Source organism: Ochlerotatus camptorhynchus, unplaced genomic scaffold, assembly GCF_037179485.1.
Source record: "Ochlerotatus camptorhynchus isolate MF236.1 unplaced genomic scaffold, CSIRO-AGI_Acam_v1.1 ptg000738l, whole genome shotgun sequence".
In the NCBI taxonomy this organism is placed as follows: domain Eukaryota; kingdom Metazoa; phylum Arthropoda; class Insecta; order Diptera; family Culicidae; genus Ochlerotatus; species Ochlerotatus camptorhynchus.
The window spans coordinates 12,743-154,963 of NW_027041209.1; the positions used below are offsets into that span (position 1 = coordinate 12,743).

At 39.8% G+C, this 142,221-nt stretch overlaps 15 protein-coding genes and 1 long non-coding RNA gene across 16 annotated transcripts; 7 read left to right on the forward strand and 9 right to left on the reverse strand.

Annotated features, from left to right (window-relative positions):
* Positions 1–785: 785 nt before the first annotated feature.
* On the reverse strand, positions 786–2,208 carry LOC135714836 (nucleoporin Nup35-like). The gene is made up of 3 exons (XM_065238208.1): positions 2,067–2,208; positions 1,179–2,005; positions 786–1,112 (listed from the first exon to the last, which is right to left on the reverse strand). The coding sequence occupies exons 2-3, from the start codon at positions 1,994–1,996 to the stop codon at positions 968–970; spliced, it is 963 nt and encodes a 320-aa protein (XP_065094280.1). The 5' UTR covers positions 1,997–2,005; positions 2,067–2,208; the 3' UTR covers positions 786–967.
* A 272-nt stretch (positions 2,209–2,480) lies between these two features.
* Positions 2,481–3,357, forward strand: LOC135714828 (ragulator complex protein LAMTOR3 homolog). Its single transcript, XM_065238199.1, has 2 exons — positions 2,481–2,630; positions 2,963–3,357. The coding sequence occupies exons 1-2, from the start codon at positions 2,587–2,589 to the stop codon at positions 3,291–3,293; spliced, it is 375 nt and encodes a 124-aa protein (XP_065094271.1). The 5' UTR covers positions 2,481–2,586; the 3' UTR covers positions 3,294–3,357.
* A 5-nt stretch (positions 3,358–3,362) lies between these two features.
* Positions 3,363–19,650, reverse strand: LOC135714827 (dystrobrevin alpha-like). Its single transcript, XM_065238198.1, has 4 exons — positions 19,464–19,650; positions 4,690–5,444; positions 4,027–4,624; positions 3,363–3,834 (listed from the first exon to the last, which is right to left on the reverse strand). Exons 1-4 carry the CDS (start codon positions 19,648–19,650, stop codon positions 3,458–3,460), a joined length of 1,917 nt encoding a protein of 638 aa, XP_065094270.1. The 3' UTR covers positions 3,363–3,457.
* Positions 19,651–19,989: 339 nt separating this feature from the next.
* Positions 19,990–21,647, forward strand: LOC135714822 (aladin-like). Its single transcript, XM_065238194.1, has 3 exons — positions 19,990–20,176; positions 20,265–20,984; positions 21,048–21,647. Exons 1-3 carry the CDS (start codon positions 20,057–20,059, stop codon positions 21,645–21,647), a joined length of 1,440 nt encoding a protein of 479 aa, XP_065094266.1. The 5' UTR covers positions 19,990–20,056.
* Positions 21,648–21,881: 234 nt separating this feature from the next.
* On the reverse strand, positions 21,882–30,931 carry LOC135714820 (maestro heat-like repeat-containing protein family member 1). Its single transcript, XM_065238193.1, has 9 exons — positions 30,856–30,931; positions 30,315–30,492; positions 28,969–30,246; positions 26,959–28,897; positions 26,776–26,900; positions 25,505–26,717; positions 25,306–25,440; positions 25,138–25,240; positions 21,882–22,034 (listed from the first exon to the last, which is right to left on the reverse strand). Exons 1-9 carry the CDS (start codon positions 30,917–30,919, stop codon positions 21,895–21,897), a joined length of 5,175 nt encoding a protein of 1,724 aa, XP_065094265.1. The 5' UTR covers positions 30,920–30,931; the 3' UTR covers positions 21,882–21,894.
* A 6,868-nt stretch (positions 30,932–37,799) lies between these two features.
* Positions 37,800–47,630, forward strand: LOC135714823 (uncharacterized). The gene is made up of 3 exons (XM_065238195.1): positions 37,800–38,422; positions 38,480–38,677; positions 47,408–47,630. Exons 1-3 carry the CDS (start codon positions 37,926–37,928, stop codon positions 47,613–47,615), a joined length of 903 nt encoding a protein of 300 aa, XP_065094267.1. The 5' UTR covers positions 37,800–37,925; the 3' UTR covers positions 47,616–47,630.
* Positions 47,631–47,727: 97 nt separating this feature from the next.
* Positions 47,728–63,547, reverse strand: LOC135714824 (anaphase-promoting complex subunit 1-like). Its single transcript, XM_065238196.1, has 7 exons — positions 63,304–63,547; positions 62,843–63,249; positions 62,239–62,768; positions 61,857–62,175; positions 49,316–53,062; positions 48,298–48,646; positions 47,728–48,233 (listed from the first exon to the last, which is right to left on the reverse strand). The coding sequence occupies exons 1-7, from the start codon at positions 63,325–63,327 to the stop codon at positions 47,769–47,771; spliced, it is 5,841 nt and encodes a 1,946-aa protein (XP_065094268.1). The 5' UTR covers positions 63,328–63,547; the 3' UTR covers positions 47,728–47,768.
* A 2,206-nt stretch (positions 63,548–65,753) lies between these two features.
* Positions 65,754–71,204, forward strand: LOC135714833 (MICOS complex subunit mic25-a-like). The gene is made up of 3 exons (XM_065238205.1): positions 65,754–65,937; positions 66,086–66,336; positions 70,882–71,204. The coding sequence occupies exons 1-3, from the start codon at positions 65,817–65,819 to the stop codon at positions 71,101–71,103; spliced, it is 594 nt and encodes a 197-aa protein (XP_065094277.1). The 5' UTR covers positions 65,754–65,816; the 3' UTR covers positions 71,104–71,204.
* On the reverse strand, positions 71,187–71,996 carry LOC135714832 (uncharacterized). The gene has a single exon (XM_065238204.1). It carries the CDS (start codon positions 71,841–71,843, stop codon positions 71,223–71,225), a length of 621 nt encoding a protein of 206 aa, XP_065094276.1. The 5' UTR covers positions 71,844–71,996; the 3' UTR covers positions 71,187–71,222.
* Positions 71,997–79,587: 7,591 nt separating this feature from the next.
* Positions 79,588–81,540, reverse strand: LOC135714834 (protein Notchless-like). The gene is made up of 4 exons (XM_065238206.1): positions 81,316–81,540; positions 80,462–81,260; positions 79,909–80,386; positions 79,588–79,689 (listed from the first exon to the last, which is right to left on the reverse strand). Exons 1-4 carry the CDS (start codon positions 81,469–81,471, stop codon positions 79,677–79,679), a joined length of 1,446 nt encoding a protein of 481 aa, XP_065094278.1. The 5' UTR covers positions 81,472–81,540; the 3' UTR covers positions 79,588–79,676.
* Positions 81,541–81,774: 234 nt separating this feature from the next.
* LOC135714835 (zinc finger protein pita-like) lies at positions 81,775–83,869 on the forward strand. Its single transcript, XM_065238207.1, has 4 exons — positions 81,775–81,911; positions 81,995–82,573; positions 82,631–83,254; positions 83,322–83,869. Exons 1-4 carry the CDS (start codon positions 81,795–81,797, stop codon positions 83,520–83,522), a joined length of 1,521 nt encoding a protein of 506 aa, XP_065094279.1. The 5' UTR covers positions 81,775–81,794; the 3' UTR covers positions 83,523–83,869.
* A 2,886-nt stretch (positions 83,870–86,755) lies between these two features.
* LOC135714839 (translocator protein-like) lies at positions 86,756–87,406 on the reverse strand. The gene is made up of 2 exons (XM_065238210.1): positions 87,048–87,406; positions 86,756–86,983 (listed from the first exon to the last, which is right to left on the reverse strand). The coding sequence occupies exons 1-2, from the start codon at positions 87,366–87,368 to the stop codon at positions 86,777–86,779; spliced, it is 528 nt and encodes a 175-aa protein (XP_065094282.1). The 5' UTR covers positions 87,369–87,406; the 3' UTR covers positions 86,756–86,776.
* A 3,109-nt stretch (positions 87,407–90,515) lies between these two features.
* mRpS14 (mitochondrial ribosomal protein S14) lies at positions 90,516–91,063 on the forward strand. The gene is made up of 2 exons (XM_065238203.1): positions 90,516–90,650; positions 90,713–91,063. Exons 1-2 carry the CDS (start codon positions 90,588–90,590, stop codon positions 91,034–91,036), a joined length of 387 nt encoding a protein of 128 aa, XP_065094275.1. The 5' UTR covers positions 90,516–90,587; the 3' UTR covers positions 91,037–91,063.
* Positions 91,064–91,308: 245 nt separating this feature from the next.
* Positions 91,309–91,984, reverse strand: LOC135714830 (iron-sulfur cluster assembly scaffold protein IscU-like). The gene has a single exon (XM_065238202.1). The coding sequence runs from the start codon at positions 91,866–91,868 to the stop codon at positions 91,416–91,418; it is 453 nt and encodes a 150-aa protein (XP_065094274.1). The 5' UTR covers positions 91,869–91,984; the 3' UTR covers positions 91,309–91,415.
* A 131-nt stretch (positions 91,985–92,115) lies between these two features.
* Positions 92,116–95,269, forward strand: LOC135714829 (probable RNA-binding protein 19). Its single transcript, XM_065238200.1, has 5 exons — positions 92,116–92,304; positions 92,368–93,351; positions 93,416–93,962; positions 94,036–94,702; positions 94,770–95,269. Exons 1-5 carry the CDS (start codon positions 92,269–92,271, stop codon positions 95,128–95,130), a joined length of 2,595 nt encoding a protein of 864 aa, XP_065094272.1. The 5' UTR covers positions 92,116–92,268; the 3' UTR covers positions 95,131–95,269.
* Positions 95,270–100,301: 5,032 nt separating this feature from the next.
* On the reverse strand, positions 100,302–100,889 carry LOC135714846 (uncharacterized). The gene is made up of 2 exons (XR_010518896.1): positions 100,547–100,889; positions 100,302–100,471 (listed from the first exon to the last, which is right to left on the reverse strand). It is a non-coding gene; the product is annotated as an uncharacterized LOC135714846 (long non-coding RNA).
* Between the last annotated feature and the right edge of the window lie 41,332 nt (positions 100,890–142,221).

Below are 142,221 nucleotides of genomic sequence, written 5' to 3' on the forward strand. Positions count from 1 at the left end.
TTGTTCCGTACTGTTTTGGCCGGATTTGGCATCTTGCCATTACGGTAAAAAGGCCATGGAGTGGTACGCCGCCAACAACGTGCAGGTGGTTCCCAAGGACAAGAACCCTTGCAACACGCCAGAGCTCCGCCCAATTGAGAAATACTGGGCTATTGTCAAGCGGAACCTAAAGAAGACCAAAAAAACTGCTAAGGGCGAGCAGCAGTTCAAGGCAAACTGGCTTTCTGCGACGAAGAAGGTGGACAAGGTGGCTGTACAAAATCTGAGGGCAGGGGTCAAGCGTAAGGCCCGGCAATTCGGATTTGGAAAAGCGGAAGCCTAACTGAATATTTTTCCTGAATTTTATACTAATTGAACTTGAAAAAGAAATTTAATTTGATTTTTTAAATAAACGATTTCACCGATTTACACGCGTTTTCCCTTGACCAAATTTTGACCGTATCACCCTTTATATGACCCCGTAGGATTGAATCGGTTAAATGACAGATGTATCAATCCACTGAATTTGGATTGTTTTTCATAACCGGGAATTAAAAAATTGCATTTGATGGACACCTTGGATACGCCACATGACGGAATTTGGTTCAAGCTAGATACCCTCTCTAGTTCAAGCCAGGTCCAGGAGAAAACAACCCACCAATTTTGCCCGGATTGTTTGTTTCCAACTGTCACGCCTTTTTTCTGTTATGTTATTGAAATGATGTGTAGCCGCAAAATCCGCCGCACGCAGAAAACTAAATGCTTTCAGTAAAAGGAATTTCTCAACTTTGTCTGCGAAGGCACGGTGAGATTACTATTGTGTAACCTTTATCAACATTATCCATAGAAGTGCGTACAAAACAATTGCCTTACATCGTTATCATCTAACTACAAACACACATACAACCAACCAATTATTGTTACCATGAGTTGTCAGTGATTTGTCCATAGTGATATCGTACAGATGTTGTTTATCCTTTTGCATCTGTTACCAACCAAAAAAGAGATCCATGGCTTTATTCACAAGCCCAGAACTTCGTTTCGGTGCCGTTGGACTCGGTACCACATCAGTCGGGTGCTGGGCATTTTTGTATGCTATGTGAGTCAACGACCTCACGCGACTCAAGGAATACCTAAAGAAGTAGAGCAATGGAAATCCATCATTGAAGACAAATGAACAATAAATTTTTGAAACTTACTCTTTTCGTTCATCGCAGTTTTCCTTCCCCACAATCGACGGGTCATTGCAATACTGTACTCCAATCATCAGGTTATGCCCGAGTACCTTACCATTGTAGTTTAGAGCTTTATCGCATTCGAGTCGAGAGGTGAATCTGAGATGTACCCAGTTCCCGTTCTGTGTGGCAAATACCTTCTCGATTATCGCCCCACACTGAGAAAAGTGTGACAAAATCATGGACGACGCGGATTGTGGAAAACCGAACACGGTAATCCAGCGATCATTCCCCTGTGGAACGGAATGCGATAGGTTCATGTACGATTGTGACATTAAGGATGCATTGCGAGTAAAATCCTGTTCCCGTGCCATCGGAATCGGGGACATCACCCTCGACACGTTGAAACCGCTTTGGTTCAGGTAGGAATCATTTCCCGACTGCTGGAATCCCGGAGCCGGTGGGGCACCTTGTCCTGTGGTTGTGTTTTTGCTTGGTGTCTGGAAGATCTGCTGGTCATTTCTGAGTGAATCGAATAATCCCACTGTCGGTGGCCCTGTGACACTTGAATTGTGATTAGCACTAGACTGGTTAAGACTGGTTCCGCCTAGAGAGAATTTTTGTGGCAATCCGGTGGGTCTTCCGCCGTAGTCAAAAGTCTGTCCGACTAGCGGTCCTCCTACGGGAGATTGGGTGAAGGCCAATGATGTTCTGCCTTTGGTTGGCGACAGGGTATTGGTTCGAGGAGTTGTCGGTGCGTCACCCATAAGGAACGACGGTAAATAATTGCTCGATGAAGGCAGTGGACTTCCGCTCGGACTGCCTAAAGCCATTGGTTCCATTGTTGTTTGCTGAAACGACCGTGTAGGTTATCTTCAGAGAAGCCATTGAGTTTTGCATTAACCTTCTTACCTGTGTTTTTGGAATCCTTCGCTTGGTTTAATGCAGGATAAAGTTCCTATGTCATTAGCCGGTGAAATTTCTAAAAACCTTATTTTTGCCGCCAGATATATCTAAATGGAAATTCAATCTTTCCGAACGGATGAGCTGCTAAAACAACCGCACACAAAAATCTGTTTGACAGTTTAAAAAAAACTTGCGCGATTTTCGCTGAGTTTTCTTTTCTCAATGAGCAAGGTTCCATTGAACTAGAAGGTGTACGTACTATTTCAAAATCAATTATAGTAGCGTACCCTATCTCTCGTTTCCGGCGATCAGGTGCAGAAACTTCTGTTTATAAGAATGCTGACTGGCAACACTGATGTTCAGCTGATCATTCTGTTCTGTCAAAAAGTATTATTTTTGTTTCCTTCTCTTGTGTTTGGTTGGCTCAGTGCTGTTATCATTAAATTCTTGTACTTGTTATCAGTTGAAGTAGCTAGCCGTTGAAAAACATAATTTTTAGTTTGTTCAACATTCTGTGTCGAAAAAAATGACGGATGATGTGAAAAGGTTTTTTCACAATATGCTGCAACGGTGAGTTTTCCACATAGCCTCTTGTGATTCTTGTCCGGGAGATGGTTTTTTGTCTGCCGTATGAGGCTTCGAAAAACAATGACCTCTAATATCCCAAATGATAATCGCTCATAAGCTAGAGTGCCTGAAGCCTAGATAGTCTGGGGTAACTGAATATTCCAGTGCAATATAGAATATGGTTTGTAGGCTGAACCATTATTTCTTCTTGACTTCGACATGACACTCTTATAGTGTATTCACTCTTTATTTATCAAACAATTAAAACCAAAATAGTCGTTCCATATCCAGACATACGTATTAAAATGCTCTTACAACTCGTCGACGGTTTTCAGGGTCAACGGCTTACACTGCGTCATGGTGACCGATCGGGATGGGGTGCCTCTTATCAAGCTGGAAAAGGAAAAATCCACGGAAATTGTGATGAAACCGCCATTTTTGTCTACATTTACCCTCGCGGCCGAACAGTCTAACAAACTTGGGCTCGGGAGGAACCGTAACATCATCTCCGTGTACGCCGACTATCAAGTGGTGCAGATGAATAAACTTCCCCTCGTGGTGACATTCATCGGAGCACAAAACTGCAACATTGGTCACATATTAGCAATGGACCAACAAATCGACACGATGCTGGAGGAACTCAAAACGGCCGTCACCGATTCGTGAATGAAGGAATTTTCTCTCAATGAATCACTCTATGTAAGTAAAAAATTATAAGCTCTTCATTAAACCCTACTTTCTTAAGTGTAGATCTTAAAATTGATATAAAAATCGTCACCTTAATCATAAAAAAAAGAATTGGAAGAAATCCTTTGACGTGAAATTTCTACTTAAATGCTCTGCAGTCGCTTGCGTTCCTCTTCGGCAATAATTTTATCCAGCGCCTTTTCCAATTGCTGCGTTGTTCGGGCCAGTTCCGTATTATCGCTGTAGGAGTCGTCCACTATTTCACGAACTTTCAGCAAAAGATCCTTAAAGTTGCCCATCTGAGTGTCGATTTTGAGATTATCTATGCAGCGGGTTAGCTCATCAACAGTAGCAGCAGTGTCTGTGTTAAGATGCACTTTCAAAGCCACGTCAGCTTCCATCTGCTCTAGTATGGTTTCGGACGGTTTATTCAGATGGAACCACGAACTGATGTCACGAACGGAGAGTTCCGGTTGGAGTTGGTCGTTCACATAGGATTTGTTCAATTCTGCTCCATGAACTGAAAATGTAAAACAAAAATAATACACCGTGTCAGGTTCCTTCCAAATTGGGACTGCGCTACGTTACCCCGAACGCCATCACCCGAATGTTTGAAGCAATCAGCAGCAATCAGAGAAGGCAGAATATTATTCGGAGTAGTGGCGTTATGGGGGAAGTGACAAATTGAACATTTCATGGGACGGGTACTCACTAGTTTTATCCAACGCACTGGCCATGGCCAGCGAAACACGTTTGGCGCTTCCACTGTTGGTCGAACGGTACGGAGTGCTGGAACTTTGAGGAAAACCACGGCTAACCTTAGAGCACACTTCCTTCAATGCTTTCAATTGCTCGGTTACCAATTTACCATGAGCTTCGAAATACTCGATTTGCCCTTTGTCAACGGTGCCATTGGTTTTCAAATTTGCCAACTTTAGACGATACTTTTCGAAATCATCTTCGAAAATATCCATTATCGAAGTTAGTTTATCAACTAACGCTTGACTGTGCGTGCTCGTAAACAGTTGGCAATCAATGTTGCTAAAAATACTGATGTTTTTGCTGGAAGATTTCCTGAGCGAAGCACAACTGGAAGAGTTCAGTGAACGTGAAAGCGTTCCACGGAGAGTGCTACTAGCAGCTGGTGGTTGTTCGACTTCTTGCAGTTCGACAGCATTGGTATCAATCAACTTCGCCTCCATATTGTCAAACGTGGATGGTTGCTGCCGATGAGACTGAGTACTTGGCGAACGACTAAACATATTGCAAAGCTTGAGCATTAAAGTTGATATTTTGTTGGTAGACATTTCCTGTAACAATAGAATTATACAATACATACTTCTGAACTATCTGTTCAACTATAGTTGATACTTACATTTGCACTGATCTCGTACATTTTATGACCAACATTGTGGCTTTTACTGGAGTATGCTTGGCTGAAGCAATCGATGCATAAAGACAGGTTACGACATTTCTGGCACTTAAAGCGAAGTCCTTGGATTGCTTCCCGACAAGCACCACATTGTACGTTGTGTACTATAAATTCCGAATCCTTCAGTCGCTTTGCAAGGGCTAATACGTTTGAATAATAGGAAAACTTCGATGACAACTTCCACAGGCAGGTAAACTGGTACTCCGTTAGACCTACCAAGCCAGGATAGTTCACGAAACATTCATTCACGATCTCCTGCACCAGCTTCGATTTCAAATGATCCGGTTCTCCCAGAAACGATAACAATTTAGCCAGATTCATCAACATCGCTTCGAAACGATGTCTTGATACACAGAGATTGTGATCACTCGTCAGTTGAAAGTGTTCCCATACGACCTGTTCAAAATTTTGCGTCTCACACAGCAACAGGAATGTCTGTTTCAACTCGAGAATGGATAATGGATTACACCTTTTTGGATCGTAAACTGCCCAGAATAATCCTGCCAGTGTAGCGATCAACGTTTCGCGATCAGGTTGTTGTAGGAGATCAGCGAAACATCCCAGTTGTTCCGCAGCAAAGTATACATCATGTAGCACCGCAGTTAGTTGGATCGGCTTGATAGAGGGAGCGCTATCAATCTGGCTGAGGCGATGACGCTCAAGTATAGTGCACACCGATTGGAATGGAATGTAACACGCTGTAATGACAATAAAATGTAAGAGTTCACGAATGCTTAAGCTTAATTTTCAATGGAATTTGCTGAACAAAATTAAAGAATTTCTAAATAGTTTTGAAACACCCGTTATTAATCCCATTATTCATTTTGCCTTGAGTACATTTTGAGACCCAGCTCTACAAGGAAATTATTCCGGATAATACACTTAACCAAAAGCTAATTCGCGGGCGGATTCCTCCAGTGGGAAATCGGAAAAGCAGCGCTTTCACCTCCAAAATTATGTACGTTAATTCCATCTAAATTGCAATAGCAGCAACATTACAATACTAAAACATCACTGAGAAGCTAATTTTTTCGAGCTAACCAGGTTTCCTATGAAGACCTAGAATACTCAATAAAGCCACTGTATACTGTCAAGGCAATGCTTGTCTACGTATATTTGAATCATTATTCACTTTACTACAAGCAATAAAAAAACAATCCTCCCAAGCAATACCATCAACAATCAATACGAAACTAAAGATTTTAAATTGGCTCACTACTTGACTAGCCTATTAATTGGTCCCAAGCAAACGATTAATGTACCCCATTCTAGTCAAAATTCTAGTACTACACAATGTTTGTTTTGATTCGCTATGAAAGTTTGACAGATAAAATGAGGGGTTAGTGGATTGTCCTATGTTTCGAGGGGTGAATCGATTAGCTTGGGACCGAAGATAGTACCAGAGCTGAGCCAAAAAGTTGAGCACGTTTCTTCGGGACCTACTAGTCTTAGAGTTACCTCTATGATACCATTGTCCTAGTTTCAGTCATTTAGTTAGTTCTCTGAGCTGATCAAGCTGTTAAGAGCACAATAAGGAACAATAACTATAAGTATTCAGAAAAAAATCATCATCTTCTCTTTAAGCTGGGTTTAGACAAGGCAAGTAAATTGATCAACTCAGTTGAAACCATGCCATTCAACTGACTTGATCAACTCACTCGAATTGAAGAAAATTGAACCACCAACTCTTCAAGCCAATTGTATTCAACTGAGTTGATTAATTACTTGCCTTGTCTAAACCCAGCTTAACGTTTTACCATTCTTGCATTTACTCAAAGGCAAGGGATTGATTTTTGTAGGACACAACTGGATCGAGCAGACGCACCGCATCACTCGAAGGTTAAAGTTTGTCAGACGCAATTAGATGTAACATCTATTAAGAGATGCACATTAGGGTGTTTCATTTTGAAAAAAGTGATGAATTTTTGATAGGCCACCCTCCAGTTCGATTCATAGCCCCAAAATATGAACCTGTGCAAAAAATGGTAAAGATTGATGAAGGTTTAGAGGTCGCGCCAATGATTTGGATTTTGTATGGAGATTTTGGTGAATTAGTATGGGAAATTATTGATTTTCGTTTACATTGCTCTAACTTTGGTTGTAGTTGTCCAAACGTTGAAAAAAAAAAAATATGTGGTTGTCATGACAATGATCAACAAGCCTGTTGTTGTTGCGATGAAATTGGCGTTGTTGCCTTGTACATATTCATCTGTCAATTTACCCTATTTTGCCATTTTTTCACATTTTTATAATTCTTGATACGCTGCAAAACTGAGCGTAGCAACTGTAGGCTTTTTGTTTATTGCCATAGCAATAACATACTAAATTTTTTCGACATTTGGACAAGTAGAAGCAAAGTTATAGCGATATAAGCGATTTTTTAAATTCTTCCATAGTAATTCCCATACAAATTTCAAATCATTGGCGCGACCTCTAAACCTTCATCAATCTTTACCAATTTTTGCACAGGTTCATATTTTGGGGCTATGAATCGAACTGGAGGGTGGCCCATCAGAAATTCATCACTTTTTTCAGAATGAAGCACCCTAATGCACATACCTCATACCCATTAGCAACTTAAATTTTGCAACAACTAACAGCGTCTAGCGTCTACGCAAATGGATTTTTATTTCAGTTCAACTCAGGAATGTGACAACACCCAGTGGGAGCTAAATTTATAATAGGCTCAAAATCATCGAAAAACTCTTTTATTTGACTAACCTCTCCTCAACTTGCAACAATGCAACATCAAGCATTGAACAACCACAAGTTCACAGCTATATTTAAAATTTGAAATGAAAAACTATCTTCAAACGACACCGAGTAATTTAATTGTTTTAAACTAGCGAAGACATTCATACTTATTAATAAGTTTCTGTTATAGAGAAATATTTCCCTGATATTCCCATGTAAACTTCAAATGGTTTGTGCCAACCCTAATAAAAAAACATACTTGAACGATAACCGGAATGGTAGAACTATTCCACAAATGGTTTGGACGATACCCTGAACACGTCATTAAGCAAAATAACCATACAAATTCTATTGGGTCATTTTCCTGATAGGTGGAAGATACAGAAGCTAGTGTTCAAGAAGCTCTTGAAACCAGAAAAAACACCGGGGGATCCAGCATCGTATGTGCCTGCTGGATACACTCGAAAAACTCTTGGAGAGGATCATTCTAAACAGGCTGACGAAATACACGGAGAGTGAGCACGGATTGTCGGAGAGGCAGTTCGGAATCCGGAAAGGGAGATAAACGGTGGATGCAATTCGGACAGTGGTCGAGAGAGCTGAGAAGGCGTCCAAACAGAAGCGGAGAGGAGATCGATATTGCGCCGCGATAAGGATCGACGTCAAGAAAGCGTTCAACAGCGCCAGCTGGGAGGCCATCGCCAAAGCGCTGCATAGAATGAGAGTCCCTGACTACCTGTGCAGGATCCTGAGGAGTTATTTCCACAACCGGATTCTGGTCTACGAGACAGACATGGGACAGAGATCGATTAGGATCACAGCGGGAGTTCCACAAGGCTCCATCCTTGGTCCATCGCTCTGGAACAGGATGTACAACGGTGTGCTAACGCTGAAGCTGGCCAAAGGTGTGGAGATCGTTGGCTTTGCGGACGACGTCGTCTTGACGGTAACAGACGAGACGCTGGAAGAGGTGGAAGTGTTGTCAACCGAGGCGATCGACATGATTGGTAACTGGATGCAAGGAGCGAAGCTGCAGATAGCCCACCACAAAACGGAAGTGTTATTGGTCAGTCGGAGAGCACGCCATAGCCTCGAAGCGTATGTTGAAATACCTGGGAGTGATGATCGATGACCGGCTAAACTTCAACAGCCACGTCGAATATGCCTGTGAGAAGGCTTCAAAGGCCATCAACGCGATAGCTAGAATCATGCCGAACAACGCTGGTCCCAGCAGTAGCAAGAGGCGTCTTCTGGCCAGTGTGTCGTCATCAATATGGATATGGAGGTCCAGCCTGGGTTTCAGCGCTGGAAACGAAGCAGAACCAAATAAAATTGAGCAGCACGTTCCGGCTCATGACCATGCGAGTCGTGAGTGCGTACAGAACCATCTCGTCGAAAGCAGTATGCGTTATCGCCGGTATGATCCCTATCGGCATAACATTGGTGGACGACAGCGAGTGCTACAGGCGGAGAGAAGCCGGAAGAGTACGGAAAGTTGTGAGAGTGGAGTCATTGGCTAAGTGGCAACAGAAGTGGAACACGACGGAGCGTCACCCTTCTGTCCGGAGTGTGGCAACGTCGATGAAACGCCGGAGCATGTAGTCTTCGACTGTTCAATTTTCGAGGCAATGTGAAGGGAGATGCCCGTCCTTAACGTGGAGAATGTCGTTGAAATGTGTTGAGAGGAGGGCAGTCACGCAGATTATATCGGAGCTGCAGCGTAAATGGAGAGAAGAGCAGCGATCTAGCAACGCCAGCTAGCGCTGAGAGTACGACAAGTGCATGAGCACAGCCACCCCCCGAAGTAGTCACTTCACAGTGGACCCGGGGGGGATCCAGGCAGAGGAGAGAGTAGGCACATGAGACGCCGAAGGAACCCACGAGTCCACGTAAAGTCGAGAACCAGAAGGAGAGGAAGTAAAAACAGATGGAAGAGGAAGCTAGGAAGAAGGACGAGAAAAAGAAGAAGAAGAAGGAAGACAGGAAGAACAAGCAGAAGCCTAGGCCTCGTAGGGAGAGAAGCAAGGGTGACGCTCTGCTTGTTGAGGCGACGGACAATACGTCCTACGCAGCACTCCTCCGGAAAGTGAGAGAGGATTCGAAGTTGAAACAACTAGAGAACGTGGTGAAAACCAGGCGAACCCAAAAAGGCGAGATGCTATTTGAGCTGAGAAGGGATCCTACGGTTAAGAGCGTAGCTTTTAAGGAGCTCGTCGAAAAATCTCTTGGCGGAACGGCGAACGTAAGAGCCTTATCCCAGGAGTCAGTGGCCGAGTGCAGAGATCATGACGAGATCATTTATTTATTTATTTATTCGTCAATCAATCAAATCGTAGACTACATATGTATTAACATTAGGACTTATGTTCTATGACTTCGCAGAGTTCTGCAATATACTTTTAATTTTGTTGAGGGCATTGTTGACACCGCCAGCAGATCGGCAACCCTGATCTGACGGGCGAAACGAGTTCAGTGGAGAGATAACGTAAGATAGCTTTGTATTGTCATAGAATCAATAGCATTCAGAGAAGAATACAAGTATACAAGAATACAAGTGCGTTCCGAATAATTTATATTCACGTTGATTGGCTAGAGTTAACTAATTAAATTAATTTAAACGGAGATTTGCAATCCACCTACTGATCAACAATTTATACAAATAAGTTGAGGTAATTATACGCTACACTATAGTAATTGTAAAAATATGTACCTAAACAAATTGCTTACCTATAGGTAAGCCTCATTCTACTCTAGGGTTGTTAACCTAAAATTGTCTGGCAGAGAATACCTTCCATGAGGTAATTGTATTAATTTATTAGTTTGCTAAGTTTATTAATATAACTTCCTAATTAGTGGCGCACAGGCTGAACATTGAGGGAAAATTCTAATCGAAATTGAATTGTTGTTCATAGTATTAGCGCACTGAATTTGTAAGTACTGCTCATAACCCCGCTTTAAGATAATCAATTTATGATTAATAAATTTGCAGCTTGAAGCTGTTTTATACCGCTATCAGGAATCAGAGTGTCTTCAATACCATTCGAGAGAACATTTCTTCAAGAAATTCATTATGACCAATTCCGATGGAACGCCGGATCTGGATGAAACCACCGGCTGTGTAGCCTGCGACAAACTCAACACCGCTGACGACTGTGTGCAGTGCGATAATTGCGATAGTTGGTGGCACTACTCTTGTGCTGGAGTCTCTGGATCAGTAGCACACCGTGACTGGGTATGTTCAAAGTGTTTGCCCGTACCTGCCAAATCGGAGGTGGCACAGTCGACAACATCCAGTTGCAAGGCTCGTTTGCAGCTAGCGTTACAACGGTTGGCTGAAGAACACGAACTTGAAAAGAAGCAGATCGCTTTGAGAGCGGAGCAGAAGTACCTGCGAAGGAAATATAAGCTTCTGGAGAGCACCATCGGGGAAGACGACGACGATCGCAGTTTGGTTAGTAGGAAAACTGGCGTATCGACCCGGGACCGAGTGAAACAAACCAATGATTGGGTGGTTAAACATTCGGATGTGAAGGATCCAGTGAACGATGACATCGAAGAGGAAGGCGCAGTGGGAGGAACGGGAAACGATAAGCCCGAGTCCCAGCAAGACGCTCCAACGAAGCATCAATGTGAAAAGGACCATCCATCAAACCCGAAACCTGTCAATTCCCTACTTAAGGATAAACGGTTATCAGATCGGGACCAAACGCAACCGACGATGCAACACATACAAGATCTGCAGGAGAAGTTGAGATTATGTATAGAGCAGTTAAATCGTCAATCAAAGGGTTCCCCAGCGACTCGACCGACGGGAACAAAACCGAAAGTTCCTGCAAAGAATCATAAAGACGATACACCAGTGGAAACGTTGCCGGCTGATAACCAACAGAACCAGAAACAGCCTGATCCAACAACAAAACAGGTACCGTTACCAAATACACAACCCCCTGAGCCACGGAAAAAAAGAGAGGATCCACCCGGGTTGAACTCACGACGTCGTACTGTACCAGTGCCTGAACAGCCACGACGGAATCCATCGTCAACGCCCAATCAAAGACCTAGTGAACCAGATCCTGCAGGTGAAGATCTTCTAGACCCACCACGCCCGATACGAGAATCATCATATCCGGTACCACCACGTCCGGTACGAGACCCACCGAGTTCATACCTACCGAATCTGGGTGATGCAGGACCAACACCCCAGCAATTAGCAGCCCGTCAGATACTTCCACGAGATTTGCCTATCTTTGCAGGCAATCCAGCCGATTGGCCTGTCTTCATAAGTAATTATAATTACACCACGGAGGCATGCGGTTACAGCGTAGGAGAAAATATGATCCGTCTTCAACGCTGTCTAAAAGGTGCAGCATGGGAATCCGTGAGGAGTCGGTTGATTCTTCCTGCATCTGTGCCTAACGTGATTGAAACACTTCGATTGCGGTATGGGCGATCCGATTTGTTGATAGAATCGCTTGTCGAAAAAGTTAAAGCTACTCCCAGCCCAAGGGTTGACAAGCTCGACTCAATCATCGAATATGGAATGGTTGTCCAGGCCCTATGTGACCATATTGTGGCGGCAGAACTGTTGGACCATCTCTCCAACCCAACGTTGTTAAAGGATCTCGTCTACAAATTACCAGCAGAGTACAGAATGAAGTGGGCAGGCTTCAGGAAACAGCATGGTGTGGACAACTTGCAAACCTTCGGAATATTTATGGAGGACATTGTTGCGGATGCGTGTAGCGTATCATCGTACAGTGGTGGCAATGACAAAACACAACGGCGCGAGAAACCAAAACAATCAGATCGTAGCTTCGTTCATGCTGATACGGAATCAAGAGCTTCGAATACCAGGCGAAAGGGTACGCGCATCGTGCTTCAGGTGAAGAATTGGCCAACTTTGATCCCCGTCGCACCTGGTTCTTGCCGCTTGGGGCAGTGGTGAACCCTAAGAAACCAGGAAAAGTTCGCTTGATATGGGACGCTTCAGCTAAAGTTGATGGCATCTCATTGAACACACTTCTCCTTAAGGGCCCCGACGAACTCGCCTCGCTGCTGAATGTTTTGTTCCGTTTCCGGCAATTTCCAGTGGCGGTAACAGCAGACATCAAGGAAATGTTTCACCAATTGGGGATTAGAGAACTGGATAAGTGCGCCCAACTTTTTCTATGGCGCGATGATCCCAGCAAACAACCGGAGGTCTACGTTATGGACGTCGCAATATTTGGTGCGACATGCTCACCGGCAATGGCTCAGTACGTTAAAAACGTGAATGCGAGGAGGTTTATCCAGGACTTCCCGAGGGCCGTAGAAGGAATCATCCAGTGCCATTATGTGGACGACTATCTGGACAGCTTCCTGACTGTCGAAGAAGCAAAAAAGGTGGCGTCACAGGTGAAAGCCATCCACAAAAGTGGCGGATTCGAAATTCGAGGATGGGGATCGAACGTTCCAGATATTCCACTGCATCTTGGAGAACCCAAGGAGAAAGTGGTGAAGAATCTTGTGTTGAAGGGCGAAGAAACAGAGCGAGTTCTTGGCATGCGGTGGCTTACGGAGAAAGACGAGCTTAAATACTCTACCGAGATGAGAGCGGATATCACTGGACTGATTGCAAGCGGCGCGGTACCAACCAAACGACAGGTGCTCAGATGCTTGATGACACTGTTTGATCCGCTTGGTTTGGCAGCACCGTATGTAGTACACGGTAAAATTCTCCTTCAAGACATATGGCGTTCAGGATCAGGTTGGGACGAGCAAATCATTGAATCGTCATTCGAGCGTTGGCAAGAATGGACCGCAATGCTCAAGAGTATTGATGAGGTACGCATCCCACGCAGCTACTTCCGGAATATCTCTGGAGAATGCCTGCATGACATTCAGATCCACACTTTCGTCGATGCAAGTCCTGCTGCTTACGCATGCGTTTCATATTTGCGCATCGTCAATTCCTATGGGGAAGCAGAAGTTGCTTTGGTTGCAGCAAAAACGAAGGTTGCACCCTTAAAGCCAATGTCCATCCCTAGACTCGAGCTACAAGCCTGCGTGCAAGGCGCCCGCCTTATGAAATTCGTCGTAGAAGGTCATACAGTCAAGGTTTCCAAGCGGTTCCTGTGGACTGATTCGACAGTGGCGTTAAGTTGGATCAAAGCGGATGCCTGGAAATTTCGCCCGTTCGTGGCACATCGTGTGAGTGAAATCCAGGAATGCACACAACAAATGGAATGGCAATGGGTGCCATCAGAGAAGAATCCCGCTGACGAAGCATCGAAATGGGGAGTTGGTCCTTTCTTCAACTCCGGTAGTATCTGGTTTAGTGGACCAGCATTCCTTCGTAAACCCGAGGATGAATGGATCGACTGGGAGATACCGCATCATCTGGTGCAACCTGACAAAGAGGAGCTTCGATCGTGCTGCTTGCATCATGAGGTGTTCATCCCAGAACTGATCATCGATGTCAGTCGGTTTTCATGCTGGAATCGCTTGCATCGCTCCATGGCGTACGTTCATCGATTCATCAGCAATTCAAAACGGAACGCCAATCGCCAAACTGGTGATATTACACAGAGCGAGCTTAAAAAGGCTGAAGGAACATTGATGCGTTTGGTACAGTGGGAGTGTTTCCCGGAAGAGATGGCAACGTTAGCGAGGAATCAACATGTAGCTGATACCAAACGGCATGCGCTGGACAAGACCAGCAAAATCTACCAACTGACACCAGCCTTGGACGAGGTCGGCGTTCTACGAATGGATGGTAGAATCGGGGCAGCTACGTGCGTTTCAAGGGACCTTAAGTTCCCCATAATATTGCCAAAATCGCATCGCCTAACCCATCTGATCATCGATCAACAGCACCGCAATCTGTTGCATGCGAATAACGAGACAGTAGTTAATGAAGTTCGCCAACGCTTCCATGTTCCGAACCTACGAGCACAGGTGAGAAAGGTAGCCAGAGAGTGTCAATATTGCAGGATGAAGAAAGCAACCCCTCAAATTCCGCAAATGGCAGCCTTGCCATCAGCCAGATTATCTCCGTACATACGCCCTTTCAGTTATGTAGGGCTGGACTATTTTGGACCTCTCCTCGTCAAGATCGGTAGGAGCAATGCCAAACGTTGGGTAGCACTATTCACGTGCTTGACGATTCGTGCTGTCCACGTGGAGGTGGTCTACAGCTTGACCACTGAGGCATGTATCAGAAGTGTTCGCCGTTTTGTTTGCCGACGTGGTGCACCTTTAGAAATTCATAGCGATAATGCCACAAATTTTCAGGGTGCTGAAAGAGTTTTGCGGGAACAAATCAACGCTGGACTGACCAGAACCTTCACGAGTACCACAACTACGTGGCGTTTCATCCCTCCTGGTGCTCCACACATGGGAGGAGCATGGGAGCGGATGGTACGGTCGATCAAAACTGCCATCACCTCAGCGTATAATGATGAACGGGTGGATGACGAATCTCTGCATACGTTGCTGGTAGAAGCGGAAGCTTTAGTGAACAGCAGACCCTTAACATATCTACCATTGGACTCCGAGGAACAAGAAGCCCTTACTCCTAACCACTTCCTGCTCGGGAGTTCATCTGGATCGAAGCAGGAATCCAGTGTAACTACAAGCGATAGTGTGATGCTGAAGCAGTCATGGAACATGATTCAAGCGCAGTTGGATCGATTTTGGTCACGATGGATTAAAGAGTACTTGCCAGTACTCACGAAGCGGACGAAATGGTTTGGTGAGACGAAGAATATCCAAGTAGGTGACCTGGTACTGGTGTTGGATGACACCAGAAAAAACAAGTGGATACGAGGTCGGATACTGGAGGTCATAACTGGCAAAGATGGGAATGTTAGACAAGCAGTTGTTCAAACATCGAGTGGCATATTTAGGCGACCAGTGTCTAAACTGGCTGTGCTGGATGTAACCGGCGTTGATGGAACCAGAACCAACACAGGTTCCATCGGGGGGAGGATGTTGACACCGCCAGCAGATCGGCAACCCTGATCTGACGGGCGAAACGAGTTCAGTGGAGAGATAACGTAAGATAGCTTTGTATTGTCATAGAATCAATAGCATTCAGAGAAGAATACAAGTATACAAGAATACAAGTGCGTTCCGAATAATTTATATTCACGTTGATTGGCTAGAGTTAACTAATTAAATTAATTTAAACGGAGATTTGCAATCCACCTACTGATCAACAATTTATACAAATAAGTTGAGGTAATTATACGCTACACTATAGTAATTGTAAAAATATGTACCTAAACAAATTGCTTACCTATAGGTAAGCCTCATTCTACTCTAGGGTTGTTAACCTAAAATTGTCTGGCAGAGAATACCTTCCATGAGGTAATTGTATTAATTTATTAGTTTGCTAAGTTTATTAATATAACTTCCTAATTAGTGGCGCACAGGCTGAACATTGAGGGAAAATTCTAATCGAAATTGAATTGTTGTTCATAGTATTAGCGCACTGAATTTGTAAGTACTGCTCATAACCCCGCTTTAAGATAATCAATTTATGATTAATAAATTTGCAGCTTGAAGCTGTTTTATACCGCTATCAGGAATCAGAGTGTCTTCAATACCATTCGAGAGAACAGGCATATTTAGGTCAATCATTTCACAATGATGATTATAAACAGTCATTATCTGGTTTACCGGTCCAAATTGAGCGTAATTGGCCCGATGGCGATCTACTGCGAACAAGTGTCAATTGCGTAATTTTCGGGAAGGTGCATACAAATTTAATCTTGACAATAGATCAGCTGAGTTGCGTTGCGAAATGATATTGTTTAATAAAGAAATCTTTCCGTAATCCCGACGTTCTTTCAATGTTTGAATGCTGATCAACAAGCAACGTGCTTCATATGACGGGAGAGGAAAAGCCGTCCAAGCTAACTTACGTAGTGCATATAATAAAAATTGCTTTTGGATTGACTCTATTCGTTCTTCATGCTTGTTCATATAAGGTGACCAAACAACGCTACAATATTCTAATATTGACCTCGAGGGGGACGACTCTATCTACGATGCAGAAAAGGTTGTGTTTTGCTGTGGCTAGCTGCACGCACGCTGAGTAGATAAAAGGAAGATTTATGTCGATTTTGAAGATTTCCTGCAAAAAGATGAAGCACGATGCAACTAGATGCGAAAAATGAAAGATGATTGATTCGCTAGTGTGAGATTTTTCGAGCATCTAGAATTGAGATTTAGATGTGTCGCCCCCCTTGGGAGCATCCCCCTTACGTTTTGCAAAGTAAAATTTTTGGACCGGGATTTGTCCAAAGTCCATTTTTACGTAAGTTTCATCATCCATCAAAATGTGAGTGAGCAGAATTTTTTCACGTCTGTCACGTTCCATCTTCGATAACTTTTAAACAAGTATATGATGAAATTGAAATTTTCACTACTGAATAAACAATCCTTCCAAATCGAAACGCTGTCAATAGTTTCTTGCTACGACAACTAGAGGCGCTACAGTAATTATAAAGAAGCGGCCAAATACTAACTGGAACAGACTTTAAAATGGTCCACAAATGTCAATTTAGAATCTAGAATAACACCAACAATCAATACGAAACTATCGATTTGAAATTGGCTCACTAGTTGACTAGCCTATTGGTCCCGAGATTGGTCCCAAGCAAATCGATTAACGTACTCCATTCTAGTCAACATTCTAGTACTGCACGATGTTTGTTTTGATTCGCTATGAAAGTTTGACAGATAAAATGTATAGTCGCTATATTCATAGTCTGGCGCATAGAATCTCGGGAACCAATTGAGCTGTGAAATAGCGGAACCAAGCGAGCAAATCACGACCAACAACAGAAAAGAGCACATCAGCTATTGCGAACAAAACTTCGGAAACCGTTTTCTCGGGATTCAAGGCTCGCCTACGCAAACTAACACTATCTTTGGGTTGGGGAAAGATTCCCCTATCCGATGATGCCGGTAATTTGCGTTCGATTGTCGAGGAAAGAATAATCAACTTTTGGTTTACAAAAGTTGATAGGACCTTTTCAGTTGTTGGTCTACAATATATTGAATCGGTTCCGCTTTTTGATGGATCGATATTCTATCCGCCAGACTATGAATATAGCGACCATAATAAAATGAGGGGTTAGTGGAATTTCCTATGTTTCTAGGGGTGAATCGATTAGCTTGGGACCGAAGATAGTACCAGAGCTGAGCCAAAAAGTAGAGCTCGTTTCTTCGGGACCTACTAGTCTTATACCCCGTTCACATTACAACCAATATCACGTAATATAGGCTGTCTTGCAATGAGCACTCATACATAGGATTTCCAGTGAAAACTAGATGTATGAGTGCTCACGTGATATACGCTGTAATGTGGACGGGGTATTCGAGTTACCTCTATAATAACACCTAAATCTCTTAAATTTTCACAATTTTGAACATTTTCATTACCTAATGTAATACGAAGATTTTGTTTGTTTAGTTTTCTACTGTACGTTAAAAGATTACATTTTTTAATATTTAGTTTCAATAAACTTTTACTACACCATCTGTAAAAAAAAACATGTATTTCATTCTGAAACATATTCATATCACAGATAAACAGACATAACACATTGAATATGTCTCACTGTAAAACATCGTCGCTAATACCACAGGTGGCGGTACTAGCAACTACGATACTTTTAAATTGACCGTTAAATGCTTGTTCGATGAACAACTTACGAGTGTTATACCACGTTCACATTACAGCGTATATCACGTGATATACACTGTCTTACAATGAGCACTCATACATCTAGTTTTCACTGGAAATCCTATATATGAGTGCTCATTGCAAGATAGCCTATATTACGTGATATAGGCTGTAATGTGAACGGGGTATAATGTCTGTGTTCATATCGTTATTGCTTCCTATTTTTAAAAATAGCTTCATGTCATCAGCGTATATAAGTACTCTGATATTTTTTTTAAATAAGAGAGACGTCATTAATGTACAAAATAAAATAAAATAATCACAACGGAAGACGAGTTGAAAAGTGCGCTGAAGGTGCAATGCAATTCGGTTGAGGAAAGCATATGGCGGCACGCAGAGGCCGTCGATACGACTTTCTTCGGACGCAGCTAACGAGCTGCTAAAGACAGGCCGAATCACATATTTCTAGTCTGTTGATGCAAACATAACAAATAAACAAATCAAGGTTGGGTGGTCAGTGTGCCCATTGAAAGCTATTCCTCGGGTGTCTAAGAAAATGGAGAGATGCTACAAATGCATGGGTTTCGGTCACCAGGCGAGAAACTGCAAAGGCCCTGACAGATCTGATCTGTGCAGGAAATGCGGAGAGAAGGGGCACGTTGCAAAAGACTGAAAAACGCAACCGTTGAAAAAGAATTAAAATACTATTGATGTTAGGCAAACACTTTTTAACGGATTCGACCATTTTAGACTGTATGGAACATCTTTTGTTCAAGCACCGTATCTCAAAACAACTAAAACCCTTTTTGGAAGGAAAGGGTCAACTACTAACTTTGATAATTCGCTAAGAACTTCTAATATGAATTCTATTGAATGCTCTGAAAAATTTGCATTGAACTAAAATAATTCCCCTTCTGAAAAACTTGATATTCTCTCATAAATTCCCTTGAAATTTAATATGTTAAGGTCCAGAAGTTCTCTATAGAATATTCCACTAAGTTTTAAAGTTAAGTAAGTGACGTTCAAAAATTACGTCCACATATTTTTTTTTAATTTTTATTAACATACCCCCCGTAGCGTCAGACATGTTCAGAATGTTTAAATATTTTAAGTAACCAAGTACATACTGTCACAATTTGTAGGACGCCATCCTTCTTCCATCTTTTCAAGAATGGATGTCGCTATTGAATGACCACTAAACTGTTAAATATAAATATTGACCTTGAACGAACATTCCTACGTGACTTTAAAAAAATATTGTAAACTAAACAACGAATAGTCAAATGGACATTCATTACATACAGTTCTAGATGATAGGATGTGTTATTGAAGAATGGAAAGTACTTACTGTAAAGAGCCCGTTGAAGTGCGAACAATTTGCAAGCACATCTGTAGGTACTGTACTTGGATGCCGAGAACTTTTCATTGATCTTATTCACTACGTAAGTCAGGTTTGGATTATCCGGTTGAATTTGGCCATTGTAACGGTTAGCATACACCAAATATCCACGGTCGTCTTCTTGTTGGTCGTACATTTTCATTAACAATTTTCACCAGTAGAACTACAGTTGATGTTACCACTCCTACATCCGCACTTGATTGCCTCGTTTGCTGGCGTCTATTCGCAGCAGCAACAAAAATAATAATTAGTAACTACCGATCGCGCATCTCTCTGGAGAACAAGATTGGACAACAAGTGTCAGTTAAGATTTTTGTTTTCAAAACCGGTTTCTAGTGCAAGGCCTATCAAATGCGACAAGGTTAGCAGGAAAATGTTCGTTTGAAAAAAGAGAACATCCCCTGGATGTGAACCAGCAAACTAATGTTGACATTCTAGACAAAACAATTCGAAACGGTCAGAGTTGCCGGCGTGTAGATGCACATTGTTCGACATTATTTTCGGGTCTAAATTGGTATTTAATTAGTGATTCGATTTCCGTAATGGCTGCTTTGGACACATTCCCGAATCTCCCCCAGCCCGGAGAGATATCAATCTGCGAACGCAATGGTCGGATATGCACACTACCGATCAACGAAGTGGATGCATCCAGCTCTTGCAACGTAAGTACTATGTGTGACGTTACACAGCTTTGCCAGCTTCCTCCTTTATCTTGAGTGAATTAAATATTTATGTTTTTCTCCGTCCCAGCAACTGGCAGGATATCCCGAAATCAACATTGGACGTGAATTATTCCACCATGCTGCTGTCCACCTGCGCGAAAATCACCGCACTCTGATGGTACCGGTCAACGAAACCCTGATCAAACGTATTACTCGCACATTTTTCGAGGAAGGAGCCGTCGAAGCCCTTAACGAAGCAGCAAATATCGATAGCCATCAGTACAATCCGATAGTCGGTTCTCTGTCTCGTTACCTTTTGACGCTAATCGGGGTTGGAAACCGAGTGAAGTTCTTTTTCAAACCCCATCTGAAGGAGCAAGGCGTTCATTGCGTTGGAAAGTATACGCAAACCAAGGATTGGTCAAAAAGTGCGATCCGTTGCATTCGGTGGCATTCGAATTGTTTTAAAGTCGCCATCGCCGCATCGGACGACAGCATTCGGGTGTACAGCGATGAACCAACCATTGTTCCTGTTTTGAAAAGTGGTCTGCAGAAGTCGGTTACCTCATTGGCGTGGCGTCCTTTAACGGCAGGGGAACTAGCTGTGGGTTGCCAAAATGGCACTCTAGTGTGGAATGTTGATCCTAACAGTCTGATTACGAGACCGCTTTCGCAGGCTATACAGTTAAGATATGGAAACCATTTTCCTGTCACTTCGGTGGAGTGGAGCCCCAATGGATGCCTGTTGGCAACGGCCAGCATTAATGATTCCGATGTACTCATTTGGGACGTCGATCAAAATAGACAAGTAAGTTATACATCTGTTATCCAATAACATACACGAGATACATTGGATTTACGTGTTTCACAGGTTCCGCTGCGTCGAGTGGGCCCACCGTGTGCCTTGCTGAAGTGGTGTCCAACGGGATCTCGATTGTGTTCCACTACAGTGTCAAACGTATTCCGAGTTTGGCAAACCGACAAATGGACACCCGATCGTTGGACGGTCAATCATGGAACTATTCAGTCAGTGGTGTGGTCTCGAACTGGATCTCATCTATTGTTTGTTACGACCGATGATTGCTTTCTGTATAGTTTGGGATTTGTTGAAGATGAAGTGTTCACGTCTACCATGATGCCTAAATCGGCACTGCCTATTGCAGATCTATCGAAAATATCCATCGGTGAAGCGGAGGTTGGAGGTCACCCCCAAGCGCTTGCATGGTGTCCGCAAAACCAATATCTGGCCGTAACTTTCAAAGAAACACCGGCAATTGCCATATTTAACACTGTACTCCATCGCTGTCAGCTGAACATTACACCATTGTGCTTCATCACCGGCATCGGAATCGAGAGCGCATCCTGCATAAGCTTCCAGGAAAATCCAGGACGTCGATCTAGCGATAAAATGAAAACTGTTCTAACCATTGGGTGGTCCAGTGGAAGAATACAATATTTCCCGTTTGTTTAATGACTTTCTTTCCAAGTGATTTCACTGTATTGCATTTTGTTCAATAAATGGATTCTTTTTTAAAATATTGACCAGTATATGTCGAACATTATCACGGATTATCAAATAAAGCTGACTGCATTTTCTAAGCATGGATGTAAGATTCGGTTAAGCACGTTTTCACCGTATGGTATTTGAATAAATACAACAACTAAAGTACAAAGCTGGTCCAAACAGCAATCCGACGACGCTCAAAAAGGTCCATCGTTTAACATTCACCATATATGTAACCCAATCCTTCTGAAGCTTTTATCTTCACTCCTGCATCTTCGTCCTTTAGCAAGAGAGAGATTTTATGCCCCACAGAGTCCATCTGGTGTATCGATTTATGCTGCGTGTGTAGCAATCCTGAAAAAGACATTGCCGTTAAAATCGTTTCAGAAAGAAAATTTCTATGTGTAATTTGACCATAGGGCAATCGATAAAATGTGTCTATTTAATGTTGACAAACTTATGACATTGAAATCGACTCTACCCCGTTTGGCAGAATGGCCATTTTACGAAGGGACGTATCAGCTTTTGTAAACAATGCATTTGATCGTCGATTTGGCGCAATGCTAACACTACCATCATATAGGGGAACATTTCCCCTAACTGATAGTGGTATTAGTATGCGTGTGTGAGCTACCAGTTACGCCAAACCGACGATCAAATGCATTGTTTACAAAAGCTGATACGTCCCTTGGAAAAGGTAATCGAGATTGGACATAAAAGTATAAAAGTATCATGTTCAAAAGAAGGGAAAATACCTATAGTTGGGGATGCTGAATGTAAATATGAGACCTTAAAGTGAACATTTTATACGATAGATGAGGAGATGAACGTATAGAGTTGATAGTTCCGTTATAGTACGGCAGTGTGAAAATTGTATATAGAAAGTAGAAAGCGATCAAAGGATAATATTGAGGAAGGTACGAATCGGGTCGTACATCCTCTTTACCAAACTCATCCGTTGATGAGGAGTGGTGTTACCGCGAGGCAATTAATTTAGGATCAAATCTATAAGCCAACCCGCATAGTTGCATAAGTCTTAGCTGATGTCGATACCAAGGCCAAGGAAGAGAAATGAAAAGTAGGGCAAAACAACGACAGCCTGATTACATAATCTGACTGCACTATTTACTTAGGATGCATATGCGCTCGAGTAGGATAAACACGCCCACATGCGACATATTTGCGTATGTAGATTAAGATTAGTTTTCCCTCTTTGTTCATCCTTTACGAACGATAATAATCTAATGTTTAAACGTTACAAATGTTCGAATTCTTATTTGTAGAACCATATTGGATCTGAGTTACAAAAAGTAATAAATTCATGATCATATTGAGAAATCCCGGCTCCGAAAAGGACATAGTATATAAGGACTCGAAAACATAGATTAGCCCTTTTTAGCCCTCGTAGAAATTCGATTATAACTAGCAGGAAATAGCTTAGAGTTCGATATTGATAGGGAAATTTTTACATTTTTTGAATTATTTTACATAATTATAGATCGCTAATGTAACACATTGATTTAAGATCACTTTGTACAGAATGGAAAATAAAAACTAAGTTCGTAGGTTACTCCAGATTCTTCATTTTTTGAATCCGAAAGAACTTCGGCCTAGAAGTGAAAACTTCTCTCCTTAACCGGAGAAAAAAGTAGCTCCTAGAATCAAAAAACAGTGTCTGACCTAGTAAGCGAAAGACTCTCTCTAACCGGAAAAGAAAGTAGCTTTTGGCCGCGACAAGGGATGATCGTCGATTCACTCATGTACCGCCTGATATGCGGAAACAGTTCGGTTGTTTCACACTCAATTCGCCATATGAGGTAAGCATCTAGTCGATAGGTTTTGAAATTGCAGTTATTTATGCTTCTAACACTGTCTGTGCTCGATCTGTCAACTTAACGATCTCAAGGAGACACGGACTATTAGATGCTATTAGTATAGGTACCTACACTGAGGAAATATAACATAAAGATATAAAGAAATATGAAGATATGCTTATAAAATTTCGACAAAAGATAAAAAAAATGAAGAAGTTCTTATGAAATGACATCATTGGCGTTGATGATCTTTTTCATAATATGGTCTTGAATTTTTCACAAGATAATCTTACCTCTATTCTATTTTATGTATTTCATAAAGACTAATGAATTTAACCATCATAATATCGAACCTACAAAATGCGTGTCGATGTTGTGACACATGCACGACTGTCCCGTTGTCGAGAAGCGAGCATGTTCACAGCATCGACAAACATTTCGTTTGCTCGGTGTAATAAAAATGTTAATGTTATTTATTATTAAATTTCATATAAAAGACCTTTGGTTTGTTTTTTCCGTCGATCTTGTTTTCCGTGCTGAGCACCAATGCTACCGACGTGCCAAGGAAGGCAGCTCCCACACCTGGACCCTACCTATCGACCCATCAATTCATGAACCGGGGACCAACGGCTTTACTTCCCATCCGAAGGAAGGCGTGATCAGAGATGTTATGCCTCAGAACATCCCGGCGGCGCCGACTGGGATTGAACCCAGGCCTGCTGGGGTGAGAGGTAATCACGCTTACCACTACACCACCGGCGCCCATATAAAAGACAACATAATATTATATTTATCATTTCATTGCTAGATACAAACTTATTACTTATTTCGTGTACTCTGCATAACACTCAATTAATTTAATCTTTCTACAACATCTGTGGCAAGATAATGCTCATCGAATGAACCTACTAGGGGAAACGCTCCTATAGTTGCAGTACGTTAGAAGCGTTAGGTTCCTATAGTTGTGCATGGAGACTCAATACACAACTATAGGAACCTAACGCTTCTAACGTACCGCAACTATAGGAGCGTTTACCCTACAGTCGATACAATGACTCTTCTGTAGTATCGAGTCGATACATCGATTTCTAGAAAAGACTGCTCTTTACACTGTCAGCTGAATCCAACTCGGGGTCTGCAGCAGGGAATTCCTGTTTTATTTTAACGTTAAGATACGGAGTAAATTGCGGGGCGTATCGTCAATGAAAACCATTTATACGTTTTCCAGACCTAGCAGTGACGAAACTTCATTAATGTTGAAAAATATGCATTATTTATTCTAATACTTACTTACACGCCAATCTTTGACTAGCTTCCAAATATGATCGAAATTCGAATCCAACGACTGACAACAAATCACTTTTTGTTGCATTTTTTCTTTTTTTTTCACGAAGCACTTATGATTTTTTCACACTGATGTAACATACGGTATGAAGAGCTTATGAAATGGAATTGTCGAACATATGGAAAAGAATATTGTGTCGTATACATTTCGCTAAGATCGTGTGAAATTCATAGGAATCGTATGAAAACATAAAAAAATAAAAGCTGCTGTTTTTGCCTGAATGTATAATACTAGACTATGAGCAATAAATTTTAAAATTTACTAATAACCCGATTTCAGAAAATCTAACAAATATTACCTATCAAAATTGCTGCATTGCCTCGTATTTCAGGCCACTGACTGCGCAGGAACGGGAGACAAGCATCGATGAAATCGTGGACCGAATCCGGCAGCTCTTCGCCCTGAAAACAAGAAGAACATGTCAGTACGATTTTTCCCATTGTGCCACCATAAAAGTGAACATTACAATGTGCTTAACAAAATCCTTTATGAAGTTCCCATACTGCAACTGACCGTGCTCTAGTAGGTGATTCTGTGCCAATTGATTCATTTTAGTTGTTCCCAACAGCGAACACACATTCTTGAGCGTTATTTTGCAAGCCTAGAAGAAATGCTGAAATTATTTCCGTCTCCTATGAGTAAACATTAAGAACGGATGATCTCACCCTGGCGATAAGATTATTCTCTTCGCTCAAATGCAATAGAAGCGAGCACAAATTTGCTTTCAATTGTTCCATCAAAGATTCTGAAACTAGATTCTCTTCCGAATCGATGGACCCATTGGCCTGTTGCGGCTGTTGGTCTTGTTGTTGTTGCTGTGCTATGACTGCTTTTTGATGGCAAAGATCACCAAACAATAGTATTGCCGTTTCCCGCAATTCCGTTGAAGTGTTCTCGAAGAACGGTTTTATTCGAATTGCCAACGATATTTGAAACATTTGAAACTTGTCTTGCGGGAGGGATTGTAGAATTTTCGAAAGACCTCTCATGCTCTCCAGTGGAATATTAATGAAACAATTTTTGTTATAATCATCGATTCCCTTGAGCATAGCAGTGAGACACATTTCGGCATATTTGTCGATATCGTGGTCGGTCAGGTTGCACAAGTATGCCATACCTCGAATGCTAAGGCCTCGTACCAGTGGATTCGGGTCATTCAGAGATGAATTCAGATGGAGCATGATGACGGATGATATTTCTCCGCACGGCTTCAGGGGAACAAGGTGTGAGTAGAATCCAGTAGAAGCGATCCTTTGAGTGTCGTACGGACTGCTAACGTATTTACTCAACGTGGTAACGATTTGCTTCATCGTGGTTGAATTTATGCCAACCTCACTTGCCGTTGCCACGCTCAGTGGTGTAAGAATTTCTATGAAGCTATTCAGATCGGTGCAAGATGCTAGGTCCGGACATATGCAAAGTACGTTCGAGATTTGCTGCATGTCCAGCGTGTCCAGAAATGTTTTAAACGTATCCAATGCAACCTGACATGGATTCAGTCTGGAGTCCTTAGTGGTGGATTTTCCACGTTTGACACTTTTGGGAATGGTTACGTTGGTACCCTCCTGGGGGATCACATGGTTACAAGGGGGAAGCAAATTTATGTAGGTAGCTAACGTTGAGAGAAGCATGCAGAATATTTCCGTGAATCTTGTTTTCAGCTCGGCTTTGATGTCCTGACTTTTGAAAACCTCATTAAAAACACAAATGATCGAAAATGGCATTAGGGTGACAGCTTTCTGAGCATCGTCACGAGGTTTTTCCTGATGCTGTTGTTCGTACAGGCATGATGTGGTTACCGCACCAATGAAATTGTCCAATATTATACCAGTCAATTCCGAATCCAACGTAACGGTACGCCAGTAGTCGATAACGTTTCTGTAATTTGAACATTTCAGTTCGGTTTTAGAATGCTACTATTAATCGATAAACTTACTCTTCAAGTGGTAAACTCTGACCAAGAATTTCATTGCACACCAGCTTCGGATGATGTTTCGTAAGAGCCAACATCGATTTTAGAACGCCTGAACGTGCTCTCGAAACTTCACAAATCTTAACCGCCTGAAACGAGATAGGTGTTAAATTGTGTGTCATTCTAACGCTTATTTCTACAACGTACATAGAGGCACTCCTTCACGAGCTCCGGGATTGCATGAAACATCTCAGATCCTTTTACTTGCATGAAAAATTTCAACACGACCGAAGCTCCAATGGCAGAGCTATGCTCGGGATCTTTCAAACTGTACAGCAAGCATTTACTGAATTGCACATACTGATAGCTCGACAGCCTCAATGCGATTATGTTCGCCAACTGTCCAGCAATACGGTAGATATCTTTCGCATCATCCGTCACGATTTCATCCCTAATAAGGTCCAACTCCTTTACCCAATCCACACGATTATCGGCAATCGTCAGGGTTTCATAGATGCACGCAATTTCCAATATTTTTTTCAGTACATCAATAGCTGTCTGGCGGACGGTAGCATTCGAATCGATACAACGTGGGATTATTTTACCCAGCAGACTTCCTGTTTGGTTAAACTTGGATGGTGCTTCATACCCAATCTTCATTGCACGCATGTAAATTTCGAGCGTGTTGTTATACACGTGGCCGGCGCAAATACGAACTTCGTTATTGCGATCTTTGAGCCAAATCTCCAAAATCGAGTTGATGTCATCCAAACAAGCCGGTGAGCCATTCTGTTGCTCAAGGATTGATTTTATAAACTGATTCAATTCCGGCAGCGATAGATTAAGATACTTTGCCAGATAGCTGTTTCTGTTGTCTTCCTCGATGGAATCAAACTTACTTTTCAGATTTTGAGCCGTGGTGAAAAAATAGAAACAAGCGGTATTTAGCAATTCATTGACATCGACATTTTCATCTTCGCCATTCAGTTTGATCAGAGCAGTCGACAATTTGAGAATAAGCGGAAAGAGAGGGAGATATTCATTTTGTGAGTCACACGTAATATTCATGCAAATTTTGAGAAGATCTTTTTTGTTTTTAAAATTGTTCATATGATCCTCGGGTAGGGCATTTGGATTCGATAGCAGTATGTCTGCAAGGCTCAGGAAGGTACTTAGGATTAGCTTTTTGATAAACAGTTCCTTGTTATCGAACTGAGCCGTCAGGTAATTGATAACAGTTTCGTCGAAAAGTCGAACCACTTTCTCTTGAGCAGCTTTCGTAACCACAAAGTTTAGTGCCTGCAGTACCAACACCTTTATTTTGAAGTTTTCCTGTTCTTTACTCGTATCTTTGATAAAGTTCAAATTTGAGAAAAAGCTTCCAGATTTCTTTACGGTTCCGTCATCGATTACCAACGCGAGAAGCTTCTTCATCAGTTTATCACTGTGCTCAACCGATACGAAACCTAAGGCTTGGGCATGATCTTGAACTAGTTTTTCATATTCTTCGTTGGGGGCGTTCTTCTCAAGTTTCTCCGCTTTAGCCAACCCTATGATCAAGTCGATTTTATTGGTTATCAGATGCTCATCTACCGAATGACAGAGGCACATTCCCAGAACTTTTACCAGCATTCGCTTCTCTTGGTCCAGGATGGGAATTTTGAACTCCAACTGTTGCTGACTTGAACCAGTGGAGATTGGTTGATACAAAGGCAGTTGATGAAATATTTCAGCAATTATGCCCTCGACAAACTTAAATTCGTCAACATCCTTAATAGTGGCTTGGAGAAAATCAAACAAAACCACATCGTATCTCTTCTGGTCTATACCATTCACGTTGCTCAACTCCTGAAGCATGCTTCCAATTCGTTCGTTCCATAGTGGTGACAAGTGTTTGTAGAGGTTCGTCGAGTAGCTTTTGAGGAAAGACAGAACATTCTGCACTCGAGCTGCTTCGGAGAAGTTACCCAGCAATGCTAGTGAACGCACAAATATTGATATGGGATTAGGTGGTCTAATGTCCTCGCTGGGTTCGCTTTCATCGAACGGATTACGCCGTTCCGGGACTCGACTTATTTCCGCATTTTTCGCCAGGAGATTTGCCAAGCATTTGGCAATCGTACTGCAAATGTCGGTAAATTCCAGTCTGAAATTGAGAGTAGCAATTAGCAGTAGATGTACCTTTTCAAAATTTATGTAGCGTTGTGTATGATTCACCTAAGATAACTTTGAAGGAGTTCCATTTTCAGCACATCGTCCATTGTGCCAATGGTGGAGGACAAAATGAACATTGTATCGTTACACGCTTTCACAAACTCCTGGTATTCATCGTTGCTACCATACTCGGTGTTGAACTTGTTCATTCGACAGCTGCCTCTTATCAAAAATGTCACAAACTCCTTTTCATGAACAAAACTACGTTGCATGAATGCAACAATCGTCTTCAAAAGTACCACCTTCAACTTAATCGATCGCTCGACCGTGAGCATTGTCTTCAGGATGGTGGTTATCTCATGCTGCTTTTCGTTGATGACACGCTCCGATGTATTGGTGAGATGGGTTAAAACGAGCAGAGACTTGATCCTCTCGCGTTCGTTGTTGCTGCGTAGATGTATAATCAGAATATCGATAATTTTATCGCCATAATCGTTAGCCATCAAATCAAAACATCGCAAAACCTCATAGTGTCCCTTCACCGTTTGTGGTTTCTCGTAGTCTGGATTAACACACACCAAGTCGAAGAGGCAAGCTATGATATTGTCGGATAATCCCGACAGCAGCGTCGAATTGAGTGAAAGAACCGTTTTAATTATCGACGCTAGATACTGCGTTAAGACACTTCGATCTAAGCTGCGTCGATAGAGTGCCAATGTGCTTGGAATCACTTTCATCAATCCATCGTTGATCTTCTCAACCGACAACAAAGGATACATGAAAGACAATGCATTCAGGACTTCATACGACAATTTCGGTTCACGTGATGAAAGCCATTGGCTCTGGAACAAATCGTATGCTATCCCCACTTCGTCTGAGACGTCGTATGTGATGCCAGTTTTCATCGGAGTTTCCTCGTTCGGATGCAGACGCTGATGTTCCTTATACTCACAAAACGCTTCGCAGAACCGTCCGACAGCGAAAGCGTACGACTGTCTAATATAATCTTGCTTAATCGACGAAAGGGTCGGTAGAACGAAGCCCAAAATTGGCTTAATCAAAGGAATAGATTCCATTACGTTGGCCGTGGCTAGTGATCCCATCGAATAAAGTATCATAAAGTGCGCTACTTGGTGTTGATCTACGTGTTTAGACAATGCATCCATCACTTCTTTACAGTAGCGTCTTCCGACTGAAACCAAAATCTCTCGACATGGGTTTTGAACGTCCGCTTGCTGGTCCGGTGAACGTGTTATCTCATTTACGCTGTACTCGACGCACTTCGATGCTGTGTCATGGGTGATTTGGTCCATCAAATTCATTACGACATGTTCAATCACTCTGTCAACGAGTATGACCAAGAATGTAATATGCAGTCACACACACAAATGGTTATTATTTATTCATACCTTAATATGATGGAAGCCTGTGCATCACCAAGTTTTGGGTGTTTCTTGCGGTACTCGCAGAACACTTCTACGATTTCGTCATGTCGGCGCTTTGCAATTCTTATCAGCGATGCTTCAGTAGTGCTGCGCAGCTGCTCATCTTTTTCTCCAAGGCTGTCCAGTAGACTATTAACGATGGCTGCGGAAATCAACATTTTTTATATGTACACCTGTACTCAAGCTCAAGTTCTAAGCAAATGCAATTCCCTGCATTTGCATCTATCAACGCCACACTTGTAATTTGATATCCTTTTTTTCTACTAAGGGGGACAACAAAATCAATACAATTGAAGCCTATACAGACCGCGATCAGTTTCAAAAACACTCCCTGTGCTACCAAGTCACAGAACGAACTGTGAAAAAGTGATTACTTACAGGCATGCACATAATCTCACAAAAAAAAATTAAAAATAAAAACACTTCGCTGATAAGAAATGGAAGACAATCTTTCGATTTTTCTACATAAGACAAACAAAAAAAAAATGTCACCATGATTACTCACAAGCAAAATGATGATCCTGTTTAATAAGCACAGTCGATTTCCTCTCGTCGCTGGACGTATCCATAATTCGATTATCTACAAATACTGTAGCCCCTTGATGAAAGTTTCCAATGAGCAGGCAGATTCGTAGAATTCCACTTTTCTATCTATTTAAATCGAAAAAATCGCGATCTGGCGCAACGAACCGTCACATAAACAGTTTAGCTTGGTTTAGTTTCTTCGAAATATTCAATCGAACTTGTATGCTTTAAAATTTCACCAAACAACTAAAAAATACTAACATGTCTGAGAAAAAACTAATTTCGAATGAGTACCAATAATATTTACGATCGTATTTGAACTGTCACTTTGCACTCTTTTGTTTTCTTCCTTTTTGATCGATGAAAGTGACAAATAATCAGCTGATAAACACAAAAAAAATGAAAAAATTTTTGTTCATTCATGCAAGTTCATTCTACCAAGCGACGTCCGCCGGATCAAAACAAAACAGACGTACATTAATAACGGTACCTCGCGTACACTGAGGCAAAAGAACTTGAGAATTCCATAACGCATAACAGTTACTTATGAACCCTGTTGATTTTGATTTCATCAACGTGACTTCTATAATAAAAAAAATACCATAAACGAACGATAACCCGAATAATAGAGCTATTTCACGAATGGTTTGGATGATACCCCGAACACTTCGTTAAGCAAAATAACCATAAAGTTTTTAATAGGGTATGATTTTCAGAAGTGTCAATGAAGTCATAATTTTGGATTTTGAAGTCAGTTTGTCAAAATGGCGAAACATGAAAACCTCGTGTTAAACAAACAGAGATTAGTCGCAGATTTAATTTCGAATGTGGGTGTGTGCATTGGACTGTTCATTTTTATTCGCTGTTTGCGAATTATCCACTGAAAGTTCTACAGAAAAGCTCAAGAAAGGAGGATTACTTCGAGGATTACTACCACACTGAAGCACTCTCAGAGAGCATCGTACCATCGTACATCGAATAAAAAGCCGGTGGTTTTAGAGCCAAAAGTAGCAAAACATTTTCCATATATTTGACCAGGTTCTAAAAATCTTTTTCTTTACCCCTCCTAGGAAAGAGAAGAGTATTCGACATCAGCGAACAGCGAATCACCTCCCCTTCTGTCACCAAACCACCTCCGAGCTCTTTTAGTAAAAATAGATTATGGAAAACATCGACAACGCACAAGCTCTCTAACGCGGGTCAAAAGCTAAGTAGTTGTCGACACGGTTGCCCGATTCCATTTATCTTTGGGAAGAAAAATCACTGCAGAGTCAATAAACGACCTCCGTAAAGTCATTATTCTCGTTTTTCCCAAAGAATTAAAGGTAAAACTTAGTGAGAATATGATACGATTAAATGATAATTTTTTTCAGTAAATAGTGATTTTATTTTTAGTTAATTCTTCCGTTTATTATTGACAGGGGTATAAAATAAGTCTTTTAGTACTTAATTTTTTTTTGTTTCAAGCTGGAGCTGCGTGACAGCTTAGTTTTCAAGACTTGACCCATTTGAATAAATTTTGCTTCTATCTTTGACAATACAGCAGAAGGACTAGCCTATGTTGGCAGCTTGAACACTGGATTCCGTGTGTATTGTTTCAAGATAATTATGGATAAAATGCTGTGACGTGTGCGCGTAGATACATCCGCGTAGTAAACCGATTGAATAAGTAAATCCGTTTCGAACGAAATATCAAAATTATGTAAGTTACGAAAACCGCACGAATTTCGAGAGCCGTGCGAGACAACCGAAGCGAGAAAAAAGGCTTATTATCTTTTAAAGAATGCCACTAAAATAAATGTTATAGCCTATGTTGGAAAGTTGATTAATTTTGGTTTCCTCCCTAGATATTCTACTTATTTACTACTGAGCTTTGTATCAAATAAGTTTATTTAAAGAACGTAACAATCATTTCAAGATTTCAATGGTGTTTAACATTGTTCCCTGAGTAATACCAACCGGTGGAAACTAACGATTTTAAATTGGCTCACTACTTGACTAGCCTATTGGTCCCAAGCAAATCGATTAACGTACCCCATTCTAGTCAAAATTCTAGTACTACACTATGTTTGTTTTGATTAGCTATGAAAGTTTGACAGATAAAGTTAGGGGTTCGTGGATTTTCCTATGTCTCGAGGGGTGCATCGATTAGCTTGGGACCGAAGATAGTACCAGAGCTGAGCCAAAAAGTTGAGCACGTTTCTTCGTCACCTACTAGTCTTAGAGTTACCTCTATGGTAATACCACAGACAAACAGACATAACACATTGAATATTTCTCACTGTAAAACCATAGAGGTAACTCTAAGACCACTGGGTCCCGAAGAAAATCATTATTATTTTTGGCTCACTCAGTACCAGAACAACGGTCCCAAGCAGACCCAAGTTATTTCACTCACCCCTGCATGTTCTGCATGAATCCACACACTCCTGATGTTATCTGTCAAACTTTCATAGCGAATCAAAACAAACATAGTGTAGTAATAGAATTTCAACTAGAATAGGGTACGTTAATCGTTTGCTTGGGACCAATAGGCTACTAAAGTGGTGAGCCAATTTAAAATCGTTAGTTTCGTATTGATTGTTGGTAAAACATCGTCGCTAAAACATTACCGCCATCTGTTGAATACACTGTGGTAGGTAGTACCAACAATCAATACGAAACTAACGATTTTAAATTGGCTCACCACTTTAGTAGCCTATTGGTCCCAAGCAAACGATTAACGTACCCTTCTAGTTGAAATTCTATTACTACACTATGTTTGTTTTGATTCGCTATGAAAGTTTGACAGATAACATCAGGGGTGTGTGGATTCATGCAGAACATGCAGGGGTGAGTGAAATAGCTTGGGACTGCTTGGGACCGTTGTTCTGGTACTGAGTGAGCCAAAAATAATAATGATTTTCTTCGGGACCCAGTGGTCTTAGAGTTACCTCTATGGTAGTACGCTGAACAGATGGCGGTAGTGTGTAAACGTCAAACGCAAGGGAATTGACTATGCGTGCCACAGGTGCCGGTGCTACCAACTACGATACTTTTAAATGGACCGTTAAATGCTTGTTCGATGAACAACTTGCTAGAGTTATGTCTGTTTGTCTGTGGTAATACCAACAATCAATACGAAACTAACGATTTTAAATTGCCTCACTACTTGACTAGCCTATTGGTCCCAAGCAAACGATTAACGTATCCCATTCTAGTCAAAATTCTAGTACTACACAATGTTTGTTTTGATTCGCTATGAAAGTTTGACAGATAAAATGAGGGGTTAGTGGATTTTCCTATGTTTCAAGGGGTGAATCGATTAGCTTGGGACCGAAGATAGTACCAGAGGTGAGCCAAAAAGTTGAGCACGTTTCTTCGGGACCTACTAGTCTTAGAGTTACCTCTATGCTATTATATAGTTGCTCTTTGTTCGTTGCTAGCAGTTCGTTGCCTTTTGTTGCTACGGTGCAAGATGTGTGAAGTAAAAAACACCATCAAGTTTAGCTTCAGCCACCATGATGCTAAACCAAACATCGGAGAGATTGTAAATTTCGCCAAAGCACTCGACGCGGATTCGGCTGAAATGGAAGCAGTTTATCGCATTGGTGAGGAAAGGGGAGTCTTCATGAAGTTCAAATCAGAGGAAGCGATGCTCCATGCTCTGACATTCAATTCGGAAGATTTAATCTTCCATTATGCGAATGGAACGACGGCAAAGGTACGCATGTCGCATGCTGGTGAATTCATTCAATATGTGCGTGTGTTTGATTTGCCACCAGAGGTACCCGACAACGAGCTGGATAAAGTGCTGGAGAAATATGAAAAAATTAAACGCATCATCCGGGAGAAATTTCCAACTGATCTGTGTTTTGAGGTATAAACAGGAATACGCGGTATATACATAGAGGTAACTCTAAGACCACTGGGTCCCGAAGAAAATCATTATTATTTTTGGCTCACTCAGTACCAGAACAACGGTCCCAAGCAGTCCCAAGCTATTTCACTCACCCCTGCATGTTCTGCATGAATCCACACACCCCTGATATTATCTGTCAAACTTTCATAGCGAATCAAATCAAACATAGTGTAGTAATAGAATTTCAACTAGAATAGGGTACGTTAATCGTTTGCTTGGGACCAATAGGCTACTAAAGTGGTGAGCCAATTTAAAATCGTTAGTTTCGTATTGATTGTTGGTATATATATGGATGTGAAGAAGGAAATCCCCACGTCATTACATTTCTTCAATCGGAAAGGAAATATATTTTATGATCGCAACAAAGATAAATGTTTTCTGTGCAAGGCGGACGGACACCGGAAGCTTTCCTGCCCCAAGCGGAAGGCTCGGATGGAACCGGAGAAGCAACTTAAGGAAAAAGGAAAGCAGCAAAGTGAAAGAAAACAAAACAGCAGCAGTATGTATGCTGGTGTAGTGGTGGAAGGTGCGTCACTAGTCATTAGCGACCAGGACACGGGGTTGGAGATGTTGATTGAAAATAACGAAATGGACGTGACGACCCCGACGACCGACGACAGTAGCGGCAACAATCAATACGAAACTAACGATTTTAAATTGGCTCACTACTTTGCTAGCCTATTAGTCCCAAGCAAACGATTAGCGTACCCCATTTTAGTCGAAATTCTAGTACTACGCAATGTTTGTTTTGATTCGCTATGAAAGTTTGACAGATAAAATGAGGGGTTAGTGGATTTTCCTATATTTCGAGGGGTGAATCGATTAGCTTGGGACGGAAGATAGTACCAGAGCTGAGCCAAAAAGTTGAGCACGTTTTTTCGGGACCTACTAGTCTTAGAGTTACCTCTATGGTAGCGGAGAGCATGCAACGGGAAACGACGTTCAGAAGCAGCAGCAGCGATCACGATTCGGGTTCAATGAAAATGAGGAACAAATTCGGGAAAGAAAGAAGTTGCGTGCACGGGAGAAGATCGCTTCGTCGCCGCTTCGATCGCCATCCAGAAAAATCCTATAATAAAATACATTTTTATTTCCTTTTTTTTGTACTTTGAGTCCCACAATTGGTATTCCATGTTACTCGGCTCCGCTAAGTTATTTTTATAATATTTGAGCCTGCCCAATAAACGAAATGAAAAATCACAGTGATTACTAGCTCATATTGCTATTAAAGTTACTTCTTCTTCTTCTTCTTATTCGCGTTTTCAAGCTTATTGCACTTCCACAGTTATTAATTGAGAGCTTTCGATGCCAATACCAATGCATGAATTTATATCATTGTGTGGCAAGCACAATGATATTCTATGCCCAGGGAAGTCGAGAAAATTTCCAACCCGAAAGATTCCCTCGACCGGTCCGGGAATCGAACCCGCTGCCTCCGGCTTGGTAATACCAACAATCAATACGAAACTAACGATTTTAAATTGGCTCACCACTTTAGTAGCCTATTGGTCCCAAGCAAACGATTAACGTACCCTTCTAGTTGAAATTCTATTACTACACTATGTTTGTTTTGATTCGCTATGAAAGTTTGACAGATGTGTGTGGTGGTGTGTGGATTCATGCAGAACATGCAGGGGTGAGTGAAATAGCTTGGGACTGCTTGGGACCGTTGTTCTGGTACTGAGTGAGCCAAAAATAATAATGATTTTCTTCGGGACCCAGTGGTCTTAGAGTTACCTCTATGGTAATACCGTGCCTTTACTGACTACGCTATGAGGCCCATTAAAGCTACTTGTACCAAGGAAATCCTAAAAATATATTCACTCTACCGATTAAATTCATCTAAATCAGTTAGAAATGTTGATGTCAAAACTGCATAAGAATTATTCTCATGAGTGTTTGATCATTGGAAAATGACAGAAAGCTAATGATCGGTCGTTTCGTCTCGTGATAGTGAGAGGACCTGCTTTCTCATTGTCACATGACGGCCGTGATATTTACCAGTTCTGGTCGTACCTATTTCCGGAACTTACCTGATGCTGGATATAGCTCGGGATCAGATCGAATCTGAAGGTTTCTGATTAGCGCGCACGACCGATATATTTGCCGGAACACGGACAATTTGATCGGAACGTCGGATACGAACGATGGGAACACGGATGCACAGATGAAAGCAGCAACACGGCCACTCAGTGAAAGCAAGCCTAGAGGGAAAACTAGGTCACTGGTTTATCATTCTAAGTTTCTAACTCCGGAACTTACCTGAAGCTGGATCAGATAGGAACAGAACATTCCTCAAGAGGACGGACACGGACAATTTCAAAGAAATTAATATCGTGTTGATTTTTTAAATCAACATTGAATTTGATATTTCCTTAAGTGCGTCAAATATGGTGCCTTACGGTAGTTCGTTTTATACGACATGTAATTCCTTCGTAGGAGGATGTACCTGAAATCAGGCACTGATGGCTACTTCTTACAGTAGCTTATCACTCTGATAAGGTAAACAGTAAAAAGAGGGTATTGCAGTATCGATCAATAAGTGGTCGGAGTAGTTACGAGCCCAACAAAAAATAAAATAAAAATAAACATCATCTCAACATGAGCATTTTATTCTGCCAGTACGGTACTTAGTAAAACATAAATGGGTGTGTTATTATTGCCGTGAATGAAAAGATTTACTATCACTGATTATATATCTATTTTTAATGTTGTGATAGTGGAAAAAGTAGCATTATCACTGCCTCCGTGAATCAATGATATTTATCAGCACTTATCAACAATAGTAATACGTAATGTTCCATAGTACACATGAAACCGCGTGATACTAATTGTCTCTTGCGAATACTACTTTATTACCTAGTTGTTGAGGCTTCTTTTCAATAGCTACGCTCGAACTAATATTTTACTTGTGTTTTTTGCGTTCAGCTATGTACATCCATACTGCCCTGCTATGTGGAAGCACCGGCTATCGGGATGCCCCCAGTTTCCATATAAGCTGTTGCTATAGCTACTTACTAATGCTTCATTCATAAAAGTGAAAGAGATAGAGAAAAATAACTGGTTTGATTGGCATCAAACAGCTGATAAATAAAAGCCTTGGCCGGGAGAATCGCAAATTCAGTCTTGATAAAGAGCAGTTTGCGAAAATGACCACGTCTGATTACACCAGCGACATATTGCGCCCATTATCTCGCCAGGAGTTAAGTGATTTGAAGGATCTGTATTATAAGCATTGCCCACTGGAAATACAGTTCTATTTTTTAATTAAAAACCAGCTCGAATGGGACGAAAAATTAGAAAAGTTAAACAGAAAGCAGTCAATATGTGCAAGGGCATATTTGAAATTTTATTCGCCACGGTTTGTAAACCCGAAAGAAACAGGAACATTCGTGGCGATAACATGTGAAGAATATCCGAGCGTGTATTTCCATTCGTTACGTGAAGGGCCTAGTCAACTATTAAAGTACTTAACCGATACCCAGCGAATCAATTGGTCCTGTCATCCTGTATTGTGTAGCATAAGTGATCAGCATATGGAAATTCTGGATACATTACTGAAGCAGGTCAATTGTGTAGGCGAACTGCTATCCGATTGCTCGTACTACATGATAACGAACAACCAAGCTGCGAGCTTTGAATATGAGTGAGTTTTCTGATAAAAATGTATTAGTGCTTGTCAATTAATGTTATTCTGTTCCAGGGTTCCATCAGATGTAGTTATTAAAGAACTTGATCCTGCTTACGGAAGTTTAATGAACGAACGGTGGCCGCATCGTTATCCTAACTCGGAAATGTACATCAAACTACTGATTGAACTGAATGGTGGTTTGGGACTATTCAACAAAGACAGCGACGATATTATAGGCTGGGCGTTGAAGAATGAGTTTGCTGGTGTTGGGTAATATTTTACTGGCAACATAGACCGTGGATAAGTGAGAACAACACTTGAAAATATTATCATAGTAGTAGCGATTGTCGGCAGACCCAATATAGGTACCCGATCCAGGTTGGATTGGATTATTATTATTATTATTTAACTTTATTAGAGAGGCTTTCAGCCTTGGGCTGGTTCGCCTCTAGGTTGGATTGTAACTGAATCAAAAATTAGTTCGCTATAAGTTTTACTACATGCAGAGCTGATAATAGCGTATACAATAGTGCTGTTTCCACTTACCCCACGTTTCCATTCCTTCTGTGTAATAATTACCACCATAAGGTATAGGTACAATAATCCACATTCTGTTTTAATAGGGGAAATGTCGGCTTCGGCAATACAGTCAGGCGAGTAAAGAACGAACTTGAGAGCTCAATTTTAGCATGTGGATACATTGTGTTTCAGAGCATCTATTGGTCAGGTTAAGGTATTGCCGAAGCCGACATTTCCCCTATTCAAATTATCCTAAAATCCAAAATTTTCAAAAACTCAGGTTTTGCCAAAAGATTTCTGTCTTGATTAAGAACCGCCCTACACTCTAAAAAATCTTCACGTCCGATTTACGTGAAATATCATATATTTAGAAAATCTCAAATGTTACGTGACGTAAGTAACTTTGGCCTGCATTACACGTCATTAAACGGGAAATGTCGAGCTGCACGGTGGTGCCCATCTCGGCAAAAAATCTAAGTGTGTGGATCAGATCAAAAATGAATTAACAAAGTAACTTGGAATTGACTTGAACGCCTTGAAAAAAAAAACTATGCCTTATGCTTCATGTGCGAGTGGAAACACTTCAGGAAGACTAGATTAACTTTCCAAAACTCCACCCAGTGCCGTAACTGCCAGGCGGCAAAGGCGCAGCTGTAAAGCAAGACCATGTTGGAGGCAGTTAGGTTAGATTGGGTTTTTCTTCTTTCAGACATTATTGACGGAATACATTTTCCATACTATTTGTTTTACCACTTCGCAATCTCACGGGCACACATCTGGCGATCTACTTAATGAACAAATTTCAAAATTAATCTATATGTCTGCTGCAGAGCAGCAAGCACCTCATTTAATTTTGAAAACGCGAAGTGGAGGAATTCCATGAACCTTCACCTTAACACATCATTTCAATAACACCTGTCTAGCCAACGCCAAACGAAAATGAAAATGAAGCACGTTAAGAATGAAAGGCTAGCTGTGGATTTTTTTTGTCTTGCTTTGCTCACTTCCTTTCAATGGAAGTCGATTTTCGAGTTGAAACGAAGCATCAATTGGCTTTCAATTCCTTTCACCGCCGCTCTGTCACCTACTCTTTCAATGTATTTAATATGTGTTATGCCTTGTTTTCATTAAATTTCAAATATGTGTCTGGAAGATAAATTAAACATATTACGTGTAATCTTCAAGCAGAGGCGCGAGGAATGGGTGGGACAGATGGTACATATCCTACACACAAAAATACCTGGGGAGGACAGCCAAGGCTTTGTCCCACACACGATTTTATAGGGAACATAATTTTAAAAAAAAACGGCGCCGGTGGTGTAGTGGTAAGCGTGATTACCTCTCACCCCAGCAGGCCTGGGTTCAATCCCAGTCGGCGCAGCCGGGATGTTCTGAGGCATAACATCTCTGATCACGCCTTCCTTCGGATGGGAAGTAAAGCTGTTGGTCCCCGGTTTATGAGTTGATGGGTCGATAGGTAGGGTCCAGGTGTGGGAGCTGCCTTCCTGGCACGTCGGTAGCATTGGTGCTCAGCACGGAAAACAAGATCGACGGAAAAAACAAACCAAAGGAAAAAAAAAATAATTAAAAACGTTAAATTATCCTACAATGTCAAAATCTGACCCTTCTTACTAATATAGAAATTCCGACTAAAGTGCTCATACGATGAGAAAAGATAGATAAATTCACATGTGACTTAAGGTAACACATGATGTATTTTAACCCTAATTAGCTAGAAACTGGGGCCGGGCATTCCCGGAACACGGCCGGATGTGCGAAATGTTTTAAATATATCAAGCTGAACAATGCATCAGGTCCTAAGTAACATTGACAGATTCTCTTCGTCGGTTTTCTTTTTGCATCTCCATGGCCAAGTTAAGACATTTCCAGCTATATCAAGTACACAGATCGATGAAAGAAGCTATTATCTAGCATCTAATATGTCAAAAACGACAAGAAACGGTTCTGTACTCAAGTTATTAACGAAAGAGAAAGTCGATGAAGTGAATCGATCAATGTTACTTAGAACCAATTGTTCAGCTTGATATATTTTCATTTTCCGTCACATACGTCATGAAAGGTCGGTTGATGTACCTCATGTAAGACGAACTGAACGCTCTTTCACTGCTACACCGAAGCTTGAAAGATATACGAATGAAACGATGGGAGAAAGAGAAACAAACTATAGAAAATAAATGGCAACCTTTTCTTGTAACTTACAAGTCATCAAATCCTCATCATAACATCAAATGAATTCATAATTCTGGAAAACAATTTTTTATAGCAAAAAAATAGCATGCTTGCTTAACTGATTCATTTCAACTTTGTAGTCAATTGGTTACCCATGATGACTTCTGTACGTTTATCATAGAGCTGATATTTATGCATTGGTTGGCATAGAAAGCTCCCAATTAATAACTGTGGATGTGTATATAGAAGACTAAGTTGAGAGCCAGCAAAACGCTCGTTACAGAAGCCTAGTAAGCCTTGAAGACGAAGAAGAAGGAATAAGGGTATCAACATATCTTGGATCTTGGGGAAGAGGATAAGGGCATAAGATTTAAAATTTAGAGTAAAATCCCCATAATCATACTCCCCCATACTTATTAAAAATACCCTCTTCAAGTGTCGACGCAATATATGGATAGACCCTTATGCTAATAATGTTTGTTTGCTCATAGTATTGGTAGATAAAAAATTTCATGTTTTTTTGTTTTGTCACTTGCACTACTTTCCTTACCTGCTCAATTGTAGGATATTTGAAATTTTTCTTACCATAATCATTGAATTTGGCGCTATTCGGCCGAATAACTTCGTTCTTTGCGGAAACATCTTACACAATTGCGGGTCACTTGCCGGATGGTTGAACGGGCGCTCAGCAACCAATACCTCTGGCGCATAGCAGCAATCAAGCCATTTTGCCCAAGGTGCAAATGCTCGATGTGCATTGTGCGGATTAGCTGCTTCGTCAGTGGATGTCTGTTCGGAAGGATAATCGGATTCTTCGTCTCGACTCGAAGCAATCCATCCACACGAACACTGGATTCAAGCCTCCTAGCTTGCGGCACGGTTTGTTGGTTTGGACACGACGTATTTCGTCAGCTAGCTCTGACTGTTGAACCATCCTCATAATGGTGAAATTCGATCGACGGAGTTCGGAAATAGTAACGTACCGGTTGAAGATACGTTGTGACCTGTTCTTGGTGCGGATGTTGGCGATGAATCGAAGTACCAATGCCATGATGCGTTCGATCTTCCTGAAGTCACTGAAGCGGGAAAACAGTGGAAACTGTTCCACCACAGCCGAAGTGACAATTTCGGTGCTTGTCATTTCGGGAAGCTGTTGGTCGGGGATATCGACTAACTCCTCTTCGTCGTACTCGAGTTTCGTGAGGAAACTTGGTCCGGTCCACCAAAGATTGTTTCTGCGCAAATCGTTTGGTAGCTGACCTCTGGACACGATGTCTGCTGGATTATCACCAGATCGGATGTAGCACCAGCGATATCCTGCAGTGGAGGTATTGATTTCGTGAATTCGGTTTCGGACAAAAATCTTGAGGCGATTGGCTGATCGTTTCATCCACGCCAGAACGATTTGACTGTCCGACCAGAGGACCACGTCACGGAATTCCATTTGCATGGCTGGGATAATCCTCTGAATGAGTCGAGTTAGTAGCAATGCGGCACACAATTCCTTTCGAGGCGTTGAAAGTTCATGTAGTGGAGCAACCTTGGACTTGCTACTCAGCAACTTCATCTTGGCGGAACCGTTGGAGAACAGGCTTCGAACATAAACACATGCACCATACGCCAATGATGATGCGTCGGCAAAACCGTGGATTTCGTAGGACACGGCGTCGTGGAATGTAACTCTTCTTGGTATGGCGATTTTGTCGAGTGCTGGCAAGGTATTTGCAAATTCAACCCATCGCTCCTGTATCGAGTCGTTGACGGGCTCATCCCAGCCAATCTTGTGCTTCCACAGCTGTTGCACTAGTAGCTTGGCGACGACAATCACTGGTGACACAAGTCCTAACGGGTCAAAGAGCTTGGCCACCTCGGAGTAGATGATACGCTTCGTTGATCGTTGATTCAAATCACATTGTGGCGGCCTTGCGATGAGGAAATGATCGGCTTTTGGATCCCAAAGCAAGCCTAGCACTTTGATGACTCCATTCGGTCCGTATTCTCCCAATGGAACGGGCTGTTCCAGTCGATCGTTTGGAATGTGGTCCAAAAACTCGTTTGAGTTGGAACACCACTTGTGCAGCGAAAACCCTCCTCTCTTCAGTAAGCCTTCCAGCTGCCTTGCTGCTTCTAGGGCCTCCGGAAGTGAATTTGCACCGAAAAGTGCATCGTCGACGTAAAAATCTTCCTTGGCGATTTGCGCACCGATCGGAAAATCGGTTGATTCATCATCGGCGAGCTGCTGCAAGCACCTGGTAGCTTGGAACGGAGCCGATGCTGTTCCATATGTAACCGTCGTGAGCTCCAAGACTCGGAGTGGCTCTGACGGCTGCTCACACCAAAAAACACGGAGATAGTGTGTGTCCCTTGGATGCATCTTGATTTGTCGATACATCTTCGGCACGTCGGCTGTGAATGCAACTGGGTACTTGCAGAACCTGAGTATGACGTCATAGAGTTCTTTCTGTACCACTGCGCCGACTTGTAGAACCTCATTGAGTGAACGGTTGTTCACTGTTGGTTTGGCGCTGGCATCAAATACCACCCTGCACTTGGTGGTCGAACTTGATGGGCGAAGTACCGCATGGTGCGGCAGGTAGTAGTTTTGCTGGTGCGGTGGATCGTCTTCTTCTCGTACTTCGTGGCAGTGTCCCAGCTCTTCATACTCACGCATGAACTGAACATACTCCTCTTTCAAATCGGGGTTCCGCTGCAGCCTCCTCTGCAGCATCTGGAATCGCTTCAAAGCAACCGCTCGGCAGTCACTAAGCTCGTGCACGTTATCCTTGAACGGTAGCCTCACTTGGTATCGTCCATTTTCATCACGCTGGTGGGTGGCGACGAAATGGGCTTCACACTCCTGTTCTTCCTGTCAGAGGACTCGAATCTGGCACCTCTTCGAGCCTCCAAAATCGTTGAATGGATTCCTCGATGTCATCCAACGATACGATGAGCGAATGTTGTGGTTGATTGGCGTGGATCGTGTTAGTGAATACACCGCCTAAAACCCATCCAAGGCAGGTTTTACGGAGATCGGGAAGGCTGTCGTCGAGTTTGATATGTCCTGGTCGCATCAACTTGAAGAATAACTCTGCACCAAGAAGCATATCGATCTTGTCCGGTTTGTAGAATTCCGGATCGGCTTTGGACGCCGAAGGGAATGTTCCAAGATGACACGTCGATTCTTGTTGGCGGGATGACACCTGTCACATTGGGCGTAACCAAACACTCCACGTGTGCTTGGAAGTCGGTGAGTCGAGATCGGATGTTGACCATCACCTTGTCGTGGGCTACAGTCCTGACGTCGTTGATGCCACAGATTGGAACGTTGACACGATGCTTCTGAATTCTTAAAAGATTTGCAAAATTGTTTGTTACGAAATTTACCTGAGAGCCGCTATCTAGCAGTACTCGGCATGAATGCAGTTGATTGTTTTCGTCCAGCACGTTGACAACCGCTGTCAGCAGGAACACAGTTTTCGTGGAATCGGCGTAGTTACACGAGCAGGATGTGCTCGGTATATCTCTTCCGGATAGCGGGTTTGCTACCGTGCTGTTCGGTTGAACTGTGCGGGACTCTTCTTTCGAAACGGACACGTTGGCTTTCGGTTCTCGGTTTACCTCGTCGTTGTGGAGTTGTGTATGATGCCGTTTCTGACACTTTTGGCAGCACCTCGGTGATTAACACTCCTTGGAGCTGTGCCCCTTGCGCAGACAGTTGAAACACACACCAGTTGTGCGTACCTTCTCCATACGTTTGTCAAAGGACATGTTACCAATCGCATTGCATTGGTAGTTGCGATGTGCACCTTGGCAGAAATCACAAACCTCCTTGCTGATTGGTGTGGTTGCGGCGGCATGGACCTTCGGGTTGCTTGCTTTCGGTTGGAATGCTTGTACCTTCGGGGTCGATTTGGAAGCGGGCTGCGCATTAACCTTCTGGAAAGCTGTTTCGCAGTTCTCCAACATTTCACATCTCGATTGCAGGAACGTAATGGTTTGCGCATACTTGGGTAGCACGCCCTTCTTCTGTGTGCCTTCCCATGCCATCCTGGTCGTGTTGTCCATGGCGGTCGTCAGCATATGAACCAGAAACAAATCGGAAATACCGAGGAATTCCTGTTCAAGATACTTCAGGCTCTCGACGTGGCGGGTGCACTCATCGAGCAGACGTCGCACCTCCTTGTGGGATCCGGATGACATTCCTTGCAAGTTGAACAGACCACGAACGTGCGTCTCGACTATGATCCTTTTGTTTTCATAGCGATCGGTGAGAATGGTCCACGCTTGCTGGTAATTACCTTCGCTGATATCTTTGGCATCCAGAGCACCTGCTGCTGCACCAACCAGAGCCTTGTCCAGATGATACAGCTTGATCGCGTTCGAGTCTCCTGAGTTGGCCATCAAGTCTTGGAATATGGCCTTGAACTTCGGCCAGTTGGCATAATCACCATCGAAGGTTGGAATTGGAGCCTTCAACGGTTGCTGTTGGACGATGATTTGTTGTTGCGGGGCTTGAGCACGAACACTGGCATTTTCGTGTGCCATGATTAGCTCATCGATGGTCGTGCGGACGAAGTTGTATCGGTCTTCAAATGCGACATAAACTTCCTCCTGCTGTTGAAAACTTTCTTGGGGAATGATAGCAACCAGTTTGCTATGCACTGCGCTGTATTCGTTGTAGGCCACATCGATATTCTTCATGTACGTCCTGAGTTGTGAGAGGCTCACCAAGTTTCGAGCGGCAACAAGCGCCCTTTGCACACGCACTACTTTCATGGTGACCTGGTCTCGCTGGCGGGAAAGCGACGTTATTTCCTTCACGGTTTCGGAATCAGCACTGATTTCCCATTCTGCAAATCCTTCGAATATTGCTGACTCGTCGTGCTGCTTCTCCTTGCCTGTGCCCTCAACTGCTTCCTTAGCAGCAGGCTTACCTTTCGGGGTTCGATCCACTGGCATAATGAACTCGTTGTCACGTCGTACGTTACACACAGCACGAGTACGTATGGTTTCGGAATAGCGGTTCTGTAGAAAAATCCTTCGGCGGGCGGGTTGAAACTTGCGAATCGGATTCGCAAGCGGCGGTGATCAATAATTGATTCCTCTCCTGGCGGTACACGTCGTGGTTGGCACACCACGGAAGCGTGTCGGAATACACTCGGTCGAGTGGCGATGGTGTCGAATCCTTTCCTACGGGCGGCGCTGGATCCGGCTCGAAGGACCACTATGTTGGCGCGTTTACCGTGGCCAACTCCGGTGGGTTGGAAGTGGACTGTATTTCGTTCGGATTGAAAGATTCAACACACTAATCAAATTATCACCTTAACACTACTTTTATTCTAACTAGTTCACTATTTCTCTACAGATTGCTTTCTTACTTCACTGGATGTAACTTGGATGGTGGTCGAAATAATACTCAAAAAAACGCTGGCTGGCTGTGTCGCTTTTATAGCAGTCGTCCTATCGTATTTTGCTACTTTTGGTCCTATATACTTGCCTGCCGTGCGCTACGGCGAGCAGCAGGCAGCAGCATGTTGAAGAGAAGTATATAGTGCTTCTCCCTTCTCGTTCGGTGTCCTTAAAATTCTACCTGGAGTGCGTTGTTGCCACGATGGGTGGTTTAAATGACGATCGTTTGCGTTGTGTTTTGGAAGCTACTATAGCTTGTTTCGCACGGAACAGATTTGATAATTCAGCCGATGAGGATTTGGCCGTTAAATGCATGCTCGATGAAAAACATGCTAGTGTTATGTTTGCTTGTCTCTGATTTTACCATGATGATTTAGAAAAAAAAAATCTTTTTACACATTTCCCTCATAATCTCAGGAATTATCTGAGCTGTTTAGATGTTTGATAAATTTTTTAAAATAAAATGTCGGTGTCGGTGGTGTGGTAAGTGTCTCGTTAAGATTTTGAAAGCAACTGGGTTTTTAAGGGTATTAAGGTTAATACATATTCGTAATATGCATTAAAATGGAACCGAAATCCAAAATTTCGTCAATTTTAGTGCACTGGAACTATTATAAATAAGTGCGATTGACTACATTAGAAAAAATCGCCATCTTAGCACACCTTGGTGGGGCTTTATATGGGAGCTAAAAAACCGACCACAAATTCGTCGGATGAGTCAGTTAGTACTTTTAATAATTTATTTGTTTGTCAATATCAACAGGTTCAGTGCAATCCCAATGATGGTTTGCCTTCTTTTGAAGCCAGCAGTGAACCTGTTGATACTTGCACTATGTTCACCTCCTACTTATATCGAATCTGTGTGTCGTTATATTTTTCCAGTCATTTACAGGTCATGCCAAAGCATCGTCAAAAGGGTTACGGAGAACTACTAGCCAAGGCAATTACCAAAAAAATTGCTCTCGAAGATGGTGGAACTGTAAACTTGTTCATAGTTGATAAAAATGTAAACTCTATACACTTGTTTACCAAACTGGGATACAAATTGATAGCTGGCTCCAATTGGATTCAAGCTAGGAATATTCAATAGAAAGAAGAATTAACATAAAACCCGCTTTAACTATAGATGTAATCAATTGGAAGGATTGTGATAAATCAACTACTGAAGGGTGCATTATTTTGTTGGATAATTCATTCTTTTCAAAAGTATGCTTACAAATAAACGTGTTACCTAACTTACTGTTTAGAATGTTCCTCGTACCGATTCTAGTCCAAGAGCCTCCGCCATGCAGCATATTGTTGCAGTAGTCAGTTCAGGGTATTGTTCTTTCATGCCACAGACAAACTGCAGGTAGTCTGTCTGACCGATTCTTTCCAGCACATCATTACTAAGGATTCTATTAGGTAAGTCATAGAATGTCATTAGCCTGACAATCCGCGACCGACCATCATCGCATAGTTCGGACAACAACTCGGCTAGAGGGCGTTCCGACGGGACGCCTACAACGTACGAACGAATCAGGTGGTTACTTTCCTTCAATATTTGCTCCATACGTAGGCGAATGCGATCGACCAACGATTGTAACATATCTTGCGATATAAGCATGTCGGATTCAGCTATTGCTCTTCGCCTGGCAATGATAGAAGCGATTATACGGAACTGCCATAGTTCGGAGGAATTGCAAGATGATTTAAAATTGATGATGAACTGGAATGGGACAAAAAGGAATATTTTTGCATCAACTCAATGGCATAAAACTATGATGTCTTACATTCATCAAATCCATGAAAATCGTCAATCCGTGCATTTTGTCATGCGTGATACAGTCGTACGTTTGTAGCATTAGCATTTGGATCACACTTCGTTCCGCCGCGGGTATCGATTCGATTTCGTCGATTTCACTGTGTTCCGCAGTGAGCAAGAATTTAGTTGCTATATTCGAAATTCTTTGATCCGTTGAGAATGCGAGCAAGCCGTTTGCGTCGATTTTCCATGAGTTGTATTTACTGGTCGTCAGCGTTTGTGTTAGCATTGATTTTAGACGGTTAGGATCTTCTAAGTAGGATAGGCAACCAGCGCGTTGCTTCAAATCAATGCATCCACTAGCTTTGAGGATATTCCTGTAAAAAAAAGAAATGTTTTTCGAAATTTTCGAAAGAGAAATAATATTTAAAAACCCTATCAATCGTAAGTTAAATACTGGAATGAAGCTTTACATTGGAGAACTGTCGGCTTCGGAAACCTGTACCTATTATCGTCAGTGGGTTACCCCTACAAACTACTTGAGCGCTCAATTTGACCAATCAATTCTCTGAAACATGATGTATGCTAATGCAATAAAAAAATGAGCGCCCAAGGGCTTAATTTACCCCCGTTGATAATTGATAAGGATGCAGCATGCTGAAACAAAAGATTGTAGGTACGACATTTCGCAGAAATACATTATTTTGCAGAAAACTATTTGACGGAATGCTCCATCTCGCAGAATGCCATATTTCCCGGAATTTTAATTGGCGGAATACCCCATTTCCCCGCATTCTGTTTTGATTTTTATTTTTATTTGTTGGTGTCAAAATAAAGATAAAGATAAATTCAAAAGAACTACTCAAGTTTGAAAGACGGAAAATTTTTCTAAAATTATTAAATGCAGATTTAAACATTCCGCCAATGGAAATTCCGCAAGACAGGCTATTACGCCAAATGAGATTTCGCGAAATGGTTCATTCTTACAAATGGAAGTCCACGAAATGTCGTACAACCAAAAAATGAGTATAAGATCAAATACTTACTCTAAATTGTGCCAATTCTCCTGATCGAAGTACACATGCCAATAGTTGTGATCTTGCACGTACACCTTGCTGAGTGTATGAAGCTCTGGTAGCATACATGGAGCCATCACTTTAACCGGTTCCGTCTTGCCTTTTTCCAAGTAGTAGATTTCACATAAACACAACTTCCCGGTGTCTATGTCTCGTGGAAGAAATAGTCTTGGCTCGATTGCTAGCACGTACAGGTGTCGGAATGCTTGCAGATGATACCTATTATCATTGCTGTGAATGGGAAACTTCGGAAAGATTGAACATATCAGCGCGGCAATTGCCTCAGGCGAACGCGATAGTGTATAACGTCCGGCACCGAGGAACAGAAATCCTAATGCCATGTGGACTGCCATATGAGATCCGTACGTGACGTGGCATTGTCCAAATCTGGATCGCAGCATTCTGATTGCCCGCAGTACCCTTACGTCCCCGGTACCGGCTTGTACCAGGGATACCGAGAGTAAAATCATCATTGTGCAATTTTCAAGTGTTTGTTTACCGGCAAAGTCTCCGAAAGGTCGACCATTGAGTCCAAGGATGTATTTAAGCAGGAAGTGCAATGTTGTGAACGCGCGCTCATCTGCCGTTCCGGCGTATTTTAGGCCAATACAGATAGCGGCCCCGCAGACGATATTGCAATAGGCCTGACATTGCGCTTCATGGTCCGTCGGTTGCGCTTGATGATCAGTGTAGAGCCGATTCCTAATCAATTCCGATAACGCTCGAGGAATTTGGCTGTAAACCCAGTCAGTAGAGGCATCGATTTCGTGCCACATGATAAGATTCTTGGCTACAATTCTCAAAAGCAACAGATCAGGACGAATAAAATCGAGCAGGTAGGTTGTATCGGGAGGTTTCATCCAGTTAGCGATTGCTTCATTTCCGGTGCGGAAATACATTAAACCTAGGGCAAGGGTAGCTCCAGGGGCTGTGACATCAATATTTACTGTATCACCTTCTTTGATTTGGAAGGAAGGCAGTTTGTATTTCTCCTTTTGGGCACCTACAAGGGGACGTCTGTTGCCTCCCACCATATAGTAGTGTAGAGTATCCGGGATATCTAAATCACGCAGGACAGTTGATTTCTCTCCTTGTTCTAGGGTTACCAATCCTAGCGCCAAGCCAGCCGTAAGGGCATACGATTCTCGTTCCACGTAGTTTTCCATTTCCGGGCCAGGGGGTCGTCCTATCTCCTGCAGTAGCACTTCCGCTATATGCCGTTTGGCTGTTCCTTGGTATACGAGCCCGATACCCATCAACGATGCTACTTGAATGTTTTGCGAAATATCCAACTCAACCGCAGTCGGAGGAAGTAACGCTTCTATGTGCACGCTTAGCAGCTTAGTTGTTTTTATGTCCATCGTACCCCGATGGGCAGCTGAAATGCCCAGTAGCAAACCCAAACTGATCATTTCGTCACATTTTACTAAATATTCATAGATGCTCATAAACGAAAGAGACTTTAGGTGACCGTTTAGCCCAAGTGCCATCAAGAAGCCGGCGTGTTCCGTTGGAATGTCGGAGACTCCTTTCGGTTTATTGTACGTAATCCAGGTGGAGTCAATCTCAGGCGTATCGGAACATATCCTCAGACCAGCTGCAACCCCGTTATGGAACGTTGGCCATAGATTCATGTTAGGAGGAACTTCCAGCTGCTGGATTTCAATTGTGGCACCTCGGTGTATCTCTTTGCCAGTTAAGCACAGTTTGGGAATGGGCAGCGTCTGCGTTGCGGTCGGGCGGCTGGCCCTCAAAGTGAACATACCACGGCCAATCGGGAGAGCCATTGTTCGAATACACAAAGCGTACAACTGCTTCTCTTGTTCCTCGATAAAATCATGATCCGAAACATTGGGAGCTTGCACGATATCGATTGTCACTGGTTGTGAACTGTTGAGGAACGATTTAACATCGTTGATCCTTAAATCATCTGGAAAACGCAATCTCAACAATTTTGTGTCGATATTTTCCATGCCGTTTTCCTCTTGTTTGGCTTCATTTTTCGGTATGACCTCTGGTTGAGTTTTTCGACGGAGCGAGAGGGAATTTTCCTTCAATCCACTGGTATGTTTTTTGCTTCGAACCGACTGATTTTGGGCATCGAATGTGGCATGAGCATACAGTTCCGGTCTGAGTAGGAGTTCGTAAACTTCCGCGTCATACATATTGATCGGTTTGTTGCGATTGGTTTCCAGAAACTGTGCTATCAGATAGTGTATACTTACGGGCAACTTTTCTAGGGTCAAACGATTGTATCTTCGCTTCATCAGCACTCGGATCACTACAGTAGCCATCGTTTTATCGACATCGTCCAGTGCAGTAACCTTCCAACTATCAAATAGATTCTCAAATTGTTTCGTTACCCATTTTGACAGACCTTTGGCCCGATAAAGATAAGCTACGATCAAAATTACATCTCGACTACGGCTGTTGATTCTTTCCATACAGGGATAGCTTTCCAGATCGGTTTTGTTGGGATTTGCAATCAACGCATGAACGTAGGGAAATATTCTGGGAATATTTTCAAAGTCAGCATCAAACAAGTTCACAAATTTGGTCTTAGCTTCTTCCTTTATAAAACAGCAGGACCGAAGATCAACCAAATGTTGGAAATCTAAAAAGTAATGCAGCTGAAACTTTTCCAGTTTTACATCCAACGACAGTTCGTACAGAAATTCGGCCAGCAATTTAAGTTCGATTCGCAGGAGGGGCTCTAGCTTTAAGTCCTCGTAGACCAAATGTAACGCATAAAGAATACTGGGGATGTGTTCAAACAGTGCTTTGTCTGATCCATAAGGAATCGGAGCGATTGCTTCTGTATCCTTGTCTGGTGTGTTGTTTTTTCCACTATGCCCAATCAAATACTCCCAATCGCTATCCGTTCCAAGGCAGTTTTCACTCTTACGCCGCTTCTTCGGTTCGTCGAATGACGATTTAGAATTGGATTTATTCAATCGGCTGTCAGGAGGCGGAAATGGCCTGCCCATTTGCTGGAACAGCATTCCACCAAAAGCATCCCATTCTCGATTCCCGTCGAAATCCCTCGAACCGGGTGCGTTCTTCGTGCCATACCATCGGATCATCAGGTCTAACGCTAGTTGTTTGGGAAGGGTCTCCCTCAGTGCCAACAAGCAGCGTGACACCAGCTGAGATTCGGTCATTATGGGTAATGAAATTCGGAACATTTTCTCACTGTTAAACACTAAAGTCAACCGATTTCCTGATCCATCTCTGATACTAGAACAATTGCTCAGTCGTGACGAGGTCGCTGTAGAGTGCAATGGTTGCACCGGAGATAGCATGTGCAACTCTTCATCGAATCGCGTATCCGTTTGAGGCGGCACCGTTGGCAGTAAACTACTGCGCCGTGGAAAGCCCTGGGATGCACCAAATGAGTTGCTCAGTGCACTAGATGTGACAAAGCTGGTCAGTATACCTGCGACGTGTACCTTGCCGACCTGAGTCGGTCCAGAATAGAGCATTAGAGTCCCACACGGTGCTAACACCGCAATCATATTCAAACGCTTCATACAGACAGCATCTTTAGCTGGAATTTGCATTGAAAGCGTGCCCGGTGATATTTTTATACGATCGGTGGAACAATAATCAATCCGTACCAAGTTCAGTTTCTCCGAGCGAGGCAGCAAATAGCATAGATAGCCATCACCAACCATATCGACGTGCAAAAAACCATTCGAAGCTTTTTCGGGGAATTCTCTGAAATTAAAACAACATTTTAATAGATATTAGAAGGATATTTACTTATAACATACAATGGGAGAAAAACTCGATCGCCGTGATTTATTGGAGTAATGTTCTGTCTAGCTACAACTGTTGTGTTAATTTATTATTGACGTGCTGTTGGCTTCTCTTACTGTTTGCGTGTGATGCGATATAAGCTATTAGGGGTATACACCCTCGTAAATGCGTAAACTTCCATTACACTCCAATGGACCCTGGTATTTTACGATGCGCATAGTTAATACCCCTATTGTTTCAGTGAAACATTTTCAACTTTGCACCCAACCGAGAAATGTAAGATTCTATTACAGATTTGCATAAGAAACATACAGAATTGCAATGTTTTACCGCATGAACAGATTCTGCAATGTGATCGGCGGAAACTGGAAAAACCCACTATGGAAAATCGATTTTACTCTTGTTCGATAGGTACGTATAACGTGCACATCAAGAGTAATATCGATTTTCGGTAGTGTAATTTTTCAGTTTTCGATTTTATAACATCGGTGGTTGAAATCGTCGTTTTTGCGCGCTTAATTAATAACATCTTTATTTTGATATTTAGGGCTATGGTGTCTTCTGAAAAGTTTATCAATAAATGTATGCGCTTCTTTTGGGCTTTTCAGCATAAGGATTAATCCCCCTTAAAGTGAGATAGAAAATTTATTTTTTCAATTTTACAATATACAGGGTTGGTGTCTTGACAAAAGTTTGAGGAATCATACTTTGGAATAACTTTGTCCAAGACACCTAAACCGTAACTTGCTCACTTTTGGAGATATGATACGTTTTTTGTCGACAACCTCTTAAAAGTGGTTTTTTAATCATAACTTTTTTATTATAACTTTTTCGACTTTGAGATGTTCTAAAAAGTTATAGACAACGCTAAAATACAAAACTTTGTCCAAGATAGCAACCCTGTAGTTTTTCAAATTAAAAAGTTATTAAGGTTTTTTTGTTTTTTTGGCCATTTTTTATGTACTTGTAACTCAATGTGGTGCAAAATGGTGCAAGTTATCAACCATGCATGTGAAACTACAAGTAATTTACTTTAAGATGATGGCAAAACTCTAAGACTGTAAGCGACTGTAAGATATGTTTAGTGTAAAAGCAATTAATCATATTATAGTCATTCTCAACCACGTACCCAGTGTTACTTCATTTTTTTTTAATATGTGTAAGTGAGATCATGCCTACATGTATAATATTGATATGGTTGTCGTGGTGACAGTGTTCGTTTGTTTATCTAGTGGTTCAGTTTTCAAGCTTGAGTATTTGACTACACACAAATGGCTTCCACAGGTACGTTTTTTTTAACTTTACTGCATTTTTTGTGAAAGTTATGTGTTGAAACATTTTTGAATAAATTTTTATTCCTTTAGTTGAAATAGAAAAACGACATCTGTTTTCAATATGGAAAGCAGCAGGAAGATATTTACCAACCAAAAATCACAGCGTGTTCAAAGAGGTGCTCAAATATTATTTGATTGATTCCGACATTATGCCGGAAGTTGCTGTGGAGGTTGCAAAGTACACAAAAGTTACTTGTGATGCTTTTCAAAAACTGTGGCTTAAATATAACCGTTCAGCATGCAAGGTGTTGCATAACCATGTTGAATTTTTCGATAAACCGTTTAAGCTTCCTGCAAGTATCCTGAACATGCTTCCTTCATCACCAACAAGTGCCCAAATCGGTCGTAAACCAATTCCTTTCGACAAATGCAGTGAATCAACAAAGAGAAGAAAAACAGCGGCCATTCGTGAAAATCATCCAGTGGAAGAACTTGTGTTTGCAACGCAAATAAAGCTTCGCGAATCAGGACAAAAACATGCTGCTGACATTCTTAAAGAGGCTACGCAGACAAGTCCATCGCGGGCAAGAAGGACTGCTAAAGCATGGGAAAAATCATCAATTCATCCATTGTATGAGTACAGTGATGCTAAAGCTTTGGCATTATTAATAGATGCAAAGTTATCTAAGGCACAGTACATAAAAATTCAATCGGGAGCGAAAGATCTAAACGCAAATATATATCCACCATATCATCGCATCCTAGAAGCCAAAAAAAGCTGCTATCCCGATGAGGACTATATAGCAGTCAGCGACACGTGTGTGGAAGTCAAATTGCAACAATTGTTGGACCATACTTCGGAACGAATCATTGATGCTAATGAGGAAAATTTGGACAACTATTCAGATGAGGAGCTTCTAGACATCAAATTGGCGGTTAAGTGGGGGATGGATGGCAGCTCTGGAAATCCGGAGTACAACCAAAGATTTGAAAATGACGATGGTTCAAAAAGTGAAGCGAACATATTCATCACCTCACTAGTTCCAATAGTTGCGGAAACAAACGGGAAGTATTTTTTTTGCAATCCTCGGCCAAGAATACAAATGATTTCTGAAACTACTGAACTTGCTGTTCTAGAGAAAAACTATATTGAACAACAAATTGAGAAGCTATTGCCAACTAAAATCACGAAATACGGACGTGACATGCGTATTCAGTATTGCATGCTACTAACTATGGTAGACGGGAAGATATGTTCTGCGCTAACAGGCACAAAATCGTCACAAAGGTGTTTTATTTGCTTAGCGAAACCGACCGATATGAACGACATTGATAGAGTTCGACAACTAAAAGAAGCTGAGTCAGCATTCCAGTACGGATTATCACCACTGCACGCGTGGATAAGATTTTTTGAATATTTTATCCATGTTGCATATAAACTTGAAACGAAGAAATGGCAGTCACGGGGCGAAGATAAGCAGAAAATGCTAGAACGTAAAAAGAAAATTCAGAAGCGATTGAAGGTGGAAATGGGGATGAATGTAGATCAACCACGACCTGGAGGATCCGGAACATCCAATAACGGAAACCTTGCTCGTAATTTTTTTGCAAATGCTGAAAAGGTAGCGGAGATCACTGGACTCGATCATATAGCCATCCAGCGCTGTGGTTCTATTCTTCAATCCATAGGATCAGGTTATGAAATCGATACAGTAACGTTTGACAAATATTGCATTGAGACAGCCTGCTTATTAGTCACCTTATACCCGTGGTATTATTTACCAGTAAGCGTTCATAAAGTCCTTGTTCATGGGTCTTCCATAATCAACCATTTTATGGTCCCGATTGGCCAACTTTCTGAGGAAGTGCAGGAAGCGAGAAATAAAGATTGGAAAAGGTAGGTAAATACAAACATTTTATGTATGTGCATTTTATTACCAATGTTTATCCGACAAACAGGTACCGTGAATTCAACACTCGAAAAGTTTCGAGACAAGCCACGAATCGAGATCTCATCAATATGCTTCTTGTGTCATCTGATCCTTTGATCACAAGCATTCGTGGATGGCCAAAAAAAAATTGGAAAAATCGTTTTCAGAGGACGCAAAAAGCCTTCTGAAGAATTTTCATCATGACAGCAAGAATGACAACGAGGATGATAACGAGAATGACAGCGAGAATGACAGCGAGAATGAATGAAATAGATAGATTGTGAAATATTTGAATCCAGGAGTTTTTGATTATCAACAGAATCCCTAATAAAGATAAATAATAATAATATCAACAGAATAGAAGAAAACGAAAAATTATGAAATGTGCGTACGTATTTTTTACTAAAAATGATTGAATGCACTTACTTTAAAAATACCTTACAGTCACTTATAGTCTTAGAGTTTTGCCATCATCTTAAAGTAAATTACTTGTAGTTTCACATGCATGGTTGATAACTTGCACCATTTTGCACCACATTGAGTTAAAAGTACATAAAAAATGGCCAAAAAAACAAAAAAAAAACCTTAATAACTTTTTAATTTGAAAAACTACAGGGTTGCTATCTTGGACAAAGTTTTGTATTTTAGCGTTGTCTATAACTTTTTAGAACATCTCAAAGTCGAAAAAGTTATAATAAAAAAGTTATGATTAAAAAACCACTTTTAAGAGGTTGTCGACAAATAACGTATCATATCTCCAAAAGTGAGCAAGTTACGGTTTAGGTGTCTTGGACAAAGTTATTCCAAAGTATGATTCCTCAAACTTTTGTCAAGACACCAACCCTGTATATTGTAAAATTGAAAAAATAAATTTTCTATCTCACTTTAAGGGGGATTAATCCTTGTGCTGAAAATCCCAAAAGAAGCGCATACATTTTTTGATAAACTTCTCAGAAGACACCATAAACCTAAATATCAGAATAAAGATGTTATTAATTAAGCGCGCAAAAACGACGATTTCAACCACTGTGCATCCCCCCGAATTGCATCCACCCGAAATATTATTGTTATGAGTAAAATACTCGCCAACCGATATTTTATAGACTAAACATTTTGCCAATAATTCATAATATGCACCCTTATTCTTGTTTTAGAACGAATTGGATACGACATACAAAATTGTATGGCGTATCCGATTCGTTCGGAAACAGAAATAAGGGTCAAGATAACTAAACTCATTCATAATAACGAAAATGGCATTATATATTTTAAATAAGGGGAAGTTTACCTCTAAAAAAACGTTTTGATTTTTCTAAAAATATTGGAAAAAGATCAAAAATTTAAATAAATATGTTTTGTTTTCTAATTTTCCAAAGTCATCATGGCATAAAGTTGGACTCAAAAAACCACAAAACATCGAATTTTCGGTTTTGATGAGAGTCCAATTTTTTTCATGATGAGATAAAAAAAAATATTTTTACATGTAAATTTTTCTGATTTTCTTGGATTTTTGATAATTTTTCCCAAAACTTTTAGAAAAATAAAAACGTGCCGGAAAAAAAATATATTCTTGGGCGGCAAACTTCCCCTTGAAGAAATCGATTATATGGGCAACTTTACAACAAAAGATACATGTATTTAGGCGAATTCTAGTGACTCCGTTTTTTTAGTGCATGCTATTCTTTTGCATTATAAATTATTTCACGCTCTGAACGAGAGGAGATTTAGAAATTTGTGCTACGAAGACCTTCTGGAGAAGAAAGTTTGATGGGAGTTCAATTCTAAAACTTTGGTGTTTTTTGTCAATAACAAAGGGCAAAGTTTCTTTAAAATTGTCCCTTTCAAGGGATGTTTCGTAGATACTGAGAAACTGCAATGAGTATTCACCATTCTTATTATCACATGCTGTTCTTTTGAGTTACAGGAATTTACCGAATAGCGCGGTGGATGGTGCTTTCAACCAGTTAAGCTTATTTCCTGCAGCTGTAAATTTCTATTGTTATACGGATATTCTGCCGCTATTCGCATAACAATCCCATGTCCTGTGGATTTCCATGGGACTGCTATGCGAATAGTGGCCGAATATCCGTCTAACACAAGCCAATTATTTCTATTTTTTTTCCTCCATCACTAATGAGAAATGATGAAGTATTCGATTTTTTTTTACAGTTGTCATTCTTGCATTTATCGCAAGGATCCGATTCTAATTAAAAGGTCCCGCTATTTATACCCTTCGGGGAGTGTTGAAACACCCTCCAAAGGTGCGACCCTTTGTCAGTTAAAATTGGATTCCTTAGCAACAAAATTAAATAATGACACCGATAATGACCATGCATCAGAATCTTAGTCTTAACCACTTCAAACTAGGGAACAACGAATAGAAGATTAGGAATCACATAGATGAAGACTAACTAACAAATGTTTCCCTTGTTTCAATATCATCATCGGTGGACAAAGCCGAGTCTTGTCACTATCAGCAAGGCATAAAAAGTAACAAGGACTAAGATGTGTTCCTTTGATTACTGATAAATCCTATTCCCCTAGTTTGAAGTAGGCAGGACTAGGATCACCACGAAACGGTGATCTCCCCACGTATTAATTATTGAAATGATCAATTGATCATTTTAAAATGTCAAGTTTTGAACCCACCACAGCATGCTTTTGGCGCTACTGTATATGGAAGATCAAATGTAAAATACTGTGGTAGCCACAGCATAGTTCTGTCAAAACCTCAGTATTTTCATTGATCCATTAGCTGAGGTACGACAAGCGTTTAAAATGAACAGCGATTTTGGGCTGCGTGATCTAAACGATTGGATAATGTTTGTAATTGGAGCAAAATGAAATTTTGTCACTGTTCCATATTTTGAAAAGGGTAGTATGCAACACCGCTATTATTCTTTCTGCACTCTACAAAAGGTACAAATTTTTGATGGAAGGGACCGTCCAGGATAGATGTAATCATTTTTAAAACCCTTATCAAGAACGGCTGAAAGTCTCTTAAATAAAGAAAAACAATCTTATCAAAGAATAAATAAACAAACACTTGGAATATGATAATAATTTGTATATTTTTTTTCGGGTTAATGGTCCATTCGGGCGAATGTTCCATTCCGGTAAATGATAAATTCGGGTGAATGGAATTCGGGCGAATGTCTTTCGGGAATGTTATAGAATCCCAGTTTTCAACTTTAATGACAATCATTGAGCAATGTTTATGTTAGCAAATTTGCGAAAATAGTTTGTTTTTTTTTTACAATCTACTGTGGCTTGACTATCATCGCGTGAATGTTTTATACGAATATTTTCATTCTGGAAAAACTTGCTAGTACGCTACAGAACTGACATTAAATTTATATAAAAAATTGACATTGACATTATGTAAGAAAATATGCAGATGATGTAAGAAATCCACCCTTGTATCCGATGTTCATGAATTTTATTTAGCGTGTGGGAACGCCAGTGTTCGGAAAAACCCAAACTCAAATCTCATGCATGAGTTTATGCGCCTAGCGTTGCAGACGTTATTCATTGTTATTACCATAAGATTTGCTATTTTCCCCCTCTATTTAACGTTGGTTTCTGTTCCGCAATCTAGTGCCAATCACCGACGGACATCGATTGCCATTGCCATCGAATGTGGAGAAAGGCAGCTTCCACACCTGCGTATGATATCGCACCCATTCATCAATACACATGGCCGGAACAAACGGTTTTACTTCCCTTCCGAAGGAAGACGTGAGCAGAGATTTTTATGCCTCAGAAAAATCCCACCGACCTCAGCTGGGATTGAACTCAGACCCATTGGGGGTGAGAAAACAGTCCTACTACCCCGAATGGCCATTACCCCGAAATGAACACAAATGGAAGAACAGCATGTGATCAAAAGAAGGGTAAATTTTTGAGAAGAAAATTTTCTTTTTAAGTTTTAAATTGAATACAAATGATAAAAATAACAATTTAAAATTGATTCATGTAAATCAGTGATGCAAAAGTTTAAAAAATAGTAGATTTTACCTTCTTTCAAACAAGAGCAGTTCTTTTGAGTTTTGTTGTTCTAGTTATTTTTTGCACATTAAAAGTAGCTTGTCATAAAATTAGGACAGATCAGAATTAAAAAAAATATACGAGATTTTACCTTCTTTCAAACATGAGCAGTTCTTTGGAGTTGTATAATTTGTTGGTCAAGTTTTGTGAAATAGCTGGTAAAAAATCACGACAAAACTTCACGACAAAGTCAAAGACGAGGGCTGTCCTTAAACTATCCCTTCTTTTACATTGACAATCGTTAAAAAAAATATTGTCCGAAGACACTGAGCTAATTCAGGACAGATTTTAAGCTCTATCCCGTTTGACATAATGGTCATTTGGCATAGCTACACTCCAAAAAATATGCACGTCCGATCTATGCGAAATCATAGGTAGCTTTCGTCCATACTACTTTTCACGTAACATTTACGTTCCCATTTAGTGGTCAACGTGAACAGTAAGGTAAATTTTACGTGATTTCCACTTAACTTGGAATAGATTTTCACGCAATGTTTACGTGGCTTTTAAATGATATTTACTGACATTTATTGTTTATATTACGTTTACGTTCCGTGATTTTTACTAATATTGAAATGGATTTTCACGGAATGTTTACGTGATCTTGAAGCAACGTTTACAGGATCTAAAAATACCAAGAAAATAATATTTAAACATTTTTAGATTTTTTTAATTAAACGTCAAGCATTTCTCTATTGCTATTAAAAAATTAACAATGAACATTTCGTTGCCTCAAATCTTTGATCAGGACCATTCTGATGCAATATCTGTTTGCGCTGTCTTATTCCGAGTTATGATATTGATTCCAGCCTCTGAAATCTAAATAAATACAATTATTTGCGCGGTCTTCGAATGATGTAAAATAGTATAAAAACACCTTCTAGTTTATGCAGTGTTAGTGTTAGGAAATCCAAAACTGAGAGCAACTCTTCCTCTAATGAAGTCGACGCCATATTGAATAACTTTTTCATACATGTAAATCACGTAAACCCATTTCACGTAAACACTTTCATCATCAGCTCCAGTGAACATTACATGGTATGTTTGTCAATTTCACTACCATCATGTAAAAATGGAAGTTGAAGTAATCGAAATGGCTACTTGATTTATCACGTAGGTTGAACGTGTATACTTTGTAGAGTGTACATGCTTATCACATTCTTTTTACGTGAAATTCCCGTAGTATCAACCGACATGAAAATCACGTAAATTTTATCAAAATTCCATTTGACATTGATCTGCGGCACGTGAAAATGATTGAAGTGGGGTGTTTAAGGGGTTACGTGATTTTTCACGTAGCATCAACGTGAAGATTTTTTGGAGTGTACCGTTTAGCAGCAAAACGGAAAAAAAGAACACCTCATGTTCAAATCTGAAATCTGAAGTACATAAGTAGCGGTTCTCCATATTTTTGCCAAATGGGGTATAGCCTCTCTTCCTCCTCTGTTTGGTGCTTTATTGAAATGTGCATGAAAAAATAAAAATTATGGCACTATTTACCTCCATTGACTGACATTATCAGTCCAAACATGCTCCAGGCAAAACTCTGGTACAATTGGCTTTGATGGTTCGGCTTGACCAATTTTCCTGACATCCATAAGTGATATGGAGGTCCCTAATGTTGATTGCAACCTTGATAGCGGCGTTGCACCGGTGGCGGCATGAGTTTGAACATGATTTCGGTTTGTTGCACCAACTCCTGTAGTGTTGAGATTGAATGAACCAGCGTGACCGAGTTGCAAATTACTAGCATAGGGACTGCTGTTGGCAGCTCCAAGACTGAAACGGCCCACCGTTGATGCGTTTTGACGTGCTAAAACTATTATAAAAGTTATTTAAAATCTATAAAGTCTAAGTACTTATTCTATAATCTATCACTTACGAGAGCTTTTGTAGAACGATTGTGGTGTAATGACTGTTGGCAGAGGTGTTGTTGCCTGATGAGAAATGTTTCCGGTAACATTGAAAACGCTATTGGAAAAGGAACCACTATCATTACCCCAACCCATGTCGCTCTTCTCCTCTTCGGTAGCCTTTCGTAGGAAACAAACAAAATGCTTTGCTAATTTCTCATCGAACATCAGTACTAAGTTGTTTTCCTCGCAGGAAAACACGACTCGATACTCAGCTTCAGTCAAATAGGCCGTTGAGTTGTTAATTTTTATGAGAACAGGGCACATTTCATCAAGAGGATGTGTTAGAGAGAACAGTCTAGGCATAGGAATCGAATGCGTTTCCAGCACGGCACTTGATGGTTCCTTTTCCAGCAGAATACCATGGGTCGAGAGCCAAACGTTCGAGATTGGACATTCTATGCTTGTACCAAAGTTTTCACCACTGCTACAGTAAACCTTCAGAGATGTACCGCCCAATAGGCAAACTGCTGATTTGCTATGATGCACTGGTTTTGCTCTAAAATTGTTGTTATTTTCAATTAAACATCAAATTCCAAGTAATCTCTAGAATTAATTACTAGATGAACATACCGTTTTTCATGCGCATGTGATTCTTTCCTTTCCGATTCCGACGAAATGAAATTCCGTGGACTGAAGAAAGCGTATTTGATAGGGTTTTCACAAGTCAGGCAAACATGTGGTGCAGCTTCGTCACTGCTCAAACCCGTTGTCCAGACAGCAGTGTTACCCTTAACGTAGATTTCCTCTTCCGTATTGAACTCGGCTTCGCGCAGGAAACCGGGTCCTGCCGTGTTGTCTTCTAACTCATTATACGTCTCACGTAGCAGATAAAATTCCACGGGACTATCATCGAGCGAGATGTTGACATCTTGCATCCGCTGGAGCAGGATGAAGTCGGACGGAACCGGTACAGGTTTCTTCAACACCAAGGGGCCCGGGTGTTCGTTCACCGCCTGACGACCCCGTGGAATAAATTCCTGTGGAAGAGCACCTTACTCACAGGTTCAATAGAAAAACGCAACGTATCTTACCAAAGGCTCTGAGGCGGTTATCATTATTTCGCTGTATTCATCCAGATTTGCAAAATTTTTGAGTACCTCTCAGATGTATACATAACAATTGTACCCAAACCGCTGAAGACGATGCTGAGTCTTGGTAGCTAATCCATTCGAAGTAACGACGATCAAAAAACAAGAACAAGCTAATTCTAGTTCGTGAAATAGCTTTGATCACCGAATAAAAATTTAGAATCCGAATATTCCGCAAGATAACCGGTACAGGCAAATGACAGTTTAGCTCGCAACTCCGAGAAAAAAAAACAGAAAAAGTCAAAAGCTGGTGAACGAGAAGCAGTGTTGCCAAATATACAGATTTTTTAGAATGGTACAGATTTTTAGATAATTTTTCATAACTGATAACAGTCCACGGAGAACAATAGCAGACGTAATTATTTTTCCGGTCAAAATAACTATATTGTTCAATTGTTTTAGAGATACAGTCGAAATTCGCTGGTTGGGCCACCACCTCGGCCCAACTAACGAATTTGATTCGCTAGTTGGGCCAACTTATAAAAGGCTAAAATTTGTTGAGGGGTGTGCGCATCCCCTAATAAAAAAATAACCATAAACGAACGATAACCCAAATCATTGAACTATTCCACAAATGGTTTGGATGATACCCAGAACACGTCGTTAAGCAAATTAACCATACCATTTTTATTAGGGTCCTTTGTTGAAAAAGATTTCACAAAAAGCGGATTGAAGCAAGTTGCTTGAGTGGAAAAAGCAAATCATTAAGTACACAATTTTTGTTTTTTTTTCTTCTAGAATTTTAAATGAAACTCAAATGTTTCGAGCAAATACCAAACGTTAACATTCATTACATATGATTCGCAGTCCTAACCGCATATGCTTACCCCCCTGGAAGAATTTATGATCGATTTTCAAATCCAATTTGACATGAGATTTTGACATCCAGTTGCTTTTTAATTGGGTCATGACCAACGGATAAACTGAGAGATAAACAAACGTCAAACTTCAAAATACAACAAACTATGCTTTAGTTGATTCAAGAAAACTATTGTTAGGAATGCAAAATTTTACAATGTTTATTAAACGAACTGCTCTTCATTATCGACATATTAAGGAAGTTTGTTTTGCTTCTATATCAATCTCAATTTACTGATGAAATCTAAAAAAAAAAATGTAATATCGATCAATGTAATTGGGTTCTTTAATTTTTAAAAATATATTGTTTTTTATACATCATCCGAAAGAGCTTCGTTTTCTGAGCACAGCGATATTTTTGTCAAACCCTTTCACGTATCGATTTTTAAATTAAGATTTATACCCCGTTCACATTACAGCGTATATCACGTAATATACGCTGTCTTGCAATGAGCACTCGTACATCTAGTTTTCACTGGAAATCCTATGTATGAGTGCTCATTGCAAGACAGCCTATATTACGTGATATAGGCTGTAATGTGAACAGGGTATTAAAGCAAAATAACAACTTCACTGTTTGACAGTAAACTAACAAACTGACAGCTCACTCCCATACAAAGTGACACCGAGGGGCGCTAATAAGGTGATTTTTGCTAATGTAATCGTACTTATTTAAAATAGTTCCAGTGTACACAAATCGATAAAATTTTGGGTATGGGTTCCATTTTTAATGCAGCTTACGAATATGTATTTACCTCAACACCCTTATACCCCGTTCACATTACAGCGTATATCACGTGATATACGCTGTCTTGCAATGAGCACTCATACATCTAGTTTTCACTGGAAATCCTATGTATGAGTGCTCATTGCAAGACAGCCTATATTACGTGATATAGGCTGTAATGTGAACGGGGTATTAAAGAACCCAATTCAAGCTGATGTATGAAATAATGATGTAATAGCAAAAAGCAGATACAATCCCTAATAAAAAATAACCATAGACGAACGATAACCCAAATCATTGAACTATTCCACAAATGGTTTGGATGATACCCAGAACACGTCGTTAAGCAAATTAACCATACAATTTTTATTAGGGATATTACATCATTGATCGATATTACATTTTTTTTGCTGTGCATCGCTGTTGTTGCTCAGAAATGCAAATGGCACCAATGACACTTGAATGAAAGCTAACCTCACGTGTGATGAATTGAGCTACTTTCTGTTTTGTTTTTGTACTCTAATTTTTATTAATTCAATACCTTTTAATAACACAATATATGTATATATTTTTTAAATTGAACATTTTGTCATAACAACACAGAAAAATATGGTTTATTCAAATAGAAACTCTTTTTATTCATACGGCCCAATAACGCTTTAAAACAAGTAAAAATCTTCATCGTATTCTAATTTTCGGCAAGGGTTATAAGCAAGGTTGAAAGCTGTATCCAATTGATGTGTTTTTTATTTGCGTGTAGATAATAGTAAAAAAGGTGAAAACGAAAAGAGAAGAGGACGTCTTCTTCATCCAGTGCAGTGTGGTGCTCAAATCAGGTGTGTTCGAAGATTGTGCATAAAACTTGATCACGATGGGAGCTTCCTCCAGCACTCCGAGGACCGTCTCCGTCGACAACGACTCGCCGGCTGGAGTTATCGATATTTCTGACGACGTTGTGCAGCGACTCAAGACGGGACTGCCCCCGAAAGAAGGTAAAAAGGCGAGAAACTGCTGAATGTTTTGGATATCGGCTGTCAAAAAATGCTCATTGTCCTCTGGCGAGCAGCCGACGGATTCCGATTATGCAATAAGTAAAACAAAAATGCTTCGTAAATAACAACTCTTTTCCTCATTGTTAAGGAGCTCGTCAGCAGCCGCAAGGTGCATCTCGCCCGTCCGTAGATAGCAGTGTTCCAAGCTCCTATCCCAACCCGTTGCCACCCCCATCGGCCGGATATTATGGTGAACCCTCGCTCACTTCAATGCAAGTTCGCCGGGAAAAGGAACAGGAGCTCAGAGCTAATGATATCTACTGGACAAAACGTCTGCAGACACTCGAGGCGAACCTCCAAAAAACGAACCAGATTTTGGAAAAGGAATACAACGATGCGGTAAGTTGAAGGCATAATTAGCTAATATTGGAAAATGTTTGTCACAGATAAGTCGAAACTGTGCGGTCTATTTCATTAAGGTCTGGTGGGGCAAGAGTGCCACCTTACCAATCGTACCTTCTTGATATGCCAAATAGTGGATATTAATAGGAGTTTCTACACCGTCTTGCAAGTTCATATTATTGCCTTCATACATCAGCAATGTAATGCAAATTAAATCTCGTCAATAGTTGTTTACGATATTTTCATCTCAAATCTTTTTTGAAACTGCAATGGGGCAAAAGGGCCATGCGTCTTAAATTGAGTGAAATCTATTAATGCTTATTTATAAACATAGCCTCTTGATTTTTAATCATGTTAACAACAGCTGTTATTGTTTACTCGATTTAACTATTGCATTTTACAATATTATTCAATGCATAACAAATGAACTATGTTTACCTTTGAATTCAAATGAAAACTATTGTTGTTGATATTTTATGTAGCTGGTTTTGCCAAGTATGATGAATACAAACTTACCGGATACTTAAATGCGCAATTATGCAATTTATTTTTTATTTTTGTTAATTTTATTTATAGTGGCACTTTTGCACCCGTGTGAGGTTCATTTTTAAGAAGATGATTTTTGATCAATTAAAGGGAATATTTACCAATTCTTTGTTATTGATATTTAATTTAATCATTATTAGTGATGCAGGAATTGTAGTAAACAATATTTGGAAATTCGAAAATCCTTATTTTATGATGTTTAATTATTATAAATAATTTCGATTTTCGACACATCAGCACAAAAAGATTTTTTGCAATTTTTTGTAAGACTTCATTTTGAACAGAACTTTCTATAATGCTGCATAGGAACACCATCCATAGTTTCATGGATGACTTAGCATTGAAAATATCCTTTTAATTTGTCGAACCTCTTAACGGAATCCCTTTATGAAGAGCTTTGAGTGGGTTGGTTTATTTCCTTTAAATTCCGTTATAATTGCTTATCTTTTGACATATACGCGTATTTCGTCTACTACTTGCAGACTTCATCAGTGCCAAGTACTCAACACCACTGAAGAATCCATCTTTTATCTACGAGTTATATACTAATCAATAGGTACTAAAAATCAGCAGGTATCCACTGCCATGTCATGTATATAACTCGTAGATAAAAGATGGATTCTTCAGTGGTGTTGAGTACTTGGCACTGATGAAGTCTGCAAGTAGTAGACGAAATACGCGTACCTGTCAAAAGATAAGCAATTAAAACGGAATTTAAAGGAAATAAACCAACCCACTCAGAGCTCTTCATTGAAAATATGTTTATTTTCAAAATTATTGGGGGTGGCACTTTTGCCCCACCCGACGCTAATTTGGAACAAAACAAAAGCTGAACATTGAATAGAGTTGCTCAAGGTTTCATAGTAAAATGATGGATATAAAAATCCCCAAAAATCGAAATTATTACATTCAAAGTGTTTTTATGTTACTTCATACGCGAAGTTAACGATTTTCAGAGTTGGTTGGAAATGCCAACATGAAGCTTTAGTGTGATGATTTATTAGCTAGAGAATGATCTTTAGAAGAGGGTAGGTGGATAGTTCCGTTAGAGTACGGCAGTATGAAAATGGAATAGAAGTTGAAAATGAGCGAAGGGCCATTAATGCGACAGTTTTTGACCTGATCACAAGGGAAGTAAAGCCATTGGTCCCCGGTTTAGGAGTTGATGGTTTGATAGGTAGGGTCCAGGGGTCACATTGCGAATCTCGGAACGAAAGACTTTTTGTACGAACGCTTGTATGATAAAGTTTTTCGTTTCGAGATGCGCAATGTGGCCCCAGGTGTGGGAGCTGCCTCCCTGGCGTCGGTAGCATTTGGTGTTCAGAATGGAAAACAAACCAAGGAAAAAACGGGAAAATATCCAAAATTCAGGGAAAAAAGGGATGACATCGGGAAATTGCTGATCGAGATTTGCTGGTATTGAATTCGACATTTTCCAACTAATCGAGGGGCACGCAATTGCCTTTTTGACTGCGTTGGATTTATAGTACAAGGTGTTTGGTTGCAGACACTAAGCTGATTCAAACCAATTGTGTGCTTTTATTTGTATTATCGCCATCATATCAGGCATAACATTTGATAACGGCACAAAAGCATTTGTAAACAAACTTTCTAAGGCCCTTTACACGCGTACCAAAGTACGCCCACGCAAACCAATACCACTTGTGGAAAGGTGATAGTTGCCCTTATCCGATGATGCTGTTGGTTTGCGTGGGCGTACTTTGGTTTGCGTGTAAAGGGCATTAGAAAGTTTGTTTACAAATGCTTTTGTGCCATTATCAAATGTTATGCCTGATATGATCACATCCGTATTCAGAATTGACGCGATAGCACTTATGAAATTCGTTTCCCCATTATTCGTCTTTCCATGGGTCAACTAAACAATACTATGGGCAGAATTCCAAACCGATAGGAAACGATGAGTGCCATGTGCACAGGACACGAAATGATCGTTACCGATCAACTTGACACACTCAAGTTATCCGTGTTGGGAAGACAATTTCATACTAGCTGCGATTTTTTCCCGGAAGTAGCGAAGCGTGTGAATGTCCAAAGTATTCACCAGCTCCAGTGTCCGTTCAGCTCTTTTTCATAAACTACGTAGACAATTTAGGGGGGGGGGGGCTTGATAATTATGCACGGCCCATACAAATTAAAAAAAAATGTATGGACAATTGTCTACGCAGGGGGAGGGGGGGGGGGTCAATAATCAAAAAAAATGTCTACGTAGTTTATGAACAGCCCCTTTTTGGCCTCAAAAAAAAAACTTCTGATCCTGCGAAATAACTACCGCCTTCTGCGCCTTTCTCACCGTTCCCGCTTGACCAGGTACCACGTACAGAAATCGATCATCGCCAGTCAAAAACAAACACATCTGTGACAGATGCTTTCAAATACGATTGATTTCTATATTGCTGAAAAAAACATGCTTTTGAATTTAATTCAAAATACATATTTTAGTTTTCAACATGTTTTCAATTTACTTTTAATCATTCATATGTTTAGAGTATAAACAGTTTTATTTTTGATTTGAATGAACAAAATTCGTATCCGTGGAGAAATAAATAATATTGTTACATGCAAATTTTGTTAATAATCTAAGAAAAATCTGATTTTCTCGAATTTTTGATAATTTTTCCCATTATTAAAAAAAAACCGCGTCGAAAAAACTATATTTCCGGTGCGGTGAACTTCCCCTTAGCCATACATTTTGGGGTTAAATACAAAGAGGCAAAACGTGCTTTACATAATTTTCTATTGTAATTCTGTTTTCGTTCATATCCACCAAAATAAATTCGTTATTTCTTAGGTTGAACCAGTTAGCACAAACAAACATTCTTTTCATTGTCGCATTCTCCGGTGCTTTGACAGGGGTGTGATCCAGGGTATAGGTTTTTGCCCTGCCAACACCTCGGCAGTATTGAAATCCGACTACATCTCCAATCACGAACCGATCGTTGCATGTGAATTGGCACCAATCACCAACGTAGATTTCCTTGTGGGTCCCGGGAGATGTATGTTTATAGGGTCTATTCTGAAGTCATAACAGCGGTAGCGATACAATCTATCAGAGCTGACATTATCCTTAACGTAGCAAAAGAGCCTGTGAAATTTTATGTTTCACGGGCCAATAACGAAAGGGTCCAACGGTACGCTGGAGGAAATTTAAGTACATTTCTCGCTGTACTTAATTAAATTTAAGTACATTTGTCGCTGTACATTAATGGATTTAATGTACTTAATTTATGCGACTTGTAATTAAAATATTTCAGCTTACTTAAAAGTAATTAAATCGAAAAAATTCCGACGTTCGTAAATTAAAGTAATTAATCATGCAGTTAACTGTACTTATTGTACTTAAAAAAGGCTTGCGTAGGAGTTAAAGTTTATTGCGTGCCCCTCGCAACAAATCTAACTGGAAAACGTCACATCCCATCGATATAACGTCTGAGACAAAGTAGCACACTCAAAACAAAAAAAATCTCGCCAGAGTTACATGAAAATACCGGTAGCTTTCGTCCATCATTTTCTTCACGTAAGAACTACGTGATTCTATGGTAGATTTATCACCTCTTCATTGAATAAAGTGTACCATATTTACATATTCGTTTACAAACCATCTCGTAGTGCGATAATCAATCATAAGTCAGTCGCTTGTAAAATTCATAAGTGTCTTATGAAACCAATTTTTTCAAGTTCATAGATCATACCTTGTAGAATTCTTAAGTTTGGTTGCCCAAGTGTAGCCATTTTTTGGATTTTAAGTGTCGTGTATTACTTTGATTATTATTATAAAGTTGGTTAGGACTTATTCTAAAGACGTTTAGAGCCTCAGAAATTATCTCATTAGCATAAGTCAGATGTTCTCCCGCTATTTATACCCTTCTAAGAGTGATAGCACCCTCCAAAGGCGCGCCCTTTTCTCAGTCAAAATGAGATTGGTGATAGTAACCAGAAAGGTGGATTAATCAGGATTTTATTCTCTTTATTTCATAGATCGTTGATGTAAAAAAACGTTTCGATAGCACTGCCGTTGCGCATCAGTTACCTCCATGCCAGGACTTGAAGGCAAAGGTGGTGGAATGCTACAAGAAAAACCAGCACGAAACGTTGAACTGTTCGGCTGAAGTTAGAGCGTTCACGGACGGCGTCAATCTTCATCGTATTCAACTACTAAAAGAGAAAGCATCTGTCGCAAAGCCAGCGGCAGAGAAGTAATGAGTGGGAATAATGAAACCAACTGCTAAACTGAACTAGAGAGGTAATTTATGTTCTTTCGTTTGTACATAAAAGAGTAAAAATTATCGCAAACGGTTAAACCAAGCAGCAACCTTTATTCACCAATGTTTCTGATATAAATAAGATCTTAACAGATAGAAACTAAGCAGTCGGTTTATGCCCTCTAAAGCGGTACTAATTTTGGCCAGTTTTTCATTACTCTTCTCTGTGTCCTTCTTTTCCTCTTTCTTGTTCTCCAATGAATTGGCCAAGTCTTCATTACGCGAAAGAATTTCCTCTAATCTCTCCTCCAACTCTTGGAAGATATCGTATCCGACGATGCTCTTCTTCCCATCGTGTCCCCAGTAGACGTTTTTCTCGAAATCCTTGCGAGCACCATCTGTTTCATCCGAAAGCCCTGATTTCAATAGAGCCGTCTTATCCTTAATTTCTTGCTCCGGTTTCTTCTTCGCGACGGCATTGGCGGCATGCTCCAAGATTTCCTCCGGTGTTTTCGCCCTCTGCAGAACAGGGTTTCGTCTGATGATGGTAGTTTTGACCAGCGAGTTTGGGTCATCGACGGTTTCGTAGGTGTGCAATCTATTCAGTTGACTTTGTGCTTTTTGATTGCCATCATCACCACTTCCGTCGGCAGCTGTAGAGAAGCGCACACGTAACGATACTTTCGGAACAGTTTTCGGACAAACGTGTCTAGCCCGTCTAGCCAGGAAGAGAGCCATTTTGATGCGACCGGAATTTTGAAAGACGAAAAGGTGAATAATTTTCGGTAGGCTACTTCGATCAAAACTTAGGGGAGAACTAAAGAGGGTCTAGTATAAGAGAGGAGCGGACTGGCTGGTTTTGAGCCAGAGCCAATCGAGCAGTGCCTATCTTGATTGAAATTGACAGTGTTGCAAGAAACCACCCAAGGCAGTTTGTTTTTAATCCGCTCCTCTCTTATACTAGACCTTCTCTAGGGAGAACATTTTAATGCCGTGGATACACTTGTACGACATGCTATAAACATGAGCATTATTTGTATAATAAATTATGAGTACATCCAATAACTATACAAGTGTGACTATGGATATTGTTAGCGACGCGATCGATTTACACGTGCGAAGGAACGCTATCGCTGCTAACAATTTATTTTATTTGTCGTGTGAAGGAGTGCTCGACCGACGGTAAGTTGGAAACCTTGCTATTTTCAATTTTATTGAAATTCTCGCAGGACTCAAAGCTAGTTGTTCTAACCAGGGTGGGAGCCTATACTTATTGAGTGGAGAGAGTCTCAATCAATTGAAAATATAGTTTTTAGCTCAGAAATACCTTTGAGATTTTATGCCCAAGAGCCAGTACTCTAACTATTGTGAGAGCCTATTCTGCTTTGGGAATCTACAGTTTTTCTTGAACTAGAAACTTACCAAGGAGTTTTAATTTACGTAACAAATTCCCACCTCGCAACGCTTTCAAATTCAGGTTAAAAATATAAATGTGGACGTGTCTCTATACGCCCTTCTGACATGCGCTTATCTATCGTGCAGTGCATATCCTACAACTCTATTCTAAGCTATACCTGAGCGCGGCAGACATAGACCTAAATAAACAACTAGTCTTGTAATATTTCGTTCCACTTTCTTTGCAAAACGTTATCCTCATACCTGTTTTTACTTTACATTTTATATAAATTCAGAAATAAAGAAAATTTTGCGCGACCCTCTCACCCGTTGGGATGAAAAAGCAGTCATGCTTACCACCGGCGTCGGCTCTTGAATTTCAATGACAAATCTTAAAAAAGTATGCTTCATCACTTTTTGAAGAAAAAAAAATGGTTTTTTGGACCATTGTGTGAATTTCCTCCCGTTGGTCACTTTTAACACCTTGCTGAAGGTGCTAGGCCCTAATCTCATGTTGTATGCTTGCATGTGAGACTAAGAATTTGACTGGTAGTGAAAGCATCACATATATATATATTTATTGGGACGTTGGATGTGGATGAAAGATCGCTATGTAAACAGTTAAGAGGTTTTAAGCGAAAGTTGAACTTAAGTAGGATTTATAGCTTGAAAGTTGGCGCGGGTTTGACAAACCAATTGGAATCTTACAGCAGCAGTGATGTCATGGAATTTTTTTTTTTTTTTTTTAACTCTTTATTTGTTCCAAATTCAAAATAAACTACATTTCATTTTTAACCTAGGTGCTCCAGTTACTACAGTAACTTACCAGCCTTAATTGTTATGATATATATCTAAGTGTTTTTACATTGTTCCTGTCTTGGCAATTCAGTATTTTAAACAGGTTTTTTAAACCTGCATGTCAGTATAACAATTGATAGCTTAAAACTAAATAACTAAAACTAAATCTTATCTAAGTATAAAGGGAATTAATCGTTGCAATTGAGGATTGTAACGATTTTTGCCGGAAATTATTAATTATTTTGTTGGACATTTGTGCTAAAGTCTCAACATTCGAAATTCTATGTACTTCGGTTGTACTGTACCAGGGAGGCAACTTCAAAATCATTTTCAGAATTTTGTTCTGAATCCTTTGAAGTGCTTTTTTCCTGGTAGTGCAACAACTAGACCATATTGGCACAGCATAAAGCATGGCCGGTCTAAAAACTTGTTTAAATATTAGAAGTTTATTCGTCAGGCAAAGTTTGGATTTCCTGTTTATAAGAGGATACAAACATTTTATATATTTGTTACATTTGGCTTGAATGCCCTCAATGTGATCTTTAAAAGTTAATTTTTGGTCAAGAACTAATCCAAGATATTTCACTTGGTTTGACCAGGAAATTGGAACTCCGTTCATAGTGACTATGTGACTACTATTAGGTTTCAAAAAGGAAGCCCTGGGCTTATGTGGAAATATTATAAGTTGAGTTTTGGAAGCGTTGGGAGAAATCTTCCATTTTTGTAAATAAGAAGAGAAAATATCTAAACTTTTCTGAAGTCTGCTGCAAATAACACGAAGACTTCTTCCTTTAGCGGAAATGCCTGTGTCATCAGCGAACAAAGATTTGTGGCAACCCTGAGGCAAATCAGGGAGGTCCGAAGTGAAAATGTTATACAATATAGGCCCAAGAATGCTACCCTGAGGAACTCCTGCTCTAACAGGTAGTCGATTACATTTGGAATTTTGATAATTTACCTGCAGAGTTCTGTCAGTTAAATAATTTTGAACTAATTTCATAATGTAAAGTGGAAAATTAAACTTTTTCAATTTAGCAATCAAACCTTCATGCCAAACACTGTCGAATGCTTTTTCTATGTCTAGAAGAGCAACTCCAGTTGAGTGGCCTTCAGATTTGTTTGAACGAATTAAATTGGTAACTCTTAAGAGTTGATGAGTAGTTGAATGCCCATGGCGAAATCCAAACTGCTCATCTGCAAAAATTGAGTTCGTATTGATGTGAAGCATCATTCTATTCAAAATATTTTTTTCAAAAAGTTTACTTATTGAAGAAAGCAAACTTATTGGACGGTAGCTAGAAGCTTCAGCTGGATTTTTATCCGGCTTCAAAATTGGAACAACTTTTGCATTTTTCCATTTATCAGGAAAGTATGCCAAATGGAAACATCTGTTAAATAATTTTACCAAGAAAGACAAGGTACTCTCTGGGAGTTTTTTGATGAGGATATAGAAAATTCCATCATCACCTGGAGTTTTCATATTTTGAAATTTTTTAGTTATAGACCTTACTTCGTCCAAATCAGTCCCCCAGGAATCATCAAAAATATTTTCCCGAGAGAAAATATTCCGAAAATCCCGAGCAACCTGATTCTCAATAGGACTAGTAAGACCCAAACTGAAATTATGGGAACTCTCGAATTGCTTAGCAAGTTTCTGAGGTTTTTTTCAAATTTGTGATCAAAATTTTACCACCTTCTTTAAGCGCTGGAATTGGCTTTTGAGGTTTTTTCAAAATTTTTGTGAGTTTCCAAAAGGGTTTGGAACTCGGGTCTAATTTAGAAACATTATTTTCAAAAGTTTTGTTCCTCAGGGCAGAGAATCGCTTTTTAATTTGTTTTTGCAAATCCCGCCAGATAACTTTCATGGCAGGATCGCGTGTTCTTTGAAATTGTCTCCTACGGACATTTTTAAGACGGATCAAGAGCTGAAGATCATCGTCTATTATAATTGAATCGAATTTAACCTCGCATTTTGGTACTGAGGCAGCTCTTGCTTCAACTATAGAAGTAGTCAGAGATTCAAGAGCATAATTAATTTCATCTTTGGTTTGCAAAGGAATGTTTGGATCGAAGTTATATTCCATAAATGTTCGATATTGCTCCCAATCAGCCCTATGGTAATTGAAAGTAAAGCTGTTGGGATTAGAAATTATTTCTTGGGATATTTCAAGAGTTACTGGAAGGTGATCAGAACCGAAGTCAGCATGGGTAACCAATTGGCTACAAAGATGACATGAATCAGTTAAGACCAAATCAATAGTTGAGGGATTTCTTGCAGAAGAAAAGCATGTTGGGCTGTTTGGATATTGTAGTGTAATAACCTGCAGAACAATCATCAAACAGAATATTACCATTGGAATTGCTTTGAGCATTATTCCATGAGCGGTGTTTTGCATTAAAATCACCAATAATGAAGAATTTAGACCTATGACGGGTAAGTTTCTGAAGGTCACCCTTGAGAAAATTCTTTTGCTGGCCTACGCATTGGAATGGCAAATAGGCAGCTATAAACGTAAGTTGTCCAAATTTTGTTTCAACAGAAACTCCCAAAGTTTCAAAAACTTTGGTTTCAAATGAAGAAAGTATTTTGTGTTTGATTCGTCTATGAATAATGATGGCAACGCCACCACAGGGTCCATCAAGACGATCATTTCTATAAATTAAATAATTTGAGTCCTTCTTAACCTTATGGTCAGGTTTAAGGAACGTTTCAGTTATAACGGCAATATGCACGTTATGAACTCTCAAAAAATTAAATAGCTCGTCTTCATTATCTTTAAGAGATCGAGCATTCCAATTTAAAATGTTTAATGCTTTAAAATCCATTACTGAATTTTAAAGTCATGACAATATTATTAGCAAATTTTACTCCAGTTTGAATAGCATCAAACATGGAGTTAGATTTAAGCATATCAGAAATCATGTCAATTAATGAATTCTGTAAAAATTCCATTTTAGGAGCAGTAATGCTTCCTAAGTCAAAATTGTCAAAATTTCCGTTAGAACGTTGGTTAGTATTTTGATTTCTACCCGCTGCAATAGCAGCATAGGTAGCTCCATTAACTCGCTGAACATTGTTAGCAGCGAGGGGAGTAGGTACAGATGAAACATTTGAAGCAGGGGTGATATTTGTACCTACGGGTACGAATGTAGAATTTGTTCCTCGCTGACCGTTGTTAACAGCAGAGGAGTTTGTACCTGTTCGGAAACGTGGAGCGTTTCCTACCTGTCGGTTAGAACGAGATTGTAGGATCGCTTTGCGAGTCTTACATTCCCAAAAGTTGGATTTGTGGTTTTCACCACAATTTGAACATTTAAATTTCTTAGGATCTTCCTTCACAGGACAGTCGTCCTTTGCGTGAGAGGAATCACCACAATTCATGCATTTAGCTGGCATGTAGCAATTTTTAGTTCCGTGACCCCATCCCTGGCACTTACGGCACTGGGTGAGGTTTTGGAAATTTCCTCCAGTCTTCCTGAAGTGTTCCCACTTCACTCGGACATGGAGCATAAGGCTAGCTTTTTCTAAGGCCTTAAGGTTGTTTAGTTCACTAGACTTGAAGTGAACTAAATAAAAATCATTAGAAATCCCGTTGCGCGAATCGCCAGGACGGGATTTCATTTTCATTTTGATTACTTGGAGTGGCACAACTCCAAGTAATTTTGCCAGTTCATCTTTGATCTGATCCAGGGATTCACCACTGGGCAGTCCTTTCATGACAACCTTGAACACACGTTCAGTTTTGGTGTCGTAAGTAAAAAATTTGTGCTTCTTCTCAGTAAGATACTTGAGAAGACATTTAAATCCGTCCAAGGTTTCAGCCAATACACGGCATTCACCCCGACGTCCAATTTGTAGTGAAAACTTAACTTTCACGAAATTCAAAAGTTCCATGCGAAGAGCATGGAAGTCGGTAGTGGTTATCACAATAGGGGGAATCTTTTCCTTCTTGGCATTAAGCCGGGAAAGTTTACTAGAATTTTTCTTGGATGGTGGATCATTCTCATCATCCGTGAGCAAATCAAATTGATTACTCAAATTAATTTCACCAGAAGGGGGGTCAAGAGTTTGCCCCTTTCTTTTGCGTTTATGCGCCATGGCGGCAGTAAATTTTTATCCAAATCGACTTCCAAGCAGATTACTATAAGATTCTGAAGGATCGAAGAGGAATTTTCCAAATCGATATCCAAGAAGGATTACCTCGGGTAGGGTCCAAACAAGGATCGAAGAGGAATAAGAGGAGTTGAACAAGGTAGAAAATTTTTACAGGTTGAGCACTGAAAAGTGCTGTTTAAATTTGTTGTAGCTTTAGGTAGTAGTAACACTTCCTTAAGCAAAAAGCAAATAGATCCGCACGGCAAGAGAGCACGATGCGGACTGAAAGCATCACATATTTTGCTCTTTTATTCCTTTGCCACGTCGTAGTACGTTTATGTAAAGGTACTGACATCAGATGTGATACTGGCGGTTTTTTTTTTTACTTTAAATGATCTTTATTTCTGGTATTTGTGTGGTTTTACATGTATTGTGGCCATACTGAATATGGCATTCTCCTTGCGAACACGGAATTCTACTTCCTGTTCATTTGAGACCAGAGTGGTGGTCTGCTGACTATCACTAGTCCGTAGGTCACTCTTAGTCAATGGCTTTCTTTCTTCAAGAAGCGTTGGTTCTCCGACTTACGTCGGGACTCCCGTTGAAGTCAATCTTCTTCTTCTTATTCGCATATCAAGCTTATTGCATAGTGCATATTAGCTTATTGCGTGCTCTCAACTTAGTGTTCTATAAATGCACTTCCACAGTTATTAACTGAGAGCTTCCGATGCCAATACCAACGCATGAATTCGTATATTGTGTGGCAAGCACAATGATACTCTATTATGCCCAGGGAAGTCGAGAAAATTTCCAACCCGAAAGATTCCCTCGACCGGACCGGGAATCGAACCCGCCGCCTCCGGCTTGGCAATACCGTGCCTTTACTGACTAGGCTATGAGGCCCGTTGAAGTCAATGGTATAGCCGAGACTGAACCTTTATTTTCAGAACTCTTCAGGGTTTTATATGATTCAATTTACAATAGTGTAATGAGTGAAAATGAGATAGGATTACACAGAATGGATTGGGACAGAATGTTGTTGACAAATATTGTATTTTGGGTGTTTTCCCTTTCCGCGCTCATCGGTGCCATTGTTTTGGTTATTTCTAGATAGAGCTAGAATTAGGGCGTAACAGCTTTTGTAAACAATGACTTCTCTCGGTGATTTCTAGAAAATTAAGGCTTGCCCACGCAAATCAACACCACCATCGGATAGAGAATGCCTGCCTCTTCGTGTAAATTTGTTATTCTAGTGTCGAAAAGACGATCGAGGATCATCCTAAGCACTCTGTTTTGTGCCACCTGGACTTTGTTCCTGTGAGTTTGTTTATAGAATTCCGTTTTTGTTGCGTTGGTCTGTATAGTTGCTGATGAGGGTGGTTAGTTGTGAGATTCAGGTTCCGAGTGTGATCTGGTATGGTGGTGATGGTGAGCTAGGTGATCAGATAAGATCGAACAGCCCAGCTTCCCACAGGAAAGCTAGAAGGGCTGTAATTCTGGTAGGATCATTACCGAACGAAGAGCATCGCGGATGCTCTCGGGATGTCGTAGCGGGTTATTGGTGCTTCGTATTTCGGACAGTGGCAGATAATGTGATCCACCGTTTGTAGAATTCGGCATAGATCACAGATCCTATGACACGGTCCGTCTCCCTTGTAGTTGTGGGAGATGTTTGTATGATGTGTTCGAGAAATTATGACCGGCTCTCGATGTAACGGTGGATCCGCCCACTTGGAGGTGTCTCTTTTAATTTTTCTGATGGCAGGGGTTTCACTGGCCGCCCAATCGCGAGCCCAACCTTCGTTGGTGATTTTTGATACCCAATTTTTGGGGTTTCAGGTACCTACAATGTTTTGTCGAGCAGCGTTCTATTTTTTTGTGACGCAGAGAATGCGAGATTATTTTTTTCCTTGATTTGTTGTCCGTCAATCTAGTTTTCCGTGCTGAGCACCAATGCTACCGACGCCAGGGAGGCAGCTCCCACACCTGGACCCTTCCCGTCTGAAAGAAGGCGTGATCAGAGATGTTATATCTCAGAACATCCCGGCGCCGTCGACTGGGATTGAACCCAGGCTTACCACAGCACCATCGGCGCCGCTTGAGAATCCGAGATGTAGAGGAATAAATTCATTCGATTCATTGTAATGACCGGTATTTTGAGTCAATCTGAATAACATGTAATATTTTCGATTAATAATAGACAACCAACTTGTGTTTAAGCATATATTTATGGTTTCTCTCATAAACTGAAAATAATAATGTTTGAAGCTACCATGTCAGCATTAGTATGTCCACCTGAAAATATAAAATTATATTATGGATTTCTCTAAAGTACGGAATCGCTCAAAAAAGTGCGTTTCTACGTTGCGTTCGTCTTGGTGAAACAAAAAAATAAGTTTCGCCGAAAACACCAAAACGATTTAACGTAACAGCGCACATTTATAGTTTCATCGCATTTATGTGCGCAATACGATATACCTTGCACTAGCATATGATCGAAAGAGAAAAACTTACAGCTTCAAAACTTTGTCCTTGCCACCAGATGCGACCCTAGAACCGTCCGGTGCCCAGTCGACTCCAAACACTTCATCGGCATGACCGGGCAGCTCTTGAGCCAGTTTTCTTTCCTTCACGCTCCACACTTTCAGTGTAGAATCCTTACTTCCGCTCACGATAAGCCGGGAATCAGCTGACCATGCCACACTGTAGACAGCTTGCACGTGTCCACGGAATGCGCAAATGAATGCTCCATCACCGGCACGCCACAATCGAACGGATTTATCGAAAGACGCTGAAGCTATTAGCTTCACGTCCGGCGAATACTTTACATCGTTTACGACATTCTGATGACCGGTCATTCGCGTAATGAACTGTTTCTGGTTCGACTTCCATAGATACAGAGTGAAATCATCGGAGCATGAAACGAACGATTCAACGCCATCTGGGCAAACTTTTTCAAAGCGTTCTAGTGCCATGCTTTGCATATCTTTTTCTGAAAAACAAAAATACAATATTTAGTACAATATGTTACAGTAGGTATGTAATAATCACTGAGTAAAATGCTTACTGTCTGAAATAGAGTATGATTTACTTTTGTCTATAACGGGATGGAACGGACCGGTACGGAGAACATAGTCCGTATTCAGTGCTAGGTTATTGACCCAGTGGGCGTGTCCTGTGAATGTTTTACACAGGACTCCGTCCTCGGCACGCCACATCTTGATAGTGCGATCGCGTGATGACGTGTATAGTAAACCCGATCCACCCCAACGGACTGCGGTTACCGGAGCGGTATGGCCAGCTACGGTCTTTATGCACGTTCCCAACACGACGTCCCAGATTCTCACATCGTTATCATTTCCCGCGCTAGCCAAATACCGGCATTCGGTATTCTTATGAAACGGCTCCCAACTCATGCAACTTATCCACTTTTTGTGACCAACCAGTGGACGTCCGAGCAATTTACCGGAATCAGGGCACCAAACGCGGATTTCTCCGGCTTTGTCCGCAGAAGCGACCTTCAATGAATCGGGCGACCATGCTACACTAAGAACCCAGTTTTTATGACCTGTACAGGTGTAGTGGGGTGTCTCCGTGGTCAAATCCCACAATCTAAGTGTCGTGTCTCCAGATCCACTTGCTAAATGCAAGCTGTTGGGGCTGAAGGCGAGCGATACTATTGCCTCGGCATGCCCTGGCATTGAACTGGTACAGCGGGTCACCGGCCGTACACGGAAAACGGCTTGTGGTTGGTATACAATGTCCAGTACATTCTCAACGTCCAACTGCTTAGAACCGAGCGTTTCCTGCACTGAATCTCGGACTTCGTCATCGTTAATGAAGAACAAATACGGCGTTGGTTCTTCCTGAGAAAAGAATGGAGTTTAGTGTGAATCTAATTATGGTAAAACCGATGCTTACATTTTTCTGGAGCGCATTCAATATCAATTCTAGCTGTTGTTTGGTCACATTGACCGGTAGGTCCAGTGGTGGCCCCGCTTCGACTCCAACATCCGATACAAACCGCGCTTGGACGGTATGCGTTTGTGGCGTTCCTTCCTCGCCGTCTATATCCATGTCCAACTCTTGGAACACTCACAGAATCAAAGAATGGTAGCAGTTTCACGCGCAACCGACAGTAAACAATAACACGTGTAGTTCGAACGAAATGAATCCGATTTTGATTTGACATGCTACGAGGGGCCACAGGATTTCTAATAGATACCACTCTGCGATGTTTTTTTTTGTGTGCAACTCGTAGTCAGTATCTGTTTCCAAATCGCCCAATACTATAAATGTCACAACAATGGTTCCCCGCAAAAACTAAACAAATGGGTCGAAATTCTTTGTCTGTTTTTGTATAAACATTACATTGCGGCCAACATTTTCTAAGCATTGCGATGGCCTCTTGGACGTCGGGGCAAGTTTGCCGCTTCTGCGGAGAGCAAAACGATGTGATTGTTGACCTAATAGGAACTGGGTTGTGTGAAAAGCTGGTGCGGTTCTTTCCGCTGAAGGTAAGTGTACAATCAGTAGACAAACACTGTTTTACGTTATTAATTTCTTCAATATCCATCACTGAATATATTTATTTATTTAGTTTGATACTGCCGATCTCCTTCCGAAGATGGCTTGTACGGAATGCGCCAGCATAATTCAGAAGATGGAGGGATTTGTTCTTAAAGCACAGGAAGTGGAGCATAATTTACTAGAGCGCTCAAATCGTTCGGTAAGCAATGTGATATCCCCTTTGGAAATACGGTCTCTGGTTAGTTCGATAAGTGCAACAAAAACCAAACCTCATCCCGCCTCCGTTAACGAAGTTCTTCGTAAGCTCAACACTTCATCCATAGTAATCAAGAAGATAGACAAAAAGAAACCAATTGAAATCGAACAACCAGCTAAAACCAAACGAATAGATGATGAGGAACCGCTTTTGAAGATGAAGGTTGAAGTATTGGACGAAGAAGTAGAGCATCTACCCGCTGAAGATTTCATTCACTACGATGATACTGATGATGATGAAGAAGGGGAAGTCCTTGCTCGGCATAGCTTCCAGAGCATTGAGTCTGTCAATATTAAGGAAATGCACTCGACCGACGAAAGCAGTCAAGAGGCTTTTCCCGAAGAAAGATTGGAGATTGAAATCAACCCGGAATACATGCAGAACGATCAGGTGGTAAGACAATTTATCAACCAGTTTTTTTTTCGATTTCTTAATAGCAACACATTACAGGTAGATAGCGAACCACGCCGGTTGAGGTCACCAGCGAAACTTAAGCCAAAACCCCGTTTATCCAATTCCAAAAATGTTGTCATCAATCTAACGGATCCTTGTCATTACGTATGCGTAACGTGCAAAGGAAAATTCAAAAGCTTTGAAGAGCTACAGACTCATATCGATCAGAACATTTCCTGCAAGAAAGTCAACAGTACTTGTGAGCAATGCGGGAAGGTGTGCGACAGCCGTCGAGCGTTGTATCAACACAGGCAGACACACAATCCCAAGCCGCAGTTGATTTGCGACCAATGCGGTAAGGTCTACACCAATTCGTTCAACTTAGAAAATCACAAAAGCCAAGTTCACGGTGAAGAGATTGAAGAACTTGGCTACGTTTACAAATGCTGCGAGCAAACTTTCCCAACTCGTCGGGAACTTAATGACCATATTGCTACACACAGCAAACTACTCAACCTTTTATGCGACACCTGTGGCAAATCGTTTACTTCACATAAAGCACTTCGGTCTCACAATATGAGCCATCTTAATATTAGACCTTTTTCATGCGATTTGTGTGACAAATCGTTCCGAACTAAATTGTTGCTAGTGCAACATTCGCATGTCCATACCGGAATCAAGGTGTGTTATTTTATAATTGCATAATATGTATTACTGTTTTCGATAATGTTTACTTTTGTCCTATCAGGCCTTCAACTGCGACATGTGTGAGAAGTCCTTTGCTAAAAAGGAATCGCTTAAGAGGCACTACAAACTTCACTCAAGTGAACCTGTTTCCTGGTCGTCCACGGGTGAGAAAATCTCGGTCAAGCCTTTGGAACAACTACAACAGGCGCATCATGAACAACCGCAGTCATATGTTGAGTATGAAGAGCTACAACACGTCTGAAGCTTCAAAAGGCAAGCGATTTATTTCCATTTTTATACGTTGATTGTCGATCTAATAGACAAGAAACCACACTGGATGTCAGTGATGTGCTTTGTAAAATGAACAATCGAAACAATCAGCTGTTGTTCTTCGCTTGGGATGACATCCTTGATATGTATTGGGATATACTCCAGCATTTTACGTGACTTTTGTTCTATTCAAACGATCTCACTCACGCGCTCTAGAATTTTGAGCACCTATACAGTTGTGCATTAGAACACCAATGAAAAAATAATAAGCCGACCATATACAAAATGTTCATTGCTTCGAAAAAAAGACACTATGCAAAATTTGGGCTCAGTTGGACATGAGTTGGGGTGGCGCAAAATCAATAAAGAAAAATCTCCCAAGGTGGATACATGAAAATTCGGAAATCGATATTTTTAATGCCAATGAGAATCCCTCTTTTAGGGCTTTTTCATTACTTTTTATTATAGAATGTTAATGTAAAATCCAGTTGAGTTTTCAGGTGACACGGTCGAAAGGCAGATTTTTTTTTCTTCTTTATTAGAGTGACTGCCAATGGCTGGTTCCCCACTAAAAGGTAGATAAACATTAGGCAGCATTGCTCGGCTAAAAGTCTATCTTATAAAGGAAAAAAAATAGGCAGCATGTTTGTAAGGCCGAATTTCAAAAGGCAAACAAAAATCTAAACTCAGAATTTCCAAAGGGAGTATTGATATAAAATAATTACGTTTATCAAAGGCCAAAAACGCCACGTGCTGGGCCAGTGGACCATTGCTAGCGTAACGCGTGAAGGTCCACTTGCTCTGTGCGTGCTCTTTTCGGCTTTTTGGAATTCGGCCTTTTCAAAAATTCTGCCTTCCCGATTTATTTATTTTCGAAAATCAACTTTCTGGGACTTTTTTGGAAATCAAATTTGTTTTTGATGTCAAATGATTTAACAATGCATCACGTCGTGATCTAGTGTTATCTGTAAAAAAAATGTCATTCGTTAAAAATTGACTTCTTGGAATTTGTAATTTTTTTTTGGTGAAACATAAGATGTATCAAGTACCTACCTAAAACGGAATTGATATTTCAAGCTTATAAAACGTGGCAGGTTGGGCATGTGGATGCTGGAAGAACGACAAGTGAAGATAGTATTCAGCAGAGAAAACGAAAGAGATGGTCAAATTTGCAAGTGTGTTTGAAGACGAGCAACTCTCCGCTAATCTCATTACTTCCGCGGCCAGTAATGTTCCTTTGGTCAACCAAACGATCAGCATGGTCGAAGCCACTACAGATACGATTTCTAGAGCAGCATCTAAACTTAAGACTTCAGCTAAGGTTGGACCCGATGGTGTTCCGTCGATTATTCTTAAAAAGAACATCAATTGTCTTTTAGAACCACTGCGCCGCATATTCCAGCTCTCTCTTTCCAGCGGCATCTTTCCGTCTTGCTGGAAGACTGCGGATATGTTTCCTGTTCATAAAAAGGGAAGCAAACGCGACGTAAACAACTACCGGGGAATCACGTCGCTGAGTGCTGTATCAAAACTCTAACGTTTTACATCACAGACAGTTTGATTGCTCGGACCCAAACGGACGTTATCTACACAGATCTTACGGCAGCCTTCGATAAGCTGAACCACGAAATTGCGATCGCTAAGCTTGATAGGGCTAGGGATCGGTGGAAATCTTTTGAGATGGTTTCGTTCATACCTCACGGAGCGCCAATTGACAGTAACTTTGGGTACTTGTAGCTCAGCAAGCTTCTGCGCAAAGTCCGGTATACCCCAGGGTAGCCATCTGGGGCCATTGATATTTCTCCTTTACTTCGACGACGTTCACCATGTTATCACAGGGCCACGATTATCGTTTGCAGACGATCTGAACGTTTTTCTGCGCCTCCACTCACTCGCCGACTGCCGTTCTCTCCAAAATCAGATTGACATCTTTGCTGACTGGTGTAGTCTAAACCGACTGGCGGTCAACCCAGCTAAGTGTACAGTTATTACTTTCTCACGCAAGAAACAACCGATTATTTTCAACTACAAACTACTAGGCACGACTATCGAACGGGTGCATTGCGTGAAAGACTTTCTAGACTCAACGCTGACATACTCACACCATATATCGTAGGTCGTCGACAAAGCGTCCAGAACTCTTGGCTTTGTCTTCAAGATTACTAAGAACTTCACAGACATTTACTGCTTGAAATCGCTCTATTGCTCTCTCGTACGATCTACGTTGGATGGAATACTGCTCCGCAGTCTGGAGCCCGAACTACAATAATGGGGCCGAGCGAATTGAATCTGTGCAACGACGTTTCCTTCGCTTCGCGCTCCGTAAGCTGCCTTGGAGATACCCACTTCGTCTTCCAAGCTACGAGAATCGCTGTCAATTGATCAATGTCGAGCCCTTAGGTATCCGAAGAGATGTTTTAGAGCCTTAACCGTCGCCGATACTCTACAAGGAAGAATCGACTGCGAAGCAATTCTACAACAAGTGAACATTAATGTTCAACCTCGATCACTACGCAACAGTCTTATGCTGAGACTTCCACTTCTTCGAACTAATTATAGCTTAGGGAGCGCTATTTACGACTTTCAGCGAGTGTTCAACCGTTAGCGTCGACGTTCGATTTCCACTTAACACGGAATATGCTTTGCCGAAGATTCTCTGCCATTTTTGCTGACCGAAGGCGCTTGACGCCCAACAGCTAAAAGTAAATTTTAGGACTTATACATTTTTAGTAACTTGACACTGCTTTCCTAGTTATTTTCGTTTGTAACTGTAGTATATGTAGTCATACAGACTTTTTTTACAACACATCATTGGGACTATTTCTAGTCTGTTGATGCAAACATAACAAATAAACAAATCGGGAGTAGACATTGCACTCCTTGGATTTTTACAGTTGAGGACGACATCAAGCCGCTAGCTGCTTAGAAGTGATTGACTCAGGACCGAACCAGCGGAAAATAAATCGACGAAAAATAAATGAAATATATCTTTCAAAATTGTTGTGCAACACTACAGTGCATTTATTCATGTGATGTTTGGTGAATTCTTGTGTAAATACCTAAATAACTTTCTGAATGATTTAATAGCACTGCTTTTTGGAGAGTATCGAAATACTTATTTAATATCCTTGTTAATATTTCTATTCAAAATATAGGTAGTAATTTAAATAATGCATATGGAAATGCGGTGCGGTAATGATTGATTATTTCGACGACAGTCGCTGATAAATTTTGATTGTTCTCGTTTTATTTGTCCTTTTCCTCTTTAATTTCTTCGATGGTCGCTGTTGGCTTGTCTGGGTTCAATTCATATATTTTATAATTGAGCAACGTTGCAAACGAGCACCATGCCAGATATGGAACGAAAAGATAACCGGCTATCTTATTCACATTGAAGAAGGCAAATCCTGTAGCAGCAACTGCAGCGGTCAAGGTCGCACACTCTACGAAGCTCTGTTAAAATATAGATTCAGATATTGATTTTAAATACTTAACATGTAACAATGAATCATGTTACCCATTTCAGCTCATGTTTCTTGAAGAATATCGGTGTCCAAGCCCAATTCAATGCTAGTTGTGCTCCGTATAGAATGAGTGGTCCTTGTGCAATTCCTCTAAAACCTCCACCATCTCTCCATACCAGATATGAGGCATAACCCATTCCGGCGTATAGTGAAGTCCATACCGGACCAAAGATCCAGCTTGGAGGTTTGAAGGAAGGGAAATTAAGCGTGGTGTACCAGGTTTTTGTCTCCTGTCGTGTTAGATATCCATTTATCCATCCTCCAATTTGTGGGAGAACGATTGCTGCGGCAATTTTTGGAATTTCACTGCTCATGTTCTTCCTGTTACTCTCAAGTAGAAATAATTATAAACGTCTCGATGTCCGAAACCGACTGAGTACCTAATTGATGTTTGTTTTGGTGACTCGATGTTTAATTTCACAACATTTTTGTAAGTATTGCTTTTTGATGATTAGTGTGTACTAAAGCCCTACAGTAAAAGTATGGACGTCTGTCAAAAGTTGTTCCAATCGAACCGTCAAAATGCACCCCCTAATAAAAATTGTATGGTTAATTTGCTTAACGACGTGTTCTGGGTATCATCCAAACCATTTGTGGAATAGTTCAATGATTTGGGTTATCGTTCGTTTATGGTTATTTTTTATTAGGGCCGCTTTGCTCGATTGGAACAGCTTTTTTCAGTTTTGTGGTGACAGTCGTCCATACTTTTACTGTAGGGCTTTAGTGTGTATGGGTTTGAAAATGTTTGTAGTGTCATGTCAGGTGTCACTGCCTATATACAGCCATATACACATTTATTTGAGATAGGGGTAAATGGTACAAAACGCTTGATTGTTATTTATGAAGGTTGTGATCAAATTTGCATTATTACATTGAAGTGTTTGTTAAACTAATATATGTTAACATAAGAAAGAAACATGATACATAATTTTGTAGATATTTAACAGTAAAAAGCTATAATATTCTTCGGCCATTCTCAAACATTCTTCAATTGCGATTCACTTTTATACACTCCACAAACTCGCAGTTCACTAAGGGGCGATCCATTTATTGTCACGCTAAATTGTTTCTTATGGAATTCTTACGTTCTTTTCCCGCATAAGCGCGAACCATAAATTGACCTTACCTAAAATGGTTATAAATTGTTTATAATCCCTGCTAAACTTCAACTGAAATGGTTATGGAACTTTACATGAACGTTTAATGATAAAGTTTTAACCTTAAGTATTATAGTTTTTTGGAAGTGGACCTTACAAATAATGGGTTGTTAAGAACCATTACCATACAAAATTCTTGTTTTCTCCATACATTTTCGGAAAGAAAACTATACTAAAACCTTTTAACTTATGGTTTGAGAACATTAATGGTAATGGTTATGGTAACCAGTAAGGTCCATGAATGGTTTTGTAACATCGATCAACTTTATGTGGAATATATCGCGAATTGGTTGCCTGCAAATTACTGATTACCAATTCACGATATATTTCACGTAAAGTTGAGCGATAATACAAAACCATTAATGGACCTTACTGACTACCATAACCATTACCATTAATGTTCTCAAACCATAAGTAAAAACGTTCTAATATAGTTCTCTTTCCGATAATGTATGGAGAAAACAAGAATTTGGAATGGTAATGGTTCTTAACAACCTATTATTTGTAAGGTTCGCTTCCAAAAAACCATAATACATAAGGTTAAAACTTTATCACACAAACGTTCATGTAAAGTTCCATAACCATTTCAGTTGAAGTTTAGCAGGGATTATAAACAATTTATAACCATTATCGGTAAGGTCATGTGATGGTTCGCGTTTATGCGGGTTGCCTGTAGGAGTTAAGTCCCTGTCTAACATTATTATAGACATATCAGTTAACGGAAGACCGTTGACCAGAATTTATTGATACATTGGAAATTATGTTCCTACTTATAATCGCATATCGGTCTCATATGAAATAACGGGTGTTCAATAAAAAATGAGAATGATTTCAGTGCCGTTCAGCGCTCTTGTGACAGCATCGCGACTAAGTTGCGTCGTACGGCTGACCAGGGCCCTCGCCAATATACGTTTTTTTGAAGAAGAAACATTATGTTTTTAATTAAAAATACTGAATTCGTTGAATTTTTTTTTTACTGGCTATATCAGGCATAACATTTGATAACGGCACAAAAGCATTTGTAAACAAACTTTCTAAGGCCCTTTACACGAAAACCAAAGTACGCCTACGCAAACCAGCAACATCATCGGATAGGGGAAACTATCACCTTTCCGAAAGTGGTATTGGTTTGCGTGGGCGTACTTTGGTTCGCGTGTAAAGGGCCTTAGAAAGTTTGTTTACAAATGCTTTTGTGCCGTAATCAAATGTTATGTCTGATATGACTGAAAAAATTCTCATTTTTTATTGAACACCCGTTAGTACACTAATAAAATTTCAAAGATTGTTTTTATGTGTCCCACACATGAATTTTTGCAATGTGATCCACAAATGATACCTATGTGTCGGACAAATACTTAATTTGTGTACACATAAAAGTCATCTGTAACCACACATTCTATTCATTTGCCTCATAAATTTTGTGTGTGCTTCTGGGTGGATTCTGTTTATGTGTGGTCAGATGAAAATCATGTGAAATTTCACATGGAAATTTGTCAATAAAAATGTGTGTAATTGTATTGTATTAGGAGACAACTGGCTTCTTACACGGCCAATCTCACCAACTCAGCGACTGAGAATAATTGACTCAGAGAATTTTCTTTCCATACGAAATTTACTCAGATTTGGAAGAAACTGCAGTTACTCATAAGCTATGAGTAACTGCAGTTTCTTCCAAATATGAGTAAATTTCGTATGGAAAGAAAATTCTCTGAGTCAATTATTCTCAGTCGCTGAGTTGGTATGATTGGCCGTGTACTCTTTTATCTCTATCTCTATCTATATCCACAGACAAACAGACATAACACATTGAATATTTATCACTGTAAAACATCGTCGCTAAAACATTACCGCCATCTATTGAATACACTGTGGTGGGTAGTACGCTGAACAGATGGCGGCAGGCAATTGACTATGCGCGCCACAGGTGGCGGTATTACCAACTACGATACTTTTAAATTGACCGTTAAATGCTTGTTAGATGAACAACTTGCGAGTGTTATGTCTGTTTGTCTGTGCTATATCTATCTTTACCTATATCTATCTCTGTCTATATCTATTTCTATCTATATCTATCTCTATCTCTATCTATATCTATTTCTATCTCTATCTTACGCACTTCAAATCGGCCAATCACGAGCTGGTTCGCGTTTGACATAAAAGTGGTTCGTTTTCGCCCCCGTATTGTCTCCTCTTCCTCTTAGGGCGCAATCGAAACAGTTTTCATTCGATTATAGGAGGATGTTTTGGTTCAGTGTATGTTTACGATTGTTGACGTTTCCATAATCACAACACAACACCCATCCCCATTCTGCAGCACAGCCAGCACCACACAGCACATCCGCTTTATATAATCGTTGTTTTGAACATTGCGGAACGATGTCCGTAGTTACTTTATTTGCTAGATTTGCCACATCCGGCCATAATTTAGCCGGTTTTGGGGTAAGAAGATCTTCAATATAGTGTACCGTATTTTGAATTTATGTACGACATTTTGTTTTTAGTTTCAACAAGTACGCAACAAATGGACCGATTGGCGAATGATCAAGGATGCCAAACGCCGCAAGTGTGTGGTTGAGCACGCCAAGGACCGTCTACGTGTTAATTCGCTGCGAAAGAATACGATCCTTCCGGTTGAGTTGCGTGAAGTGGCCAGTGCTGAGATCCATGCCTTTCCTCGGGACACATCGCTGGTTCGAGTTAGGGAACGGTGTGCAGTCACGTCGAGATCCCGAGGCATCGTGCATCGCTGGCGAGTGAGTCGAATTGTTTGGAGGCATCTGGCAGACTACAATAAACTATCCGGTGTTCAGAGAGCTATGTGGTAATAGAATGGAATCATGATGTGAAACATTTGGGAAATCGTTTGCTTTGTGTAGGATTCTTCGAAAAGTCAAAGTACCTATATTGCATTTTTCTTGACCGAAAATTACGGTGGTGTTGTTACCGAATAATCATTGGCGTAGCTAATAGGGATGCCTTGCAGGTGCTTTATACAATTGGTAAAATTTATTTTCGATGTAGAGGTGGATTAGAGATATAGGTGCCTATCTATTCAAATAGTAAATTCGGGCTTTCTGAAAAAAAAAAAACAATACAAATTGATTTCTTCAAGTGTCTTTATTCTATAAACCCTCTTCAATTTACATTGCCTTATATAACCAACAACTTACAAGAATCTAAAGCTAGCCGCACAAGTATGTAAACTTATTGTTTGTCCTGTTTCTTCTTGTAATCCTCGAGTGCTGCCTTGATGGCATCCTCAGCCAACATCGAGCAATGAAGTTTTACCGGCGGTAGCGACAGTTCCTTAGCAATGTCCGTGTTCTTGAGTTTCTTGGCTTCATCCAAAGTTTTACCTTTTACCCATTCGGTGGCCAGCGAGCTCGAAGCGATGGCCGAACCACATCCAAACGTTTTGAACTTGGCATCGATGATTTTGCCATCCTCATCGACCTTGATTTGCAGCTTCATGACGTCACCGCAAGCCGGAGCGCCGACCAATCCCGTTCCGACGGTTTTATCCTTCTTGTCCATCGAACCGACATTGCGGGGATTCTCGTAGTGATCCAAAACATTAGCGTGATACAGAGCCAGCGGTACACTCTGGGTACGGCGAAGTACAAGTAAAGAGGCAAAACTTTTCTGCAACGCTGCCATTGTTATTGTTTTGTAATGAGCAGTGCGTTGTACAGTACAGAATTTCACAATCAACCTTTTTCTTCTAGCTGCGCAGTAACTGCTAGAACTGTTATCTGTTCCAAGCTGTTGTAGGATGTACACTTCACTCGCGAATGGCTAGCATCAGACAACAGACAGCTGGCTGGATCAGCGGACTTGACACATTCATTTGAATCGAGGGGCTTCTTATCTCTAGTGACATTGTTTTTAGTAATCGATCGCGTCCTACGATTCGAAATTTCGTCGCGAAAAACATCGCATGTCAAAGTGTGGAAACAAACTCACGTGCATTTCGAATGTAAATAATCTGTGCGGTGATCAGTGTTCTGTTGTGTGGAAAGAATATTTACAATAATTTAGTGATTCTTTCTATGTACAAATGTCGCGAATAATAATAAAGAACATCCCCAATGGGGTAAGTATCACAAAATGCCAAAATTCTACACAATAATGTACTTATTAAAACGATTGACTGCAGTTTACAGAATCCAAGCTACGGGACCATTTCAGCGGGTGCGGAATCGTAACGGATATACAACTGAAATACACTCCGGAGGGCAAGTTCAGAAACTTTGGTTTCATTGGCTACGAGACGGAAGAGCAGGCATCGAAAGCCATTGATCATTTTAATAACACGTTTTTGAGGACTTCAAAGATCAGCGTGGCCCCATGCGCCGCATTGAACGACGTAAAAGATTTGAATGTTTGGAGTAAATATAGCAAGAAGAAGCAGGATGCATCTGATGAGCTCAAGCAACCGAAAGCGGTGAAAGAGAAACAGAAAAAAGAAACTGCTGCAGATATTCTGAAGAAGCACAAAAATGATCCACTGTTCAAGGAGTTTATGCTAGCGCAGAACAAGGCTGGAACGGCTGTATGGGACAATCAGTTGCAAAAGTCTGAGAGTGAAGCTTCGGGCAGTGAAGAAGACGATGAACCGGAAGCGGAAAAGCCAGTCACTCGAAAAGAAACGGTCGTTGAGAAAGATAAGGAACGTAAAATGATTAATTTGTTTGTGGCCAAAATACACAATATTCCTTCAAAAATCAAACGGCAAGACTTGCTTCGATTCTTCAAACCCGTGAAACCGTACTCCATACGGATACCACCGAAACAGAATGGATTTGCCTATATAGGTTTCAAAACTGAAGCCGAGCTGAATAAGGCGATGTTGAAGGATAAAAGTTTCCTAGGTGGAAAGCAAGTCAAAGTTGTGGATTTTACCGCTAAAGATCGGCTCAGGACCGAGGAGGAAAAAAATCAGCTAAACAAAAAGGAAAATCCTAAGTGGATCAGACAAAAGGAATCGGTTTGTAGCGAGAGCATTGTAGAAACCGGAAAATTGTTCTTTAGGAACCTTGCCTATTCGGTCAAAGAGGAAGATTTGAAGCAGCTGTTTGAAAAATATGGACCTGTTGTAGACATTGATATACCAATCGATTCAAACACACGGAAGCTGAAGGTATACTAGTTATCAGTTCTTGTGTGTTCTGTAGCGTAAATTAAATTTTAAAATATATTTCTAGGGCTTCGGCACGGTTACATTCCTGATGCCGGAGCACGCCGTCCAGGCGTACAGTGATTTGAATGGTACTTTTTTCCATGGACGAATGTTCCACCTGCTGCCAGGCAAGGCCGACGCAGAGAAAGAAGAACCTGACGAAGATGAATCCAGTCTGAACTACAAACAGAAAAAAGAGAAGAAATTGAAGAAAACTGCACAATCTTCCCATAACTGGAATACGCTGTTCATGGGTGAAAATGCAATCGCTGAAGCCGTTGCCAAAAAATACGGAAAGTCAAAGGAAGAAGTGTTGAGCACCGAAGGAGGAACAACCAGTGCTGCGGTTCGGTTGGCTTTGGGTGAAACGGAAATCGTTGGTGAAATGGGTCGGTTTTTGGAGGAAAATGGCATTCATCTCGATGCATTCAATGGGATTCCAAAAAATAGATCCAATACGACGATTCTCGCTAAAAATTTGCCTTCCGGGACCGAAGTAAGCGAATTGACGGAGCGTTTCGGTAAATTTGGACTCCTGGGAAAGGTAGTTCTTCCTCCAAGTGGAATAACAGGTATATAATCAGCGACATCTCTATCTTCTTACCGAAAAATTTGGTCCCTAACCTTTTTTCTTTTCAATCCTAGCGGTTATCGAATTTTCGGATCCCAGTGAGGCTAAAAAGGCATTCAAGAAGTTGGCATACTCGCGTTTTAAGTCGCTACCGCTTTATCTCGAGTGGGCTCCCGAAAATATTTTTGCGAAGTCAGAGAAGGAAATACCGGTAAATGAATCGGATGATGCCGCCGACAATGCCAATCCTAAAGAGACCAAAACGACCACAACAAAAGTCAAAGAAAAACAGACTCACCCGACGGAAAATGTGGACGAAAAAGTAACGCCCAAACCGGATGAATATTCCGATCTTTCACCGGAAGATGGCACAACACTATTTCTTAAAAATCTTAGTTTCCAAACCAATGAGGATTCTATCCGCGAGACATTCAAAAACATTGGCCCTATTCACTCGGTGCAGATTGTGCGTCGAAAGGATGGCGATAAAAACGAGAGTCGAGGATATGGATTTATACAGTTCAAATTACGGAAGTCGGCTGATACGGCTTTGAAAAATTTGCATTCAGTTCACATTGATGGACGGAAGGTAGAGCTTTCTCGTAGCGATAGAACCTTGAACATCGATGTCGGTACGAGTGCAAGAAAGGAGGCCAAACTGAAAAAGCAGACTGGTACTAAAATTCTCGTTAGAAACGTCCCGTTCCAGGCGAATGCCAAAGAAATTCGCGATTTGTTCAAGTACTAGCCAATCATAAATTGAATGATGTCACACTGAAATTTTCCTCAACATTTTTATTCATTTCAGGGTATTTGGAGAGCTCAAATCCGTGCGATTACCGCGCAAAATGGTATCCGGTGCGGATGAAAGTCATCGAGGTTTTTGTTTTGTGGATTTCGTTACGGAGAGCGACGCCAAACAGGCCTTCGAAGCGCTGTGTAAAAGCACCCATTTGTATGGTCGCAGACTGGTGTTGGAGTGGGCCGAGGCAGAGGATGGAGTTGAAGAATTGCGCAAACGCACGGCAGAGAAGTTTTCCGGGATCAGAGGATCCGATGATGCGAAGAGAAGTCGTAAAGGTGTTTTCGATTCATCCCACATCGGAACAACCGATCCAGGTCGGGGAGAGGAAATGGATGACGAAGATGATGGAGACGATGGATTCTAAACGTTTCTTTTACAACGTGTTAATAAAGGTGTACTAGGTACATCTTAATCAATTTTGATTGTTTTTAATTGACGGGGTCAGAAGAAAAGGGGTGCAAGTGACAATCAGAAATGGCCACTACTATATGAACCGTTACGAGCGAAAATGGTGCATATCCACTAGAGTAAAATATACAGGATACACTCCTATTCAAAATACACTAAAAATAAAATCAATTCTGATGAATGTGGGCGTCTTAGTGGAATACCTGTATAATGAGAGAGAGAAGGATTGTGGAATTAAATGGAAAATACTAATCCTTCTCTCTCTCATTAAAATCAATTCATCAAATTGCTCTAACTGTGTGTTACAGAGGAGTTAAATAAATGTAATCATACAAAAAATAACGCAATTTAACTGAAAAATGTTGAACAAAATTCACCGTTCAAGAAATTTCCAGTACGGGATATCTCGTGAACTTGGCAAAATTATGATTATTCAATTTTATTCATCTGACTATTGTCTACATGAAAACTGCTCTTAATAGTTTTGAATTCGTACCACCTACGATATTGTGCAACTTGTTCGATGCTTATGCTTACTATTGTCTACATGAAAACAAGCCTAAAACTAAACAATTCAAGTGTTTCTAATCCTTGCCAAAAAGTGTGAAGATTTCTTCCCCAGATTGGAATAATTTCTGGACAGCCATAAACGTACGCATCATAGAAGTTAGTGTTTCGTTGTAACCGAACGCCGTCCGATGATATCGTTGTTGGAGAAGGTTTGACCGTAGACAACATATCAAGAAGACTGGCTACTCTCCCATTTTCTCATACATGGTATGAGACATGCACAATCGCGTCATCTACCGCTCAAAGGTAAATGCTTCGAACGAATTGGATAGCAAAGGTTCCATCCTCAGAAGAAAGGTTTGTGTATTTGCTCATTTTTCTATGTGGCGCTTCCACCTTCACTCGAGCGCAGCGCTATTGTGTCTGTCGCTTGGATTCAGGCAATGTTGCCAGTCTTCTTGATATGTTGTCTTCGGTTAGACTAGCAATTGAAATAGGCGGAACAACCAAATGTAAACAATGGCTCTAAATTTAAAAATCCCCGCAAACTAACAATGTCATTCGATAAAGGATGTTTGTTCTATCAGATGATGATGTTAGATTGCGTGCAAGGTTACTTCCACTCACTTGCTATAAAAAAATGTTTTTCAGAATTATGAGAATATAAGATGTTATAATGATAATTAGTACTAGTAAGTTACAAAAAGAAGTCGTGAAGTATGTGGTTGACACATAAAACCTGTCAATATTGCTTTCAGTGCGTCACAATCAGCGATTTAACGATTCGTGAGCGCTCACTCTGAGTGAACACTCGCGAATCATAAGATCGCTGATTGTGACGCTCTGAAAGCGAAATTGACAGGTTCTATGAGTCAAATACATACTTTACACCCTCTTCTTCTTACTTACAGGTACAACACATCATATCATCTAATGATATCATAATTCCGAAAAACATTGTTTTATAGCAAGTGAGTGATTGCGTGGATGTATTTTTATTCGCGAGACATGTGCCTATAAAGTGTTTCCTTGTAGAGTCCATTTTTCCATCGCACACCACAATTTCAAGAGCACGCAACTCAAGATCTACGAGGACTATACGGTCTATACACAAGGGCGTAGCCAAGTTTCAAGCTAGGGAGGGGCGAAACAAAAATTTACTATGGAAAATTTGGCAGAATGCCATTTCTTTACCGATAGCCTTTGTGCTGCTGAGTTTAGGGGAGGGAGTAGCCCCCCTGCCCCCCTTTGGCAACGCATATGTCTATATATTTGCAAATTTCAGACATAGCTTGCTTCTCCGCAGCATACAACAAGTAGTAGTTTCACCTACGTGCATTCACAGAAAACTTATTATTTTTACCTATTTTTACATGTGAAACACGAAAAAGGACGCTACAGGGAATCACCTTAAACTTATTGTTTACGTTTGGCGCCTATTTCAATTGTTGCTCTAGAAGGGTACCACTTCGTTATGTTGTCGATGGCACTCGGATATCTAACAGTGATGGTGGTAAGCTCCAACCGGTATTATCCTCGGATTAAATCTCGATCAAGAATGTCCGGCTGGTTTGATGTCGACATCAGAGTTAATCAACATAACTCTGAGCAAACATTTTTCAGATCATACAAACAGGGACGGTATTAAAAGTTAATCCGAGTTGGAGCTTACCGCCATGAGAGAAGCTTCGAGCAGTTCCCTAATAAATTTGTTATGGTTATTTTGCTTAACGACGTGTTTGGGGTATCATCCAAACCATTTGTGGAAAAGTTCGACTATTTGGGTTATTGTTCGTTTATGATATTTGTTTATTAGGGTTGACCTTGCCATTTAATAGCTTGGCAACAAAAACTGCCTGTTGATTTTTCCGTCGGGGTTCCAGAGTGTCCAAACTCAGTAGATTACAGCGATTAACCGGTAGTTGTCATCGTGGATGATCAAATGGCATCATCAACAATTTTCGGCCTCTATATGTTGTCATACACACTACTCATTTAAATTTCCGTGCCCTGAGACCGACACATGCAATACAGAAAAAAAAGTTGTTGAATATTACATCCAAACTACTGCAACCACACAGAAAAAAAAAGTTGTTGAATATTACATCCAAACAGCTGCAAAGAGATCATTCCGCCGGTTGTGTAATATTACGTTGTACGATGTACATCGGTTTTGCGAACAAAATTACATCCATTGATGTAATATTGTATCTGCTTTTTGCTATTACATAATTATTTCATGCATCAGCTTGAATTACATTGATCGATATTACATTTTTTTTGCTGTGTATGGTAGGACCGAGGGTAGGACCATAGACCAGAAGGTCCCGAAGAAACGTGTTCATCCTTTTGGCTCAGCTCTGGTACTCTCTTCGGTCCCAAGCTAATCGATGTACCCCTCTAAACATAGGAAAATCCACGAACCCCTCATTTTATCTGTCAAACTTTCATAGCGAATGAAAACAAACATAGTATAGGCACAGACAAACAGACATAACACATTGAATATTTCTCATTGTAAAACATCGTCGCTAAAACATTACCGCCACCTGTTGAGTACACTGTGGTAGGTAGTACGCTGCACAGATGGCGGTAGTGTGTAAACGTCAAACGCAAGGGAATTTTCTATGCGCGCCACAGGTGGCAGTACTACCAACTGAGATACTTTCAAATTGACCGTTAAATGCTTGTTCGATGAACAACTTATGAGTGTTATGTCTGTTTGTCTGTGGTATAGGGTAAACGCTCCTATAGTTGCGGTTCGTTAGAAGCGTTAGGTTCCTATAGTTGTGTATTGAGTCTCCATGCACAACTATAGGAACCTAACGTACCGCAACTATAGGAGCACAAACGAAGTGACAGACGACTAACTGGCGAAGAAATCCATGTAAATAATGTGGTTCACTGTAATAGAATTTTCTTGGAAGCTTATGCCATCATCCACCAGATGGGTTAGTTTTTTTGTTTTGATTTGAACAAAGTTGATTTTGTGTACAATGATTCTTTGACAGTGTGCAAAGAGTGCGTATCATTTTGCCATTTTTTTATGCATTTCAGTTTTCAGTAGAGTGAAAGAGATAGAACCAAAACATTCCAGTACATTTGGTGAAAATGCTAGTTCAATCCAGTAGTAGTGTTGCCATGTGGTTCAATCCAGTAGTAGTGGTGTTGCCATGTGGTACACTGAAAAATTGCAATAGCAGGTTAGTCACCAAAGTTTTCGAGCCGCTCCGTCTGTCACTTCGTTTGTGATAGGAGTGTTTCCCTTAGTACTAGAATGGGGTACAAAGCAAAAAAATAATTTTGATATCACGTCAAAGTGGATGCACTACAATCAACAATCAATACGAAACTAACGATTTTAAATTGGCTCACCACTTTAGTAGCCTATTGGTCCCAAGCAAACGATTAACGTACCCTATTCTAGTTGAAATTCTATTACTACACTAGGTTTGTTTTGATTTGCTATGAAAGTTTGACAGATAACATCAGGGGTGTGTGGATTCATGCAGAACATGCAGGGGTGAGTGAAATAGCTTGGGACTGCTTGGGACCGTTGTTCTGGTACTGAGTGAGCCAAAAATAATAATGATTTTCTTCGGGACCCAGTGGTCTTAGAGTTACCTCTATGCTACAATCATGTCGAAAATATGGTGTAATATTACTTGCTAAAAAGGACAAAATTATCATTAATACAATGCATGAACTGACATTACGCTGCTTTTACTGCATTTGTTTATTTATGTGGTCATAAAAATTACATGAAATTTTCGACATGATTGTAGTGCATCCACTTTGATGTGATATCAAAATTATTTTTTTGCTGTGTACTTTAATCGATTTGCTTGGGACCAATAGACTAGTCAACTAGTGGGCCAATTTAAAATCGTTAGTTTCCACCGGTTGGTAGTACCACCGACAAACCGACATGACACCTCGCATGACACTTAATTCTGACTTATGCTCGAAAATCGTAAACGACCGTTTTAAATGTGCAGTGATTCGTAGTTTAACAAAACATGTAGCAGATCCCCCCCCCCCCCAAGGCCCCCTCCAGATAATGTTTCTAGCTACGCCAATGTCCCCTTCCCATTTCCATTCTTAATCCTTTTCCTGTACAGGCGAATGAGAACGACCCAAAAGTGCAGGTATGCAGGGATGAGTTTCCTATAGAAAACCTAAAAAATCTGCCGGAAAATTGACGAAAACTTTACTCATTCTAGTGAATTCAATTTTCACTTTTCTCATATTCGGGAAGTTTTTCCTGGACAAAAACAGGAGACAAATGAACTCATCGCTGCGTACCTGCACTTTGTGATTTATGAGTTAACAAAACTCAAATTTGGGCGAGAATTTCGGTCGTTCTCATTCGCCGTTTATGAAGGTAAGACAATAAATTCCCATGTATGGGGGATCATTCCATCTGAGCCAACATTCTGATACCTTGCACCTGAAATGCAGTTTTTCTTCGTCAAATATTGCTCATTCAATCTTTAGGTTTTCCAACCTATTTTGGGCCAACTTTTAAATATATTTTTAAATATTCTGTATTGTTTACGACTATTATTTGAATGTTAAAAACAGAGTTTCTTTAGAAATATAACAAATTGTTGTACATGCATTTATAAGCTTTAATTGTCGATGTATATCCTCCAGTTTAAACTAGCTGCAAAGGCCAGCCATGCTATGTAGGGAACTAACAGCCATCCCGCCAATCGGTTCACTTTAAAGAATGCTGCGCAAGTGACGATTGCCATAACGGTAAGGACGGTAATCAGGACGGCGCTCTGTATATACAAACAATAATTTGTGATTAGAATAGATAACATTTGTTTGATTTATTATGTATATGTCATACTTACCCATTTTAATTCATGCGCTATGAAGAACACTGGAGGCCACGCCCAGTTAAGCAATAGCTGTGCTACGTATAACACGAGGGGCCATCGTGCCGGTCCATTGAATCCGCTTCCATCTCGCCAAACTAGGTAGGACGCATAACCCATGGATAGATACAAAAATGTCCAAACTGGAGCGAACAACCAGTTTGGAGGACGCCATGTTGGAAGCAACAGGGTAGTGTACCATGTTTTGATAGCATCCCGTGTTTCTAAACTAACTAGAAAACCTCCAGCCACGGGTATCAGTGCAGCAGTCAAAACGATTAGTACTGTTTTCCACTGCATTGTGAAATAAACTAAATCCAAATTAGCTTGAATAAGAAGGTTGTGTGGATGAAAGGAAAACAAACTGAAAGAATGACGCGTCAAAGCGAGACATCTCGAAATCAACGCACACAGTCACTTGCTTGATTTTCATGTATCATAATTTTACAGTCTTTCCATGGCTAATACAGTGTATCTCAAAATTGAGCGTACACTTGAATGGCCAATTTTTTGAAACCCCGTGAATAGATAGATTTTTGAAATCTTGGCTGGAGGTTGAGCAACTATTTAGGTATTGATTTATCGGTGTAGTTTTGGACTTAATTAGCACAGCCTGTATGATGTTGAGCTGAGTACTGCGGACTAAATCAAAATGCTGTTCAAGCTGTTCACCTGGGAGCCGAGATGAAGTATCAGTCGGGAGCCACACATTGGAAAGTATGATTATTACAATCAATCAAGCTGGAAGGCATTGGCACTGAATACAAAAGATTTTTGTATACATTTTCCCCCCCGCTTTTTACAGCATTATTATAGAAATAATCCAGAACGATGAAATAGTTGAAAAAAATCCTGTGATGGAAGCATGTAAGCATTTTTCTGTAGTTCTTACAACATCATGGAATATCGCGCAATCTCGTCTTTGAAAGGAATTAATGACGCACAAGAAGAGTTACATTTTGCACTTAACTCAGAACTGATGGTCGACAATATTTTTCACGACACGTGGAATAATGCATTTAATTTGGCGCGATCGGAAGACTCGATAATATTAGCTGCTAATACTACAACCGAGTCATCAGTATCCAATGGCACAGAATGCTTCGGATGGAGTAGAAAAGTCATGGAAATTTCGCCTTTGAACGCGGTGGAGGAACTCATTTGCGAAGTAAAGTCCGCTGGCTCACTGATAGACGTAACCTCTTGTTTAGTATCACAAGCACTTTCTTCAATGGATGACAGACAAGAATTATCAGTAGAGTTTAACCATAGAGGTAACTCTAAGACTTGTAGGTCCCGAAGAAACGTGCTCAACTTTTTAGCTCAGCTCTGGTACTATCTTCGGTCCCAAGTTCGGACCCAAGCTAATCGATGCACCCCTCGAAACACAGGAAAATTCACGAACCCCTCATTTTATCTGTCAAATTTTCATAGCAAATCAAAACAAACATTGTGTAGGACTAGAATTTCGACTAGAATGGGGTACGCTAATAGATTTGCTTGGGACCAATAGGCTAGTCAAGTAGTGAGCCAATTTAAAATCGTTAGTTTCCACCGGTTGTTTAACCTTTTCGTTTTAGCAGGACGAGATACGTGATTACGTTTAAGGAAGTCTGAAAGGGAAATCAAATACTGCCTCTGATCGACATTGTATGAACTGTGTCTTCGAATATCCATATCCTGTGATGGGCTTATTGTTCTCAAATGTTGTTTCATTAGTAGTGCTGTTAAGGTCTTTTTTGCTTGATCCTGATGACTGAGAAAACGTTTTCGACTTTCGAGGCAATCTTGAGTTATCCGTGACGTATAAAAAAAATATATTATCAATCAGCGAATAAGTGTGCTTGCAATCGATGTATTGCCTTGGTTGTCATTACCGCCGCAGACCGCCATGGTTTCCAATGGCCTTTATTTCCAACGCTAAGCTCACCAAACAATGTACACACCATTGACATATTGTATAATGCTAAAGTGTAGTTCTTCGTGTCTGCATGATGCAACGCGTGGCAGTCGTCTTAAGAGTTCACTATATCAAACCATTTGGCCAAATCACAAATGTAAGCTGCCGTTTATTTTTAGTTGCATTTTACCAGTTTTTTCAGCAACTACTTCCAAAGCAGCCGCAAGGGTGTTATTGCAAAACTTTGTTGCATTCGATACTTTCATTTTGTCAATATTTGAAAGTGGGCTTCCTTCAAAATCAACATCAGTTGAGGTTAATCGATTGACAAGTTTAAAGGAAACAGCTCGATTTGATTCATCGTCTACTAACATTTTCAGATGACCTCGGTCTACAATGTTCGAAGAAAGGCTATGATTTTCAACATACCACTAGGGTAGCACGGTTTTCTTGTTAGATATCAAACCATGAACTGAACTTTTGAAAACATGCACCGGGTTAGAGATAAATTCAAGCCTACGAGCTGGATCTACTGGGTCCAACGTGTTTTTCCGAACATGCACACCAAACTCATTCTATATCGCTTTATTAGCACTACCAAAATCGGAAGTTACAAAATACACACGCAAATTAAGACCCTCTGCTTGTTCAATAATTTTCAACACAACTGACTTAAGACAACCATCAGGTACGGAATTACCGGTGAACTCATAAGCGACTATTTGCTTCCACCTCTGACCGATTCCACCGAGCATAAATACAAGGCCCTTCGATGCGAGCATTTCCCAAGATGGGAGTGTTGTATTCCCATACTACTTTTACAAAATTAGGACACAGCTCCTTCGCCTCATCAATGCTCATTTCATCTAGGAATAGGCCACAATCCCTTGCATTATTATCCATCATACATAGTTTATCACTCAATAAAATTATCATATCCTGCGTATATGAAACAAAAAATTATTAAAGTTCACGACAAATTGTATAAATATCACCCTGTGTCGAATGGAACACCTCGGATGTGCTCGAGGAATGTTCGCGTTGATGGATAAGGCTGATTCTGCTGTCTTAGGTAGTCGTACCCTTTACCACATGCAAATCTTGTCCGTAGGCCACGAACTATTGTTGGTTCTAACCACTTCTTAACTTTCTTTACTCGTCCCAACTCCCAAAGCTACCTGTATTTGATCGTTTTGTAGATCCGACCTAAACTTCCTGGTACATACTTCGAACTGTTTGTTTAGTTTGTAAAATTCGGCTTTCCAGTGTTGAACCCGTTTTCGCCACATATTCATTAACCTATTTGAACCGACATTTAATGTGTTTAGAAATGACAGAAAAATAAAAAAGTATACCTGATAATTCTTGCTTACTTACCTTACAGACTATTGTTCATTCTGAAATGATATTTCTGAAAGTGGCAAATTATTCACTTCACATAAGCTTTCCTCATCTCGAAAATAATCTTCTGGGTATGGATCTTCACTGACAAAATTTGCGTAGTTGTTGTCGAACAAACCAGGTTACGAATAAAGTGGCAAAGATCGTAGTTATTGTTTTACAACGTAAGTTTTGTTATCTTCTTCGCATCTCAGATTAATTTCTTTGATTGTCGGGATAGCATTTGTGGTACATACAAGCTTGCCGTGTCGATTGTATCGATTCGTTTTGATTTTATCGAAGTGGACATGCAATGCAAATTATTGGAAATCATCCGGACAATTTGATGTTGCACAAAATTACTTACCCCACACATCCGTGAGATACCCTTTAAGATTAAATCTTCATTATCACAAAACTTCAGCTACTGCGAACGTATAAATGTATTTGCTGGAAATCGATAGAAGCTTATTTGATCCGTCCGGCTATTCCTCTCGAAGCGTTTTTTTTTTAAATAACTCAAACGTCTTACACACCTTACCTAACAAATAAGCTCAATACTATACCTATAACCGATAAATGTTTGATGGGCCAGCAGTCAGTAACTCAATCTATCTTGTTAATTTGTACAGCTGTTTTTTTTTTCTAAAATTTAAGGACTGCTGCACGCTCAATATTGAGGTACACTGTAAATGTATTTAACTGTTAAACAAATTGATCTTCGTCGATTAATTTTTAAAATTTTAGCAGTGGTACACATTTGACCATTTTGTCCGAAGAAAGAGTCGATGGGCTCTTATTTCTGCCAGTAACTGTAGAAGCGTGAAATTAGCAGAACGTAAATCTCGACGCAAATAAAAGAAGTGTATGTACATTGTACATACAAGCCTTAGTATGTTATTTACTTAACAAACCAAATAATCAAAATTGTTACTAAAGGGACTGTTCATAAACTACGTAGAATGTTTAGGGAGAGGGGAGTTCGGTGAGTTACGAACCATATTTTTTTTTTAATTATATGGACGACTGTCTTTGTAAGGGGTGGCGGTCTAAAATCTTTCAAAATTCTTCACGTATTTTATAGACAGCCCAAGCGTAGTTTTTACATATTTTCGAGTATGGTGACTTGCATAAAATTGACCAAATATATGCAACGTCATGTTTATTCATCAATTACCATCTTTGGTGTTTTCTTATACATCGCAATGACAAGCTAAAACAAATTTTTTGGAAGATGAGCTCTAGAATCAAAGATTAATTCTTTGTATCAGATAGGGCTAAACTAATACAACTATTTGTATTGTATTGCCTGTTTTTGCCAATGTCCGAGTTATTTAGAAAGAAAATGTAATTTATTTCCTTCCAAATATTATGATTACATGATTATTTATTACATATCAAATACGATTTTTCGTAAAAGGTTGTCTTTAATCTAGGTATTCAATGCATGTAGAAGCTAGTTAAGCAAAGAAAAGGAAGCGGCGATTGAAAATATACCGATTAATATTAAAATAGTTTATGGATAGCTTTCAATCTGTTGAACACGAATTGCTTCCTTGACAAATTATTGTCTTTTTCCATCACTGCTTTTTTTTGGTAATAATAAGACACAAAAATCGTCCTCAACTGAAAGCGCCCTTCAAAGAAAGCAAAAAGAAAGAACCAAGAAAGCAGACCACGTCTATATGAGGTGGTCGTTAAGTGTTGTGTTATAATTAAATTTCACATGTTGTGTGTGAACACGTGTTGTCCCGAAGCATTCAGCCAAAGTCTTCCTGTCCGCCTCACGCCCAGAAAATTACATCCAGACCTGAAAATTTCATCTCAACGTTTATCCACCGTTTACCAGCAGACTGAGCGGCTGAGAGCCAGATGTTGTCGAGATCGTTACATGCATGATTGCAGTGGTGGTCACAGATTAAGCTTCTTGTACTTCTGGAGTTGCATACATACCTACGAACTAATAACTTTTTCTCATTTTCCTTTGTCTATTATGTCTCTACTGAATCTTCATTCTTGCCCTGTACTAAGTGTTCTTTTGCGTATTTCAACAGTTGTTAAGGTACAATTTACTTTGGGCATTTCATAAAATTGCAATCCCAGGTTTTTTCGACACATCAATTCAGATTGCTAAAACCTGTTGTCATCTTATGTACAATGGCATGAGGAATGTAATGATAACTGATTTTTGCAATATGCATCAAAATAAACTGGATTGGAAATAAAATTTCCAATGTAAATTGCACCTTAACTGAGCGCTTGCTTATGCCTTGTTCAGACTACAGAGTTGTAAGTTGTAACATGTTACCGTGAAGGCACCATGTTTTATGCGGTTCCTATCTTGACGCACTCGATCATTTTCGACTTTTAATCCAAACCATTCATGGAATAGTTCAATCATTATCGTTCGTTTATAGTATTTTTTATTAGGATCCATAAAACATTTAATAGTTTTGTCCATTGAATTTTAAAATTATGGTTCCCACCCGAAAACTGTTTCAAATTGTCCCAGGTTTCTTTCTGCTCCACATAAATATTTTTGAACTAGAAGATTTTTTCCGAATTTGCAGAGAAGACTCTTAAAAGTTTTATAGGAAGTTACATGTGCCCATGTGCCTTCCGCCGAAAGCTTCTTCTGGAATCTCTGAAAGCTACTTCCGCCTTGTGTCGGGAGTTTAAGTAAACTTTACCCAAAAGTTTCTTCCAGCTATCCCTGGAAGTTTCTATAGACTTCTCTCATAAGTCCTTTTGGCTTCCCCTGAAAACTTCTTCCGATTTCCCAGAAAGGTTAGTCTATCCCTCGGTCTATTCTCACCCAGAGATTTCTTCTGACTCCTTGCATCTTCCTCGGGAAGTTTTATCTTAAACTTCCGGAATGTTTCATTTCTGTGTATTATGGCGAACGTTATAGCACTTATAGTTTATTTCGCAGTGCTGTGATAAATATTCTATAATTATGTGTGAAATTCTGCTCTGTGCAACGGTACAATTGTTCCTACACGCAGCAACAGAGTTAAGGTTGGCAGCGCCCCTGACAAACCATGAAAATTATACCCCAATTGAAGATTGCAACGATTTTTGCTTGAAATTAATAATTATTTTGGTGGACATTTGATCTAAAGTCTCAACCTTAGAAATTCTATGTGCCTCGCTAGTACTGTACCAGGGAGGCACCTTCAAAATCATCTTCAAAACTTTTTTTTTTTTTTTTTTCTTGCTTTTTTTCTGGTAGTGCAACAACTAGACCATATTGCCACAGCGTAAATCATGACCGGTCTAAAAACTTGTTTAAATATTAGAAGTTTATTCTTCAGGCAAAGTTTGGATTTCCTGTTTATCAAATCATTTCATATATTTGTTACATTTGGCTTGAATGCCCGCAATGTGATCTTTAAAGGTTTTTTTTTGGTCAAGTACTAATCCAAGATATCTCACTTGGTTTGACCAGAAAATGTGAACTCCTTTCATAGTGATTATGTGACTACTACTATGTTTCAAAAAGGAAGCTCTAGGCTTATGTGGAAATATTATAAGTTGAGTTTTGGAAGCGTTGGGAGAAATCTTCCATTTTTGTAAATAAGAAGAGATAATATCTAAACTGTTCTGCAGTCTACCTTTAGCGGAAATGCCTGTGTCATCAGCGAACAAATATTTGTCGCAACCCTGAGGCAAATCAGGAAGGTCCAAAGTGAAAATGTTATACAATATAGGCCCAAGAATGCTACCCTAAGGAACTCCTGCTTTGACAGGTAGACGATCAGATTTGGAATTTTGATAATTTACCTGCAGAGTTCTGTCAGTTAAATAATTTTGAACTAATTTCATAATATAGAGTGGAAAATTAAACTTTTTCAATTAAGCAATCAAACCTTCATGTCAAACACTGTCGAATGCTTTTTCTATGTCCAGAAGAGAAACTTCAGTTGAGCAGCCTTCAGATTTGTTTGACCGAATTAAATTGGTAGCTCTTAAGAATTGATGAGTAGTTGAATGCCCATGGTGAAATCAAAACTGCTCATCTGCAAAAATTGAGTTCGTATTGATGTGAAGCATTATTCTATTTAAAATTATCTTTTCAAAAAGTTTACTTATTGCAGAAAGCAAACCTATTGGATAGTAACTAGAAGCTTCAGCTGGATTTTTATTCGGGTTCAAAATTGGAACAACTTTTGCATTTTTCCATTTATCAGGAAAGTATGCCAAATGGAAACATCTGTTAAATAATTTTACCAAGAAAGACAAGGTACTCTCTGAGAGTTTTGTTTATGAGAATATAGAAAATTCCATCATCACCTGGGCTTTCATATTATGAAACTTTTTAGTTATAGATCTTACTTCGTCCAAATTAGTCTGTCAGGAATCATCAACAATATTTTCCCGAAAGAAAATATTCAGATAATCCCGAGCAACCTGATTCTCAATAGGACTAGTAAGACCCAAACTGAAATTATGAGAACTCTCGGATTGCTTAGCAAGTTTCTGAGTTTTTTTTTGGAATCGTGATCAAAATGTTTCCACCTTCTTTAAGCGCTGGAATAGGCTTTTGAGGTTTTTTGAATTTTTTTTTAGCTGTCAAAAGGGTTTGATATTGTCTCCTACGGACATTTTTAAGACGGATCAAGAGCTGAAGATCGTCGTCTATTATAATTGAATCGAATTTAACCTCGCATTTTGGTACTGAGGCAGCTCTTGCTTCAACTATAGAAGTAGTCAGATACACAAGAGCACAGTGTTGAGAAAATATCAAAAAATCAAATCTCACCAACGCCCAACATCACGCTTGATTTTCGTAGACAAAAATCAACAATCAAACAACTGCGGTTAATTTTGCAAGCTGTGATATCGCAGCCCGGAATATCAAGCTAACAAAACTCACCAACTGCAAATCTCACCAGACTGTGGGGAGATTGAGTTTAATGATGTTTACTTTACACCCGAATGCAACCGAATCTTCCATAACGGCTTGCAGCAGTCCATTCGCGTCAGCCATCGGTGAAGATTAAAAAGAGATAGCAAACTATGCTTTCTCTTTCTAAGAAAACGATGTACAATGGAATCATTTTTGTGTCGAGTCAGCTCTCAGCTTGATTTTTGCACGTTGTGAATAGTCTCGCAATATTAAAGAAGCTTGTAAAATCAATATCAAGCATGATATTTTGTTCCAATATCACGTGTAATATTGCGAGCGCATGAGAGCGGAAAAATATCAATTGATTTCTGATTTTGCCAACACTGCAAGAGCATAATTAACTTCATCTTTGGTTTGCAAAGGAATGTTTCGATCAAAGCTATATTCCATACATGTTCGATATCGCTCCCAATAAGCTCTATGGAAATTGAAAATAGAGCTGTTGGTATTAGAAATTATTTCTTGGGATATTTCAAAAGCTACTGGAAGGTGATCAGAACCAAACCAATTGGCTACAAAGTTGAAATGAATCAGCTGAGACCAAATCAATAGTTGCGGGATTTCTTGCTGAAGAAACGCATGTTGGGCTGTTTGGATATTGAATAGTGTAATAACCTGCAGAACAATCATCAAACAGGATATTACCAACAATCAATACGAAACTAACGATTTTAAATTGGCTCACCACTTTAGTAGCCTATTGGTCCCAAGCAAACGATTAACGTACCCTATTCTAGTTGAAATTCTATTACTACACTATGTTTGTTTTGATTCGCTATGAAAGTTTGACAGATAACATCAGGGGTGTGTGGATTCATGCAGAACATGCAGGGGTGAGTGAAATAGCTTGGGACTGCTTGGGACCGTTGTTCTGGTACTGAGTGAGCCAAAAATAATAATGATTTTCTTCGGGACCCAGTGGTCTTAGAGTTACCTCTATGATATTACCATTGAAATTGCTTTGAGCATTATTCCATGAGCGTTAAAATTACCAATAATGAAGAATTTAGACCTATGACGGGTAAGTTTTTGAAGGTCACCCTTGAGAAAATTCTTTTGCTGGCCTACGCATTGGAATGGCAAACAGGCGACTATAAACGTAAGTTGTCGAAATTTTATTTCAACAAAAACTCCCAAAGTTTTAAAAACTTTGGTTTCAAATGAAAAAAAGAATTTTATATTTGATTCATCTATGAACAATGATGGCAATAAAATAATTTGCGTCCTTTTTAACCTTATGTTCAGTCCTGATGAGTGTGGGCGTCTTAGTGGAATACCTGTATAGAGAGAGGTACTGGAATGAAATGGAAATTACTCCTCCTTCTCTCTGGCATTTACCCCGACGGCTAATTTGCAGTTAAAACTTGAATTTCACGAAATTCAAAAGTTCCGTGCGAAGAGCATAGAAATCGGAAGTAGTTATCACAAGAGGGGGAAGTTTTTCCTTCTTGACATTAAGTCGGGAAAGGTTACTAGAATTTTTCCTAGATGATGGATCATTCTCATCATCCGTGAGCAAATCAAATTGATTGCTCAAATTAATTTCATCAGAAGAAGGATCAAGAGATTGCCCTTTTCTTTTGCGCATAGGTGCCATGGCGGCAGTTAAACTTTTATCCAAATCGACTTCCAAGCAGATTACTATAAGAATCTGAAGGATTAAAGAGGAATTTTCCTTATCGATACCCAAGTAGGATTACCTCGGGTGGAGTCCAAACAAGGATCGAAGAGGAATAAAAGTCGAACAAGGTAGGTACAGATATATTGAGCGTTTAAATTTGTTGCAGCTTCAGGTAGCAGTAACACTTCCTTCAGCAAAAAGCAAATAGATCCGCAAGGCAAGAGAGCATGATGCGAACTGATGCCGTTTTGTTTGATTATAACGTTGCTGGGACTGCACTTCAATGTGTCGATCACGTTAAAGATCTCGGTGTCATGTTGGATGAAAAGCTCACGTAAACTCGCTAATTCTCAACCACGATCGACAAAGCAAATCGTCAGCTGGGATTCATGTTCATGATCTCTAAGGAATTGATGCTCTGTGTTTTAAAGCCATTTAAAGTTCATTGGTACGCTCACTACTGGAATTCGCGTGTGTTGTCTGGAATCCCTACCAAGCAGTATGGAGTGCACAATTCGAAGCTGTTGAACGCAAATTCTTGCTTCCCGTTGAATTTACCACCGTATGCTGACCGCTGCCGTTTGCTGGGTTTGGATACTCTGTCTTCGTTGCTAAAGTCTTGCTAGCAGAATATGATGTTCCTGAGTTACTGGCCAAAATTAATCTGTATGCTCCTGCCCGAACACTCTGTCCGAGATTTTTGCTACATGAAGTAGTACATGTAATCAACTATGCTGCAAACAGTTCCTTTGTCGCCATGATTAATCAATTCAACGAAGTATCTGACTTATTTGACTTTGACATCTATGTCTCCAGATTTCATCATCGTTTGTTGTCGGCCAATTTTTAATGAGTGACTACATTTAGATTTAAGTGTTTCATTTAGACTACCAAGTCAGATGGACTAATAATAATAATTATTATTCATATGAAATCACTGTTTGCAGCAGCTGCTTTGATAAAAAATCAGTAATTCACAAGACTGAAAAAATATAGCCTTAAATAGGTAGTACTTCGTCAATTAAATTTATTCTACAGAAAATAATTGTTTCTTTAAAAACTCATTGTTCATTGTTGTCCCTTCATAAAACCTCAAGAATACTCTTACCGGTTGTTTGCAAGGGCGCTCATACCACCCCGATAGAAACGAAGATTTTTTATATCATTTTACATAAGATTCAAAAGTTTACTTTTAATGTTCAATTTGTATTCAAGATGTAAATAGGGCTTGAAACTGTCCATTTGGTTGAACATCATTCGGATTTTCCACTGAATTTGGTATCATTAGTGATGATTTTCTTAAGGTGGTAAATCCCCACTTTCCTCTATTTATTAAGGCTCAAATGCGGAAGCTTTGCATAGCTAAAATTTATAATATTTTTTTTCAATGTTTCCATCTTCTAAAGTTAGTAGAAAAGGGGACCAAATACTGGCGGCTTACTCGAGATTACGGGCTACAATTTATTAACATGTATACATGGAGGTGATCAAGGAAAAGGTACACAATGAGATAGATATATTTTTCTCTATTGCCGTTAAAGTGATGTTTTTCGACGATTGACCGTGTGCATTGCGATGACGGGCAAGTGCTCTGGAACTCTCTCAAGATGACTGATGGTTGATGGCAGCTGCAACGGAATACAAAAAGAGGGGCTTGTTCCGCCTATTTCAATTGTTGGTCTAGACTACATCGCATATAAACAGGACCCTTAGGGCATGTAACTGAGTAAAGTAAAATGAGTTAATGAATTTAAAAACAGCAAATAAGGCTACCAGAAACTTGCTTCTCAGCTGGTTACAAGAAGTTCAAATTAAAAATGAACCCCATTAATTTACACGATGTGTTAACATAAATGATAATCGGAGGTCCACGGTATACTAATACCGAGGTACCGTAATCCGGGGGAAATTGATCACCGGGGTGAAATTGATCTTTATGCGTTGCACTTTCAATTGTCACGGATAACATTTTTGGGGCTAGATATCAAGATAAATCTTAAAAACATATCATCATGAGACTCCAATGATTACCCTGAAGTGTTTTTAATAACAAAACATAGTATTTTATTGTATACATTTCAATTTTATAAAGCTAACGTAAGTAGCAAACAATATCAACATCCAAGAAAACGATCATAGGACTGAAATAATTGATGTCATTACCATTAAAGTAGCATTTTTCACTAAATTAATTGTCAATGTTTCGCCGGTAACGGGCGGGTACTCCGAGCGCTCACCTGAGCGCGCTTGGAGCATCAGGACACGATTCCACTAATCGGCCTATAACTTTGGAACGATGTCACTTGCGGACTTGCGGTCAAGTCTATATCAAAGTAGACATTCCAAAGTATTTTTTAAGTCAAAAAAAAAAGATTTTTTGAAATTTACAGAGTGGACTATCCCCTTAAGACATCTTTTGCGTTTCTGCTGAAAATACTTTTTACTTTTAGATGCTATACTACATGTAGCTTAAGTGCGATAATTTATTAGCTAGAAAAAGTTCTGAAGAGGGTAGGTTGAGTACGGCAGTGAGTGAAAATAGAAAAGAAGTTGTAATAGAGCGGAGGGTCATTAATGCAACAATACTAGTAAAACGCACACTCCTTTACTTAGCTCATAAATTAATGGATGAGAGGTTTTGAAGATAGCCTTAGCTCGTTGGAGGCTATTCGATCAATGAGGCCGATGAAGCACTCCTCGTATTTCCTGACCGAAATCCGAGCTAAATTGAGTACTTTATCTAACTGCTCCTATACTATCACCTTAGTTTGGGACCCATCTCATTGCTCAATTCCGGGTAATGAGAAAGCGGACTCGCTAGCTAAGGTGGGCGCTATGGAAGGCGATATTTTTGATCGACAAATCGCCTTTGCGGAATTTTTCTGAATTACCCGTCAGCTCGTCCTCACCAACTGGCAACAAGAATGGAATGAGAGTGATCTGGGAAAATGGTTACATTCTATTCTCCCACATGTATCGAACAAGCCATGGTTCAAAGGATTGGACATGAGCCTTGACTTTATACGTTTATAGGCTCATGTCCAATCACTACTCGTTAGACTCGCATTTCTTCCGAATTGGGCTCGCAGGCAGCAATTTGTGCGCTTGTGGTAGTGGCTATCACGATATCGACCAAGTGCTTTGGTCATGCACCCTCCATTGTGTTGCTAGATCCGAGTTATCCGCATCCCTTAGGGCCCGAGGAAAACAACCTTTGCCGCCCGTTAGAGACATCTTGGCGAGCCGAGATCCCGATTATTTTAATTTAATTTATGTGTGTTTAAAACGAATCGAGTTGAGGATTTAGTAGTTAGTGTCATCTTGTGTTCTTTCAAGTTGCTAGGTCCCCCATTGGTGTACCCCCATGTTTGTGTTTTTCTCCAGTATGTCGCTTAGTTCTAGATCAATAGCACATTGCTCGAAAAAACTTTGTGTTATCAATTCCTACCCTGCCACCCGTTTGTTATAATTTGTTACCACTAACCTCGAGATAGCCGCGATGAATATCGGCTCCGCAAAGCTACGGCAAATGAGCCTGGAAAAATAAACGTATTAAACAAAAGAGAGGTTTTGAAGTTTTTCCTCAAATCCACAGGCTGAAAATCGTAAACATCTCGTTTCAAGTAACAAAAAAAAAACACTTTGAATGCCATGTCATGTTAGCCTAAAAAAGTTATACCGAAATCTAGTTTTCGATAGGTGATGTAATGATCTTCCGCGTTGTGTGTTTTTAGGTAGTATGCTAAAGAGCATTGAATACCCGGTTCCTTGTTTTTTGTATTGAGTACCAATGCTACCGAGGCAGCTCTCACACCAGGTATCAACTCAGCACCTCATGGACCGGGGACTAACGGTAATGTTGTTATACAAGTAATGTCCAATGTTCTATTCAGGCTTGCAATTGCTCATTACAGCTAAAATGCTATTTTTCGTAATTATGAAACAATGAGATACTATAATGATAATTTTTATTTGTAAGATGCAAGAAGAGGTGGTAAAGTTTGTATATGACACATCAAATTTGTCAATTTTGCTTCCAGAAGGTCACAACTAGCGATTAGCTGTAACGATGAGCAACGCGATGAGCGAGCAATCAGCGATCATAAAATCGCTAGTTGTGACCTTCTGAAAGCAAAATTGACAAATTTTATATGTCATACACAAACTTTACCACCTCTTCTTGCATCTTACAAATAAAAATTATCATTGTTTCATAATTACGAAAAATAGCATTTTAGCTGTAATGAGCAATTACAAGCCTGGTTCTATTTATACAAATCCAGCGGATGAGGTAACTTGCAACAAACAAGTTTTTGATTTCTCCTACAGAAAATGTTCATGGATACTTTTTCCCAATTACCTACACGAAACTGTTCTATTCCAGACATAATAACTGGCTATGAATAAAATGATTGTTTTTTTTTATTATAGTCACTTTAACGCTCCTGGGTCATTCGAGACTTGTCCGGGAGTGAGATTTGAACTCGTGACTTTGTTGTGAGAGGTATGGATTCTAACCCCTTCCCAGGGGTCGCCTCCATTTGAAAGTTATTATTTTAATAAATTAACAGTACATATTGATTGCTAATAAACTTAAGAATTTCATAAGGCTTGACTTATGAACGACACCAGGGGACTGACTGGTGGCCATGTATTTGATGCTATCATCTGCCCTTGTCCTTCTGCTTCCAACATGATTTTAAATGCTTTTCCACCATCCAGATTTAAATATAGCTCACGATATTGTATACTGTCAAACGTATGTGATTGATATAGGGATGCCAGACCCCTGAACGAAACATATGAATTTCAAAGCGTGACCTTTGCATTATTTTGGTCTAACATGAGGTTGCTCTTATACGCCTTTGCCCAATTCATTTTCTCGAACGTTGAAAGACGAGTGGTCAACACACGGGCCCCGTAATCTCAATATCCATGATTCGGTTCCAGTCTGCTCAATTTTTTATTATGTTTTTGTCAACATTATTTTTCATAAGGCAAATCAGTGAAATTCATACCGATTTCTTGTGGCTACAATTCATAGGTGGTTCTTATGGAATACTTACGTTCTTTTGCAAAATATTTAATGTTGGCAGCTACTGTAAATACAATAGCTAGATTCCACTCGTGTGTTCATTCCCTATCAACAGCAAACTATAACCTATACCGAAGAACTTTGCTCTATCTCGGGCGGCGACCGACCAACAGCAAAACAACTCTCTCGCCAAAAAGCTGAAGGAGATAAACGAGTGGATTTAGGATAAATTAATTAGATAAATGTTTACATTTCGTGCTGATAGCACCGGTCGGTAGGTCGGTTTTCTTGTTGGACGAAGTGCCCTCGAAACGAGACAAGAAATAAAGGTGAACGATAATCTCTATTGAGGAAAGTGGCAATGATGTCACCGCTTGCCGGACATTAACTTTACGAATTGTAAACGTTCATTAGAAGCAAACTTGTGCTGCTGCTGCAGAGCAAACATAGCTACATATAAGTCAGGTGTAATCAATGACAATGATGGTCGGTCGAACGTGTATTCTCGAGGAATGATAAATCTGACGGTACTTACCGCGAACAAAACACAGCTTTATCTTAGGATATTGACTGTGCCCACATATTTTTTATATCTTTTTTACATAATACACAGAAGTAATTTTTCAGACGGTTTTTCTAGAACGTTTTTTTACACGGGTTTTACGACTATTCTTGGAATAATGCGGTTTTTAACGATGATTTTTTTAAATAACGTGATTTAAGAGCCAACAAGTTTTAACTGTTTTCTGAGGAAAGGACTTAGCCAAAATAAAAATTTCAGTCATATAGAAGGTTACTGTATTCGTTAAGTTAATCAGGAAGCCAACATTAGGGTATATCAGTTAAAAAAAGTATTAGATTTATTATAGACCACCCTCCGGTTTGATTCATAAACCCAAAATATAAGTCTGTGCAAATAATGATAAATATTGATGAAGGTTTTTGTTGTTCGGCCATCCTCGTGGGGGAATCCAATATACCGTCAACACGTCCTACTAAAAACTTAAATTAACATGTTATATTGCTTACGGATCTAACATGTTAATTTAAGTTTTTAGTAGGACGTGTTGACGGTAAATTGGATTCAGCCCAAAAGTATTTCCTTCTGCGATTACGATAGTGCTTCATCGGTAATCTAAAAATCTTAACTACTAAATCTATTTGAATTTGTTTTGCATCTACTCTCATGGTGCTCCATCTTTTAACAGGAAATATTCACAATCTTCATCAAAATTCGTTAGCGCGGATCGGGATTTTCTACAATGTTACAAATGAAAACGAATGAATGTTGTATATTAAACGTCGAAGATGACATGCCGATTCCCGGGTTTCCCGTTTCCCGAGTAGACGAGAATATCAAATCAATAACGGTAAAAAAATATTAAAATTGGAGGAAAGAACATCAAAAATTGCTGTTAGATTTATTTATATAAGAAGTAAAATATCAAAAACAATATCAAACAATCTATGGGACACAACTGAGTAATAGCAAAGTCAGTTGTTTCTATATCTAAAGAATAGAAAAAAATCATAGCGAATGAATATCACATGTTGCAATTATATCAAGTTATTGGTATGTTGTTTGAAATAATCAATTTAATGATTCCAAAATATAACAATAGCAAATTATGCATTGACATCAGAATAAGCTAGTCACTTGTTATAGCGCACAACTTACCAAGAAACATAACAAGATATTAATACAATTTGATATTATTTTGCTCTGGTTTTGCTATTTCCCTCTACAAGGGTTGTCAACTACATCTCTAAAAATTAAAACGCTAGTTGAATGTGTTCTAAGGCTTCTCATTGACTTTTAATTTATAAATTTAATAGAGGTTTTCACATAGCGCATCGCATTGAAGGGTATTTCTTCTAATATAGCTGGCCAAAAGTTGATTTTCAAAATCAATCAAAATTAATTTTTAATTGAACAATGCTGTATACCTTTTATTTCTTATTCAAAGCTTACAATTTTGTGGTATCAGTTCAAATTCAGCTGTTTTGCATCGTGCAAAATCGCTCGAATAGTCGATAGTTGTAGCTTTTTAGCCTCTGCTTGCTGTTGGGAATCCCAACTTGGGATGATTGAATCTGTTTGTAACAAATATGCGTTGATCAAACAGGTATTGAAATATATTTTTTCTAAATTAATTTATTTGTTTTGTCAGACTTAAACGAATAACCTTTACTGGGCCAAGTTATCATTTGCGTTATACATAATTAATCTTAATCTTGAAATCTAGAGTTACAGGAATTGAACCGAATATTCGCGGTCGTCTCGAGGTTAGTGGAAATTTACAATTTTATGGATGGGGAGATGGAAAAGGAGATTTGAAATATGATTTACAATACAAATATTTCAGTATTCTTAAAACATGAACTTCAGTATTCCGAAATATTAAACTTGATATCAGCAGTGTAATTATACAATAATTAATCAAACTACAATATTATAATAATATTATTAATATTCTCCATGAAAACATATATGAGTTTCATAAAGTTCAGATCGCGTCTCGCCAAAATATCCCGAATTGGAACATTAGGAGCGAAAAGCTCGAAGCTCAGTACAAGACCAAATAATGTGAGCTGCGTCCACATTCACAAAGATCGCTGCCCCTCAGCTCAGCACGGAACAAGTGAGCGTTTAACGAACATTATTCGAGACATCACACGTATGAAGTCTCGACCCACCTCCAACCCTTTGAACCAAGGGCCCTTCGACATCTGAGGGAAGATCGAATAAAGCCATCGTCCCAAACTCCCTTCACTCCATTTGTTCTGCCAGCTGGCGAGCGACTATTGATGATAAAAGAATACAAATTAATTGTAGGCGATTTGTCGCTCGTAAATATTGCCTTCCATAGCGCTTACCTAGCAAGTTAGTCCACCATCTCATTGCCCTGAATCGGACAATGAGATGGGACCCATTCAAAGGTGAAGAACATAAAAATAAAACACCTAGAAGCCCTTGTATTTTCATGAGCAAACACGAGGAGTGCTTTACCGCCCTCATGGACCGAATAGCCTCGACAAAACTGAGACTATCCGTAAAAATGAAATAGTGATCAGGTGGAAGTGAGGTAATAGTTTCTAGCGTCTAATTTATTGCCGCCAGCTCAGCGACATATGCTTGAAGATTTCGGGAGGCGCTATGAAGTTCGTTATATACACCAAAACCAGCATACATTTCTATGAGTAATCCATCTGTGAAGAACGATCTTGTTGAATCAACTTCGCGAAACTTTACCGCGTATAATGATGGAGCAATCATGGAACGATAATGCTCTGGGATTCCGTGAATCTCTTTCGTCATAGATAAATCAAAATTAACTGAATTGCATACACGATGTGGATTATGCTGTCAAGGGTCATGAAACAAGTTTGAGTACTAAGCTCAAAAAACTTTTCAAAGTTTTCGATTACCAAGGGGGTGGCAAATGTCATTTCAATGAAAGATCTCACGCGATATTTACAGAGATACTTCTGTCACTATCATCGGATGAGAAAACGGCGATAAAAATTTACTTCAAAATCTCATCGCAATTACTAGCACATTTATTTATATTATTATTACTTGTATCAAATTTAAAAATATATTCACTCTACTGATTACCCATTGTTGTTTGCCTAAAATTATCTAAGGGGTTCTCATTAACTACGTAGACAGGTTTTTGGGATTCTTGAACCCCCCTCCCTCCCCTGCGTAGACAATTGTCAATACAAAATTTTTAACATTTGTATGGGCCGTGGATAATTGCCAACCCCCCCCCACCCTCTAAACTGTCTACGTAGTTTATGAACAGCCTCTAATGGGTGCGATATCCTACGCAGGTTTTTTTTTTCTATATTAAAGAGACTTTCAGCCTTGGGCTGGTTTGTATCCTACGCAGGTGTGGAAGCTGCCTTCTTGGCACATTCGATTGTCGTCAATGGATAGCAATCGATGTCCGTCGATGATTGGCACTAGATTGCGGAACAGAGACCGACGTTAAATAAATTAAAGAAGAAGAAGAAGAAGAAGAAGAAGAAGAAGAAGAAGAAGAAGAAGAAGAAGAAGAAAACCGATAAAATCGTTGTCCGGTACAATATTAGAACATATAGGACATAGAATTAGTGATCGGTTTACCCAAAAGTTGAGGCTTTGGTTGTGCTGGGCTATGCTTCCTAAATAGAAAAAAAACAACCAAATCTGTTTTCTCCTAGAAGAATTCTACACCTAGCTGAACAAGCCCAGACAATGTTTCTCTGATAGCCAATTGTACAAAAAGTTATTAATTAATGGAGAAAGGCCACAAGCATGGAGTTTGTCTGAAAGGACTTCAACCGATACTGAATCAAAAGCCCCCTTAATATCCAAGAAAACAGAAGCCATTTGCTCTTTTTTTAGCAAAAGCCAACTGAATTTCTGTGGAAAGCAACGCGAGACAGTCGTTCGTTCTCTTGCCCCTACGGAAACCAAATTGGGTATTAGAGCGAAGGTGGTTTGTCTCACCCATTGGTCCAACATCACGATGGGCCGCTACGAGTTATGATACGCGGGTTTTCCAGGCTTTTTAATGGTTATAACTCTCAGTGGCCTTCAATCATCCGGATCAATATTGAGCTCCAGGAACTGTTTAAACAAGTTTAATATGCACCTCTTAGCGATGTCTGGGAGGTTATTTAGCTGGTTGAACTTTATACCATCAGTTCCATGAGCAGAATTGCCACACAAGAGGAGAGCGAGAGAGAGCTCCACCATTGAAAAAGACTGGCTGATCTTGTCTAACAATTGCGTGTTTTCATGAGGAATCATCTGTGTCGGTACGGAATCAGGACACACTTTTCGCGTGAACTTGAGGATCCATCCAGAAGACCAGTTACACATTCTTCGTGACGCGTTCCAAAGAGTATCCGCGTTTTTTGGCTTTGATAAGACATTTGAGTTCTTGTTCAAGAGCCATGTATGCTACGAAGTACTCAGGTGTTCCATATTTCCGAAAAAGTTTAATCGCGGCGGACTTTTCACGGTAAAACACAGTGTATTACTGATCACTCTATAGAAGGGATGGCACTTTTTGATCCCCAAAAGTATCCCTTCTTTACGCGAATCCTCAGGATCCATTCGAATGATTGTAAAATCTTGACATGGAAGGCAGTAAGATCCATGCTCACGTCTTCCTTCGGAAGGGAAGTAAAGCCGTTGTTCCTGGCCCATGTGTGTTTGAATGGGTGCGATATCCTACGCAGGTGTGGAAGCTGCCTTCCTGCACATTCGATTGCCGTCAATGGATGGCAACCCGAGCAGGAGAAAATTACGAATGAATAACTAATTCTGATCTGATACCAAAACTTGGTATTGATCAGCATGACATAAGAGGTAAAATACCAAAGAATAATACCAAAAAATTGCATGCAAAATATAATTTTTATTAACAAGATATTTTGCATACGATACCTGGGTGGTATTGTTTTGGTATCGCAATTGCATAATTTGATATTGGAATGGTAGTGTGGGAACATTTTTTTGGTTTCATTTTTTGGTATTTTACCTCTCATTTCATACTCATCCATACCAATTTGAGGTATCGAGATATTCTTTCCTGCTCGGGAATCGATGTCCGTCGGTGATTGGCACTAGATTGCGAAACAGAGACCGACGTCAAGTAAAGCAATGATTCAATACATATATAAGGGTTAAGCTTTTTCTTCTTCCTGACTTTGACGCTTCTTGTGCGAGTGTTTTGTCAGCTCTCATCTTAGTAATCTTTAAGCACATAGGGGGAATGGCTCTAATGTTGACCTATGGATCTAATATTGGGCCCATCGCTAAAAATCTGCTTTTTTTTCAATTTATCTAGATGAACACGTCATTGGGACGGTAGTAATTGATATTTTTGGTCGCTATTGAAAATTTAGTCGATTACTGAATTTATGTATGGGTCCAAATTAGGGGCATTTAGGCCGACATTACATCCATTTCCCCTACATAATTATTAATTGAGAGAATTCTATGCCAACCAAATTTCTGAGTTTTATTATTGTATGGCAAGCACAATTATACTGTATGTCTAAAGATGGCAAAGACAAAGAAAATTAATGTATCTTTTCATCCGATGATTTGCCTCAGATAAACAGCGAGAGATCTTACATTGATACATAATTTTAGACAGAACGATAGGAATATTTCCTAATTTTAGGCATAGCATTTATCAAACTAATGCTAACAGTTTTTTTTTCACAGAACTTGGACACATAGCCGTATTCGATAATTTATATGATCTAATACCTTTTCATTAGATGCGTAGGCTACAGCCAGGAAAAAAAATATTGCTAGGAACGTGTCAGATATCAACATTCCAACACTTATGCTTCGTCTGTTCTATTCGGATATGAAATGAGGCTGTGAACGGAGAATTCGTTATAATTAATTACATTCTATCTGCTGAAATTAAAATTTATTCTCTTTCATGCGAATGCCGGTTTCATCGCTGCCTTTTTCTGGTGGTTCTTTTATTGCCAGCTAGGTTGATATGACAAAGACAACGGGACATTTCACGCGTAGAAAAGTGAATAAAATTTATATTTTATCAAATAAAAAAAAAAAAAAAGTAGTTGCATGAAAGAATAAGGTCCCATAATACGTCTTTTTAAGTATTCTGGATGTCAAAAATGTACTAATTTTTAAACAAATAATTTAAAACCGAAAGAAATGTTCGTTTATCTGTATAATATGTATGTTAGTGAATGTTTCGCACACTTTCCAAACGAAGCTGATGTGCACTGATGTTGATGATGCTGGTGATGCTAGTGATGGGAGAATAAGCCTATCTAGCAGGCGTGTTTTTTTCACTGGCCCTGAGTGAGGTACGCTTTGAGCGCCTTCTATGTGTATTGCCATGTAGGCGTTCCCTATCCTGCCAAACGCAGGACGTCGACCAGAGTAATGAGCTACAGGCAGATTATGGACGATATCAGTAGGGTTGGACACTAGGCTGGCGTAATAAATTATTTTCCCTATCAGTTATTATTAACAATAATAATGGCTCATAAAACAACGGTGGCAAGGAATGAAATCAATTTTCAATTTTTCTACTGTTACAGTATTTTTTTTGTTAAAGTGGATGAATGAATGTTGTAGCAATCGTGTAACTAAACGATTAAAAACAATTGATATGCCTTTATACATTTTAAAATCATTATAAAAAGAAGTAGTTGGGTAGTTGGGAATCATTTGGATGGGATTAGAGGATTTTTAGTTTAAACCAAAATCAAGATATGGTTTGTTTCCTTGTAATCTCGTTGTCGTATTATTGAGATCTTCGGATGAAGAATAAATCCTCTCACGTACACGCAATCATTGCTGTCTCGGTGGATCTTATATTTATTGCGGGAAAGTGAAGCGTAAACATCCTTCCCTTGGCAATAAAAAGAAGGAGAGAACAGAGATTGAACTAAGGGTGACCGGAGTGGTTGTTTATGAATCCGTGTTAAAACGGACGATAAGCTTAATTTAATCTTAAGCACATAATCGCCTTCGCACTTCGCTCTCTTTAGTAGATCGGTTCGCAAGATGCGTATTTTTATTACAATCAAACATCTTCCGTCTAGGTACTTGCACACGTGAGAGGCTATAGCCACCGGAGGAGCAAACGCGTCTAAAAGGGATATACATTTCATAACAAACAGAGCGACTGCGGAGATACACAAACATTCAAGTCACCAACGATGGTGAAGAAAAGAAAATTCAAGCCAACGACGGCTGTGATGACAGAGAAAATAACGGAAGTGCGTTTTCGTTGCGGAAAAGATTGACAAGGAGCACGTTCGGAAGATTCGGTACGTTTTTAATTTTCTTTTCACAACAGTGAGTTGTGAGTATCCTCCGGAACCAAGTTTCAACAGACTGTCTATGAGATGTGGCCACTTGTCTGAAAATCAACGAATGGTGGATGGTGATTCCATTCTTATACAATGCCTTTTTTTCTTAGAGTAGATACTATCCAATTTCCTATTAGGGAAAAGTGGGGAAGTTTGGACACCTTAAGACACCAATTCAGTGTACAATTCGAACGGTTTTACACCAAATAAATGGTTTCAAGCCCTATTTACATCATGAATACAAATTGAATATGAAAAGCAAATTTTTCAATCTTACGAAAGAAGATTTAAAAAATATTCGTTTTTCAACCGAAATAAAACCGTTGGGGTACAATGAGCACCCTGTCGGGATGGTATTGGCACCCTTGTAAACAACTCGCAAGAATATTCTGTTCTCTTGAGGCTTTATGAAGGGTCATCAATTAAACAGTTTTAGCGTAAAAAGATTTAAAGGAAACAGTTATTTTCTGTAGAATAAATTAAATTTAGGAAGAACTGCCTATTTAAGGCTATATTTTTTCAGTCAAATGAATGACTAATTTTTTACTAAAACAGCTGCTTCAAAGTGTGATTTCATATGATACAGTCATATTTATAAAAGAAATAATGCAAAATTGAAGAATTTCAGTGGAAAATGTTTGAAATATCGGTGGTGTTCATATTGCCCCGAATTGACTTCAGTAATATTTTGTAAAAAAAAAACTATAATGTTTATTGCAAAAAAGAAAAAAAAAACTTCGTGGCATATAAGAATTCAATGATAAAATATTTAGCTGCAGAATTAAAATAAGCGATAAGTTATAAGAAACTACTGATAGACCTTATTTACTGATTCAGAAATGTTATAACAGTTTTGACATTTTGAGTAAGTCTAACATTTTTCAAATATTTGCGCTAGAGAAAAGTAATTTTTTAGACTAAAATGAAAGGGATAGTTCAAGCAGGTTTCAAGTATTAAGCCTGCAATAGATTTTTTTTGTAAACTATGTTGAATAAGTTGTTTTTAAGCGGGTGACTACATTGCCCCATTGCCCCATTGGTGAAATTGCCTCACTTTCCCGTATGTGATTAATTGCTTTCAAGATATTCTCTATTGAGCTTTCAGCAGCGCACTGATGTACTGAACTTAGTAAACTTGAGTTTGTATGACCAGGATTCACCTTGATAAGTGATGTGATTATAGTTGATGCAATATGTTGTTATGTTTCTGAAAAAAAAAATTAATATAAAAAATAAGTGTAAGGTAAATGCTCCTATAGTTGCGGTACGTTAGAAGTGCTAGGTTCCTATAGTTGTGTATTGAGTCTTCATGCTCAACTATAGGAACCTAACGCTTATAACGTAGCAGCGTTTTCCCTAATCATGCATTACAATATGATTGGATTTGCGTGAATGAAAGCTGAAAAAATGAATCATTAAAATTAAAATCTAATGTCATTCCGAATGTAGACTAAAAATATGAATCAATGGAAAATAAATCCGAAGATGTTTCTTTATCGATGAACTGAAAATAAACTTCAATAATTTAAACAATAAATCCAGCCAAAGAAGGACAGAATGAATCTGTTCTTTCATCTAAGAGCTGAAAATAAACTTAAATAATTTAAAACAATAGATCTAGCTTGAACGAAGGCTGAGTAAACTTCATCAAGATATAGAGCTTCTAGCAGAAACCATGTTGACACCGATTTCAGTCACCACCGGTTGGTGGTCGGAGCTGAGATCGTTGTGCGCCTCCGGCTTGGATAGTCCAATGTTTGACAGGAAAAAGTCCAGGGTGGAGCGATTTCCCCCCGGAGAGATGAAAGTTGGTTCGTCCGGAAATTGCACAGTGTACAGTCCACGTTGTGCGTGGTCGAACAATAGACATCCGTTCCGGTTCCTCTGGTAGTTCCACCAAGCTTCATGGCGGGCGTTCAGGTTGCCCCTAACGATGAATCGGGAGCTAGTACGGGTGATGGTGGTCGGCTCCTTCTTGAATTGGACTCCTAGTCCATTACTTGCGGTACACTGGCGTGGGCAGTAAACAGCGATAAACCGGACGTTTCCAGTTGGTGATTCCATCTCTACACTAACGGCCTCGATGATAGAAGTGCAGAGTGCAAAACTTGATTCCCTTTCTGACGATGACTGCTACACCATCCAATGTTGTGGTCAGGCAACCAGAAGCTGTCACCGAACTCTAGGTCGGCCTCGGTTAGAAGACCCACGTCGATGCTATGCTTGCGGAGGAATTCGGCAAGCTCAATCTGGTTTGCTCTTAAAGAGCGATGGTTAGCGGTTTAGACACCATACTGGATGGTGAACTTACCGAGCACTTGGATCTGTTCGGGCTTATTGCGGCACTTACGTAAAGCACCGGTCATGTTGATAAAAATCTCCATCAATTCATCCGTTGTGAACAGATCGGGATTATTTGGTTGAGCTGTTCGTTGTCTCCAGAATCCAGGGCGGGATGGAGAGCTTTGTCCAGCAGAAGATCCAGACGTTTCCTGAGGGGGGGGGGGGATGTTTCGCACCCTTGGATTCGCTTGTCCATGAAGAGGCGGAAAGAATGAATCTGTGTGATGCGAGGAAATGAGCGCTTCTTGTTTGCTTTTAACCTTTCCATATCCTGAAGCATGGAGAGAGCAGTGGAGCAAACACAGGTCTGATAATCGCAACGTTCGTGGTTCGAGCCTCCGCAGCTAGGTATATCGCATTTCTCCGTTCATGCGGTCTCCACTAACATACTCCGATTATGAATCCTACTACATAATTGTAAGCGGATCTTACATCCCCCGGTTAGGTGTATCTTTAAAAATCTTCTTTGTAAAAACGGCAGAAAAACACAACGCTTGGTGTAAACTAACATTTCTTATATGCTGAAGATACGGGAGACTTTGGGAGGTTTTGTTCACCTTTAAAAAATACAACTCGATTGATTGCAATTTAGATGAATTTTAAAGTCCACGTAAATGTCGGCGGTTTTTTTACGCGCATTTTGAAATTTACGGTGTTTTTTAGTGTGCCTTGTTTAGAGTAAGGTGGAACTCTGGGCAGAGTCATTCCGGTTTTGCTTGGCATCTGCCGATGCAAACTAAAGAGGCAAACAACAGCAAAGCTCGCAGATCCATGTGAAGTTAATCTGATAATCGATTCACCAGCAAGACAATTCTAACCACCCAGGAACAAACTTCAGTATGTACACTGAATTGTAAGATTCTATTGCAGTTCTCGGAATATAGAAGATTCTATTACATATTTTCATAAAAAAAAATGCATGATTTGTAATGTTTCACCACATTCTGTAATGTGGTCGATGGAACGGTTTCTAAATAATTCTGTAAAATGTATGTAAGTTTGCATTCCGAACCAAGTTACCCTTAATGTACTGCGACTACCTAATCATTTCTTGACGGTTTAATATGGAAAAACTTGCTTGTATTCTACAGTCCGTTGTAAGCACTGCCATTAATTTTAACGGAAGAAACATCTGTAGAGGATGTAAGAAATTCAGATTCCTTGATTTGTTTTTCCGCCGATCACGTTTTCCGTGCTGAGCACCAATGCTACCGACGCCAGGGAGGCAGCTCCTATACCTGGACCCTACCACCTATCGAACCATCAACTCATGAACCGGGGACCAACGGCTTTACTTCCCTTCCGACGGAAGGCTTGTGATAAAAGATGTTATGCCTCAGTACATTCCGACGACGCTGACTGGGATTGAACCCAAACCTACTGGGGTGAGAGGTAATCACGATTACCATTACACCACCGGCGCCGCTGCGAAATCCACATTTAGTAGTCCTTGATATGTTTTCCTCCGATCTTGTTTTCCGTGCTGAACACCAATGCTACCGACGCCAGGGAGGCAGCTCCCACACCTGGACCCTACCTATCGACCCATCAACTTATGGACCGGGGACCAACGGCTTAACTTCCCTTCTGAAGAAAGGCGTGATCATAGATTTTATGCCTCAGAAAATCCCGGTGGTGCCGACTGGGATCAAACCCAATCCCTTTGGAGTGAGAGGCAGTCACACTTACCACTACCCGCACAGCTGAAATCCATACTTACATTTTATGAGTGGGTCATTTGTTTTGCGTGTACCTATAAGTTAAATCCCTTGAATAAAATACTCACACAAGACAATAATTTTTCAGTAAATCCAACACCTGCAATAGATTTACTCATTAAATAATTTGATTTCCTTTTCAAATACATGTTCCAGTGCTGACAATTAATGTAAACGTTATTCGCACAGCTTGTCCGATTGCCCAGCATAAGGCGACCATGAAAATTGGCTCAAGTGGTCCAATGCTATTGAGTATTTTTCAGAATAACATTTAACACCCAATGCGAAAAAAGTAACTGTGTAAATATGACCAAATTTAATTCACTGTGAATGTTTACAACATTTGCATTCCTGTTGATCAAACCGCTCACTTCTGTGTGAAATCCCGCTATATAACGTTATCACGTTGTGTTAATGAGGTGAAAACTTTAATCAATTTGTGCTGAAATTAAATTGCACCATTGATTTTAACGACGTTTTTCACATCTCATTTTTCTCCGTCGATGCTCGCTGGTGGAGTATTAAAAACTTTCTTCCACATTCCTTTCTACGCGGCTCCGAAGATTGATACGCGCCGTCCTACCCCTATAGCCGTTGTTGGCGTTGATGTTTCCACTCTTGGTTATAGGGGATGCTTATGGTTCGCATGTAAACCGTATATAAGAAGAACACCCCGCTAGGAAAGTGGATTGACGTAGCGACTGAATTAATATCTGTTGTGCTGAGAAATTCTTTTGCAAGGGTGGTAATCTGCTCGCGAGGAATCCAGTCTGTTTCCGAATACGTCCAAATTGCAGCTCTTGCTTCTCACACGCGAATTCCATGTCAATATTGTATCTATAAACAAAATGAACAAAATTCGAGAAGAAAGAAGAGAAAATTATATTCTTTGGCGAGGGCATTTCTGTTTACATTATCACCGCTGTCTGTTATCCCTTGTTTCATGTGAGGTGAAAAGGAATTCTATTGGGCTGTAATCTTGTGCTGAAGATTTTTTTTAAATTGATTTAGCATTAATATTCCGTTGCAGGTTCTCTAGGGTAAAATCACTCTAGTTATAAATCGCTTACAAATATTTGAAATTTTCAGGAAACAGGATTGAATATAACGTTAGACTAAGTAAATTAAGGCCACAGAATGACAGCTGGGATAAATACAAATAAATTCGTGCAAAACATTGTAAATTTATGTTTAGCACATGTAAGAGTAAATCAAACGAGATTGTACTTATGGCTCACAGACTAGTTGGACAACATGTAACAGTAGACTGGCCCACAAAAATAAAAGTTCTATTTTTCCACGAGCCAACCTCTAGATTTGTGCCTTTAGGTAAGAAAACCATTCTCTGAAAGTTTTAGCCCATTTGCTGGCGCGTGACGTGAATTTTGTATGGGGAATTTGGATAAAACACATGAAAAAATGACAGTCCTATACTCTATCGATCATAAAAAAGCTTCCTTATTCTCGATTTAATTCAGATTTTCAAAACTTGTAGTTCAAATAATGAGTAACAACTTTGCTGAAGATTGCAGCATGAATTTAGTTAGTTTTATTGAGATATTCGCTTTTGAATGTACATATATGAGCATTTTGTATATGAACATTTCAACCAAATCTCATATATGAATATTAAACCAAAAGCGCCAACCCGTGTAACGTCAAAAAGAACTGAAGCATTCAGAGAGTGGATATCGTACTAAAAGACACGAGCCTGGGTGTTGAAGTGTGGAAAATATGCACTTTTATTTTTAGTGGTAATCTAGTTAATACGTTGCATAAACTGTCTGTATTTTGTTGCAATATACACATAACTAATTAATATCTCCATAATACTAACAGAAATCGTGATGCTGTCTTCAGCAAAGTTGTTTCTTATAGTTTAAGCTACGTGTGCTGAAATTCGGTTGCTGAACCAGTTCTATGCACGAAAGAGTCAAGGAATATTATTTTTTCTTACATTTGAACCAATATCCCCATTTAAATTTAAAATCAAAAGCGCCAGCTCGTGTTACATCCGAATGAGCTGAAATTTATAGAAACATTGTTTTTCTCACCTAATGACCCGTTGAAAAATTGATAAAAAATTTCCCCCATATAAATGTGGGCAAGTCTTAAGTAACAGTTGCTAAACCCAGATATAATATATTTTAAATGTACCTACCTAGCAACATATTTGGTTTTATCATGATCTTTAAGTCCATTCATGGCCTTATTATTCTTTGAAATCACTTCAAGTAAACATAAGCATCAATAATAAATTTTATATACCCAGCAATAAATATACCCGGAAACCGCAGATCAGATTAACTGATTTACAAGTATTAGACTTCTCTGTTTAGCCTATTAGTGAAAAAATGATTGTATATGTACATAGCTTCTTGAACTTCTACTAAGAGACGCCTATTTTGCACTTCGTGTATGTACATTAGACTGGTGTAAAATTTGAAATTTTCGCTCCACAATCCTCAAATAGTTCCTCTAGACTTTTGCATATTGCACTGTTAAAAAGTTCTATAGCTATTCTAATGTGACATTTTCTTAGCTACAACTTTGCAGCAGATCGTTTTTTCAGCCAATCGTGAATTTAAATAGTTACTAATTGTTTAATAGATTGATAATCTTATGGCATTATCAAGCAGCTGTTTTGTGGGCAACACTGTATTCGGCAGTGTGACATAGTAGCTATGATTGTTGTGCTCTATTCTCCGCGCCAGAAACCCCAATGGTGCCTGCTGAACAGTTGATTGAGCATAAATTTGTTTGTTACATTTTAGCGAAAAATTGTCAAAGAAAAGTTTCATAGTTAAAATTTTGCATCAGCGGCGCCGGTGGTTTAGTGATAAACATGATTACGTCTCACCCCAAAAAGCCTGGGTTCAATCCCAGTCGGCGCCGCCGGGATTTTCTGAGGCATAACATCTCTGATCACGCGTTCCTTCGTAAGGGAAGTAAAGCCGTTGGTCCCCAGTTCATGAGCTGATGGGTTGATAGGTAGGGTCCAGGTGTCGGAGCTGTCTCCCTGGCGTCGGTAGCATTGGTGCTCAGCACGGAAAACGTGATCGGCGGAAAAACAAATCAAGACATATATATTAAAAAATGCATTAGCCTAAGGGGCTGTTTATTAACTACGTAGACAGTTTAGGTTCGTAATAATCCACGCCCCATACAAATTTTACAAATTGTGCATGGAGGGGAGGGGGCGCAATAATCCCATAAAGCTGTCTACGCAGTTAATGAACAGCCCCTAATGGACACACACATTTAAACGACAATCGTCAGAGATGTCTATTCAACAGCATAACGATTACCTCCAAACATTAGACTTATCAAGTGCTGTCAAGCAAGTTTTCTTATCCTATAACCGCATATAACGGAAGTGCTTAGAAGTCAGATAACTTTTGTTGCTTGAAAGTTTTCTGTAATTCCGATTTGATGCCGTAATCTGTTCAAGCTAGTGTATTTTTTGTATGTTTATTATAAAAACAAAACAGAGGACTGCAGAAAATCTCTATCGCTGAAAGAAGGCAACGATTAAAAAAAGATCTAGAATGTTCAAGTTATTCCGCGTTTTCTTATAAATGTGTCGTTGAAACGAATTTAGTTCTTAGCAAAAGTGATGTTTTAAGTACATTTACATCAGGAACAAATATGAACTTACATGGATTAGCATCAGTGGCGCTGTGAGGCATAACATCTCTGATCACGCCTTCCTTCGGAAGGGAAGTTAAGCCGTTGGTCCACGGTTCATGAGTTGATGGGTCGATAGGTAGAGTCCAGATATGAGAGCTGCCTCCCTGGCGTCGGTAGCATTGGTGCTCAGAACGGAAAACAAGATCGAAGGAAAACAAAATCAAGGAAAAAAATGGATTAGCATCCAAAACTTGAAATACATAGATTGGTAAAAAAAACTTTTTCAATAATTATTATTTGCTTTCAAAATAACTCGGAAGCAATACGCTAATTTTGACGTCTTCAAATGAGTTGTTAATTTTTATGAGATAAAAAACTTTGTCAAATACACCTCCAGAATGTCAGAGGAGTTACATATTAATTTTGTCGTGCTAGATTGCATTCCTGACTCTTAGCACATAATTGCTCCCGGGAGACCAATCTAAATGCATCATGCATATTATTCTTCACAGCCATATCATTCATAAATTATGTTTGGGGCTTGTTTATAAACTACGTAGGCCGATTATGAGAGGTTTAAGATCCCCCTCCCTCAGTGTAGTCAATCATCCATACACATTATTGGAAATTAGTTAGTAGTTCATAAATAACCCTTACTTTTTTCTCTGAATGCGGACTTAAGCAGTTTTGTAGAAATTGAAATAAGTACGAAGGGTTACATCTGACCTAAAATAAATTCAGATAATTCGGATAAATCCAGGTTTTTTAATCAATTTTTGGAACGTGGCTATATCAACACAGCACTAATTTAATGTTGTACCCTGTTGAACCTTCCCTTCAAAAAACACATTCATTACCATTTCTGAAGCCCATGTTCTGAGCATTGTTTTAATATAGCATTTTTTTTTTTAATAATTGTTTTATTTAAACCTAACGTTTGCCACATAACTTATTGCGTGTTAACAATTCGGTGCTTAATTTGGATGTATATGCAATGTGAAATACAATAGACAGGAATGGATTGTTCTTTTTTTTATTTTATTTTAATTGGTTATGCTTCGCACATTGATACCACACTAAACTGATTATCAATATTGAAGTAAATAAGAGCAAGGTCTTTTCCATTGTGATGCATTTTTCCGTTGGTTACGCACACTTTTGAGGCCATTGTTCACATACAATTTTGAGGCCATTGTTCACATATACTTCCGAATTGCAAAATTTCCAAGTAATCATCGTTGTACCTGTTGTAGCCTTATTATTAATTTTGTGAAAATCAATCATGTCTCGAACCTTTTGTTACTCCTGTGTCCATTACATTATAGGATTAACTTACGATAACATATTTTAGCATTATTTAACTAACAAGTAACTCAAATGAGATTTAACTTGCGTAGTCAATCGTTCGGTTTAGATTTGTATTACAAACAAGTAATTTCAAAAGCCAAAAGTTAGCTAATCTTAATTTATATGCGATAATAAAAGCATAACTTTGGCACTTTCCACAAATCGTTTCATTGAACAAGCCGAAAGCCATTATTTTCGGCCTTTTTATCGAATGTTATTCTTTTGATGGCGTGATAAAACAAATTCTACTTTACAACTTTGCACTGGCAAGGGCCAATTGTAAAAAGAAGGTCAGGTTGGGAAAGTAATCATCTTCCTTTCTGACGTTTTCGCGGCTTTTCTTTATTTTCGGCCGAGAACCGAACAAGCTAATTTATTTGATGTACGGTTGATTTGTTTGCGACGAAAATCGAATCGACATAAAATGGAACGGGACTGGAACAATGAGCTGTGACGGAGGAAAGTTTTTTCCACAAAAATCGATAGAATTCGGAAAAGAAAAGTGAAAAGGGATGGTCTTTTCGTAGGTGCTAGGAATTGTTTTAAGTTTTGCGTTTGAAACTTTGTCATTCGACACACGAAGGTAACAAAAATCACACGTCTTGGTGCTCGTTGTTTACTGTGGATATGCTAACCATCAAGAACACCCTCATCAACACGAGAACTTTTATTCTGGACAGGTGTGACATATTTTTGTGAACAAACCAGGATGAAATTTTTGTTGTTGGTCTGGAATTTTAGTGTTTGAAATGATAGAAATCGGTACGTGTGCCACTGGTTCTATAATTAGCCTTATCTTGAACCTCATAGATTTTCCATTCTGTACCAAATATATTTCGTTACAAACCAATGGAAGGAGACCAAATAAAAAATAAGTGTTTTTTTCCTTAAGATTCTTTTCTATTTCGAGCTTCCTGAACACTTTTGTGTTTTTAATCCAAAGGTAAAAAACCCCTATTGATCAAGTTTTGTTGAATTGCAACCCACTTTGAGTAACTTCATAAACTCGCAACCCACCACAATTAAAGTTAGATAAAGGTCAAAATAACCTAAAACGCTTTTAAAACATAATTATTAATTGATAATTAAAATCATTTAACACTTGAAATAGTTAAGCAAACACAGAAGGGTCTTAATAACGATGAAAAAAAACTAAAATAGCTTAAAATTTCTAGAGCGCCAAAATAACCTTAAAACCACCAAAATGATACGAAAATATAATTAAAACGCTGAAATTGTCTTAAATCGCCAAGACGTCCTAAAAGTCCCAAAATAACCAAAAATTCTCAAAATTGTCAAAACGCAAAAAAAATATTGGCTTAGAGTCTTGAATATCCCGACATTTAAATTACAAAGAGCCCTACATTGCAGGTCAGAAAGGTACCAAATCGCAGTATTAAATTATAGGTCTTCAGGGATGAATTATACACACAAAAAATACCGTTCCAAAATACGTGAACAAAAATTCACTATAAGCTGAATTACTAGTTTTTTAATGACTTAGTTCCCATAAACGTGATCGAGTAAATCGAATTTTCATGAATTTAATCTCAAATCCGTGAACATAGATCATGGCTGTTCAGCGCGACTAGCGATTTTGTAATACTTAGTGTTACAACATAAAATCATGATTTCGTATACCATGAACCCAAAATTGTGATTTTCGTTCCAGCAATCGTGAACTCGGATCAAGGCGGATAATTCCAGGTGGCCTGGAAATCACGGTCCGCTGGTTTTGGTGAGTTATTTGCCGTTAATGTTTATGAAAAATTCACTATTTTGCCATAAAAAGTACAAAAAATTTTTTCGGACAGATTTGGACCTGTTTCATACAACCTGAAGGTGTTTGCTGGTCACAAATGCATTACAAAATTGATATTCTACGCAAGTGATATGCATTTCGCGAATAAACACGCGTAGGATTGTTTATAGCAGAACTTGCCATATTTATTTACTGTCGCCAACTGCTGGACTGGACTGCTATCAAATTGGGGTATGGGTAAAACCTGAATTTTTCGGTTGTTCCAGCCAAGTCTTCTGTCGTTTTCAGTTTTCTTCCACTTCCATGCTGTTCAATCCAATCAAAACATTGAAAATCTTGCATGGATGCAATATTGATGCATAAAATCAATTAAATTAAAGATTATTACGAAAATATCGTGCTGGTCGCAGTAGAAAGCGAATCAAGTCGATCGACAAATGGATATAGGACCTATTCAAAAATGAATCAAGATTTGCATTATGCATGATCTCAAAATATTTGTAGGTATTAGCGAATCAAAATTGTCTTTATCATGACAAAATTACATACGACATTCGAGCCATATAATAATGGGTGATCAGTAACGGCAAGCAACAAAGATAAAATGAAATATCACAAATTTCCCCATTCATGTAGAGTAACTGATGATGGTTGGACCTATTTAGGCCGGTTTCACACGACGTCAATATTCATGTCGTATTTTTTTATGATTTCAACATATAATTATGAAAAATGCGTGATTAGCGGAATGATCTACCTTTCTTGTTTCTAATAATAACATAAAAAGTTAAATATTATGAACAAATGATTTTATAAAACGTTTTTATTCAGCAAAGAATTATGATGTTGGTTGGACCTATACTGATCTTGGTTGGACCTATAAAATGATGATGGTTGGACCTATTTTTGTAAATGCTAGTTTAGCCCATATTTGTTCAAAAACTTTGTTTGGAGCTTATTGGTATCATGAAAAAACTCTTTTTATGCAGTTTTTATGAATTTGCTATTTAAAAAATCAAGAAATTTGAGTTTAACTTCGTTTTTAAAAAAGTTCACTTTCCACGCATTAGCTATTCATCAGGGCTCATTTTCTCGGGAATCATTGACCCGATTTGGAAATTTTTTAACGTCAAACTATAGGTATTGTGGTCCCATTGTAAGCTATTGAATATTTTTGGAATCGGTCAACTGGTTCCAGAGATATGGCCGGAACAAGTTCCAGGCTATATGGAACATGGACCTAATTTTGACATGGAAGGAATAAAACCTATCATGCGACACTTCACATTACTTACAAATTATATAACAAGATCAATAACAAAATTGAGTGCCTTGGACCACATTGGCCACTTCCGGGCATATTCTGGGTGCCCCCGGGGAGTTTAGGGGCTTAAAATGACAGAATATCAGAACTTAACTCCGGTTTTATAGTTCTTTTTCTCCTAGGAGTTTTTTATTTTTCGGAAATAAGTTTCAGTTAACAATTTTTAGTTTGTTAACATTTTATTTCAAGTTAATTCACACACAGAAGGTGTATGAGAAGTGCTTAATGTAAATTCATATTAACAGATTCTTTCGGCGCTTCCGTGGTAGTTCGGAAATCGGTGGTTACCCTTTCAACCAAACTGACGCTGGAATTCCTCCTTTAAATTTACGCCCAACGAAAGGTCTTTAGCAGCTTCCAAGATCTTTTTGGCCGTCTTGGGACTGCCAGGAGCAGCGCACATACAAACCCAATCCGCTAGCTGGTTCTCCAAATCAACACGCAACACTATTTCCATTCCATATTTCCGTGGCTTCCCTTAATTTTTGCGTCGTTTTTGGAATATTGTACCTTTTCTGTGCCTGATACGCGGTAAGTGATTTATTTCTTACTAAAAGAAAAGCCTCTTGAAGATTTTCGACCGTATAACTCTTTTCTTTAGCCATTTTTTCAATCGAAGAAACTAATCACTCGGAAAAAACGAAATCGAATTTCAAATCAGCTGCGCATGAAGGATGTAGACAAACCGAAGCGCACCTAGCGGCCGTCTTAGGAAACACATAGGTCCAACCATCATCATGCGTAGGTCCAACCATGATCATATTTATCTATTCGAATTTCGTCAATTATTCAAACATTTTAGTGAAACCAATGGATAAATGGCGTACTAACGTGTTGTTTACACCTTAAACCAGTATTTTACTGCATAAAAATAAAAATAAATGTGAAGAATATTCCCTTTTTGTATGTTTGAAAGTAAGGCATGATGACGAGCTAATGCGTGAAAACTGAACTACTGTTTTGAAAACACATTGAAACTCAATTGTTTTGAAGTTTTTTCAATAAAACACCCATGCAAATTGAAGAAAAAGAGTTTTTTATGATAGCGTAGATTGACTAAACTAGCGATTGAAAAAATAGGTCCAACCATCATCAGTTTTTGGATAGTTCCAACCAGAATCAATTACCCTATCACATGTATCACCCACCACGTGTGTTGCTTATAGATACTATAGATTCCATAGATAAGCGGAGGCACAAGAAGTTATTTTGGTAACCATGAAAAATAAATGATCTTTCTGGCGTCCGTGAAAAATGCTAATGCCATAATAGAGCTTTTCGTTGTGCAGTTTTGTTTTGTTTCATAAATAAGCAAAATTTCCAAATTAAGTGCAAAGCAAATCTTGGCAACAATGAATCGAGGAGTGGTTTGCGTTATATTCCCTTCTTCCGTTTTAAGCGAAATGTGTGGAAGGCGTTTTGTGCTCATGATATTACAATACTTCTCCCGCAAAAAACACCATGATGACGTCATGCTCATTTGGCTACACTAACTGACAGTTCGTTTGGCTACATTTACTTTGTCTCCGCTTATCTATGGAATCTATAGTATCTATAGTGTTGCATACAAACTTTCAAACAAATTAATTTTTCCTTTCACCGTTCCGATCAAGCTATGTTGAACAGAGAGAGTTCATAATAATCGTCGCAAAAGTTTTGTCTATGTTGTCGCATGATCTCGGTGTTTTGATTCCCTGGTTGGTATACAACAGGTGTTGTAGTCGGACGAGGTCGGACGCCACGACCCGATATCATCCAACATTGCCCAGGATAACGCGCAGCAGCTTGGCGCACCTACTCTGAAAATGATTGATAGATGTCCGATCCGGCATAGGAATCACTGGTAATTTTTGTTCTTTATCACAAAATATTAGACCTTTATTTTTGTCATTAGGATGACCATTTCCAGTAGTCCAAAAAATGTTTTTTTTTTCAGAAAGGACTGTTTTTAATTTTATAACTTTTGTTCATTTGATATTTTGATCTATGAAATCGGCCCAGTGTTCTTAATTCTATCACCAATTCATTATTAGCGGCGCCAGTGGTGTAGTGGTAAGCGTGATTACCTCTCACCCCAGCAAGCCTGGGTTCAATCCCAGTCGGCTCCGCTGGGATGTCCTGAGGCATAACATCTCTGATCACGCCTTCTTTCGGAAGGGAAGTAAAGCCGTTGGTCCCTGGTCCATGAGTTGAGGGTCGATAGGTGGTAGGGTCCAGGTGTCCGAAGGAAGCCGTGATCAGAGATGTTATGCCTCAGAACATCCTGGCGGCGCCGACTGGGATTGAACCCAGGCCTGCTGGGGTGAGAGGTATTCACGCTTACCACTACACCACCGGCGCCGCTAAACGTTTAGTTGCAGGAGACTTTTGTTGAACCAAACATAGAATAAGCTTATTTCATTCTGGTATGTCTTTATATCTTCTTTGTTTCTTATTTCTAGAAAGAGCTTCAAGTCATCCGCATAGATTAAAACTTTTGAAGTTTTTAAGAATAAAGGAGATGTCGATTACAAATAAAATAAACAAAAGAGGGCCTGGATGCAAGCCTCGGGGGACTCCAGAAGTAACAGTAATAGGTTTTGAATTTTCACCTTTGAATCTAACTACTTGTTGGCGATTGGTTAAATTTGACTCAAGCCATTTGAGAAGTCCAGGTTCAATTCCTATGTTTTGTAATTTGAAAAGAAGCATGGGTATATCAATACGATCAAATGCTTTCCTAAAATCGGTATATAGTGCTTCTACATGGTTTCCATTGTTCATTGCAATCAAAGAATAGTTGACGACGAAAAAAATCTATTAATTCTTCTAAGCCTTGAGCGAAATTGAACGGAATTGTCATCAAAGTCGAACAAAATACATACACACACTTAGAAAAAAGTAATGTAAATTTGAGTGCTCTTAGACTGACATATACGAGCGTCAATTTTGACATAAAATTAAGTCGCGAAATTTAGCTCAATCAAATGTACTTTCGAACTTTTTTGTTTACGTCTCATCCTTTGTGTCTAAGATGGATTCTGTCACCTGTAAGATTAGGTATTTTTAAGTGTGCAGTATTGAAGCTACGCATGATTGCACGTACTGTCTCGTTAGCATCGTAGTCCTGTCGCCAGTGTGGTAAGCGGATAAATTTGACAGTCCTGAGTGCATAACCAGGAATGTTGATGTCGATGATAGCCAAAAGATTTGGTAGGGGAGAACAGCCCATTATGCACCCCTGGGGTAAAATGCTCACTTGTAGAAAAACAACGATTTTCCTTAGATGCTTCTTCCGGGTAACGGATTGTACTTGTTTTCATCTGGAGGTTTCACAAATGATTCCTGATAATGAAATCATATATTGACATACTGATTTTGAAATTTATTTTGTGCAAAACATGAGACAGTTGTTAAAATCATCGATTACAAATTAAGTTTTTAACAGCATATATCGCGAAAGAATGGAACGAATTCACTTTTCGTATATTTTTGTGATGTAGTAAAGTAATTATGAATAGCAATTTAACTCTCTATATAGACCTCATTTTTGATGTAGAATAAAGGAATAGTTGTTTAAAATACCTCATGCCTTTGTATTATCTACTAGTAGGTTATTGTTTGTCTGTATCAAACGGTGCATTTTACCTCAATGTGGTGCGTTTTGTCCATTGTTGTCGTGCGTATTGCCCCAATGTTGTAATGCATATTGCTTTCGTTTTGTCCCGCTATCATTTTGGAATCGATTTAAAATGCCTTGAAAATCATGAAAATCATCGTTTTGGAGTTCGAAATCACTCAATCTTTGTAGAAAATATTGAAATGAAACAAACTAAATAACTTTTTACTTGATTTTAGCTTCCATACGCAAACAATTGCAGATTTTGCTTAAGCGATGCTACCCTACAGCGCATTCGGCTTTCAGTAACTTTACTACAAAGACAGCTTTCGCATTCTTCCTCCTTTGTTCCAGCGTTTCCAATCCCAGCAGTTGGCATCTATCATTGTAGGGTGGCAAATTCACGCGGTAAGTTGCGAAGAGCCTATCTCACGAATTTAGGCTGATATACTGATCCCAGAACTGAACCTGTCTCGAGAATGGAGCGTACAAAACTAACATTCAGTGATTTAAAAGTGTAGGGATCTTTAAACTCCTTCGTCACCTTTAAAATGAAATCGAGCTGCACTCGTGCATTTGCAATTACATCTTCTTGGTGGTTCCTGAACGTGAGACTTGAATTCAATGTAATTCCAAGATCACGCACTGTCTGCAAGCGCGATAGAGTGGTTCTGTTGATGAAATATTCAAATTGATGGACATTTTTCTTGCGATGGAAGCTGATGACGTGGATTTTAGGTACGTTTAGAGTCATATTGTTGACACGGTACCACAATGCAAACTTATCCAGTGGCTCCAGGAGCCGCTGACAGCCGTGATCTATGATCACATACATTTTTGTGTGTGTTTGTATAAAATAGCATCCGTTCTCCAGAAGCATAGTAGCGTCATTGATGTAAAGCGAAAATAGCAAAGGCCCCAAATTGCTTCCATGAGATACACCGGAGGTGTTACAGAACCATTCAGAAATTGAAGTTCCAAGCTTCACTGCAAGAGTCTGTTGCGTAGTTTAGCTAGAAGAATGGAGTGGTCAATCCGGTCAAACGCAGCTTACAAATCCGTGTAGATTGTATCTATATGCCTTCTCTGTCTGTTGCCGCTGGGTGCACTGCTTCAGGTTGGCGTTCCGCGTTGTCGGCCATGCAGACCGCTACCAACAACGATCGAAAATTGGACGACGAAGGATTGGAAACGCTGGTCGTTGAAGCCGAGGGTATCGTTAACAGTCGACCGCTCACGTACCTGCCACTGGATGCTGAAGAAAGTGAAGCCATTACACCGAACCACTTGCTGAAGGGAAGCTCAAGAGGCGTACGCCAACCTACTGTAGCCTTTAGTGATCCAGCTTCTGCAGTGAGAAACTCCTGGAACCAGATTCAACACCAATTGGACGTTTTTTGGAAACGGTGGGTACGGGAATACCTCCCAATGCTGACGAGGCGGATGAAATGGTTCGGCGATGTCAAACCCGTAGCTGAAGGAAACCTGGTCCTGATTGTCGACGACACCCGCAGGAACGGTTGGATTCGTGGACGCGTTAAGGAGGTCGTGACAGCGAAGTATGGAAGAGTTCGGCAAGCTGTTGTACGAACTGCGAGGGGGATATTACGTAGGCCAGTATCCAAGTTGGCTGTATTGGAGGTTGAGTCAGGGGGTAAAACTGGGACCGGTGGCCAGTGTTACGGGGGGGAGGATGTTGCCGCTGGGTGCACTGCTTCAGGTTGGCGTTCCGCGTTGTCGCCCCAGCTGAACTCCGATGACGGCTGTCAACGGTCAGCTGAACGTATGACAGGTGACAGTAAGGAAAGAAGGGGACAAACTACTTCCGACGAGTAACAATAGAACGGATAGCGAAGCAACAAGCAAAATAGAAGCTACTCCAGCGAACATTTGTTATTCTAAAATTTATTAATACCTAAAAAATTCAATTTGTACTAGTAGTGAAGCTTGCCTAATTAAAAGCACATAAAGAAACAGTAAGTTGTACACTCAAAACCTATTTACACATAATTGTAATACCCTAAAATTTGTTGCAGTTCCTAAACAAGTAACAAACATAGATTTCAAGCATATCATTTGCACACGTAGAACACCGTAAGTGTAAGTAAACAAACCTATAATTTGTTAATCTATTCCTAATACACTGAATTACACTTGCAGTTTAAAGCTGCACTAAATCGAAAAGATTTGTTTATGTGCTGCTCAAAACCCGGTGTCCGAAACGTATAATTTTTCATTATGCCTGCCGTAACACTGCCCATTACTTCGAAGACAGATTGATGACGACCAGTTAGTGAAGTAAAGTACGCAAAACTGTCGACTTGGAGAGAATGCTGCAGCACCGTACGAAAACGAATGATGAGCTGCGAATGAATGCTATGTCATTTATGGATGGTCCCGTAGGGTGCGATGGTCCATTTTACGAGATGACAGGATCCAGTTTGCCTGACGAACTGCTGATATTGATTTTGGTTCTGTCGGTGGCTTGGTAACTACCACCTATTCAATCCTGTAGTAGTACACTCAAGTATTTTTTATACGGTTTTTTAAGACGATTTTCGAAATAACGTGTTTTTTAACACATAACAATTAACATTAATTAAAAAGCCAAAAATGCTAAGTGTTTCAGGAGGAATGGACTTAGCCAAAAAACAAACTTGGAAGTGTACTTCCAATATGGGTACATATTTTCGGAACGGGAACTACACGTCGAGACCGGAAATCGATGATTCACGCCATTTTGGAATCCCAGATGGCAATTTCCGGTTTGTGAAAAACTGTTGAATACCCTACAATAAAGTTATTTTCAAAACGGGGATGACATGTAAAAACCGGAAATCAGTGATTCGAGCTTTTTTAGAATCCAAGATGGCGCCCTTCCCGTTTATAAAAAACAATATGGATACTTTTGAAACAGAAACGACGAGTAGAGGCCGGAAATCGATTATTAACACCATAAAATCAATCAAGATGGTGACTTTCGGTCTGGGAAAAACTATCAAATACCTTACATAATAAGTATTTTCTGAACGGGAACGAAATGTAGAGGCTGGAAATCTATGGTTGACGTCATTTTCGAATCTAAGATGACAAATTCCGGTTTATGATGAAATTTCGAATACCCTTCAATATCGGCATTTTCGGAACGGGGACGTGTAGAGGCCGGAACTAGATTATTGACGCAATTTTGAAATCCAATTCCAAATCCACTGGGAATG

Bases quoted from the DNA above. Each gene is read 5' to 3' on its own strand.
- LOC135714830 (XM_065238202.1), bottom strand. From the start codon at position 91,868: ATGGCAGCGTTGCAGAAAAGTTTTGCCTCTTTACTTGTACTTCGCCGT.
- LOC135714832 (XM_065238204.1), bottom strand. From the start codon at position 71,843: ATGGCTCTCTTCCTGGCTAGACGGGCTAGACACGTTTGTCCGAAAACT.
- LOC135714828 (XM_065238199.1), top strand. From the start codon at position 2,587: ATGACGGATGATGTGAAAAGGTTTTTTCACAATATGCTGCAACG. The intron at 2,631-2,962 runs GTGAGTTTTCCA...GACGGTTTTCAG, and splicing joins TTTCACAATATGCTGCAACG to GGTCAACGGCTTACACTGCG.
- LOC135714835 (XM_065238207.1), top strand. From the start codon at position 81,795: ATGGCCTCTTGGACGTCGGGGCAAGTTTGCCGCTTCTGCGGAGAGCAA. The intron at 81,912-81,994 runs GTAAGTGTACAA...TTATTTATTTAG, and splicing joins TGCGGTTCTTTCCGCTGAAG to TTTGATACTGCCGATCTCCT. The intron at 82,574-82,630 runs GTAAGACAATTT...AACACATTACAG, and splicing joins ACATGCAGAACGATCAGGTG to GTAGATAGCGAACCACGCCG.
- LOC135714827 (XM_065238198.1), bottom strand. From the start codon at position 19,650: ATGTACGACCAACAAGAAGACGACCGTGGATATTTGGTGTATGCTAAC. The intron at 5,445-19,463 runs GTAAGTACTTTC...TTGTCATTACAG, and splicing joins ACTTCAACGGGCTCTTTACA to CGTGTTACATTCCATTCCAA. The intron at 4,625-4,689 runs GTAAGTATCAAC...CTATTGTTACAG, and splicing joins TGTACGAGATCAGTGCAAAT to GAAATGTCTACCAACAAAAT.
- LOC135714824 (XM_065238196.1), bottom strand. From the start codon at position 63,327: ATGATAACCGCCTCAGAGCCTTTG. The intron at 53,063-61,856 runs GTAAATAGTGCC...TTTTAATTTCAG, and splicing joins GATAATGTCAGTCAATGGAG to AGAATTCCCCGAAAAAGCTT. The intron at 48,234-48,297 runs GTAAGACATCAT...GTCCCATTCCAG, and splicing joins TTTTCATGGATTTGATGAAT to TTCATCATCAATTTTAAATC.
- LOC135714822 (XM_065238194.1), top strand. From the start codon at position 20,057: ATGGCTGCTTTGGACACATTCCCGAATCTCCCCCAGCCCGGAGAGATA. The intron at 20,177-20,264 runs GTAAGTACTATG...TCTCCGTCCCAG, and splicing joins ATGCATCCAGCTCTTGCAAC to CAACTGGCAGGATATCCCGA. The intron at 20,985-21,047 runs GTAAGTTATACA...CGTGTTTCACAG, and splicing joins ACGTCGATCAAAATAGACAA to GTTCCGCTGCGTCGAGTGGG.
- LOC135714839 (XM_065238210.1), bottom strand. From the start codon at position 87,368: ATGAGCAGTGAAATTCCAAAAATTGCCGCAGCAATCGTTCTCCCACAA. The intron at 86,984-87,047 runs GTAACATGATTC...ATATTTTAACAG, and splicing joins AGAAACATGAGCTGAAATGG to AGCTTCGTAGAGTGTGCGAC.
- LOC135714820 (XM_065238193.1), bottom strand. From the start codon at position 30,919: ATGGATACGTCCAGCGACGAGAGGAAATCGACTGTGCTTATTAAACAG. The intron at 30,493-30,855 runs GTGAGTAATCAT...TGATTTCCGCAG, and splicing joins ACAGGATCATCATTTTGCTT to CCATCGTTAATAGTCTACTG. The intron at 26,718-26,775 runs GTAAGTTTATCG...TTCAAATTACAG, and splicing joins CAGAGTTTACCACTTGAAGA to AAACGTTATCGACTACTGGC.
- LOC135714834 (XM_065238206.1), bottom strand. From the start codon at position 81,471: ATGGATATAGACGGCGAGGAAGGAACGCCACAAACGCATACCGTCCAA. The intron at 81,261-81,315 runs GTAAGCATCGGT...TTCTTTTCTCAG, and splicing joins TGAATGCGCTCCAGAAAAAT to GAAGAACCAACGCCGTATTT. The intron at 80,387-80,461 runs GTAAGCATTTTA...TTTGTTTTTCAG, and splicing joins ATCATACTCTATTTCAGACA to AAAAAGATATGCAAAGCATG.
- LOC135714829 (XM_065238200.1), top strand. From the start codon at position 92,269: ATGTCGCGAATAATAATAAAGAACATCCCCAATGGG. The intron at 93,963-94,035 runs GTATATAATCAG...TTTCAATCCTAG, and splicing joins TCCTCCAAGTGGAATAACAG to CGGTTATCGAATTTTCGGAT. The intron at 94,703-94,769 runs GTACTAGCCAAT...TATTCATTTCAG, and splicing joins GAAATTCGCGATTTGTTCAA to GGTATTTGGAGAGCTCAAAT.
- LOC135714836 (XM_065238208.1), bottom strand. From the start codon at position 1,996: ATGGAACCAATGGCTTTAGGCAGTCCGAGCGGAAGTCCACTGCCTTCA. The intron at 1,113-1,178 runs GTAAGTTTCAAA...CTACTTCTTTAG, and splicing joins AACTGCGATGAACGAAAAGA to GTATTCCTTGAGTCGCGTGA.
- mRpS14 (XM_065238203.1), top strand. From the start codon at position 90,588: ATGTCCGTAGTTACTTTATTTGCTAGATTTGCCACATCCGGCCATAAT. The intron at 90,651-90,712 runs GTAAGAAGATCT...TTTTGTTTTTAG, and splicing joins ATAATTTAGCCGGTTTTGGG to TTTCAACAAGTACGCAACAA.
- LOC135714833 (XM_065238205.1), top strand. From the start codon at position 65,817: ATGGGAGCTTCCTCCAGCACTCCGAGGACCGTCTCCGTCGACAACGAC. The intron at 65,938-66,085 runs GTAAAAAGGCGA...CTCATTGTTAAG, and splicing joins GGGACTGCCCCCGAAAGAAG to GAGCTCGTCAGCAGCCGCAA. The intron at 66,337-70,881 runs GTAAGTTGAAGG...TTTATTTCATAG, and splicing joins AAAAGGAATACAACGATGCG to ATCGTTGATGTAAAAAAACG.
- LOC135714823 (XM_065238195.1), top strand. From the start codon at position 37,926: ATGACCACGTCTGATTACACCAGCGACATATTGCGCCCATTATCTCGC. The intron at 38,423-38,479 runs GTGAGTTTTCTG...ATTCTGTTCCAG, and splicing joins GCTGCGAGCTTTGAATATGA to GGTTCCATCAGATGTAGTTA. The intron at 38,678-47,407 runs GTAATATTTTAC...ATATTTTTCCAG, and splicing joins AATGAGTTTGCTGGTGTTGG to TCATTTACAGGTCATGCCAA.